Raw genomic sequence first — 121,896 nt, 5'->3', positions numbered from 1 at the left:
TATATATATATATATATATATATATATATATATATATATATATATATATACTGTATTTCTCTCTGAAATATCTGATAAATATGTTAAACTTGTTCACGATATTCTAATTTATTGAGATGCACCTGTACATACATATAATTGTAGTACTTTGATGATATTTAAAGTGAAACCTCAGCCATATTAACCTTTACAAACAAAAAGTAAAACGGTGCCATTTGTGAATACTTTTTTTTAATTTCTGGATAAAAAGGCAAGGCTTGGTGTGATTCTTTAAGAAATCTTTATTTGGATGTTTTGCAGCCAATTTAATGCTGCTTGTATGATGACTTAAAGAAGTGTCAGCGCAGCAGCCTCTCCTCCTCCTCCAAACTGTCTCTGTAGTATCACCAGGCATCACCGGAGACGTGGAAGAAGTGCGCAGGAGTGAATTCAGAGGCAAAGAAAGACGCGAGCTTCTGCTGCTGCTGCTGCTGCTGGACGTCTGTGGCGAACCATGAGAACCGAGCGGAGATTTTAGAGGTGGCGTTGGGATTTTTAGTCGGTGCCTGAAAAGATCACGGTAATTAGCGTCGATGCGCGCAACCAAAAACGACGACAGTGGGACGGTGATCTTTTTTTTTAAATGCTCATATTTTTGGATGCAATTCCTCTCCTATGCAGAGAGAGACCACAAAGGAAGGACTCGAAGCCGAGGACTCGCCAACACAGCTGCAAGTGCGCGCACAGCGGCCAGGAAAGCGGCTAATTACGCAGAGATATTTGCGCTATTATAGCGCTCTGAATGATTCCCCCAACTTTCTTTGAGTTGTGACAGATCGTCACAGCCCCATCTTGCAGCGGGCGATGAGTAATCCACGACGCTCCGGTTGATAAAGCTGAAACCTGGAGTGCGTCTGGCGCGTTTGGATACATGATCCTGTGCGTCGACTCTCCCCCCCCCCCCCCCCCCCCCTTTAATATGGCTTCTCTCCTTGGGGTTTTTTCTACTTGTGGTTATATTTCATGGCTGCATGGTGTAGCAACAGTCGTGCGTGGGGAAAGAGGACGATGCGTGGTTAATTAGGGCGAAGACGGTGCGCTTTTCTCGCCTTTTTTCCCCAAATAGCGCACGGACACTGAGGACTGCAGCAAGGCTTTTTTTTTTTTTTTTTTTTTTTTTTTTTAACTCTCTGTATCCTTTGTTATTTCTTTGGCTGCTGTCATCGTAGTATGTCTGCACTTCGAAAGAAATTTGGGGACGATTATCAGGTAGTGACCACCTCATCTAGCGGGTCTGGATTCAATCAGCCTCCCTCGGAGAAGAAGAGGAAGAGGCAGCGCTTCGTGGACAAGAACGGCCGATGTAACGTCCAGCATGGGAACCTGGGCGGTGAAACCAGCAGATACCTCTCAGACTTATTCACCACACTGGTCGACTTGAAATGGCGCTGGAACCTGTTTATTTTCATCCTCACCTACACGGTGGCATGGCTCTTCATGGCCTCCATGTGGTGGTTAATCGCGTACATCAGAGGAGACCTCAACAAAGCGCACAACGACAAGTACACTCCGTGCGTGGCCAACGTGTACAACTTTCCCTCAGCCTTTCTCTTCTTCATAGAGACCGAGGCCACGATAGGATACGGCTACAGATACATCACAGACAAATGCCCCGAGGGGATCATCCTCTTTCTTTTTCAGTCCATCCTCGGGTCGATCGTCGATGCCTTTCTGATCGGCTGCATGTTCATCAAGATGTCCCAGCCCAAGAAGAGGGCCGAGACTCTGATGTTCAGCGAGCACGCAGCAATTTCTATGCGTGACGGAAAACTAACTCTCATGTTCAGGGTTGGCAATCTGCGTAATAGCCATATGGTCTCTGCACAGATCCGCTGCAAACTGTTGAAAGTAAGCCTCTGGCCAGGATGCAGCAAATCTTATTTTTTTCTTCTTCATTATGGTCCAAATTACAAAATGTGTCTGATGTTTGCACATGTCAGATTAATATCTTACTTCTGTGCGCAAATGGCCACAGAGAGTTACGAAGCCAAAGTTTCAAATTCACTTGTTTTAAACTATGGTTATGCAACTGGCGGCCCGAGGGCTGGGTACAGCCGGCAGTAAGTCTCAGTACATGTTATAAGGCTTAATCCAGAAGATGCCATCATTTTTTTTTTTTTTTTTTTTTACTGCATGTGAAAGTAGATAATGTGTACGTTGATACACGGCACATTGTGGTCATGTAAATATTCATCACCAAATCTCAGAGGAGGGACAAGGTTACAGTTCTGTGCCAAAAGTTTTACAATATGCCTAAAGCATGTGAAAAGCTGATAAATATCTAATACTTGTCAATACTTTGGCTGCTCCCTTGTTTGCACTCGGGATCGCCACAGCAAATCCAAGGTGGATCTGCATGTTGAATTGGCACAAGTTTTACACCGGATGCCCTTCCTGACGCAACTCCACATTACATGGAGAAATGTGGCAGGGGTGGGGTTTGAACTGGGAACCTTCCACACTGAAACCAAGTGCACTAACCACTTGGCCACCACCCCTGCCATTTATGAATAATTATCAATAATACAAATAATTCAAGTGTGTTACCACATTGGTCCTTTAACAATGCATAATTTGTGAAGGGTGATAAACTTGCATTATTTGAAGGGTTCAGATGCAAAACCTAGCAAGCCCATTTTTTAAATGGAGAAAAATGGAATTCAAAATGGGAATTTACAGGAAAAGACATCAGAAAATGCACTTCCTTTGGCTTCCGTTAGGGGTCACCACAGCAAATCAATTGTTTCCATCTCACCCTGTCCTCAACATCTTCCTCTGTCACACCAATCACCTGCATGTCCTCCCTCACCACATCCATAAACCTCCTCTTTGACTTTGTCTCCAAACCGTCCCACCTGAGCTGTCCCTCTGATATGTTCATTCTTAATTCTGTCCATCATCATCACTCCCAAAGACAATCACAACATCTCCAGCTCTGCCTCCTGCCTTTTTGTTAGTGCCACAGTCTCTAAGCTGTACAACATAGCTGGTCTCACCACTGTCTTATAAACTTTCCCATTCCCTCTTGCAGATATTCTTCTATCACAGATCACTCCTGCCATCTTTCTCCATCCACTCCACCCTGCCTGCACTCTCTTCTTCACCTCTCTCCACACTCTTCATTACTTTGGACACTTGACCGCAAGCATTTAAACTCATCTACTTTCACAACTTCTACTCCTTGTAACTGCACTATTCCACTGGGCTCCCTCTCATTCACACACATGTACTCAGTCTTGCTCCTACTGACTTTCATTCCTCTGCTCTCCACAGCATATCTTCATCTTTCCAGGCAAGACTCAACCTGCTTTTTCTTCTCACTACAGATCACAGTGTCATCTACAAACATCATAGCCCATGGAAACTCCTGTCTGATCTCATCCCTCAACCTATTCATCACCATTGCGAAAAAGAAAGGACTCAAAGATGATCCTTGGTGTAATCCCACCTCCACCTTGAATTAATCTGTCATTCATACAGTGCATCTGGCTGCTGTCACACTATCCTTGTATATGTCCTGCACTACCCTCATATACTTCTATGCCACTCCAGACTTCCTCATACAATACACAACTCTTCTCTTGGCACACTGTCATAAACGTTCTCTAAATCCACAAACACACACTGTAACTTCTTCTGGCCTTCTCTCAGAGCAAACACTGCATCTGTAGTGCTCTTTCTCGGCATGAAACCACACCTCACCTGTTTTCTAAGCCTGTAGCTTCTAGTACTCTTTCCCATAACTTCATGCTGTGGCTGATCAACTTTATGCCTCTGTAGTTACTGCAGCTCTGCACATCACCCTTGTTCTTAAAAATAGGAACCAGCACAATTTGTCTCCACTCCTCAAGCATCCTCTCACTTTCTAAGAGTTTATTAGACTGTCTGGTAAGAAACTCTACTGTCATCTCTACCAGACATTTTCATGCCTCCACTGGATGTCTAATCTATTTGAACCACTGAAATGGTTTAAATCTGAATGAAGCAGTTGATGTTTGATGAAGTCGATCAGTTGCAGCTTCTTGTTTTGAATTCAGCCTGTAAGACTAGCTTTGATTCAAAGCTTCAAATAGTCCAGAATGCTTCGGCTCCAGTCTCTGCTTTACATTATGTGTTATCCTGCCTTGATATCTGATGTTATCAATCACTAACTAGGTATCATAGCTTTGTCAGTCTACAGTCTGCTTCTTGTGTTGAATTCAGTCAGTGAAGCTTTTCGAGTCAAAGCTTTGAAGAGTGCTTTAGGATTCCAAAGAGTGCTTTGTGCTGATCTTTGCTTTGGATCGCAAAAGTGCACAGACAAAATTAGAAGTGGCTTGAAGTTAAACTTGGAATGCAAAGGACGTGGTGGTCATTGGTGTACCAATAATTTTTCCAGGTATAACTGCCACAGCGACGGCAGGTGAGTGAAACTCCTGCGCTGTGATTCTTCCACTGTCGAGTAAAATAGATTAAAAAAACATGAAAAACAAAGCCAATTAATCCAGGATGAACAGAGTTGTTTCTCAGAAGGAAAGTCTGATGCTCAATTTAAAACTCATTCTCAGGTCACATGATTGTCAAAAGTTTACAACCTTCCATAGATTTTCATAGGACCCACAACCCAACCAGGAAGTAGATTTTGCTCTCACTAACTGAAATGAAATGAAATGTAAACACTGAAAAGAAGTGTTGGAACACATTTAAATGCACACAGACACCGACAATTTACTGGCTTTTGCATCTGAACCCTTCATTTATGTTTGGTACTTTCCTGAAAAGTTGTTGTCAGGTTATTACAATATTTACTGAATGATCATTGGCATCCTGAGTAAAACTCCATGCGTGGACCTGTAATAGATCTGCTGTGGCAACCATGAACAACCCAGGGTAGCCAAGAGAGAGAGAGAAGAAAATCTGAGTCATTACTGACATTTACAGTTGCCGATACCAGGCAGTACTGCTAAGAAATCCATTTTTCTTTGTCTTTTGAAAATAACTGTTTAAAAGATGTAGTCACTATGGAAGCCCGTTTGTGCTACTTGAAAAAAGGTTTTTTGATTAATTGCGAGATAGTATCTCGCAATTCTGACTTATTATCTCACAATTCTGAGTTACTATCTCGCAATTCTGACTTATTATCTCACAATTCTGAGTTACTATCTCGCAATTCTGAGATAATTTATGTTACGAAATGCATTGCCCCCTACCCCGCATGGTCATTCCATGGATTCGATTATTGAAAGCTATTTTCGGTGTGGTTTCACAAACAGTGAGAGTCGGACGCTATTACATGAGGAGCATTACATTGAAATAAGCCTCCGAACTTTACAAAGAACTTTGGCAAGGAACCATCTCTGGCGCAGGCAAAATAAAACGAATGTTGTCGAGGTGGCAGAGTTCATCCATCAGCAGCTACAGATGTCAGGTCAACAATGCTGGATGGCTGGCATAACCACAGACAGAGAAACTGTCCGTCTGTTGTTAAGACTCATGGATGGTGGTGGCGTAGATTTACGAGCAAGGCATCGCTTGAGACGTCGTGTTTATGTTCGTCATGGGCCAAATAATAAGTCAGAATTGTGTGATAGTAACTCAGAATTGTGAGATAATAAGTCAGAATTGTGAGATAGTAACTCAGAACTGTGAGATAATAAGTCAGAATTGTGAGATAGTAACTCAGAACTGTGAGATAATAAGTCAGAATTGCGAGATAGTAACTCAGAATTGTGAGATAATAAGTCAGAATTGTGAGCTAGTAACTCAGAACTGTGAGATAATAAGTCAGAATTGCGAGATAGTAACTCAGAATTGTGAGATAATAAGTCAGAATTGCGAGATACTATCTCGCAATTAATCAAAAAACCTTTTTTTTCAAGTGACACAAACGGGCATCCATAAGTCCCCACTGACCTACAAAATTTCTGAAAATCACTTGAAATCTAGTTATCATAAAGTGCCCTAATTTCTGTGGCATATTGCAAAATTACAGCCAATTTTATTTCTGTGATGGAAGAAGTGCATACGTGCATGAGCAAGGCTGAAAGTTTATGCTGCATTCAATTTCTGACTCCCATCTAGGAAAAATATAGTCTAATAATGCTATAATAAAATGTAAAGTCTATCCACTGACCCATTTTGGTAAAACAACTCAAAATTGTTGAAACTGTCAGTTCATTTTAATACAGCCAAATTACAACATAAGTCACTGGAACTAACATTAGTAAGTCCAGCAGGCGTCCAGCAAAACCTTCATGTGAAACATCAATGCTTCAATATTTGTTTGGCAAATTCAGTCGCAACTGAAGTTCTACCATGAGTTTGGCACTCAAAGGTTGGAAAAGCCAACCAGATCATTTATGGTGTCACCACAGAAAGTGTGTCACATCATGTTGTTGCTGTATTTTAATCTGATTTGGTCAAATCTCTCAATTGTTTCAGGAAAAACGAAAGTTTTTTTTTTTTATCATTTTGGTGATAGAAGATTTGACTCTTTTGTTTGGCAACTAAGGAACAAAATTATAGCAGTTCCAACAGAAAATTGTGTTCATGATTTAAAACAAAAATTCAAAGGGACTACACCTTTGATGAAATATTTTTTATGTTTGGTTGTGTTGGAACACGAACACATTTTCTGTCGACCCACTGATAAAGAAAAAAAAAATTCTCAATCAGAAATCCACCTAAAACATTTGTGCACTACTATATGTGGTCACAGTGTTTGTAGACATTAAATGTAAAATTAAGTTGATGCTTGGGTGGTGATCTGAATCTTAAAAAAATCTCTTTGATCAAATTCTTCCACACTGAGAGACAAGCTTCTTAAATGCTTTAACATTCTCACCTTATGAGATCACAAAGGCCTCATTTGTACAGTGGCTTGCAAAAGTATTCAGCCCCTTGGTATTTCATGCATTTTAATTTGTTTATGGCATTTCAGATACAAAAAGTAAATCAGTCTTCTCAGTATAAAAATTTCAAAAATGATCTTCCTTAGACTCAAACTGAAAGTAAATCTCTACAAGTTGATATAAATTAAGTAAAAATATAAAAGCCAAAATGATGGGTTGCATAAGTAATCAGCCCCTTTGGTATAATACCTGTAAATAATCAGTTTAATTGCCAGTTTTCTTCAGACAAGTCAGGGGATGGATACATGAACATTTCCAAGTCACTGAATATGTCTTGAACTTTATTTACATCAATTATGAAGAAATACAAACAGTATGGCACTCTGTGGTAAATCTGTGTAGAGTAGACAGTTCTCAAAACCTGAGTGGCTGTGCAAGAAGGAGAAGAGTGAGGAAAGCCACCAAGACACCCAGACAACCCAGAAGAAGTTACAGGCTTCTGTTGCTGTGATTGGAGAAATTGTGCATTGTGCATATTTTGCATTTTGTATCCCCAGTTTTACAGCTTCATGATGAAGTTGTACAGAGGAGGATTTTCTTTCACCAAAACATCAAATCTAGGCATACATGATGTACCTTCTGGCAAATTGTAGCTGAAGTTTCAGGTCTTCTTTTTAATAATATCCTCCTCTGTACCACTTCATCATATAACTAGGGATACAAAATGCAAAATATGCACAATGCACAGCAACAGAAGCCTGTAACTTCTTCTGTGTTGTCTGGGTGTCTTGGTGGCTTTCCTCACTGTTCTCCTTCTTGCACAGTCACTTAGTTTTTGAGAACTGTCTCCTCCACACAGATTTACCATAGAGTGCCATACTGTTTGTATTTCTACATAAGTGATGTAAAGAAAATTCAAGACATATTCAGTGACTTGGAAATGTTCATGTATCCATCCCCTGACTTATCTGAAGAAAACTGGCAATTAAACTGATTATTTACAGGTATTATACCAAAGGGGCTGATTACTTATGCAACTCATCATCTTGGCTTTTATATTTTTAATTAATTTATATCAAGTTGTAGAAATTTCAGTTTGAGTCTAAGGAAGATCATTTTAGAAATTTTTACATTGAGAAGCCTAATTTACTTTTTGTATTTGAAATGCCATTAACAAATTAAAATGCTTGAAATACCAAGGGACTGAATACTTTTGAAAGCCACTGTATATGTTCTCTTCCCCTGTAGCTGCCACCTTATCGTGGTGGGGGAGTTTGCGTACCCGGATGATCCTAGGAGCTATGTTGTCGGGGGCTTTGTGCTCCCTGTAGGGTCTCCCAAGGCAAACAGGTCCTAGGTGACGGGTCAGACTAAGGGCAGTTCAGAACCTCCATGACCAGTAAAAGATCAAGGACCGAGACGTCGCCTGGTATGGCGGAGCCGGGGTCCCACCCTGGAGCCAGGCCTGGGGTTGGGGCTCGTGCGCGAGCGCCTGGTGGTCGGGCCTTAGCCCATGGGGCCCAGCCGGGCTCAGCCCGAAAGAGTGATGTGGGCCCGCCCTCCTGTGGGTTCACCACCTGCAGAGGGGGCCATGGGGGTCGGGTGCAGAGAGGATTGGGTGGCGGTCGAGGGCGGGTGGCCCGGCGGCCTGGTCCATGCTCTAAGCCCCTGGCTGTTGGGACGTGGAATGTCACCTCGCTAGGGGGGAAGGAGCCTGAGCTTGTGCGGGAGGTTAAGAGATACCGACTAGAGATAGTCGAGCTCACCTCCACACACAGCCTGGGCTCTGGTACCCAACTCCTGGAGAGGGGCTGGACGCTTCATTTTTCTGGCGTCGCCCACGGGGAGAGGCAGAGAACTGGGGTTGCATTGCTTATTGCTCCCCAGCTCAGTCGCCAAGTGTTGGAGTTCACTCCGGTGAACGAGAGGGTCGCGGGACAGGTCTCTCACCGTTGTCTCGGCCTACAGGCCGAGCAGCAGTGTAGAGTACCCGACCTTCCTGGAGTCCCTGGGAGGGGTACTAGATAGCGCTCCGACTGGGGACTCCATTGTTCTCCTGGGGGATTTCAACGCCCACGTGGGCGGCGACAGTGAGACCTGGAGAGGGGTGATCGGGAAGCACGGCCTCCCCGATCTGAACCTGAGTGGTGTTCAGTTGTTGGACTTCTGTGTTAGTCACAGTTTGTCCATCACGAACACCATGTTCGAGCACAAGGGTGTCCATAAGTGCACGTGGCACCAGGACACCCTGAGCCGTAGGTCGATGATCGACTTTGTAGTCGTATCTTCTGACCTTCGGCCACGTGTCTCGGACACTTGAGTGAAGAGAGGGTCGGGGCTGTTGACTGATCACCACCTGGTGGTGAGTTGGATCCGCTGGGAGGGTAGGAAGCCGGTCAGACCTGGCAGGCCCAAACGTATCGTGAGGGTCTGCTGGGAACGGCTGGCGGAACCCTCTGTCAGCGAGGTCTTCAACTCCCACCTCCGGGAGAGCTTCTCCCAGATCCCGGGGGAGGTTGGAGACATGGAGTCCGAGTGGACCATGTTCTCCACCTCCATTGTTGATGCGGCTGCTCGTAGCTGTGGTCGCAAGGTCTCTGGTGCCTGTCGCGGTGGCAATCCCCGAACCCGGTGGTGGACACCGGAAGTAAGGGATGCCGTCAAGCTGAAGAAGGAGTCCTACTTATCTTTGTTGGTAGGTGGGTCCCCAGAGGCAGCTGACAAGTACCGGCAGGCCAAGCGTGCTGCAGCCTGTGCGGTCGCAGAGGCAAAAACTCGGGTCTGGGAGGAGTTCGGGGAGGCTATGGAGGAGGACTATCGGTCGGCCTCGAAGAGATTCTGGCAAACCGTCCGACGCCTCAGAAGGCGGAAGCAGCTCTCCACCAGCACTGTTTATGGGGCGGGTGGGGAGCTGTTGACCCTGACTGGGGATGTTGTCAGGCGGTGGAAGGAGTACTTCAAGGATCTCCTCAATCCCATCGTCACGTCTTCCGAAGAGGAAGCAGAGACTGGGGACTCAGAGGCGGACTCATCCATTACCCAGGCCGAAGTCACCGAGGTGGTTAGAAAGCTCCTCGGTGGCAAGGCTCCCGGGGTGGATGAAATCCATCCTGAGTACCTTAGGTCTCTGGATGTTGTGGGGCTGTCTTGGCTGACACGCCTCTGCAACATCGCGTGGCGATCGGGGACAGTGCCTCTGGATTGGCAGACCGGGGTGGTGGTCCCTCTGTTTAAGAAGGGGGACCGGAGGGTGTGTTCCAACTATAGGGGGATCACACTTCTCAGCCTCCCCGGTAAGGTCTATTCCAGAGTACTGCAGAGGAGAATTCGACCGATGGTCGAACCTCGGATTCAGGAGGAGCAGTGTGGTTTTCATCCTGGTCGCGGCACACTGGACCAGCTCTACACGCTCCATCGGGTGCTTGAGGGTTCATGGGAGTTTGCCCAACCAGTCCACATGTGTTTTGTGGATGTGGAGAAGGCGTTCAACCGTGTCCCTCGGGGCACCCTGTGGGGAGTGCTCCGGGAGTACGGGGTCCGGGGTCCTTGGCTAAGGGCTATCCGGTCCCTGTACGACCGCAGCAGGAGCTTGGTTCGCATTGCCGGTAGTAAGTCAAACCTGTTTCCAGTGCACGTTGGCCTCCGCCAGGGCTGCCCTTTGTCACCGGTTCTGTTCATTATTTTTATGGACAGAATTTCTAGGCGCAGCCAGGGTGTAGAGGGGGTCTGGTTTGGGAACCACAGAATCTCGTCTCTGCTGTTTGCGGACAATGTGGTTCTGTTGGCTTCGTCAAATCAGGACCTTCAGCGTGCACTAGGGTGGTTTGCAGCTGAGTGTGAAGTGTCCGGGATGAAAATCAGCACCTCCAAATCCGAGGCCATGGTTCTCGACCTGAAAAAGATGCTTTGGCCTCTTCAGGTTGGTGGAGTGTCCTTGCCTCAAGTGGAGGAGTTTAAGTATCTCGGGGTCTTGTTCACGAGTGAGGGACGGATGGAGCGTGAGATCGATAGATGGATCGGTGCAGCATCTGCAGTGATGCGGTCACTGTATCGGCCTGTCGTGGTGAAGAGAGAGCTGAGTAGGGGGGCAAGGCTCTCGATTTACCGATCGATCTACGTTCCGATCCTCACCTATGGTCATGAGATTTGGCTCATGACCGAAAGAACGAGATCGCGGGTACAAGCGGCCAAGATGAGTTTCCTCCGCAGGGTGGCTGGGCGCTCCCTTAGTGATAGGGTGAGGAGCTTGGTCACTCGGGGGGAGCTCGGAGTCGAGCCACTGCTCCTCCACGTCGAAAGGAGTCAGTTGAGGTGGCTCGGGCATCTTTTCCGGATGCCCCCTGGACGCCTTGCTGGGGAGGTGTTCCGGGCACGTCCCACTGGGAGGAGGCCCCGGGGAAGACCCAGGACACGCTGGAGGGACTACATCTCTCGGCTGGCTTGGGAACGCCTTGGGGTCCCCCCGGAGGAGCTGGGGGAGGTGTGTGTGGATTGGGAGGTCTGGGCAGCTTTGCTTGAGGTGCTGCCCCCGCGACCCGACTCCGGATAAAGCGGAAGAAAATAGATGGATGGATGGATGGATGGATGGATGGATGGATGGATGGATGGATGGATGGATCTATATGTTCTCTCTGGGCAGGGGTCCTTAAGTAACACTACTAAAACCTGGAGTAAAATCTCAAGACTAAAATATTTTGGAGTTGATTTTAACAATTAAAGTGTTATTTTAATATTCTGGCTGGTAAGTCTGGCACCGTTTTGAAGCTGTCATTCAAAGCTTTCCATATCAGAGGTTGATTCAATTGTTTACATGTGTAATTTACCTCTGAAAGTGTTAGGTGAACCCTGTCCATGACTTGATTGAGAAACGAGAAAAACAGGTTCTTGTAACTCACAATGCTGATTTTTAAATGGTGTTGCTATGACAGCATTGTTGCCTCAACATGAAGGTTATGGATTAAAACATAATCGGAGGCCTTTGTCTATGGTATTCCTTATAAACATCCCCAAAATAATCAAACTTTTGATACCAAGCAAGTATTAAAGTACTCTCTGTAGATTTGAAAATACACTTTGATATATTATAAAGTAACATGGCAAGTGTAGGAAAGTTAACAATCAGTTAATATCTGTAACACTATCAAAAGTATAACTTGAACTCAGAAGTAGTGAAAATAATTTCAAATCGAGAGTAGTGTTGACGTTAACACTATGCAAGTAGAATGAACAACAACGGTTTTGCTATGTAACAGAAAAACAGTCCATCAAAGTTAGCAAGAGGTTTATCCAAGTAACATCTGGAATCAGGCGCCCAAGGATTTTATTCTTTGACCTAATTTAAATACTGCAAGAACTTAACTTTGTGTACACAGTACTGTCTCTTAAAGGGCCATGTTGTGCAAAGTTATGTTTTAAAATTCTAACTTTTGCAGTTAAATATGCCAGGGTTTCATGACTGTGCATATCGAATTTCTCCTGCTCTTAAGAAACTTCAGTCCTGAAATGGTTGGGTTTAGACTTTTGAAACATGTAAAACAAGCCCACATGTTTTATGGGCACTCTCCCACTGCTTTGGAAAAGAGAAGGTGTGGAAAGCACCATTTACTTTCTATTAAAAGTGACAGTTTCAAAAACAGGTAATTTTCAGAGAACTGAAAGTAGTTTTTTTGTGTAGGATGCGTCGCTACGTACGGTGCATCCAGAAAGTATTCACAGCGCTTCACCTTTTCCAAATTTTGTTATGTTACAGCCTTATTCCCTAATGGATGAAATTCATTTTTTCCTCAAAATTCTCCACACAATACCCCATAATGATGGTGTGAAAAAGGTTTTTTTTTTTTTTTGTAAATTGATTAAAAATAAAAAAATCACATGTACATAAGAATTCACAACCTTTGCCATGAAGTTCAGAATTGAGCTCAGCTGCATCCTTTTTCCACTGACCATCCTTGAGGTGTTTCTGCAGTGGCTTCCATCATCCCTAAATGGAAGAAGTCCGCATCCACCAGGACTCTTACTAGAGCTAGAACTAGAGCTGGCTGCCCGTCTAAAATCAATAAGGAAACCAGGTGCCATCCCTACAGTGAAGCATGGTGGTGGCAGCATCATGCTGTGGGGATGTTTTTCAGCAGCAGGAAGTGGAAGACTAGTCAGGATGGAGGGAAAGATGAATGCAGCAATGTACAGAGACATCCTGGATGAAAACTTGCTCCAGAGTGCTCTTGACCTCAAACTGGGGCAACAGTTCATCTTTATGCAGGACAATGACCCTAAACTCACAGCCAAGATATGAAACATGTGGCTTCAGAACAACTCTGTAAATGACCTTGAGTGGCCCAGCCAGAGCCCAGACCTGAATCTGACTGAACATCTCTGGAGAGATCTGAAAATTGCTGTGCACCGATGCTCACCATCCAACCTGATGAAGCGTGAGAGATGCTTCAAAGAGGAATGGACAAAACTGTGCAAAGATAGGTGCACCAAGTTTGTGGCATCATATTCAAGAAGACGTGGGACTGTAATTGCTGCCAAAGGTTTTTAGTTTTTTTATTTTTAATAAATTTGCCAAAAAAAAAAACTTTTTCATGTTGTCATTATGGGGTGTTGTGAGTAGAATTTTGAGGGAAAAAAATGAATTTACTCAATTTTGGTTGTAACATAAGAACATGTGGTAAAACTGAAGCACTGTGAATACTTTCCAGATGCATTACAAATATTGATCTTTAAGACTCCTGATGCCCTGTATTAGCCTGTCAAAAAGGTGTATATTCTGAACCCTTTAAACCTCTACTGTAGTTGTCTTCAGGCTTGAGTCACGTTCAGTCTTGTATTTGGGATTTACCAGCATTATAGTACAAGCATCAGCGTCTAAAGGCCAGTGGTGCAGATGCTCCCTCTCCTTCATGCAAACTGGCCCCCAGGTACATTTCCAAACTTTAAAATGCTTTTCATGTCTTAGTATATATCAGCGCAGAGTGTTAACTTATGGCTGAAGCTGCATTTTCAGACACATTATCTCATGTGTTGGCTGATGTGTGTGTGTTTGATTTAATATGTGGTTTGGCCCTTTGATACAGAGAATAAAATTTTATTGGCTCTCCCAGTTATCGCAGTTGGCCACACCAGTTATAAGAAATTAAAAGTTTGCTTGGAGTTTAACACAAGTATCCATCCATTTTCTACACCCGCTTACTCCAATCAGGGGTCATGGACGGGTGAGGGTGCAAAAGCCTATCCCAGTGGTCATAGGGAGTGAGGCAGGGTACACCCCGGAGAGGATGCCAGTCTGTTGCAGGGCCACATATAGACGAACAAACACATTCACACTCGCACGCACACCTACAGTCAGTTTAAACTTTAAAGTTTCCAATCCACTGAACCTACATGTCTTTGGAAGTGGGAGGAAGTTGGAGCACCCAAAGGGAACCCACATGAACATGGGGAGAACATGCAAATTCCATATAGAAAGGCCCAGATGCGAAGCGATCCCATAACCTTCTGGCTGTGAGACCACACTGCAGGCATGTAATCTTATTCAGTCTGAGCTGGGTTGTTTTGTTGTGAAGATGAGTTTCACTGTTTGTTTTTCTTTGTCTGTCTCAGGCAGAAGAATTCACAGTGTTTAAGAAAATAATACTGTATTTTAGGAATCTGCATTAAATCCAACTCCGAAGAAAAAAAATTACATTTTGTACACTGATGAGATATTTCTGCAGTTTCAAAGGCGACAGTCTCTTTAGAAGTAATACAAGAAAATTATAGTCGCCTCTTTGATAGAGTGATGATTAGTTGTCCTAATTACATACGGAATGTGAATAGCTGTCACAAAGGCTCACATAATTGCTGTGGTTAAATCCGTCTTACCCCTTCCTCCTTCTCTCTGTGCACTCCTTTAGTCTCGCCAGACGCCTGAAGGCGAATTTCTTCCACTGGACCAGTTGGAACTGGACGTTGGTTTCAGTACCGGGGCGGACCAGCTGTTTCTCGTCTCACCGCTCACCATCTGCCATGTGATTGACACCAAAAGCCCCTTTTACGACCTCTCCCAGAGGTCCATGCAAACGGAGCAGTTTGAAATCGTGGTGATACTAGAAGGAATTGTGGAGACCACAGGTGAGTGTGCACGTGCCCGTGCTCGTCAGCTGGGTGTTCACTCTGCAAGAACCTCTTGTTCCCATTGGTAATGTCGAGGTGGTTATTGGTGTTGGGTCTTTATTGACTTCTTGTTGATTACGTTTTATTGATTTCTACTTCTGTTGCGAGCCATTAACACCAGACGTGCACGATAGATTAATTTGATGCTGAACACATTCAGTTATTTTCAACATATGCATTAAAATCAGTCTCGGATTGGAACCTTGTTGCAAACTTCCCACTGAAGAGATATTTATTCCTATTTTTCTTGAGCACTTTTTGACCTCCAGCATGGCCGGTAAACATTTCTCCATCTGAAACTAATTCCATTCAGCTGTCTTTGTGCCTGAACAGCACTAAACTCAGTGCCTGCTATTCTCACAGGGGATAATGATTTTGCCCTCTGAGGTCCCTCAGGAGCTGTGGAATTTTATTTCCACAAGATGAGTAATGCCCCGAGTAAAATTCTCCTCAGTGGTCATTCTGAATTCAAGTGTTGATTGGACACAGCTCGTGCACGGTGGTGCAGAGCACCGTCGGTGTGATGGAGTGAAGTTGTAAAGGGCTCGCTTGCACAGAACAGCATATGGAGAAGTGCACGCTCTGACGCTGCAGACTGCAGACAGCAGCAAACTTTCGCCTCCTTACAGACAACGTTGATTCGATTAAAAGACGTCTCACAGCTCAGATGTGCCCGACGCACGACTCCTCAGCTCCTGACACAAAGCCTTTTTTCATATCAGTTTGACTTTATTCACTCTATTTGACACATGTCAGAAGAAAGTGAGCAGCTTCAGAGAATGGACTCTGTAGATGTGTCCCTCAAAGGCCCTGTCATCTTTCTTTCTTTCTTTCATTTATTGTTTGTGTGACTTTATTTCTGCCTGGAGTTAATTTATCATTTTGATAATAGAAATTTGTCCCATCAAATTGCTGGGACTGCTTGTCCCAGCAGTCATAGGGTGTGAGGCACAACATAAATTAAATAAAAAATAAAATAAAATAAAAATATAAAATATAAAAGCCAAAATGATGGGTTGAATAAGTATTGTCACCCTTTAATGTAACACGTGAATTATGACTTGTACATTCAGTTGTCTTCAGACAAGTCAGGGGACGGATACATAAACATTTCCAAGTCATTGAACATATTGAGCTGCAATTTACAAAAGCTCTGATTAACAGACAGAAACTTTACCACTGTGCTACAGTCACTGTCTTATAACAGGAACATGAAATGCTTAAAATCAACAAGGAGATAAATATATGTTTTCAAAAAAGAGAAATTAGACAATATGTGGACACGCATGTTGGGCCGGCCCGCAGCCTGCTGAGGTGTGCTGTGTGTGCCTGCTGCAGCCTGGCGCAAGGCCGAAAGGTATTTTATGTATTTCCAGGTGAGGACAGCAGGTAGAGACACACACATTACGGAGGAAAGTTGTAAGTTCATGTCCTTCAAAACACGGTACGTGTTACCCAGCTGGGACATCCAGGAGCAGAGATCTAACAGCAGCTGCTGTTGGCAGACACGCCCCCTTGTCCGTCCGGGCTCTCACAGTGCACACTGTCTTTCAGCCACTGGTGTGTGCGAATAATTGTAGCGACAGGTGTACGAGCTGTTGGAGATGGCTCAGATTTTTCAAGAATGGCATGCAATTCCTCCTTCGTGCGCTGGTTGGCTTCAATCATGTTATGTGTGAAGCGTCCCTTTGAGTTGACTTATGCAATTATTTGGTGCTTTATAAATAAATTGATCTGTACAGTAAAATAAAAACAACTTGATTTCTTTGAAGGCATATCACCTGGTACATGACCACACAAAGAGTTGACAGTGATCAACCAAGAGTAAAATGACTGTAAAATATCTGATTAAACATAATTTTATTTTTCATATAAGTTACAAGAGACTACTTCAAAGCTGAAAAGTGGACACATTTATTGCTTATTTATTTATACATGTTAAATTTGTTATTTAACATATATTATTAGTAGCTTTTCATTCTGAAAAAAAAAAAAATGGAATTATTGTAATGGTGCCTAAAATCTTTATACAGTACTGTATACAAATTTACATAGAATAAAACCATAAATGTTTAAGAAAGTTTTAAGCCCAAACCTGTTCAAAATGTTATTGATGTAATAAAAGCACCAAATCATAAGGAGTTAAACAATTTAATTGGTTAAATCAGGTTACTTTCGTTTTCAGTATAACAATGCAGTTTCATTGTAACCACTATGTATTTATTGTGTTACAGTGAGGGACACACAAAACATGTCACCATATCACCTTCAAACATTATCATCCAAAGTCTTTTTTTTTAATTGTTCTGCTTTTGTTTTCACCGGCGTATTCACACTGAGGAGTTGTGCTTATGTGAATTTGTTGGAAGGCTGATGTAGAAACAATCTATGGTTAAAAATTGATGTACAGTGAAAGTCTAAATCCTCAGACGCTTTCATTTCTGGCCAGTGTAATTCTGTTTCCATGGCAACCTCTCCTTGAGTAGTCAGGATTGCAGCACTGCACCTAAACTTGGGTTTTTATTTCTATGATATAGGAATTATCACACCGTTTTAGCAACGAATCAGCAACCAGGAGACGGTGATCATAAGCTGAATTTGCTGACAGCATTAGATGGTGTTAAGACGGTTGTTGTCTGAAACACAAAGATGACGCAGAGGCGTTACTGTACCATGTGGTGCTCTCCGGAACAGGTGATACAGCAGAGAAAGAATAACATCAAATATTTATGAGACTTGAAGTGAAGAAGCTGCCAAAACAGCCATGATGTGTTTTTAAGTGTGTGTGGAAATCACTGCCTCAAGAATAAATGCTTAGAATGCAAAATGCGGTGACTGGTTATTTGTACTTACAGTAAGAGATCAGCAAATAATCAGCATAATGTAGTATGTAAATAAAAAGTTCTCACTGTGATCTAAAAAAATCATGAATTTTAGCTATCATAAATAATAATAACAATAATAATAATAATACATCTCAGAATTGCTACACTTTGCTGTCCTTATAATAAATAAAAGTAAATATTTGGTCATTGGGAAATTTTTTGTACATTTAACCATTTACGAGGTCTGTCAATAAAGTATAGGTCCTTTTATTTTTTTCAAAAACTATATGGATTTCATTCATATGTTTTTACGTCAGACATGCTTGAACCCTCGTGCACATGCGTGAGTTTTTCCACGCCTGTCGGTGACGTCATTCGCCTGTGAGCACTCCTTGTGGGAGGAGTCGTCCAGCCCCTCGTCGGAATTCCTTTGTCTGAGAAGTTGCTGAGAGACTGGCGCTTTGTTTGATCAAAATTTTTTCTAAACCTGTGAGACACATCGAAGTGGACACGGTTCGAAAAATTAAGCTGGTTTTCGGTGAAAATTGTAACGGCTGATGAGAGATTTTGAGGTGATGCTGTCGCTTTAAGCACTTCCCACGGTGCAAGATGTTGCGCAGTGCTCTCAGGCGCCGTCGTCAGCCTGTTTCAAACTGAAAACCTCCACATTTCAGGTTCTATTGATCCAGGACGTCGTGAGAGAACAGAGAAGTTTCAGAAGAAGTCGGTTTCAGCATTTTATCCGAATATTCCACTGTTAAAGGAGATTTTTTTAATGAAAGACGTCGGGACGCAGCCGCTGTGACACTCCGCCACTGGAAAAACACCTCTGTTGGAAGCCTTAAGGACAAGTTGGAACATGTCCAGCTGTTAAACAATTTCTCATATACTCACTCCACTGAAAGCCATCAAAAGCCGCCTGGATTTTATAAATGGTTATCAACACGGAGGTGTTTTTCCTGTGCCGCCGCACCGCGCCGGCTGCACAGTGGAATATCCGGATAAAATGCTGAAACCGACTTCTTCTGAAACTTCTCTGTTCTCTCACGACGTCCTGGATCAATAGAGCCTGAAATGTGGAGGTTTTCAGCTTGAAACAGGCTGACGACGGCGCCTGGGAGTGCTGCACGACGTCTCGCACCGTGGGAAGTCCTTAAAGCGACAGTATCACCTCAAAATCTCTCATCAGCCGTTACAATTTTCACCAGCTTAATTTTTTGAACCGTGTCCACTTCGATGTGCCTCACAGGTTTAGAAAAAATTTTGATCAAACAAAGCGCCAGTCTCTCAGCAACTTCTCAGACAAAGGAATTCCGACGAGGGGCTGGACGACTCCTCCCACAAGGAGTGCTCACAGGCGAATGACGTCACCGACAGGCGTAGAAAAACTCATGCATGCGCACGAGGGTTCAAGCATGTCTGACGTAAAAACATATGAATGAAATCCATATAGTTTTTGAAAAAATAAAAAAGACCTATACTTTATTGACAGCCCTCGTATACCAATGTATGAGCAGAAATCAAATAATTAATATGTGCTTAAAGTCCAGACTGTTTGCTTGCTGAAGTTATGTGCAGCCAACGCTGGTGAAGTGTTTTTGTATTACAAAACATTGAGTAGTTTTAAGGTGCAAATGTAGTAAAATGTTTTGTCTTCCCTGTGATTAGCAGGGCATGCATACATAGGTATACTGGATTGTAGACAGGATGGGACGAATCTTCGCTATATTTCGCAGGCGGAAGAAAGCACTCCTCGTAATATCTCTAATGTGAAGGTCAAAGGACAACGTAGGATCAAAAATTATCCCAAGGTTCCTCACTTTGTCAGTGTGATGTATGACACACGAGCCTAGGCCAAGCATTAACTGGTCAAATTGATGCTAGTGTCTCACTGGACCAAGAACCATCATTTCAGTCTTATCAGAGTTTAAAAGTAGGAAGTTTCTAGACATCCAGCTTCTCACTGATGCAAGGCAATCTTCTAAGGATTTTATGTGGATGAGATGACCAGCAGTTATCGGCATGTATAACTGAGTATCATCAGTATAGCAATGAAAGGTAATCCCAAAACACAGCAATATGTGCCCAAGGGGTGCTATATAAAGGAAGAAAAGCAGGGGGGCAAAGACGGACCCTTGTGGAACCCCAAATTTCATGTCACTAAGATTAGAGGTAGTGTTACTGTACAAAACACAGTGAGAATGACTGGTCAGGTATGACATCAACATGCAAGGGGACTCCTAGTAATCCCAAAATGATCCTCCACCCTATCGAGAAGAATATGATGACCCACGGTATCAAACGCAGCACTAAGATCTCACAGCACCAGACCCGTAGTGGTGTCCGAATCCATTGCAAGCAGAAGATCATTCACCACTTTAGTGAGAGCCGTCTCTGTGGAATGATATTTTCTAAAAGCAGACTGCGGTGGCTCAAAAAGATTTTTCTCAGTAAGGTAGTCCATGAGCTACTGTGAAACCACTTTTTCCAGATTTTTTGAGAAAAATGATAGATTTGATATCAGCCTGTAGTTTTTCAATACACTCGGGTCAAGATTAGATTTCTTAAGTAATGGTTTAATCACTGCAGATTTCAAACATTTAGGAACAGATCCAGAAGTTGTAGGGGTGGTGGCCAAGTGGTTAATGCACTTGGTTTCAGTGCGGAAGGTTCCTATTTCGAATCCCACCCCTACCACATTTCTCCATGTAATGTGGAGTTGCGTCAGGAAGGGCATCCGGCGTAAAATTTGTGCCAAGTCAACATGGAGATCCACCTTGGATTTGCTGTGGCAACCCAGAGTATAAAACAAGGGAGCAGCCGAAGGGACTTACTAGGCAAAGATCCGGAAGTTAATGAGAGATGAATAATTTCCAGCACTGTTGGCCCAAGAGTGGACCACAGGTCCTTAAACAGTTTCCTATATTTTGGGTGATGTTGGCTTGTGCTTGCATAATAAATTACCAATATTCTTTTTACAAATCAGTGGTGGATTTTCGAGGGAAAGGTGGGGGGGGGGGGGGGGGGGGGGGGGGGGGTTTTAAACTGCCTTCCCCTTTGAGTCACTCACCAACTGTGTGATAATATGGAAATGTTTTGCATGTATAAAGGCTGATTGATGGACGCTGCTGCATGCAGAATTAGTTTCTGCAGTGCACAGCTCAGCGCATTTGACTAAAGTCACTGTCCTCATATTTCCCATATTTATAATAAAAATTATGTATTAAAAACGAGAGAGTCAGTCTTTAACTTCCCAGATTGCCTAAGAATGCAAGAAAAAGACTATAGATTTTAAAAAAATTTTCAAGGGAAGGCATGCCCCTGGACCACCCTCGTGGGTGCGAGGCTCCAGCACTCCCAACCAAGTCACAACCCCCCAATCTTCACCTGAAGCTCGATCTGCCCCTGTACATGAGTTGATACAGTGGGACATCCCTTGTATGTAAAGCAGGTCTTTTGTCTGCAATTGATTTATGAAGCCTTGTTGCTATTGTCCGGTCCTGAGGGGTATTCCAGCAAATGCGATTAAGCCAAATCTCTGCTTTTTTTGACAAGTCGCTACTTTCTAAGTGAGGGTTCCATTCCAGCAATCTCACTAATGTTAAGTCTCGCTGAGTTACCGTAGTAACTTATACTTCTGAACTAGTGTGGTTGCTACCACGCTAATTGTCAGGCTTAGCCTGAGTTGCTGCTTAACCATACCTGTCAACTCTGGGAAATATCAGAGAGGGAGATATTTTTTGCCATAAACTTATCATGAATGTGTAACCCACCCTTGAGCCCTGTGGAGTGCCGTGCATTTTTTTTCCTTTCTTTCTTATTAAGTAGTTAATTAATCCTTATTAAATAATATATTTATTGCACAGTGTGTAAAATAGTAAAAAACAAACAAACAAACAAAACAAAACAGTCCAGTAGAGTGCCACTCTTTGCAGCTTTGAGTTCATCCTTTGTAGGTTTGAAGTCACTGGTTTTGTAATTTGCAATTTGAGTTGAGTTTGAATCAAAATCAGAATTGAATTTATTACCAAGTAAGATTGCACATAGAAGGAATTTGATCTGAGGTTATTGGAGTAATTATAAAAGAATAGAAAAAACAATTCCATAAGTAAAAGAGTCAAATAGTATACAAATAATGAATGTTTTATGAGTTCAATGGTACAAATATTTCATGAGGTGAAAGCTGGAACATACCATTCAACGAGGCGAATTAAATATTTGTTCCAGTGAAAGAATGTATAAACATTAATTATTTGTTTTATATAACGGCTAAAATAGATCCTTGTCATTTGACATTTTATTAATTTATAAACAACAGAAAAGGGACTTACATTTTGGTGTTCCACTGCTGCTAACGTCCAAATTGTGATGCATAGTCCAGTGATGCTGTGCACTGACTTCGGACTTCCATAAAAAAAGAAAAAAAAAGACTGTGTCATTCCTCAGTCCAGCCAAAAATCATGTCAACTTTTCTTCTGAACAGTTCTTCATGCATCCTTACAGCGCAGTGGATTTTGTATGTGTGTGTTACAAGAATTAGCAGCGTCAGTTAGCTCAATCAAATCATGTCTCGGTAATCGTTGTCCCCCGTACGTGTGTGCGCACACATGCAACCTGGTCGGCACTTGTGCATGTGTGTACTACCAAAAAAGACTCGGTACATACTCAGTGCAGTGAAAAAAAAAAAAAAATCACATCAGAAATGAGTCCAGCTTTTCTTTCCAACTTCCTGCCAACAGCCTCCAAACAGCACAGTGGATTTGTTTTGTGTGTGCATGCACGCACATGCGCATGTGTTAGTGCACGTGCATGTGCGTGCACAAGCACGTGTGGATGTGCATATGCAAGCACGTTCAGGCATTTTGAAGTTCATAATACAACCCAACCACTCACTTATGGTGTCAAGTTGTTTCATAATTTCAATATCAAAAACACCTACGGACATAGTTTTAACAAGATCTAAGAAACTTCAACATGTTCACCACAGCAGTAGCATAAAGCATTGCCATCTGCAGAATAAGGACACATTTATTTATCAGTACATTTTACCCAGAATGCATTGCATTGGTATGTTAATCGTACGCATTTAGTCAATGCCAGCCTTTCTCTCTGAGTTTATTTATTGCTGCTGTGTTACCTCTTTCCTTATTAGATGTTTAAATTCCTCATAGGTCTCCATTATAAATGCGTACTCTGAGGCGGAGAACATTGCTGCTCGCTCTTTACATTTTGTCATTGTGAATCCAGTTGATCTGTGTTTGACCTCATGGGCTGCCTGTGAATGGTAGTCTGACTGGCTGAACCTGTCTTGACTTAGTTTGATTGTGTGAACGTGGCTCGGCCTTTATGGAACCTCTTTAGATTCATCTCATTTGTTAAGCTTATTCGTCAAGTGCTTCACATTAAGCGCCACTTTTCTGATGTTGCTTCATGGAATGGGCCCCTGGTGGCCACCAAAACCACTGTTGCTTGTTTTGAAATGTGCAAAATAATCTCCTGCTCAGTTGTTTCATGGCTGTCTGCATAAATTGATTTCTCATGTTGCATTTACGTATAATCTGTTGCTCTTAACTATCAATGTAAAGTCTAAAGTGTCATCTCTGTGAGTGAAGGAACCCCAACACAAACCAATCAGCCTAAAGCACTACACTTACACAATAGAACAATACACAGGTCAGTTTAGAAATACCCCTAAAAATCTAGAAAAGTATAGAAATCAATTGAGGTGGAATGCAGAAATCCTGCTTCTACAGCTTTTGGCTAGATCAAGAACACCTTTCAGGGAGGTGAAGAAAAGAATAAAAAGAAACACAAAATGGGTTCACCTCAAAATGTCTTATCCAAAAACACAGACAGACTAGAGCACCGTGCTGATAGAGTACGGTGCTCTAGTCTGAAAGAATGTAAGACTAGAGCACGAACCTCCATCAACACTGGTTTCCCATTCCACAAAATTTTAGCTTGGAAAAATTTTCAGTGTCAGTAGTATGTATTTAGCAGTGGTGGGCACAGATAACCAAAAAATTAACTTCGATAACAGATAATAAGATAACTGAAAAGTTATCTTTGATAACGATAAACCCATAAACCACCCAAAAATGTATCGGAAGTTACAGATAATCGATAACCGATAAATTCCAGTGTTGTCTATGGGACATTTGCAGTTACTAAACAGCGGAAATTGATTTTTAACACGATCACTTTTGAAAAGCATCAAAAGCGGTAAAGGACCTAAAGAATAAGTAAGAATGTTTGACTATGCTGCCCCCTACAGGAAGCAGCACAGACAAATCCTGAGAGCACCCACAAAATCAACTCTTTACTAATCATAATCATTTTTCTTTCAACATTCTGCTCCTGCTGGAAGCTCTTGTTTACATCAGCACTCCCACCCCAGAGCCACACCAAGAGCAGCCATAAAGCCAATTCCCTATCAATTTCAACACTCCGGTCAGGCGGAGGTCTTGAAAAATAAAGTCATACTAACTTATGGTTTTTTGAAAATACTGACAGAATAACTCCATTAATGTCAATTCTGTCATTTGTACAAAGTTAAAATATAACATATATCTTTTAATGTTGAATAAGGCACTAATTCTGAGGTTTTGTAACAAACACAGACCGCAAAGCATTCTGGGTAAAAGTGCTAAACAGTGATTGGTTCAGTAATCCATTATGTAAACAACACGTTAATGTGACGTGTGTCGTGTGTTGGTTTAAAGATAAATGTGCTTTTGTAAAATATTCCATTTTTATTTGTAAAAACAGGCATTTTTACGGAGCCCTGGAAGTGTCATCGCAATTGCGTGTTTTAAAACTTTTATGATGTTGTAAAACGTGCACTCAATATTAGTAAGTAAGTAAGTAAATTTATTTATATAGTGTTTTTCACAGACATAAGGCCATGTACACACGTTGTCAGGTATTTGTAAAACCGAATATCTTACCCTTTCAGTTTGGGGAAAAAGTTCATCCACACTATGTCGTTTTAAAAAAAAAAAATCCATCCACATCGAACCGTATAAATGTATTGTAATTAGTCTGCCAAACCTTTGGGTGGCGGTACTGATTAAAATTCTATCTAATCAGGAGCCTTATTCTCTTGTCGTCACTTCCACAAAAACTAAAAACATGGCGCCAACCTCGTTCGTATGGACCGATAAGGAGTCGGAATTACTTCTAACCGTAGTTTTAGAATACAAAGTTAACAAATATATGCACACAAAATGCGCCTGGACAATGGACAATACCAACACTTTGAGAGCAGCCATGTACCCAGACGTTTAATACTGCCATGAACACTCCTGGCCAGTAGATGGCAGTAGCGGCCTTGAAAAAATGTCAAAATTCCAGATAATCCGTGTCTGCTACATTTAAGATGCGTGGAATTTAACAAACGCAAATACACTAACGTCTATAAACCCAGAGAATATATTCACGAGAGTTTTAGGCACTAGAGTTTAATGCTGTTATCTGTGGACCCTGAACAGAGTGTCTGAAATGCATTTGTCCTGTCGTGAACGTCTGAGATTACCTTATGTTACCCATAATGCATTGCTGCCTGGCACAGCATGTGCTCACAAAACCTTAAAAATTAGCACATTACTTTAAAACGAAAACATATATCTGATATTTTCACTTTATAAACTTCAGACATGACAATAATTTTAAATAACTTGTTTAAAATGAGTGGTTAAAATTTGAACCATAAGTTAAACATGTATGCCTCTGGATGACTTGGTGACATTACGATTATATTAGTATGGTGTTAAAAGAAATTACTTTTTTTTTGGCCACCAGTTCTCTTTTGTTTATAGACAATAGAGTGGTTTCTGTTTGCAGAGGGAAAAACAACATGCCTATTAGGAAACTTTTAACAGGTAGGTCTCAACAGTTTTAAAAATGTTTTTCACTGTTGAGCCTAGTTAGTACGTTATCGGTCTAAAAGTTATTGATTCATCGGAAGATAATTAGTCCAATGATGGTTTTTAAATTTATCTAAGAAGATAATCCGATAATGAAAACATTATCTTCGATAATTATGTTATCGGATTATCGGAAGTGTGCCCACCACTGGTATTTATTTCATGCACTTGAATCAGAGTGGTTTTTTGTGGTGCTGTCAGTTTTTTTCCCCAACTTTTTCGGTTTCTGAATTCTTTTTCACATAATTATCACAAAACATTGACCTTTGACCTATGACCTTGAAAATTGAATCAGTTCCTGCCTATCAGGATATAAATCCTCAGTAAAAATTTCATAACGATATGAAAAATTGCGGGTTCCAGACAAGGAAACAAACGGGGTGAAAACAAGAATTCCTACAACTTCATTGGCAGAGCTAATAATGTGATCAGGAATATAATGCAGGTCTACCTATTGGTAATCCATTTCCAATCCCACTGAGCGACTTGCTCTTGCTGACGGGAAAAACAGTTGGCATGCCCTGAGAACAAGCAGGAACAGAAAACAAGACCTCACCAATGTCTGCACCCTCCATGGGTTCCTCACTTAAAGTACCCATTGATGATGGAAGATTTGGAACTAGGTTTTAAAATCCACAATGTGAAGTACAATTATACTACTTAGTACAATTGTCTTTGTTCCTTGAGAAAGAGTGAGAGAACCATGTACACACAATACTGTAATTCCTACAACTTCAAGCTGCTGTGCTAGACATCTAAAGTAACCAAAGAGTAACAAAATTTCCATTAACTACATTTCATTTCTTTAAAGAAAACCCATATGTTTTCACAATAGTATCAGTACCTGCTGCACTCTTCAAATACCGTGCATCTGGAAAGTATTCACAGCGCTTCACTTTTTCCACATGTTGTTCCAATGTAATCCAAAATGGCTGGAATTCATTTTTTCCCCTCAAAATTCTACACACAATACCCCATAATGACAATGTGAAAAAAGTTTAAAAAGAAACAACTGAGAAATCACATATACATAAGTATTCACAGCCTTATTTGTCCTTGAGAAACTGAAGAACATGTGATAATGCTTTATCTCACAGTACTAAAAATTATCTGAAACATTGATTGACAATTCTCTAATTCAAACACTCTCTGAATTTGATGGGTTGTAGATCGGCATATGCCATAACCTTACATAAATTTTACAGAAACAGTTTTTTCATTTTGAAGAAAGTGATGTGTGTGTGTGTGTGTGAGAGAGAGAGAGAGAGAGAGAGAGAAGGGGGGGGGGAGGGGGGGGGGGGGGGGGGGGGGGGGGGGGTGGGGGGGGGGGGGTGGGGGGGGGGGGGGGGGGGAGAGAGAGAGAGAGAGAGAGAGAGAGAGAGAGAGAGAGAGAGAGAATTGTCGTCCTGGACTGGTATCTGGAGCCACTCCAAAATTTCTTTAGATTATCAAGACAAAGACAGTGTGTATTAAATTAATCCATGAACTCAGTTATTTTTATGCTTGACTTTGAACAAAATATAATGATGTATAAAGTCAGAAAAGTGTCAAAAGTGAACCAGTTGCTTGAGCAGGTGACTGCCTCTGCTAAATGATGTACTTAACTTCTATCCACCTGGAAAGCAGAGACAATTTTGTGGAAACTTGTTTTTTTGTAGAGGTGGGTGGATCAGTCCAAATAATGATAATATTGATACCAACACTGGTATTGATATCAGTCGATACCAGTGTAATGAAATCGATACTTTAGTTTGAGTTTGCATCCATCCTGTATGCATGGCTGCAATTAGAGCAGAAGTGCTCTGAAGAGGAGAAATTTTGTTTTATTTTTGTATTGTATTTCTTGAACATACACATTTTACTTGTTTTATAATATTTGTTGTGCAGTGATAATTTTATACACTTTTAGTTAAGAAAAACAAAATCGAGAAAAGAAGTGCAATGAAGAGAGAAATTTTATTTAATTTTTGTAGTTTCTGAACACTAGGCAGAGGTGGTGATCAAGTGGTTAGCGCGCTTGGTTTTGGTGCGGAAGGTTCCCGGTTCAAACCCCATCCCTGCCACATTTCTACATGTAATGTGGAATTGCGTCAGGAAGGGCATCCGGCGTAAAACTTGTGCCAGTTCAACATGTAGACCCACTTCGGATCTGCTGTGGCGAACCCAAGTGAAAACAGCTGAAGGGAGCTACTCTTACTAGTTTCTGAACACTCTACCTGAAAAACATAATTTGTTTTAATTTTTTCTTGAGTGATAATTTTGTGCACTTTGTTTTTTTCAGAAAAAAAAAAAAATCCAGACATGACAATGTATGGTATGGGGAAAAATGGTTTTGCTACTGTTTTATTGTTTCTGAAGAAAAACCTTTTTCTGTTTTCTATTTAACTACAAAGTTTGCTCAAATTCTGTCCTGGATTTTAACTAATTAATAATCAAAAGAAAAAAAAATCACAAAAAAGTAATTCAGGTTCAGTAATTTGATGATGCATCCACCCTAATTATTTAAATTATCAGTATCAGTATCGACATCAGCAATACTGACCCTGTATTTACTTGGTATCAGATTGATACCAAAATTTGCAGTATCGCACACCACTAGGTTAGGTCAAGAAAGGGGTGTTTACATTTTGGTGGTGAAACACATTCCTTTTACCTGTAGTTTTCTTTCATTGTGAGAGGTTTCCTTTAAGCTCTTTGTAAGCATTCTTGCTTTGCGATGCAATTAATTGTTTTCCTTTTACTGTATATCGGTTTGTCATTGATAATAATTTTCCTTTGATGTCCACTCTATTATGTACCACATGACATAATCAAGTCATCCTTTTATCATTTTTGTTTCTCATTGAGATCGAGCTGCTATCTATCTATCTATCTATCTATCTATCTATCTATCTATCTATCTATCTATCTATCTATCTATCTATCTATCTATCTATCTATCTATCTATCTATCTATCTATCTATCTATCTATCTATCTATCTATCTATCTATCTATCTATCTATCTATCTATCTATCTATCTATCTATCTATCTATCTATCTATCTATCTATCTATCTATCTATCTATCTATCTATCTATTTCATTGTATGATGTGTTCTTTTGACTTCTTTAGCCTTGCCTTATGACATCATCAAATGTTTTTCTTTCATCTACCTTGACTAACATTATTGCCTTATGACAGTTATTTTCTTTTTGTATCTTGTTTTTTTTTTTGCTGTCAGGGATTTTCCTTGGATCTCATATCTATCATTCTGTCCATATCACATCATAAAAAAGACTTCCTTTGGTCTTTTTCACCATGAGGTCCAGCTTTCTATTGACTCTTCTCAAACATTCCACTTTATTACATCATCAAAAGTCTGCATTTATCACCGTCATTTTAAAAGAAATTACAGTTCTTTGCGAGCATTGTTGTCTTATGACATTATAAAAAAAATCTTTTGTCTGCACACTTTTGACATACTTTTTTTTTCCATCACACAGATGAGAATTTGCTTTGCTCTGTCACAGACTGAGATTTCATGGGCTCAAGCATTGTTTTTATGATGAATACACACAAAGACTGGACTCAATGCAGGAACTAGTGGGGGCGCCGTTGTGCAAAGCAACTCTGAAACTCACCCACCAGTGGAAGAAGACAAAACCACATTTTTTTGTCAATGCCGGTGACATTAACTTCTCAAAGTGCCTAATTGTTGCTTTTCTGTGCATTTCTGTAAATACTCACAAACAAACAGAAGCTGTTTGTGCATTTCTTGGAGAATGTTTACACCCATTTCGTTCACCTCATTTTATTATCAATTGAGCTGTGTTTGCGTCACTCCAGCAACATCATCAGTTGTAGCATAAATTGCTGGGTACACATGAAAACACTCTGCCTCCAAATGTTGTAGTCATGACTGGCTGTGTTTGCTACAATTGTTCCCACGGTCATTGGCACGCCTGCATCTGTGAGGACTAAAACCCAGCTTTTATTGGTGTTCACACAAACATAAACATGCAATCTGTAGTCTGTAGTGAGATATGTCACATGCAGTCTGCATCTGGACTCGTCCCGGGTTTGAAAGATTTCTTCTGGTCTTAGATTACATATTCCAAAACATGTCTGAAAATTTTTAGAGACTCAGTGCAATGCAGTTTGCAAAAGTTCCCCACCATTAAACAAAGCATTTTTCAATTCACTCCTAAGTTATGAAAAGCTGATTCATGAGCCTCAGCTGTGTCGTGAACATAAACCTCTTTCTGTTTAGACTGATGTGGTTTTCATGCAGAAAACGCAATTATAACTTTTAAGGGCAATAACGTGAAATTTCTAAAATGCTGCAGTTTCGTATTTGTACATATTTCTCTGCAGAGTCTTCTATTTTTGGAGGGTGTATTATAGGCTTAAAGCCCTTTTCCCACTTCTCTAATTTAGTGGAAAGTGTTCATTTGGTCATTTGTATTTGCTCACTTGGGTTTCAGTTACATTGCATTGTTCTGTTGCTGCAGCAAATGTGTATGCAAAGTCATCAGCTGCCACACTGGCATCATTGCACCACTTTTATCAGACTGATTTCACTTACAGTGCTGGACTACTGTATGATTATTGCAATGCAGAGACCACCGGACATCATGTACAATGAATTCATTGTAGGCTTTATCTCGCAAAATATTGTGCATATTGTAAGCATGGATATCATAAAAGCAACATTCTTTGCACATTATGATCATTTTGTGCTTTGTGGTTGGATGTCAGACTGCATTTCATTACCTGCCAGAACGCTGCATCCTGTTTGATCTCTTGATTTGAGTTTTCTGAAAAAGGTACAAACATCATTGTGGCTCTCTCCTTTCTTTGATGAAGTCCCTCACTGATTTTAGTTGTTTGCAAGCCTTTCTGTCCCTTCATTTCACAGCAGTAGGTATCATGAGCCACTGCTGTAGCATGAAAAATACAATATTCCAGATATGTGTTCATTTTAAAATGAGCGTGGGAGGACAGAGATGGCTGCATATATAAAGCAGGATCAGCTGGTAATGTTTATTCATGTGTGTTTGAGTCCATAAATACAGTATGTGATCAGGGAGAGGAGCTTTGGATCACCTCTGAGCAATATTGAAAATTGTGCACATGTCCACACATCATAATGTGTGGAATATATGTCAGGAACATTTGGTACACTGTGTAATCGAAGCAGAAAACACAAGGAAGATGTCTAAAATTAAAGGTGCACAGCCTTTTGTTTTTTTTAAAGCTTAAAGTCATAAAAATAATTTTGGTTCTTTGGTACCACTATAATTTAATTTATTAGCCTGTAAGTATGGGATTCATAATGGAACATTGCCAAATATGATCAAAATTTTTGTTGCCGGGAAAAAATGGATAAATAGTTCCCCTGAAGGGGAAAAAATTCAAACAACCAGACAGCCTTGAACTACATTCGGTAGCGACACATAGAGTTTGTGATAGCCAGTGTTGCCACAGTTACTTTGAAAAAGTAATCCAATTACTGATTATGATTACTCCTAAGTTAGATTACTAGTTACTTTTTTAGTTACTTTCCCCAGCTGCCGACAACAACCATCTGCCACCTCAACATGACAATGATACCTGTTTTGCCAAAACTCACTTTATAGTCACCCTTTCTTGACTTCAATGAAAATAAATACTTGTTTTATAAAAAGTAAAATAAAGACCTCTTTCTTGACCTCATATTTAACTGTTGACAGCACTGTAACAGTAAAACTTGTAATTTCTAACCTACATTGTTTATAAATGTAACTATTAAATTCTTTTTAACATTTTTCTAACATTATATTCTCTCTAAACATTTTACTTGTCGAAATTATTATTATTAAAAAGGCTTCAAAAAAAGGCTTCAAAACTGATCCTTTAATCTAGGGGTGTTGTGGGGGGGGGGGGGGGGCACATCCCTGCCCCATGTCCCCATTCCATCTGGATTTGCCCCTGCTTTGGCATTTGAGCACAAAGAATATTTATGCAGAACACATGACCAGATTTACAGGTAAGAAAGCTTTATTGCATTTTCACATCATGTGGTCCTCAGAAAGAGAGTTTAGGTGCATTTGAGTGGAAAATAGTGTTAGTTGTTGACACGTCGCGGAGGATCAGCTGTTTTTAGCAAGCAGATACGGAGCGGCTCAGCTCAGAATTCTAAATAAAGGAGGAAATAAAGCATAAAAATGTCTTTGTGCAGGTGTGCTGGTGTTACCGTGCTTTAAGAGGTGAGGACGAGTCGTAGCTGCTGCAGAAAACTATGGATGAAAAGCTCACAGCTCGCTGAAAGTGGGGGGTTTAGTTGAACCCCAACCCCCTGCCCATGGACCAAGTTTAATGCTGCTATCGACCCACAATGCTAAAATAACAGTAACGCACAGTGACTTGGAGAAGTAACTTTAATCTGATTACTGATTTGGAAAGATTAACATGTTTACTCGTTACTAAAAAAAGTGGTTAGATTAGAGTAACGCGTTACCGGCATCACTGGCGATAGCAACCATAGTGACGTCATAGATCACGTGGGGACTTCTCCTGAGTTTTGCAAGGGATGCTGGGAAGCACATGCCAACAGCCAATCAGAGTCTAGAGGCATGGTGATGTTTGAACAAAATAAACCACATTGGTGGAAAATGCTCCAAAACTGCTTATTTCTGTATAAATGTAAAAATGTAAAAGTTCAAGAGAAATAAACACTTCTGAATCTAAAAACTGTGTTTTTAAAATGAGATAACACCTCTGAAGTGATTTACAGGACATCTTACAGATGTTAGCATGCGTGCCTCGTGTACGCGCATCACGGAAATTAATGTCAAAACCTCACGCATGTGCACACGCACTTCCTCCTGTAGACAGTGTTTAAAGGAAAATAAAACATTCGCCATGGAATTCCCCCCCCACGTAAATGTGTTCTTTTGGTGAAATACCCCACAGTGTTACAAGTAAATGAAATTGATCAGTTCATTATTGATTAATTGATTCTAATGCCCTTTTGTTGTCTATGTGGAAAAGAGGCTTCAGTGAGTAAAAGTCCCAGCACATATTTGTTCCATCTACTCACTAAACCAGCTGATTCAAACTGGTTCAACTCTTCAGGCAGGTAGATGAGCCAATCAGTGAAATCACCTGTTTTAGTTCCACATGTAGAACCAACACATTTTTACTCATTAAAGTTGTGGTTATCGTCCTCTGATGTGGAATCATGAATGGGACTGTAAACCTACAAAACAGACGGGTTTTTATTAATCTAAAAAACTGCTACTTTCTTTACTATTCAGTTTCTTTATTACCATATTTTTGGAGCATCAGATTATTATATCTTGTCAAAAACAATTATTCTTGAAGAAGTAGCATTAGAAACACTGATGGGGAACCACCATAGGGTGCCTGAGACTGCTTTTCTAGAGCACTGTATCTTAGCTATAGGGATCATGCTATTCTGCACCTTTCAGAAATGCAGTTAGGGTCACCAGAATTTTGCAGAGAAATATTCCTATAATCTATATTATAACAGCCAAGTGGCCTCTGTGTGCGTGTGTGTGTATGGCTTCAATCATGGCAAAACTGGAGAGAGTTGACATTTGCGTTTGGTATGCTTATGTATTTTGGGTCAAGGATGAAGGCTGTGAAAACAGAAAGTTGATAGGACAAATATTTTTTGAGAAATGATCACTTTTAGCTAACCAGTAAACAATGGACATTGTGCTGCAATGCACCATGGAAGTTTGGGGTTTTGAGGTTTTAAATGTTGTTGTTGTTGTGGTTCATCTTAAATTAACAGTTTTGTTAGTGTTATTGATTTATTGGTTTTTAATACTTCCATTGGTTTAGTCACTTTAGTTAAGTGTTATATTGCTGTTACCATGACTAAGTGTCATGTTGGTACCATGAGTGACTTGTGTAGTGCTTTTAATGTCTTCCACCACTGTCTCTGTTTGTAAAATTAAAAGCACCTGCTTGCAGCAGATTGCAGAAAGACAAGAAGCTCTGTGTGTGTGTGTGTGTGTGTGTGTGTGTGTGTGTGTGTGTGTGTGTGTGTGTGTGTGTGTGTGTGCAGTTTTGATCACACATAAATCGTGGAGCGCTGACATTCGCCATTTGGTATGTTTATGTATTTTGTGTCAAGTATTAACAGTGCCAAAACTGAACAGTGATAGGTTTAATATTTTTGGAGAAGCTACATATATTAGCTAACAACACTGAACAATGGACATTGATATTTACATTCTGGACCCACATGCCATTCCAGCAGGGGGCAGTACATCATCTATATATTAAACGTGAGTGTGTGTATGTGTGCCTGATTATATTTAGTAAGTTCAGTGTAAGTATATAATATATTTGTAAATATGTTAAAAATACATGGATGACACAAGAAAGTGAAACACCTATTTCCATTGTGGTCCATTTAAAAATCAAATAACAAAATAGAAGTAATAATAATAATAATAATAATAATAATAATAATAGTGTGTATACAATAACTAGAACCTAAACAATTTATAAATACATTAAGACAGTAAATTACTATTTAAAAAATTACGTAATTAACAGGAAATAAAATGTTCTTCAAAAACTGTTAAGGTCTAAGGTTCTAAAAACATTCTGGACTCACATGCCTTTTCAACTCATTATAGAAACTTTGCACAATTTATTGCCATGCTTGAAAAATGTCAGCTACCTATTTTATAAACACTACCCAGTTGACAGCCCGTGGATCCCCACAGGCAATTTGCTAGTTCCCTTTATTTATATAGGGAACTGATATTTATATCATCACAACATATGGCCAGGCACCCAGTCCGTGCTTGGTGGAGTCCAAGCAATTTAGATGCCTTGGTCTGTAAGTGAAAGGTTCACTGAACATGGCTTTGGTGATGCTCACTTGAAGACTGAGGAGTTGGAGTGTCTGGGTTTGCTATTGTCCTGGGTCTGAATACTAACTGGTGGCCCAAATTGATTACTTTATGTCTTTGATGATAGATGTGTTGGCCGAATCCTTGTTGGGAGAATCCTTGGGTACCACTGGACGACTTTGTTTTTTTAATGAATAGTTGCTTATTGGAACTCAGTGCCATACTACTGTTATTGTGAGGGAATATTGACTACAACATTATAGCCATGTGGTACACATGATCAAACACACAGGTGCCTCTGTGCTGAGGGCCCCAGCAACTGGAAAATGCCAAGGGCCCACCCATGTATCAACTGGTTTGGGCAGTTAGATGCTACTTTCAGGAAGTGGAGATCCACTGGTTGACCACAAGGAATCAGGGTGGTTCCATGCGCCCTATTGAAGTTTCAAATCTGGCAAAATCTCACAAAACTTCAGAGAGTATGCTGCTCTGCGAGATGTCAATAACACTGAGACGCTCTGCTCAGGCTGCACTTTAACTGCTGCACACGTACAACAGCATTAATATTGCAACATAAAACTCTTTATATATTGTGCCTAAAACTCTCATGAATATATTTGGGTTTTTAGATGTTGTCATTGTGTTTGTTTTAGTTCCTTTGTTATTTTCAATGGGAGTCGTTGTGAGCTTTGATCGCTTCCTGATCATGTCATTCTGGGGGAAAATGAAGTTTGCTCTTTAACGTCCTGATTATTGTTCTTTACAGCACTGTTTGTCATGTTTGTTCCAGAGTAATATGTATAAGATTCATGAAATTCCATGCAGGTTAAATGTAGCAGACACAGATTATTTGGAATATTTGTTTTAGCAAGTTTTCAGGGTCTCATGCATGCAGTCTCTTATTAACGTGATGAAACGCATAAAAAAATTACATTTTGGTAGCATAAAGTTCATTTGCAATTGTTGCAATGCTTTGACTGCAGCGACTCTCTGGCACACAAGGGATTATGGGATATCTCAATAGGGCGAATAGTGTGACGGATGAGACAGCTGATGGGACCAGTGTGTTGCTTCCACTGCTGACTTGACCTCCCAGAAATGACATGATTGGGAATTAAGAAAGCTACTTTTTCACCTGAAAGCTATCTTGTCATTATAGGATTAACCTCAGGATTGTGCTGTCAGACAATTTAAGGCTTGGCTAATTTTGTTCCATAGAAGAGTTTTCCAAAGATATCTAGAGAGATATCAGGGGAGGTGATGGTCTAGTGGTTAAGTGTTGGGCTTGAGACCAAAGGATCCTTGGTTCAAATCCCAGCCTGACCGGAAAATCACTAAGGGCCCTTGGACAAGGTCCTTAATCCCCTAGATGCTCCCGATGTGTAGTGAGTGCCTTGTATAGCAGCACCCTCACATCGGGGTGAATGTGAGGTATTATTGTACAGCGCTTTGAACAGGGTTCTAGCTAGGATAAAATTTTAGCATAGTGGTAATGTCGAGGGAGCGAAGTGACCGGGGGTGGAGTGGGGGTCGTGGTATGGTGCAGAAGGGGGGCAGCTTTTGAAAATTTAAGCTAAAAATTGGCCATTCTAGGGGTACCCAAAGGGGAAAAGCCAGGTACGACTGCCCAAGTCCCTTCATCGTGTCCAGAAGGCTGGGGAAGTTTGTTGAGTGGGCAATCTCATTCTGGGTTTGCCAGTACATGGCCTCAGTGAGGCAGTCGGAGTCCGTGGACATTTTACGTCAAGACTTAAAACCTATATTTATTCTGTTTCTTATGAGTAGTTTTTATTTTATGTTTCATTCTTTTACTTCTGTTTTTAATTAGGTATTTGATTTTTTTTTTTATTTTTATTTATTTATTTTAATTTTTTTTATGTTGAACTGTTCTGTGTGAGGCACCTTGAGATGGCTTTTGTTGTAACTTGGCACTTTATAAGCTGATTAAATTGAAATTGAATAACATTTTATTGTCTTAAATTAAATAAATATGAAATTGGTTACTGGATCCTTAAACTCTGGAGATAATAAACTCTACATGATGGATCCTTGATCTCTGGACATAAACAAATAAAATCTGTTTGTTTTTGTCAAAAGCATTTCCTTTCAGACATTATTATTGGCATGAATGTCTTTCCATACCTATGAGCTGAGCTCTACAGCTCGCTACGCTCCACGTCAGGTTCATAAAGAACGCAGGATGTCTCAGTTTGGGAGGAAAAAACGTTTTAGTTGATTGTAGTTTATTGTCTGTATTGCAACATTTGTAAGAGGTGTCATTTTATTTAAAGCGGCGATTCATTTTGAAGTTATTAATTCCGAGTGGACTCTGTCTCAGCAGAGAGCCGCGCAGTGTTTAAAGCTGTGACAACGGAACGGAGGACGATTCTCATTTGTTGACTGCAACAAGACAAGTGTCCCACTTTAATACACACAAAAATGACTGATGATATTTTAATGGCTTTGAGAGGGTTTAAGAAGCGGACTTACCGCTTCTGAAGAGCAGCGAATCAAAGAGCCACGAGTCATTGAATCGAAGCATTGCTTCAGTGATTCATGTTTCAAACTAGAGTCACACTGCAGAAACAGTTGATTTCTCGGTCCAAAATAAGCGTAACGGTCCAAAATTATATTGTAATGGGCCGTAACGCAAGTTTGCGCTAACTTAGCGCTATATAAATGCAGTCCATTTATCTATGTTATTATCCCTAAAAACACAAACGGCTATAAAACATTGCAAATTTAACTTGCAGGTTGCTGGTTACCACTGTAGGACTATCTGGCTTTAAAGGGTTAACATGAATCCCCAACTATATCTTCTCATGAAAGGTGGATTGAAAAAAAAGATTCTGCACACTGTGACACTTTTAAGTTTTTGTTGATAAGATCATACAGCAAATGCAAGTAGTGTCTCTTCAGTAAACGAAATCAAGACTAATAATTGCTTTGATGTGGAATTTGCCTGCTAGTAGAGGCAGTGAGCATAATTAATTGGGACATCTATTGCCACAGATGAGTGGAGCAGCCCGTGTCACGGCCCGATCTGTGTTTTATTGTCACCAGCAGTAATTGAAATGAAAGTGGAGAGCTTTCTGTTGCATCGCAGGCTTAATAGTTTCAGACATACAGTGTAAGCAGCCAGTAACCCTGGAGAACCGAGGTCACCTGATGTCAGGAGCTTCAGAACTTTGCTAAACACTAGTCTGGGTCGTCCTCCGGAGAAACTGACCATAATTCATTTTGAATAATTACACAGAGTGCGCGCTCTTGTTTCTCCCTGCTGCTGCGCCGCGGTTCAAAGGGTTAAAGCGGCTTTCGGCGGGGAAGTTAGGCAAAGGCGGGAGTTTGCAATTAAATCTAATGTGCTCAGTGTGAGAACCCAGAGGAATAGCAGCTGTCCCCGCTGAGCCCAACCTGTGCAGCTGAGGCGACCAAACACATGTTTGATAGCTCTTAGCTCCCTTGTTAAAATATGTTTTGTGCTTTTGCTTCAGTTGACTTCATTAATAACATCCAGCTGCCCACTTTGAATATTTTATAACTTCAAACATGCTTTATGTTTACAGTTTGGTGAATTTTATAGCGATACATAAATTCTGGATCAATGTAATCATTCATTTTCCTGTTAAACAACACAGAAAATGGGAAATTATCCACAATGTTGCTGCTTATTTCGAAGCTCGTGCTCATTTCGGTGCTTGCAGTTTTGGTTAAAGTTAAAAGTAAGATGACTGGATTTGTGGAAACGATGAACACAACGCCTGAACTTAATCTCATTTTAACACATTATAATAGTCCTGCAATAAATCTGTTGTCCATTACAAAGCTTATAATGCAGAATTTTCTTTTATCCATGCAAGAGAGGTGTTGATTCAATTGTACTGTAATTTATGATACCTTGGTTTGTTGCTTTGTTGTTTTCTGGTGCTGAATTGTATTGTGCTTTTACTGCATGTGAGGTTACCTTGAAACCACAAGAGAAATGAACCAACCCCCTCATGGCACAAACAAACAAAATTATAATCTTTACAACGGTAACATTTATTGCTGGGTTGTTCCATTGGATTGTGTTACACTTTTGAGGGGATGATGATATTGTGTCCGGCCCCTGTATATCGACAGCAGCTGTAAGACTATTCATCATGCCTCAGACAGAGACGGGCCGGCTTTCATTGTGTATCGACTTGGCAAACGCTCTAGCACTGAATTTAGCATTAGAGAAACAAATAAATCTATTTTGGGAACACATTTATGAGCTTTTTCCTCTGATAACTCTTCATGCAGTAGTTGTATCGGGGTTGACCTGCACATAATGGGCATCACAACAAGCCAACAATGACACCAGAGATTCATTATCACCTTAAATGAACTGTGCCAGCTTCCTAAAGGGAAAAAAGTAATTGTGTCTTTAGGGATTTGTTAAGCCTGTGTTGAATTGCAATAAATCACTTTTGCATAGTAAATTTTGCAGTGTTAAATTAACACTGCAACAAGTGCACATGGTCGCATTCAAAATTTAGCACTAATCGGATTTAACAGTTGATTTCACCTAATATTAAATTGGGCAATGTGCACTTGCTGCAGTGTTAAATTAACTCTGCAAGGAGTGCATAGATGATGTGAAACTGCAGATGTGGGACTGATTGAGTCTGCGATGGAAGTTTGCTCGTTGTTCCCTGAAGTGCGATTTGCTACAGCTGCTGTTTATCGGAAGATTTATGGCACTGTTACCAAAAAATAATAAGATGACACGCACATCACAAACTGTATTGGCGTGCAGGATCAAAAAATAACACAAAAAACAAAAGGAAGATCCGCACAGCCAGTTAGCTCCCAAACAAACCTGTAATGAAGCACCAAAGTGACGTTTCGGGCCTCGCCCTTCATCAGACATGAAACACTTTTCCCAAAACACTTTTTGGGAATTAAGTCATTATTGAAAATCCCTCTGGTGGTTTTGATTCCGGTAGAAGTAAGTCCTGTATAGGCCCTGAGGTCCGTTTGTGCTGCTGGTGCGTATCGCCGGAGAATTCTGGAGAATGAAGTAGATGAGAGTCTATGGCTCTCCCAGGCCGGGACAACTGTCTGGCACAGGGTACTTCTCCAGCCAATGCTGGCACTCATATACAGCTGGGTGGACTGGGGACAATGCAGATCAAGTGTCTTGTCCAAGAACACATAGGTATTGTGACCAGTAATTGAACCCACGCCTCTATAATGGTACCCCAAATCCTGTCCACACTGAGCTACCTGCTGTGCAGATTCCAGTGTCCCCCCCCCTCCCTGATGTAATGTGTATGTGTGTTAATTCAGTAATCCATCTGACTGCTTTACTTGCTGCAGTGCATCCTGGGATTTTGAGTAGAACTGCATCGTCATGAATGTTTCTACAGTCATGAATGTGTGAAGGAAATAAAATGAAAATGGACCTAGTGACTGTGTCAGCACAGCTTCAAGCTTTCTCCAAAGTGCTTGTTTATCTCTGTGGCTGGATTATAAACTGCACAGCAAGCGTTTTTAGCATATTTATACAACATAACTCGCTTTCTGTCGTATGAAGCAGAAATCGGACAGCGTGAGTCCAACAGAATCTGGATGTTTGTCAGCGGGACGGTAAATTACTATAAACTAGCTTCTGGCTCTCAGCAGTGAAAAAAGTTGAATAAATGTCAACAAAAATGACTTTTAATTATTATTATCATTAGCTTTGCTGGATGCATTGTGGCTGTTGATTGATTGATTGATTGATTTTTGTACGTGTGTAAGACTTGTGGTGATATCAGATATCCTATATTCAATCAAAAGCCAGCTCTACACGACACAATACGATACGGCCGCATCACAAATATATCAGTGTATAATGGAGAATCGTGTTGCAGAAGAATAACAGCATGTTTGTGCCTATAGCTGTCCACTGTGTCCAGGAGGGGAGGGGAGTGGGGACTGTACAGCACATTTGATCCATGTCTGGTCCAACATTTATTGAGCACAATATATTTTTTTCCTCAGAGAGATACTGTATGTGCTTTTAGCAGTAATGCAACACACCAACCTTTTCTGTGATAAAGCAGTGTGCACTGTGAAATTACTGAATGATTTATGTCATGCACAATATTTAAACCATGGGAATGAATTCTACATTGTGCGCGCACAAGCGCATTTCCAGCGCTGTTTCTTCCTCTCTATTATTTTGCCCTTTTTGGCCACTCTAGTTGCTTTGTGGGTGTGTCCTTGACACCTTCATATGCTCACCTTGGATGTCTGGTTCCAAAATGCATGCTTTTTCTTTTTCTTTCTTTTGTGTTTTCCCATTCAGAATTTCAACATTCATCCATTTCACTTAAATTCCACTAGTCTACAAATTTTTAGGAAGTTGTCTGCTTCAGAAATATAATATGCTATTTACGGTATGATGGATTTTGGCATGCTGAATTCAAATATGACAATAAAAATGACTGGTTGGCTTCTGTTTCTACAAGTAAGATATTTAAGTTTTTACATTTTAAGTCTATATAATTATATTGTGTTTACACAACCCCTGGCAAAAATGATGGAATCACCGGCCTCGGAGGATGTTCATTCAGTTGTTTAATTTTGTAGAAAAAAAGCAGATCACAGACTTGACACAAAACTAAAGTCATTTCAAATGGCAACTTTCTGGCTTTAAGAAACACTATAAGAAATCAAGAAAAAAAAAATTGTGGCAGTCAGTAACGGTTACTTTTTTAGACCAAGCAGAGGGAAAAAAAATATGGACTCACTCAATTCTGAGGAAAAAATTATGGAATCACCCTGTAAATTTTCATCCCCAAAACTAACACCTGCATCAAATCAGATCTGCTCGTTAGTCTGCGTGAGCACAGTTTGGAGAGCTGTTGCGCCAAGTGGACTGACATGAATCATGGCTCCAACACGAGAGATGTCAATTGAAACAAAGGAGAGGATTATCAAACTCTTAAAAGAGGGTAAATCATCACGCAATGTTGCAAAAGATGTTGGTTGTTCACAGTCAGCTGTGTCTAAACTCTGGACCAAATACAAGCAACATGGAAAGGTTGTTAAAGGCAAACATACTGGTAGACCAAGGAAGACATGAAAGCGTCAAGACAGAAAACTTAAAGCAACATGTCTCAAAAATTGAAAATGCACAACAAAACAAATGAGGAACGAATGGGAGGAAACTGGATTCAACATCTGTGACCGAACTGTAAGAAACTGCCTAAAGGAAATGGGATTTACATACAGAAAAGCTAAACGAAAGCCATCATTAACACCTAAACAGAAAAAAACAAGGTTATAATGGGCTAAGGAAAAGCAATTGTGGAGTGTGGATGACTGGATGAAAGTCATATTCAATGATGAATCTCGAATCTGCATTGGGCAAGGTGATGATGCTGGAACTTTTGTTTGGTGCCGTTCCAATGAGATTTATAAAGATGACTGCCGGAAGAGAACATGTAAATTTCCACAGTCATTGATGATATGGGGCTGCATGTCAGGTAAAGGCACTGGGGAGATGGCTGTCATTACATCATCAATAAATGCACAAGTTCACGTTGATATTTTGGACACTTCTCTTATCCCATCAATTGAAAGGATGTTTGGGGATGATGAAATCATTTTTCAAGATGATAATGCATCTTGCCATAGAGCAAAAACTGTGAAAACATTCCTTGCAAAAAGACACATAGGGTCAATGTCATGGCCTGCAAATAGTCCGGATCTTAATCCAATTGAAAATCTTTGGTGGAAGTTGAAGAAAATGGTCCATGACAAGGCTCCAACCTGCAAAGCTGATCTGGCAACAGCAATCAGAGAAAGTTGGAGCCAGATTGATGAAGAGTACTGTTTGTCACTCATTAAGTCCATGTCTCAGAGGCTGCAAGCTGTTATAAAAGCCAGAGGTGGTGCAACAAAATACTAGTGATGTGTTGGAGCGTTCTTTTGTTTTTCATGATTCCATAATTTTTTCCTCAGAATTGAGTGATTCCATATTTTTTCCCTCTGCTTGGTCTAAAAAAGTAACCGTTACTGACTGCCACAATTTGTTTTCCTGATTTTTTTATAGTGTTTCTTAAAGCCAGAAAGTTGCCATGTGAAATGACTTTAGTTTTGTGTCATGTCTGTGATCTCCTTTTTTTCTACAAAATTAAACAACTGAATGAACATCCTCCGAGGCCGGTGATTCCATAATTTTTGCCAGGGGTTGTAGTAGATTTTTCATGATAAATCGTACACATAGGTCTTTTCATGTTTCTCTGACTGTTCATATGATATGTCACCTGTTTTTTTTTTGTAACACTTTAAAAATCGTCAAAAGGTAACCCTTCGTTGCATAGTAGTAACATATCTTAAAACTAGAGCCAATCAGCTATTTCAAACATCATTTTCATTCTCAGTGGCCCAAATTAGTAAAGTTTGACTACATTTATTTCAGAAGCATTTCGACTGTAGAACAGTGTTCTTTGTGGAAATCTAGTGGACTTCAGTGTCAGGTGAATATGTCATTAAGTCTGTATCACAGGCAAATGTGTATAGTTGTGTCTGTTTGCCTGCATGTGTATTGTGCGAATGTGTCCAAGTTCCCCTGAGAATACATCCATACGTTGCTGCCTGTAATAACGTGCAGTGCAAGATAATGTACATTGTGATGTAATGTGGGAAACACCTCACAATTTGTATTGCCCAAGTTTTGAACATGTTTGATTGTTCCAATATGGTCTCATCTCATGAACATGCACAATCCCAGTGCAATTACTTCATACACACTCCAAAACAGGGTGTGTATTTCAATTTATTATCGCGGTGATCGAGCTGCATTGCAGATTCATTTGTGTCATCGAGCAGAGTAGGGGTGTTGGAAAAATTGATTGATGTCAGAATTGTGATTGTTATTCTACAACTGATTCAAAACTTTCAAAAATCTGTTTTTTAAAATAACGCTTTTCTCCACTTTGATTCCGTTTATGTAGAGTTGTTTCTGTAGAGTTATTGTTGGTCCCCTTTTCTGCTTCCATATGACAGTTTACATTAGCATGTTAGCTTAGCTCATTAGCGTGGCAGCAAAAAAAAAACAAAACAAAAAAACAAAAACAAAACATTAAAGCCAAGTGTTTGGATGCACTTTAGATTCTATAATATTCTGGGTTAGAAGGAGCGTCATATGACAGTTCAGTATACAAGCTATGCAAAATGAAGGTCAAACTTTTTGGAAACACAGCAAATGCTCAGGCGCATTTAACACGTCATCATCGCGAGTTCAAAGAAGTGTAACAGCTGCAGCGGCTAACACCAGGCAGCGGCAGCGCACACTGCTTCACTTTAACAAAATCCCAGCCGATTCTGGTACGTGCAACAATAACCAACACCTGTGTCATTTCAAACGATATGCACCCTGACAGCGTTGTGAAAAAAAAATACCTTTATTTGTAGATTTTTCTTTCGTTTACATTGACTATTTTGAATATAAAACAACATAATGTTAGACACACTTTGCTTTCATGGCATCATTTGCCACATCACCTGTCTTACACTTGAGCAGCTCCTGAAATTAGCAGCTTGATGTACTGAATTAATTTAGAACTGAAAATTGATTTTTGAATTGATTTGTGACCCCAGGAATCCAAATCAAATTATGAGATACTGAAAGATACACACCCCTAATGTACTCTACGTATACTCACTCACTCACTCACTCACTCACTCACTCACTCACTCACTCACTCACTCACTCACTCACTCACTCACTCACTCACTCACTCACTCACTCACTCACTCACTCACTCACTCACTCATTTTTAACTGCTTACTCCAATTAAAGGTCTGGAGCCTATCCCAGCAGTCACAGGGCATGAAGCGGGGTACACCCTGGACAGGACGCCAGTCTGTCGCAGGGCCACATATAGACAAACAAACACATTCACACCAGCACGCACACCTACAGACAATTTAAAGTCGCCAGTCCACTGAACCTGCCTGTCTTTGGATGTGGGAGGAAGCTGGAGCACCCAGAGGAAACCCACTCAAACATGGGAAGAACATTCAAACTCCACAACAGAAAGGACACAGGCGGGAATCGAACCCATGACCTTCTTGCTGTGAGGCAACAGTGCTAACCACTAAGTCACCATGCTGCCCTCCATATACTAATGTAACATAATACTACATTAGGCAATACTGAGATAATGCAATCGGCAATGTAATACTACATTAAACCGATGTGCTCTACAATAAGGTGTGAATCTTTCAGGTTCTCATGATTCGATTCAGATTCATGAAGTTGCAATTGGATTCAGAATTGATTTTCCCCTAGAGTAAATTAGGGGTGTCACATAGGCTGGTGTATTTCAGATTTCTTCATTTTCTACCTTAATATTGGTGCCATTTTTAAACCCGTTGACTTGTAGGGCAATTATTATGCAATGTATGAAAAAAAGAGAAAAATGCCCAGCACATACTGTATTCAACATTCTGTTAAAAACCAGTTATCTTATGCTTAGCATAAGTTAGAAAACATCTCTCTGACAGCACTACCCTCCTATTGTGTGAATTGGAGCTCACTGTAGTTTCACTACTCAGTATCATACAATGAATGTGAACAATATCCAACATCACCATCATCTCATAGAAAACATTAAAGTTATATTGCTGCTGTTCAAACCTGTGTGGAACTCTTTTGAGAGGTCAGTGTATAGAGACGGTAAAATGTTCCCTGTGTAGTATAGGACTTACTTCATGGGAAAAATGCAGATGGTGGGTTAGTTAGTCCATCCCAGCCAGATTGTGCCAGCAATAACTCATGAACCAATAAATGCCAATATCTTTTGCCACCAATTTAAAAAAAGGCACATAATGAGGACAAACAGATTACAATCTGGTAAACCTTGATGCACAAGATAAATTGAAAAGCAACTTTGTTTAACCCATCGATGCGTCTGCCACCGGCTAGATGTGAGCTAGTGTGATCTAACAAGTTATGCTTGCAACTGCGCAGCAAAATGGTAAAATGGACTGCATTTATGTAGCACTTTTCCATCTGCATCAGGCGCTCAATGCACTTTACAATAATGTCTCACATTCACCCCGATGTCAGGGTACTGCCATACAAGGCGCTCACTACACACTGGGAGCAACTTGGGGATTAAGGGCCCTTAGTGATTTTCTAGTCAGGCTGGTATTTGAACCAAGGATCCTCTGGTCTCAATCCTGATGCTTACCACTAGACCATCACCTCCCAAAACATGATGCCCAATACATTGGCAAATACTGGATGAAATATATGACAGATTGAGAAAGTAACAACAAAATTAAATGACGGGTAAAGCATGTGAATGGGGATGATACCAGTGCTTTTCATCTGTACTGCAAATTACTTAACTCTAAATAGTGTTTATAAGTGGGCATGAACGCATCACGTGCTGCCACTTACTGAACACTGCCACCTGCTGGGCAGTTCAGGAATGTTACTACTTATCAAATAAGGCATTTCATATTTAAAGGCCCCAGGCAGCACAGGGTTGTTCGTGCACTACTATCCAGGTTTCTTGTTTTGCTGTTGCCTCCATAAATACATGTGAATTGAATTCAAATGTCTTTATTCATCAGATACAAATACACATACACATCTAATGTTACACTTAAAAATTCAAATTGATGACATTATCCTAGAACAGAAATCAAAGGATTTATACAACTTTGGCTACATCGAATAAGTTATGTGCTTTTAATTTTAGAATTATGCTGAAGAATTATTCAGATTACTGTTATGACATCATATTACTCTATATTATACAAGGAGGAATATACAGTATCGCCACCGCTCTTGAATAACTACAAGGTCTGTTAGAAAAATATCGGACCTTATTTTTTTCAAAAACCTGATGGATTTGAATCACGTGTGCTTGCATGAGCAAACCTTGAACCTTCGTGTGCATGTGTGATTTTTTTCACACCTGTCAGTTGTGTAATTTGCTTGTAAGCAGCCTTTGTGTGAGGATGGGTGGAGTCTCTCGTCTTTTTGCTTTGCAAGGAAATGCCGGAACGACTGGAAGCTGATGGCGGAATAAACTGCGAGACGCTGCCGCCTCGAAGCGCAGATCGCCATCAGGCACCGTGGGCCGTCCTTACGGCGACACTACCAGACCAAAATCTCTCATCAACCGTTAAAATCTTTACCGAAAACCAGCTGAATTTATCGAATGGTGTCCACTCAGTTGTGCCTTACAGTTTTGAAAAAATTTTGATCAAACAAAGCAGCAGTCTCTGAGCCATTCCTAGTAAGTCCCTTCGGCTGCTCCCTTGTTTGCACTCGGGGTCGCCACAGCAAATCCAAGGTGGATCTGCATGTTGATTTGGCACAGGTTTTACGCCGGATGCCCTTCCTGACGCAACTCCACATTACATGGAGAAATGTGGCAGGGGTGGGATTTGAACCCAGAACCTTCTGAACTGAAACCAAGCATTAACCACTTGGCCACCACCCCCTCATTATTTTGAAAAAAATAATAAGGTCGGATACTTTTCTAATAGACCTCGTATTTTAATTTTGTGACACTCACCTTAGCTTGCAGAGTTAATTTAACCTCACCGTGTGCTACAGAGAGAATACTGTCGCTGAACTTGTTAAGCACTAATTGTGGTGAGGAGAGTTGGGAGGTTCTTGCAGCATTGGTCACTGTATTGATTGGTGGAGCCGCGGCCGTCTCTGAAGTGCAGGTGAATCAATCATGTGGCCTAAACACTGAGCCACATGAACATGTTGTTCTTATGGCTCGTTTAGCAGAAGTGTCCTGTGGGATACCCACTTCTATTTTTGTCCCTCAGACTTGCTCGTGCTGACTGGAATGATTTGCTCCTATGTCAGTTTTAGGAGGTGCCATTTGGCTTCTTTTCTCCATTTTCATCTATAAATGGACTTGGAGTAAGTGGACTGGCTGCCCAAAATCAATACGACATTAAACCTTTCACCCATTCACTCGATTTTATGGGATGAAAATTGATTTCAGATCATTTCCCCACTCGGTAACAGGTGCATAAGGAGATTCTATTGGTGTGATTTTTCCTGTGACCAAATGTGTGTTATTGGCCTAAAGGCATCCATCGATTTGTACTTTGCAGCAGTGTTCAGCATCGCCTTGGCTTGGAAACGTGTGGCTTCCTGAGACTGTGTTGATGGCTCATAGCCATATGCTGCTCTCTCCTGGCTGACACTCCCCTCCACCTCATGTGGAGATGCTTGGCAGCCCTCCACTCCTACTTCATCCCTTCTTTCCTAATAACCTCCACGTTGGAGTGTTTGCCTCGGCACCCCGGCTCTCTCCCTCCCCCTGCAGCGATGCACTTCCCCTTCGCGAGCCTCCACCTCTCTGTTTTCTTGATTGTCGGTGTTATAAATGGGCGAAATAAACATCAGCGTTGCAAACTCCTACTTTTACAAATGGCACTAAAACGGTATATTTTTTTCCATTTTTAAAAAGCCAGACATGGAAAAACAGGTCACTGGAAGCTTCTACACTTCAGTGCTTGATGGTGGTCACCATAGAAACAGATTATTATCCCAGACTGGTGGCCACCATGGAAATATCTGTATCAGAAACCCTTTTTTATTTATTTTTTTGGTCATAGATACAATTTGTTCTTTCTTTTGCACCCCACCAGTCAGACTGCTCATAACTATAATATTCAGTCTTGTGAATTGAAGTTTCCTCTCTTCAGTAATAAGCTTAGGCACACTGCCCAACATAAATTCTAATTTTTAGCTCCCTGCTCAACTCTAGTAATCTTGTTCAGCACAGCTGTTTAATGCATAATATTACACATCCTAAAAGTAGACATTTGAGAATTTCCTCCTTGTCCTTTTCAAAACGAAGAGCACAGTAATTGTCTGGAATAAATTGTTGTTTCTCACAGTTCAGCACTGCAGCTAAGGCATTCCGTCTTGGCGGCGGCGGCGAGTGCCTGACAGCGCAGGCAGCTCTCGGATAACGCGGTGAATGTTGGACAGGGTTGTATGGTATTTTCTCTGTTCGCCATCCACATTCTCGTGCTTGTTTTTTTTTTTTTTTTTGGAAGCGTTTGTCTCATATTCAACTCACGCTTGTTTCCGCGGCCCCAGTAGGCTCTCTTGGGACATATTGTTGACAGCGCGGTGAGGCTGGGTGGAGGTGTGGGCATGAAAGCATTTGGATAACTGAATGAATGGGAAAAGTAAGAGAGAGAGAGGATATGGAAAGTGAATTTGTCACAACACAGAAGATCGCAAAGAAGCCATTACTGTCCACCTTCTTTATTCAGTGACTTTCACTTTGATGATTCATCAACATAAACCATTTGAACAGACCTTTATGGACATATAGCTCCTAATTTTTTAATACCGTCTGCTGGGTTATTGCTGGGATCCTATAACGCCACTCATTTTTTCCCCTCCACAACGGGAAGTAAAGCTGCCTGCAGGGTCTCCTGATTTGGCCACGCACCCCACCCCGCATCGCTGCAAAAGCATCTCTTTATCTCAAAGGCCGACGACCCAGAGATATGAATTTACTGCCGAAATAACTTAGGCACTTTCAAACCATGCAGTCTCACACCCAAGTCATCACATTTGGATGCAAATGGTTCATTCTGACTGAGCGCCAATATGTGATGAGTCGGGGACCCCAGTTGCATCACTGTGTGACCCTACCCATAACCCTAACCATATCTTAACCACGACCATGGCTGTAACCATTACTAAAATATAGATGAATGTTCCCTGATGATATGGCAGTGAATCAGATAGTTCCATGTGCTGTCAGAGTGAAATAATGCAGCTGTCAAATAACGCGTTTCCCCACCCATCAGTAAATGAGGCTGTGGGGCTACATAGCTCATCACATCATGACCGAAAGGGGCAATAACTAAGCGTAAAAATGTGATGAGTTGGGAGTGAGAATGTGTTATTACACCACATACAGATACACTTCTGATGGCCGAGTCTATAAGGAAGTGATTGAAAACTCGGCACATAATCTTGATCCAGAATAATCACAAGTCCAAACAGTCCAATTCCTCACTCAGCTTCTCAATTGCTTCAATCATCTTTCACAGCATTACCCATTAATTGACCTTGATGGCCAATAAACTTTTCCTTGCACAGAACAGCACCTAAGTTACTGGATTCCACAACTCTATTCAACATGCAGCACATGCATACATTCTACAGTTTAGGAACCAGAACACATCCCTGATGAACACCAGTATTTATTGGGAAAAATTCAGAGAAAAAAATACACTTTTTAAACTTTCTACTTTCTTTCTTTTCCTACTTTGCATATTCTCCCCAAGTCGCCTCTGAGTAGTCCAATTTACTTCCACCATCAAAACATGCACATTACACTCTTTCTCCTTGTAGCTTTGTAGTTGTGTCAAGAACAGCATCTGGCTTATAATGTCCCAAATCAAGATTTAGATCCATATTGGATCTATTGTGGAATATAACAATATAACCAATTAATCCTCTGGGGTCCAAGAGCAGTTTCTCAGTTTTACTAAGCTTTAATTAATTCCCCCTTTAACATGTTTTCTTTCAGTGTGTTGCACATTAAAATGTTCACAACATTCTCAGCTTTCAGAATGCGAGAAATACATTTGTCTAGAACACTGTGTAAAAGGTGTCATTTGGCTCTAAAACTGAAAATATGAAATGCTCTTTTTTTAATTCTACAAATCTTTAGTGAATATGCTTTTTTTATTCATGTGGATGAACTGTTTTGGTGTTAGAAATAGGTTTACAAAAAAATATTCCAGTCACAAAAGCATTGTAATATATGATAAAGATTTTAAAACAATGTACTATAAAAAATATATATATATATATAAATAAAATTTGTGCTGTGCAGTGCAGCGCCACCTGAGATTGTAGAATGTTCCAAAACAATATATTTGTTACATATCACTTGCCTGTCTTCATTCGTGATGAAAACTGATGTCAAAAATTGTCCATTGCTGCCTTGAAAAAAATGAAGAAAATAATCCCTCCATGTTTCTTTGTCTCTAAGACTAAATTAAAATAGAAAAGTCTTTCAGTGTTTATAAGCCTTTGCTGGCATGTTTGAGTGAGGATCTCCCACCAACAGTGCAGCCTCTCACAGCAGGCAGAAAGAGAAGACAGACCATATGACCTTCTCTGTCTCTAGAATTGGCTGTGAGTCAAAGACTGTCTAGAGGGGAGATTCATTTTAGGGATAAGAATTTGGGATTTCAGGAAGTGGTCGAATGATGTCTCTGTAATGTTCCATCACTGATCTGTTAATACAAGCATGACAAAAAGTAGTAGTTATGTCCATCTACCCCAGAGAGTGAATGTAACCATCTGATTGTGTAAAATTATCATGACACATCACCTAGTAAGTCCCTTCGGCTTCTTCCTTTTTTCTACACAGGGTCGCCACAGCAGATCTGAGGTTGATATGCATGTTGATTTGGAACCAATTTCACACTGGATGCCCTTCCTGATACAACTCAACATTACATGGAGAATGGGCAGAGGTGGCCTTGAAACATAAACCTTTCTCTCTGGAACCAAGTGCACTTAAACACTATGACACATCACCTAATTTTATAAAATTCTGCTATACAGAACTATAATCTGTTTTAAAAGCGGATTAGTCTAATTTGCAGTCAGTTGGCAGACAATACTGGATCATAAAATACATTCCTTTCATGTAACAGCATAGAACCCCCCATAGAACCCCCCCTCTCCCAAGTCTTAAGAACAAGCTAACAGGCTAATCTGGATTCGGGTGTTTATTAAATCATATTTTTGGATACTGCGTGGTGGTTCTCATAATGGTTTACTTCAGTGTGGACAGTAAATGTTATCAGCCGTGTATTTCCTCAGTAATCGTGCATTTAATTTACCTACTACAGCTGCTAAAAGTGCTAACATCATTAGCATACAACATTAAATAAGATGAGAGTTTCACTCCGCATGACTATTGCAACAGAGACGTCTTAGATAATCCGTTAGGACGTTTCACCACACAACAAGCCATATTATTCCAAGTGTTTGTAATAAAATACTCCAGACACAACAGCGAGTTGCTCCGTTACAGTGGGAGGCGGAGTCACTGGGCTCGGCTGCTGTCACTCAAAGCAACCATATCCACAATTATACAGAATTTTATTAATTAAAACTTCTTAAACTGAGAAGTTAGAAAAAAAATTCACCCCATACAGTTGTCATGGAGGAGGAAACTATCTATAGAGACCAAAACCATTTTTTGTATCAGGCTGTAAACATATTTATTTCTGCTCTAAAGTTGGATATTTTAAAGTGGGCTTCTATGGGAATATCCTGTGTTTTGGAGCCAGCTTAAAGCGGCTATTCAAGGAATTGCACTTCGTGGTTGGGGTCAAAATATGAACTTGAACGTTGCCGCTTGGTAACAGATAGCTAAATTTGTGGCGAGCTTGCTAGATTAGCATGTAGCTGGCCCAGAAATAAGATGACAATGCTCCCTTCTGAGCAGATTATTTATACCTCCACTGGATGTGGATCCTCGGGTTTATGAGTGGATCCGGACCCCTGGATCAGGTGTAGTGGATCCAGGTTGTGTGGAACTATTTTCTTTCGGCCATCTTTGTTTTGGTCGGTGTGTAATATGAATTTGTCGTCTGCTAACACCAAAACAAACGAAATGTCAGACTTGTCAACCTCCGAGATACCGCCTGAAAATGATGATTTCTTTTACATATAATTTCTGAGGTATAAAAAACAAAACATGCAATATGACCGGATCTACTTTGTTGGGGATGGCGGACAGATCACCTTCGCCTCCGGCTTTTAGAAAACTAATAATCTTGTTTAATGTATGCCTTTCAAAAACACAGTCATGCTTGAGGTATAAAAACAAAACACCCCTCATCTGGGGAGCAATGTGAGCAGATGATCCAGTTCGTTGGTGATCCCTCCGCCATCCCCAGCTCACTGCATCCGCTCACACTGCTCCCCAGACGAGGAGAGTTTTGTCATTGTATTCTGCTAATGTGTCCACTGGACATCATCAAGCTGCTGCCCATATGAACTTATATAGCTGAATTTAAATAGCTTAACATAATATATCTGTATATAATGAGCTTGACACTGACAACACAATATCTGCAGCCCCAAATACTTATGTAACCACAGCATTAATCAAACACTGAAAGTACTGAAAGGAATATCATTGAAACTAAATTGAAGAAAATATATTGATTTCAGATATGTGTTTTTTCCTGCAAGTGCTAATTTGTTTAACAAAATGAATGGCTGCATAGTTGTCCGTGCAATTATTTCTAATCATGTAATTTTTAAAATTAGTTTTATTGTAAAAATCTAATGAATGGGCTCTGTTAAATGGCCCTTTGGGGTCACTGAGTAAGTATTTATAATTATATAAGCCTACATGGATTTTTCTTTTTATTCTGAGTGCACCGGCTCCAGATCTGCAGTCAAAAATATGCCTGAGCCATTTTGGCACCAAACAGATCTCTTGGCTTCTATAACCTGGATAAGCTTTTCTCAGATCACCAAGTCTGTGAATACCACTTCCGTAGTTTTTTTTCAGCTGCTATCAAGAAACAGTGGCAGGCTGCCGTTGAGTTGACGGTGCTTTTCTATTGCAGCCACGTAAGAACCTATTTTATCTTCACAGTCTGTGTGGCTGCTTCACTTTGTTAGACCGCAGAATCAGCCGACTCTGCTCTATCAAAGACGAGTGCATTTCTTTAGAGCCTCCAACTTGGATAGCTTTAAGGCCTGTGATTCTCAAAAGTTTATTCACGACACCATCACTGCTCCTTTGCTTTTTTTTTTCAGATCATAATGAAACCTGTGCAGTAAACCTGTCATCTCAGAGGAGCCATTCACTCTCACACCTGTAATGCCTAACCCACAGCATTTTTCAAGCCGCTTTTCATTTTCATGCACTCTCCGGGAGAACCTTGGAGATTTCATTTGCTGATATAGTTAAAGAAAAAACCCTTATTGATGTCAGATATGTGTTGACTGATTTCCACTTTCTTCACTCTCTGAAGTATAACTGCAATGAGATGCATTTCTTTTCAAAATGTGTCTTGAATTTACGGATTCAGTGGAGGATTATTCTAATGCCGTTCATGCTGTCACGCTGGATGTTGCATATGAGAGTAATATGCTGCTTGGTGAACTTTCACCAGTGAGGGTTTTCTGAAAGGATTTTAGAGCTAGAAAGTTTAGTTTGGGATTAAGATAAACTTGTCATTCAGAAGAGAGCATGTGTTGCGTGACCTGTATGGAATTTATGCAAAACTCATAGAAATCTCAATGAATAGGTCATTACAGTTGAAAAGGGCCAAGTATGACTTAGATATTAGGATTCTAATAAATATTGAAAAAGTATTTATCAATAACAATAGGAAATGCAGTAATGATTCTTGAAAGCAAAGGCAATTCTTAACTATTGGTGTGTTCGCACTGATATCGTTTTGGTTTGGCTTTCAGAGTTTTTAGTTTGGTCAAAAAAAAGTGATCTCAATCAGAATCATATTGATCCATTTGATTTGTTTAAAGTGTGAAATGGTAACTGGGGAGGTGAGAGAGGCAGACTGGTGACCAGAGGATGCTCAGTTCTATACCTCATGAGATAGGAAAACCACTCAGATGCCCTTGAGCTTGAGTTCGGAATCCTAAAGTTGCTCCTGGTGTGCAGTTGAGCACCCTGCATGGCAGCACATTACTGTATGAGTGTGCTGGTGAATGACACAATGTCAGATATAATCATGAAGCACTTTGAATATGTCTGTGAAGATCCTCAATCATCCAGGTCTTGGTATCCAGCAGGTTGAATCTGGTCATCTGGACAGGTTTAGTTTGCTGAAGATGTTTCACTCTTCATCTAGAAATGTTTAATTAGTTGGAACAGTGAGGCTTAAACACACTTCCACCTCCCTCCACCCCCACATTTTGGTCCTTTGGTCCAGACCGTGGTACAGTGCATCCGGAACGTATTCACCGCGCTTCATTTGTTCCACATTTTGTCATGTTACAGCCTTATTCCAAAATGGAGGCAAATTTATTTTTTTCCCCTCAAATGTATTAAAAATAAAAAAAACTAAGAAATCACATGTACTTAAGCATTCCTTTGCAAATAATCTAAAAAGCAAACAAACAAACAAACAAAAAAAACTTCTTCCATATTGTCATTAGACAAAAGATCAAAAGACTTTTGGATACTTATATCTCCGATATGTCATCTTGAAACATATCTCATAGGATTTTTATCTCTGGTGTTCATGTCTAATTCCACCTCGGTTTTTAAGCATTTCGGCAAGATGTGCTCAATATGTGCACCGCTCCTCTTGTTTGGTCAGATGTCCCATGTTAACATTGGGAACAGTTCTATCAGTTTGAATCTTCTTTACAATCCTCCATATTGTCTTTCTGTCTGGAGCTTTTCTAACTGCAAAATAACATTGATATTGTTGTTGGTTTTGCACGATTGATTTGGTCTCAAAGTAGAATTCCATCAGTTTCCCTTTTTGCTCAATTGCAAGCGGCATCCTCACTGGATCAGTCTCAAACTACATCAGAAGAAATTCCTCACATATATCTTGATGTCTGAAAAAACACACAAACAACAACAACAAAATAAACAGAATTCAGATTAGCCGATGCAGAATTAGAGTCAAATGATTTTGTGGCACTTTTTTGGGGGACACCCTGACAGTACCCTTGATCTCTCCCATAATGGAACTTGTGGCCTGTTTGCTGGAAGTGGTATAACGATATCTCATAATATGATTGTCTTCATTCTCAGAAGAATCGACAGTTCTTTGGCATTATGGTTTGCATTAAACTACAAATGAAGTAGCGGCTGCAAGACTGAGAATTACTGAGATAGTATGAGGAGAAATTACGATTTCTGTAAACTGGAATTTCCCTGTGACATGGCTATACAACAATTCTGCCACCTACATTTTAGTTATCGCATTATTATGTTGAAAAGGAGGGAGGAGCCAAACTCAGTTTAACTCACGATTGTGTCCAGTGCTTGATTTTAGAATTTTACTGCTGTCTGCCAATTTGTATGAAATTTATACAACATCATTTGAGCTTCTGAGGAGAATTAATGAGAAGATCAAATGATTTTTGATTTCACTGAAAAGAAGAAGTGGTTTCTTCTGGATCTCAATGCTACTCACACTAAGACCAGCCATCCTATGAAGGAAGCCCATTTTGAATGCTCCTGTTCACAGTCTCAGGTTTTTTCAGTCACAAACCAAAATTTATGGTGATAGATGAGGGTTGAAAAGCAAACTAGTTTTGAAGTCAAGACCTCAACCTTCCAATTTAGATTAATCCAGACATCTGAAAACGGTGGCCACTACAGCTGTGGTGGTGGCCAAATGTAGACTGTTGATGTTTTTTTTCCCAGTTGTCCTCCACTTGTGAGCTTGACCCAAAGATAATTAAACCACTTCAACTAGGGCAGCATCTCATTCCTAATAAGGAGGAATCAACCTGTGTACATCTATGGTACACCACCAGTGTACCATAGATTTGAAGGCGATTTTTCTTAACCCAGCTGCCTCACATTCTGCAATAAATTGTACCAATGCCCTCCCCCAAGAATTGTCTAATTGCAGCAATTGCAAATCCCCATGAACATGGAAGTATTGTTTTGAGAGGCAATATCCTCTGGTAGGGTCACCAAAAGCAAACTGCGAGACCAAAGATGATTTAAAATCTGTATGATTTATTTACTAAATAAATATTAAGGCCAGAATTGTTAGATCAGAAACACATTCCTGGAGACGGGCCTGGGACTGTAATTTCGAGACAAACTTGTTGGCCATACCTTTTTCGAAGGGGTACTTTTGGCATCACCTTAAAATGCTAACCAACATGTGATCCCACCACTTGTACAGATGGGTAAAATGGATGGGTGCGCAACAGTTTAGGCAGCAGGTGCGCTAAATCAAGGCTTGAAAATATAGTATGTGCTGCTGTATGCCTAATTTCTTAGAAACGAATATGCGCAACTGTAAGTCTGATTTTTACAAATGAACAACTCTATGGTAGTGGCCACTCTACTAGCTATATTTAGTCAGGTGTGCATTAATAAAGCTAGAAACATAATGATCTATAACCTAATTATGTGCAAATATGTGATTTTTCATGTGTGATCATGCTACCAATTGTCAGGCTGCAGGTGCAATGTGGCTGGACACAAATGCAGGACTCCAGAACACAGATGTTGGAATAATAGAAGGCTTTATCTGGGATTCGGTACACAGTATGGCAGGCAGAGAGGCAGAAGTACAAACAGTTGAGAGGCTGAGGCGTGGTCCAGGCAAGCAGAGGTCAAAACACAGCGTGACAAAGTACAAGGGCAAAGACAAAGACGAAATCCAAAAATACAAAGTGAGGTCAAAAAATACAGAGAGGCAACAGGACAAGAAACAAAGGCTGGAACACAGACAACAAGATCACAATGAACTGGAACTGGAGTGAGGGAAGTGAGGGGCTTAAATAAGAGGTGATGTAACCAGTGTAACAAGAGGCAGGTGTTCATGAAGGTTCTGGAAGGAGGTGTGGTCTGGTGAAGCAAGTCAAGAGGATGAGTGAGTGAAAAACAAATCGGTGCAAAGCAAGAGGAGTAAGTGACAGAAAACCAATGGTGAAATATAATGTACCCAAAGACCAACAAAAGGATGTGTCCAAAATAAAGGGGCAAACTAGGAAACCGAGTGACAGACCTAGAAAGAGAACAAGAACAATAAAATACTATAACCAAAACTAGAACAGGACTGAATGACTGAAGGATACATGCAATAACAAACTCAGACAATAAAATAGAAAAGGCTAACAAAAACTAGAACAGAACTGAACATGGCTGAAGTATTAAAGTAGCAGCAAAACAATGATAATAAAATAGTAAATCAAACTAAAGGTTAAACAGGAAATAAATGATAACCAGAAAACCATTAATGCAATAAATAAAAGATAAACCCTAACAGAAAACAGGACCACTGACAACAGGAACATAACCAGATAATGAGAAACCAAAACCAGATGATACCAAAACATAATGAAAAGAAATAACCAGAACCAAACTAGGATTTAAATGACTAAAGTACAATTGTGTGAAAAATAAAACATAAAAATCATCAGAGAAGATCTGGACATGGAACGGGGAAAAACGAATTAACGGGGAAAACCCAGACATAAACCCCAGGCCGGGCGGAACCTGACACCAATATGTGTAACTGAAGGTGATGATGTCGCACAGCGCCACTGAATATGATTCTTTGTCACTGCTGTGCTGTGATGCCCGAGAGCTGGACATTCCCAGCGGCACATATTGACAGAATCATATGAATATTATCTTTTTTCTCTCAGTCTTGCTGGTGTGATATGACAGACTGTGACTGTCACAAAGATTACACTAGGATAAAATGCCATTGTGACAGAGTGATAGATGGAGCCGAGGGAGATCTGTACTGTATTAAAAATTATATTTTTAATATGAGCACCAGCATTTTTTTAATCAGAAGTCACCAAAATATATGATATGCCGACTAAACCAAACACACTGTGATCAGAGGAATTGTGCTGGAGGTCGTACTGGGGTCACAACTAATGATTACTTTTCTAATCATTTAATTTAATAAGTTTTTTAAATTAATTGATTAATGTAAGATTTTTTTAATTTAGCTCTTGATTATTTACAGATTAGTTAATTATACTTTGGTTAATTTATCAGTAAATGATCACCATAAAGTCTACCAATGACTTTCAAACTTAAAAAAAAAAAAAAAAAAAAAATCTCAACGTATGAAAGCTATAAAAGACCATAAATTGAAAAAAAAAAAAAAAAAAAAGGCAATCATGGACTTTAAAAAATAAGACTCTAAGCACTCTTTGCTTCTTCCTAAGACACAAAAATGCTGTAACGAACTAGTTAATTTCATTATCAGTTAATCTGTTGATTATTTTCTGGAATGATACATTGTTCTTTGATTCAAAAAATGTCAGGAAATGACCAAAAAAAAAAAAAAAAATCAATCAGCGTTTCTCAAAGCTCTAAAGGACATCCTTAAATGTTTTGATTTGTCCACAGCCCAAAGATTCAATTTACTGTTGAGAGCGGAGGGAAAAAAAAAGAAGAAAATATTCACTGATAAGCAGAAATTAAAGAATTTGAACATGTAAAAAAATGTGTCTCAAAATGATTATGTGATCCAAAATAGTTGGCGATTAATTTAATCCTCAATTAATACTGGATAAATAATCAGTTGTTACAACTGTATAGTAAACCTGGTTTTGATTTGGTTCTGTGCTCTCAGGGTTTGAACTTGTCTGCAAAGAAAATCTGGTATCAGCTTTTTCTCTTCTTTTCTTTTCTTTGTTTTTTCTTTTCTTTTTTTTTGCAAGAGGAATATGACATTTGTCTTGTCTTGTGTTGTCACTTACTTTCGGCCAAACTTAGCGCTGAAAAGGTCTACGGTTGTCACATGCATTCCTACAGATTTGTTTCCATAGAAACACTGAGTTCCGGGCAGTATTTTACGGTTACATAAGGTTTTCTCAGTAATACACAACATGACGGGTTTTCTTCTCATTTCCCATCACATTTTTTAGCATTAAGATATCATAAATGCCAAATTTGTCCCAATATTATGTATTTATTTCCTCTTTGAGGCTTGATCTTTAATCATCCTTCTGGTCTGTGATGCATTTCATAAGAAGCATATTTCCATCATGTATCTGACGGTGGCAGTGGTTGGAGTTAAAATCGAGATGCACCTTTGTTTTGTTTAGTGTTTTTCTTTTCCCATGTTGCAGTCTGTGCTCTGCTGATTGTGAGTGCTGCAGAACAGCTGCTTTTTCTGCAGGACAATGGTATAAAAGTGATGCAACCGTGTCTATAATTACGCAACGACTCAGACATCATCCGTTTGAATGATGCGAGGCAATAAAGTGCATATTATTGAGCACAGTTAAGTCGAGTACTGCTGTTAGTTTTTGAAGAATGATGGGATTAAAAAAAAACCCAAACCCTTTATTTGTTTATTTATCTATTTTGTGGTGGCTGGTGCGGAGGGGGATCAGCCCCAGGTCAGCGGGGTTCCTGAGTGCACCACCTCCTGGTTCTGGCACCACCTCCTGCACCATCCGCAGGAACAATAGAGCATTATTAATAGATGTATGATGAGGTTATTTGGGTCTGGTGGATTTCTGTAGCAACCTTCATTTCAGTTGTTTGAACAACTTCTTTTTTTCTTCTTCTCATCATCTACTCGCTGCGTTGTCTTTTTTTTTAGAACAGTGGATATCCTGTTCGCATCACAGATTCAAGAAAGCAGCAAGGACTGACATATGGCAAGAATGTGGTGGTGATTAAATAGTTGAAAGTATTTACTCTGCAGAGCCTGCTGATGATCAAATGGTGACTGTGTTTTGGCTGGAAGCAGACTTCCCGGCTCACAATGTCATTTCCAGCCACACTTACAGCCGCTTTCAATTGTCTTTGGCCCTAAAGTTCTTGTTAGCGGTGCTCGTTTCGCCGCATATTTTCATACGCCTAAGCCTTCAGTACTCCTAAGCAGTAGTGCAGAAGTAATACTTTGAATACCCCGTCCATGGTTGATGTTCAGTCCTCCTGCACATGTGACTGCGGACAGGGATGTTATAAGCAGATTATGTTACGACCCTGCTAATCGGGTGGACTCGCTTCTGATTTGGATGGTGCCATCTCTGCAGACGGCAGCAGCCTGCACTCTGTGAACAAGTGCATCTCAGTTGGATAAATAAGACGTGATAATCACATGGTGCAGTCTTTGATTTCTCAGTAGATTTGGACCAACTCAAATCCACCACTTAATAATAATAATAATAATAATAATACATTTTATTTGTATTGCACCTTACATTTCAAAGAAATCTTAAAGTGCTACAGCAAGGATTTAAAACAGATTTAAAAACAGATTTTAAAAACAGATTTTGTACAACAATTTCAAAAGATAAAATATCTAAAAGGCCTTTTGAAATAAAAATGTCTTTAGGCCTTTTTTAAAGACCTCCACACTTTGTGGGGCCCTCAGGGTCTCTGGGAGGGAGTTCCAGAGCCGAGGGGCCACTGCCTGGAAGGCCCTGTCTCCCATGGTGGAGAGTCTGGTCCTGAGTTGGTGAAGGCAGTGTGAGGAGGTGGTGGAGCGGAGAGATCTTGAGGCGGTGTGTGGGGTGAGGAGTTCGCTGAGGTAGGCAGGGGCAGTTCCGTGTATGCACTGATAAATGAGGAGGCAGAGTTTGTACTCTATTCTGTATTTGATGGGCAGTCAGTGGAGGGATCTGAGGACAGGGGTGATGTGGTCAAACTTGCGCCTCCTTGTCAGGACCCGGTCAGAACAGTTCTGGATGTACTGCAGCTTTTGCAGGTTTTTATCAGGGGTCCCGACGAGGAGGGCATTGCAATAGTCCAACCTGGAGGAGACAAAAGCATGGACCAACCTCTCAGCATCCGTTGGCAAAGGGAGGGGCGGAGTTTGGCTGTGTTTTTGAGGTGATGGAAAGAGACTTTGCATAGGTGGCGGATGTGGGTGTCAAAGGTGAGATGTGGGTCAAATCTGACTCCAAGGTTGGTGACGGGGGTGGACAGGGGAATGTTGTGGCAGAGAATGGGAATACTGGTGAGGGAGGAGGACTGGGTTTGTGGGGTACCGATAAGGATGGCTTGAGTTTTGTCAGTGTTTAGTTTGAGAAAGTTATCAGTCATCCATGCCTCTATCTCCTCCAGGCAAGCCTGAAGGGCAGACGGCAGAGCTGAGGGGAGTGTGGAGTCCATTTTGATGTATAACTGTGTGTCGTCTGCATAGTAATGAAATGAAACCTTGTGTTTACAGATGATTTGACCAAGGGGGAGCATGTAGATGGTAAAAAGGTTGGACCAAGGACGGACCCTTGTGGCATTCCACAGCTGACAGTATGGGTTTTGGATTTGGATTGTCTGAGTGTAACACATTCTGTCCTGTTTGTGAGATATGAGCGGAACCAGTTGAGAGTTGTGCCAGTGAGTCCTATTTCAGTGTTGAGGTGGTGGAGCAGGAAGGTGTGGTCAATGGTGTCAAAAGCGGCTGATAGATCCAATAGGAGGAGGAGAGATGGTGAGCCCTGGTCCACAGTCATGAGAAGGTCGTTCATGATGCGGACCAGGGCTGTTTCTGTGCTATGTGCTGAACGGAAACCAGACTGAAATATTTCATATAGGTTATGGGTGTGGAGGTGATCATGTAGTTGAACTGATACGACTTTTTCCAGGACTTTGGAAAGGAACGGCAGGTTTGAGATAGGGCAGTAATGAGCCAGGATTTTCGGGTCGAGTGAGGGTTTTTTGAGATGAGGGCAAATGATGGCTGATTTGAGAGCTGGAGGAACCTGACTGGATTTGAGTGACTGGTTAATAATTTCTTTGATTAGAGGACTAATAGCTGTAATGTTTGATTTAGTAGTGGTGTAGGGAGAGGATCCAATGAACAAGTAGATGTTTTCATGAATTTTATGATTCTCTCTACCTCTGTCAGATTGGTGTCCATGAAATCTGAAAAAGTGTGGAGTGGGTTGGAGATATTGAGTTTGAAGTGAGATGGTGTTGTAGCAGGGAGATGAGACCGAATTGTGGCTACCTTTGTTATGAAAAAGTCCAAAAACCTGTTACACTGATCTGTGCTGGTATCGGTGTCGGAGTGTATGGGAGATTTGAGGAGAGAGTCCTTAGTGTTAACAACATTTTTTTTATTTTATTTTATTTTTTTAATTAACAGTGCCTCACTGATATGGTGTTGGATATAAACTGAATAATGTATCTGAAAACATTCATGTTGGTTGTGTATGTGTTGATTGTTAACTATGCAAAGATGGATCAGGCTTTGCTTGAAGCGGTGGCAGCAGCTCCTGAATTGTGTTCATGACTAATCACTTCTAAACATCTCGTAATTTTGCATTAAAAAAAACGTTGATCATTAATTCAAACCTCGTGGTTTTGCTAACTGCATTAATTTGTTTATGAGGGACACGAGGGGAGCATTTAAATATGGATTTAACTCTGCGTCCCCTGTGAGGAAAAAATAAATATATAAATTGTGGACTCATAAAATGCCACATTTGTGAGCGCCCCACTTTAAAGGGTCACTCCACCTACCTTGAGCACACATGCATGTGCACGTGCGTGCTCATTTGTTGTGCACCTCTGCAGTTGCCGTTTGGAAACAACAACAAAGCTACAGCGCTTAAGACTAGATTTAATGTTGTTTTGAATGTTGGAACGCCCTTTAACACGATGTGAGAGTAAGACAGACGTGTAAAACCCTTTAGATTTATTATTTCCAAATTTTAGAGTTTAGCACTTTCATCAAATGATTCAAAATGTGTTTTATCGCGTTATCATATCACAACTCCATAAATAGTTGTGAAGTGACACAATTTTTTTTTTTTTTTTTTTTTTTTTGTAGTTTGCCAGAAGGCACATGGGAAACTCGAGTCTGGATCTGATGCATTTTGTTGTTTGACAAATGCTTCCGTTCTGTTCTGCTGCATCACTGACAACATTTGCACAATGCACAGCTTCTCCAGCCATAACCAAAGAAGCCCAGCAGCCCTTTAGAGTTTTCCCTCACGAGTCACCTTCGTGCACGGTCAATGATCAGTTTTTGAGAATTGCCTACTCCAGACAGATTCATATTAATATGCCATATTACTTGTTTTTTGCTTCATGTTTGATATAAATAAAGTCCAAACATATTGAGCAACTTAGCTATGTTCATGTATCCATCCCCCAACTTGTATTAAAAAAAAACTGACTGTAAAATGATGATTAATATTAAAAATAATCCTAACATTTAGTTTTTCCAATTACGTATGGGCTGTGGAAATGGAGGGACAGTCGATATAAATGTTAAACCCCTTTCATTAAACTTAATAGTGATTGTGCACAGAGGCAAAGTTACAAACATCATGTCACTGCCCATCTACTTACAGACCTGACTGTAAGAGGCTCTGCATGAAAAACTTCCTGAGTTTTGGATTAAAATAAATAAATAAAATCCCTTTTGTGTAAAAAATCTTCTGTTCAAAGAAGTGTTGGCGTGAGCTTCATCTCCTGAAGCCTTTGCCTGCAGTGAACCCTCCTGTGGTTTTGCCTCTCCAGCAACTTGATTATCTTAATCCTCCATCTTTTGTAGTGAGTAGCCAAGTTTATGGTGTGGTCTGAATTTGTAAGTGGAATAAGATTGGAAGGAGACTTTCTTTAACTGGATATTTTCAGGCATCTAAATAAGATAGTATATAATGTGTGTAATGTATAATTTGTACAAACATGGAAATCCGAGATGGTTGTACATATAGATGTTTTGGATACTCCAAAGGTGTATTTTCCTTTTGTTTTCTGAGAAATTGTTGATTAAATATATCAGTATACCGTATATCCTCCTGGCTACTGTCCTGGTAGTCAGGATATATACTCCTCCGCACGTCTGTCTTAATGTGCCGGAAAAGTGCTGATGTCCACGTCTTTTCAAAATTCCTGTGCTAGTCAGATGACAGACCGGATCAAGACAGCGTCTAGTTTAAAAATGAACGGCACATTTCACTGTTACAGGAGTTTTTGTCATGGAAAGAGAAGCGGCTCCACCACGCGTCGCGGTGCAGCCACTCGGCGCAAAGAAACGCCGTGATGAAGCCTCACGGGACATGTTCTGGCATGTCCCAGCTCATTGCACAATCACAATCGGATATTCACAACGACTGGAAAAGCACCCGGAATCCATCTGAAATCCACCTGAAGCCGTCCTGTGAGACCAACACCGAGGTGGTTTGTCCCGCATAATGAACGGCTCCGTGGCGCGTCCCTCCGCTTTTCTTTCCATGAAAAAACTCCTGTAACGGTGGAATGGGCCGAAAAAGTGCTGATGTCCACATCTTCTGCCTTTTTGTGAAAGTCGACGAGGTCCCGGATCAACAAAGCCTCACGTTGGAAATATCTGGTTGTTTCAGCGGGGTGGCAGCCTGTCGATGGGGGCTGGGAGCGCGCCGCGCTCTCAGGAGTTGTGGGCAGTCCTTAAAGTGGGAGTAACTCTCCGTATCTGTTTAATCCCCATAAAATCATCCCTGAAAGCCATATTAAATTTTTCAAATGGTGTCCACCTGGCGGTCTCTCACAGTTTCTGGAAAAAAAAATTGATGCAGCAAAGCTCCAAATCGTTCAGACATTTATTCACAATAAAAAATAGATGAGAGGGGTGGACCACACCTCACTCAAAGCCTGCTCACAGGCGAATGACGCAAACCGACAGGAATGAAAAAACTCACGCATGCGCACGAGGGTTCAAGCTTGTCTGACGCAATCACACGTGATTCAAATCCATATGATTTTAATAAGGTTGGAAACTTTTCTAATAGACCTCGTATTGTTCAAAATATGCATTTGTGTTTATTGTTTTGAACCTTTTTGTTGTACAGTCTTTCGCACAAGACCTTTATAAATTGGTCAAAACAGTTTGTTATTATAGTTTGCTGTGTGTTTGAATAACGTGTGTGGAAACTGATTTTCTGTTTTCCGGTGAAGAGAGAGCTGAGTAGGGGGGCAAAGCTCTCGATTTACCGATCGATCTACGTTCCGATCCTCACCTATGGTCATGAGATTTGGCTCATGACCGAATGAACGAGATCGCAGGTACAAGCGGCCGAGATGAGTTTCCTCTGCAGGGTGGCTGGGCGCTCCCTTAGAGATAGGGTGGAGGGAGCGCGGTCACTCGAGAGGAGCTCGGAGTCGAGCCGTTGCTCCTCCACGTCGAAAGGAAGTCAGTTGAGGTGGCTCAGGCATCTTTTCCGGATGCCCCCTGGACGCCTCGCTGGAGAGGTGTTCCGGGCACGTCCCATTGGGAGGAGGCCCCGGGGAAGACCCAGGACACGCTGGAAGGATTACATCTCTCAGCTGGCTTGGGAACGCCTTGGGGTTCCCCGGAGGAGCTGGGGGAGGTGTGTGTGGATCGGGAGGTCTGGGCGGCTTTGCTTGAGCTGCTGCCCCCGCGACCCGACTCTGGATAAAGCGGAAGAAAATGGATGGATGGATGGACTTTTTTCCTTCTTTATTTTGATTGTAAACCTTTATTACACTTATAAAACACAACAAAAGCATAAATATTATGAAAGCACAGGTTGTCCTGAAAAAAGAGACATAAAACTTGATTGTGGGGTGCAGGGAAGCCTGTTAACAGCAATAATAAAACATTTATGCCAGGCGAGTGAACTATCCAAAAAATGCCCTTGGACACCAGAGGGTGTAAATTCACCCATTTTTGGCGGCGGCGGTGGGTACATGACTTTCTTTCACTCTCAGCTAACAGCGTTAACAGCTAGCAGTGTGCACAGCCAGTGTTCTGTGGAATTTGCATATCGTTGCATAAATCGACAGTTCCGCGTCCCGACAATATTGCGGAGGACAGGAATATATTTCATCAGAACACCGGTCAGGGCACGGAGTAATACATCCAAATGTGAAACGGTTGAATATTTTGACACAGTTACCCCAGTATTATATGGTCCTGAAATATCACATGCTTAACCAATCACATTGCAGAAAAATGTAATTGGATTAGAAATATATATATATATATATAATATATATATATATATATATATATATATATATATATATTATATACATACGAGGTCTGTTAGAAAAGTATCGGACCTTTTTATTTTTTTCAAAAACTATATGAATATTGAATCACGTGCAAGTACATCAGACAAGCTTGAACCTCGTGGGCATGCAAGAGTTTTTTCACGCCTGTCGGTTACGTCATTTGCCTGTGGGCAGGCTTTGAGTGAGGAGTGGTCCACCCCTCCGTCGGAATCTCTTTGTCTGAGAACTTCATGAGAGAGACTGACGCTTTGCTTGATCAAAATTTTTTCAAAACTGTGAGGCACATCGAAGTGGACATCATTCAAAATTCAGCTGGTTTTCTGTGAAAATTTTAACGGCTGATGAGAGATTATGGACTGTTGCTGTTGCTTTAAGGACTGCCCACGGAGGGGGACGTCGCGACGCGCCCTGAGCCGCCGCTGTCTGCCTGTTTCGAGCTGAAAGCTTCCAAATTTAAGCCTCTGTTGACCCAGGACGTTGTGAGAGAACAGAGAACTTTCAGAAGAGGTCAAGATCAGCAGTTATCCGGACATTCCACTGTTAAAGGAGATTTTGTAATGTAATTTTTGTAAACAACCATTTTGAACAACCAGTTTTACTGTCTGTTACATTTACATTTATGACCCCATTAAATGTAAAACTTATTTTACTACTGGATTATGCTTAAACAGCTTTTCAAACTGTTAGCCTTTAAATCAGTAAACCTTGGTAACTTTTACAAATCAAAATGATGTTACACAAAAGTGGAGACATTTTAGCAAACAGTACAAAAATGTATTAAAAATTCACAGTGAAACATAACTGGTGTATAACATGATGATGACAAAGGTGTCCCATTCCGTGGCATGAACCTCTGCAGCGGTGACTCTGAGAAAACCATCTGAAACACACACATACAGCATACATATTTTAATTAGTGCTGTCAGGTTATTAAAAAAATAATGTAATTGATTACAGGGTTTGTGATTAGTTAATCTAAATGAATCATTTAATTGCAGGTATATTAAAAAAAAACCTCAGATCTGTGTGTTTGGGGCAATTAATAATCAGGTAAAAAAGGATCAGGGTTATTTTTGTTACATATCAAGGGGGTATTAAACAAGCTGTAAATTGGTCTTAAATTGGGAGCACTGTCTAAGTGTAATTTGGATGGGTTAAATGCAGGCAAATTTCATTGTATTTATGTGTAAATACAATGTGTATTTATGGTTTATATGACAATAAAAGGATATTATAAAGAATGTCTATAAAAACAGAATTGTGGGAGTTTGGAGGCTGATTCTTTCTGCACAATATGACTCCTTTAATAATTATCTTATTAGATTTCATATTTTAAATTTGTCCATTGAACATTAAAATCTGGATGAAAAACAAACATTTTTAATGTGTTTTAAGCCTGTTCGAGTTCAGTGACGATATTAATTAACGGTCATTAAAACCGCATCAACATTTTGTGCGTGAACGTCAGTAAACGCACAAACTCCCACATTTGAGATTTAACAATAAGTTATCAAAGCAAGTTACTTTGGTAAAAAAAAAAAAAAAAGTATTGACATTAACACGTTTATCGCTCAGAAACGCGTCTTTATTTACAGACCAAGTCACTGACGTCAAAACAGCCACAATTTTAATAGTTAATAGCAACAGCCTGCAGTTATTAATTATTTACGAGCTTAGGAAGCTAACGATTAGCTTACCGTCATGCTTTGCCTCTTCATCTCTAGCAGTTTGTATCTTCTCGTCTTCATCTTCATATGAATTCCCAAAGTCTTCTGTATGTCTCAAACGTGTTTTTCTCGCTGCCAGCAACTTTCTCTTAAAAACTCACAGCAATAAACACACGGCGTTCGCCATTGTTTATGTTTGTGTCGGGTATAAAACGACATCACTGCAGTTTGCTCTGCTGACCCCTCCCACGTTGAAGAGGTACTATTTGCAGTAGAAAAGCTCGTGCTTGGAACCAAACCGAGTAGAGTAGAGCCGAGGTGCTGGAGCTTTGTAGTGGAAAAGTGGCTAAAGTACCTGAAGAGAGCCCAAACTCCCTGACTGAATTTATGCCCCCTCAGGACATTACAACAACAGTTCCACTCTTGGATAAAGGATCAAAAACAGGACCGAGAGCCCCAAACAGCACTCTGGTCCCAGTCAACACCAGTTCAAACAGGATTTATTTGACAGTTTAATGAAACCTGTCCAATTTGCAGAACTTCCAAATCCTGAACAGGGCATTTTCTGTCCATAACATCTCAAGTGTCCCTTCTTCCGGCCCCTTCACACATAATACGATTGAAGCCAACTGGTGCATGAAGGAGGAATTGTATGTCACTCATGAAAAATCAGAGCCACCTCGAACGCCTCGTACCGCAATCGTCACAACCATTGGGCACAGCACATGCACTCTACATTCACGTGCTGCTCGCGACAGAAACCCATTCAAACGGTGTGCAAGATGAGGTTGCACTGCCATCTGATCATTTCGCATGGCATGATGAACGTAGGTCGGGCATATCGTGCCGCGGCCGAGTAGCTGAATGAAATCATCGGCCATGTCGAACCGTGGCCAAATGGTGCGATCTAGGTAGCCTTCACAATATCGGTGAATCCCAGATGAATGGCCATTTGACCCACTCTTGGCTAGAGTCGGTCAGAGTCCAGGTGCCATTCACCAACATCCAACACCACTCGTGGGGCACTTACAAAAGATGGGGATATTTGCGCAGCCGGCACTAGAGTAGAGCGCAGGTGACCACTTTCGAGGCTGTGTGAATGGCTGCACATGTTCTAAGTGTCCCACTAGTGTGCCATTACCAAGCAACACAAATGGCATACCCCCCCCCCCCCCACACACACACACACCATGATCCACCTTTGTCAGATGCAGCTTAGGTTGCCGGAGTGCAATCACTGTCCAGCGCAGTGCGCATCTGGATGGCTGTAGTGTCCAGCTGGAACAGCTGACCACTGTGTACTCGCAACTCAGCTAGAGAACACATATTGTGCCATGAACAACATGAACAACACTCCACACAATGCACATGTGTGGGCGGGCTCTCATGCCATACTGATAATCACGTACAGACAAGATCATATGGGGACTGGCCAGCAATGTCTGAGCATGCATGGCATGGTGTGAATCTAGTTTTCAGCCAGCCGGCCAGGCTAATGAACCTTCCACTATTACGCAGATTACGGAGTGTTACTGCCGCTTTAAGGACTGCCCACAACTCCTGAGAGCGCGGCGCGCTCCCAGCCCTCATCGACAGGCTGACACCCCGCTGAAACAACCAGATCATTTCCAACGTGAAGGCTTTGTTGATCCGGGACCTCATCTGAGTTTCACAAAAAGGCAGAAGATGTGGACATCAGCACTTTTCAGCACATTCCACCATTACAGGATTTTTTTCATGGAAAGAAAAGCGGAGGGACGCACCACGGAGCCGTTCATTACGTGGGACAAAACCACCTCGGTGTGGTCTCACAGGACGGCTTTCAGATGGATTTCAGACGGATTCCGGTTGCTTTCCAGTCGTGTGAATATCCGATTGTGATTGTGCATGAGCTGGACATGCCAGAACATGTCCCGTGAGGCTTCATCACGGCGTTTCTTTGCGCCGAGCGGCTGTACCGCGACACGCGGTGGAGCCGCTTCTCTTTCCGTGACAAAAACTCCTGTAACAGTGAAATGTGCCGTTCATTTTTAAACTGGACGCTGTCTTGATCTGGTATGTCATCTGACTAGCACAGGAATTGTGAAAAGACGTGGACATCAGCACTTTTCCGGCACATTAAGACAGACGTGCGGAGGAGTTCCGCGCGTCGCGGTGCAGCCGCTCGGCACAAAGCAACGCCATGATGAAGCCTCACGGGACATGTTCTGGCATGTCCAGCTCATGCACAATCACAATCGGATATTCACACGACTGGAAAGCAACCGGAATCCGTATGAAATCCACCTGAAAGCCGTCCTGTGAGACCAACACCGGGTGGTTTGTCCCGTGTAATGAACGGCTCAATGGCGCGTCCCTCCGCTTTTCTTTCCATGAAAAAAACTCCTGTAATGGTGGAATGTGCCGAAAAAGTGCTGATGTCCATATCTTCTGCCTTTTTGTGAAAGTCAGACGAGGTCCCGGATCAACAAAGCCTTCATGTTGGAAATGATCTGGTTGTTTCAGCGGGGTGTCAGCCTGTCGATGGGGGCTGGGAACACTTCCTCATACAATACCACAGCTCTTCTCTTGGCACCCTATCATAAGTTTTTTCTAAGTCCACAAATACACATGTAACTCTTTCTGGCCTTCTCTGTACTTCTTCAACAGTATTCTCAGAGCAAACATTGCATCTGTATGCTCTTTCTTGGCATGAAACCATATTGCTGCTCAAAGATCTTCACCTGTTTTCTAAGCTAGTTTTACTACTCTTTCCCATAACTTCATGCTGTGGCTGATCAACTTTATGCCTCTGTAGTTACTGCAGCTTTGCACATCACCCTTGTTCTGGAAAATAGGAACCAGCACACTTCGTCTCCACTCCTCAGGCATCCTCTCACTTTCCAAGATTTTATTAAACAATCTGGTTCAAAACTCTACTGCCATCTCTCCTAGACATTCCATGCCTCCACTGGAATGTCATCTGGACCAACTGCCTTTCCACTCTTCATCTCTTCATCGGCTGTAAACATATTTATTTTGCTCTAAGTTGGATATTTAAAGTGGGCTTCTATGGGAATATCCTGTGTTTTGGAGCCAGCTTAAAGCGGCTATTCAAGGAATTGCACTTCGTGGTTGGGGTCAAAATATGAACTTGAACGTTGCCGCTTGGTAACAGATAGCTAAATTTGTGGCGAGCTTGCTAGATTAGCATGTAGCTGGCCCAGAAATAAGATGACAATGCTCCCTTCTGAGCAGATTATTTATACCTCCACTGGATGTGGATCCTCGGGTTTATGAGTGGATCCGGACCCCTGGATCAGGTGTAGTGGATCCAGGTTGTGTGGAACTATTTTCTTTCGGCCATCTTTGTTTTGGTCGGTGTGTAATATGAATTTGTCGTCTGCTAACACCAAAACAAACGAAATGTCAGACTTGTCAACCTCCGAGATACCGCCTGAAAATGATGATTTCTTTTACATATAATTTCTGAGGTATAAAAAACAAAACATGCAATATGACCGGATCTACTTTGTTGGGGATGGCGGACAGATCACCTTCGCCTCCGGCTTTTAGAAAACTAATAATCTTGTTTAATGTATGCCTTTCAAAAACACAGTCATGGTTGAGGTATAAAAACAAAACACCCCTTATCTGGGGAGCAATGTGAGCAGATGATCCAGTTCGTTGGTGATCCCTCCGCCATCCCCAGCTCACTGCATCCGCTCACACTGCTCCCCAGACGAGGAGAGTTTTGTCATTGTATTCTGCTAATGTGTCCACTGGACATCATCAAGCTGCTGCCCATATGAACTTATATAGCTGAATTTAAATAGCTTAACATAATATATCTGTATATAATGAGCTTGACACTGAACACAATATCTGCAGCCCCAAATACTTATGTAACCACAGCATTAATCAAACACTGAAAGTACTGAAAGGAATATCATTGAAACTAAATTGAAGAAAATATTGATTTCAGATATGTGTTTTTTCCTGCAAGTGCTAATTTGTTTAACAAAATGAATGGCTGCATAGTTGTCCGTGCAATTATTTCTAATCATGTAATTTTTAAAATTAGTTTTATTGTAAAAATCTAATGAATGGGCTCTGTTAAATGGCCCTTTGGGGTCACTGAGTAAGTATTTATAATTATATAAGCCTACATGGATTTTTCTTTTTATTCTGAGTGCACCGGCTCCAGATCTGCAGTCAAAATATGCCTGAGCCATTTTGGCACCAAACAGATCTCTTGGCTTCTATAACCTGGATAAGCTTTTCTCAGATCACCAAGTCTGTGAATACCACTTCCGTAGTTTTTTTTCAGCTGCTATCAAGAAACAGGGGCAGGCTGCCGTTGAGTTGACGGTGCTTTTCTATTGCAGCCACGTAAGAACCTATTTTATCTCACAGTCTGTGTGGCTGCTTCACTTTGTTAGACCGCAGAATCAGCCGACTCTGCTCTATCAAAGACGAGTGCATTTCTTTAGAGCCTCCAACTTGGATAGCTTTAAGGCCTGTGATTCTCAAAAGTTTATTCACGACACCATCACACCTGCTCCTTTGCTTTTTTTTTTCAGATCATAATGAAACCTGTGCAGTAAACCTGTCATCTCAGAGGAGCCATCACTCTCACACCTGTAATGCCTAACCCACAGCATTTTTCAAGCCGCTTTTCATTTTCATGCACTCTCCGGGAGAACCTTGGAGATTTCATTTGCTGATATAGTTAAGAAAAAACCCTTATTGATGTCAGATATGTGTTGACTGATTTCCACTTTCTTCACTCTCTGAAGTATAACTGCAATGAGATGCATTTCTTTTCAAAATGTGTCTTGAATTTACGGATTCAGTGGAGGATTATTCTAATGCCGTTCATGCTGTCACGCTGGATGTTGCATATGAGAGTAATATGCTGCTTGGTGAACTTTCACCAGTGAGGGTTTTCTGAAAGGATTTTAGAGCTAGAAAGTTTAGTTTGGGATTAAGATAAACTTGTCATTCAGAAGAGAGCATGTGTTGCGTGACCTGTATGGAATTTATGCAAAACTCATAGAAATCTCAATGAATAGGTCATTACAGTTGAAAGGGCCAAGTATGACTTAGATATTAGGATTCTAATAATATGAAAAAGTATTATCAATAACAATAGGAAATGCAGTAATGATTCTTGAAAGCAAAGGCAATTCTTAACTATTGGTGTGTTCGCACTGATATCGTTTTGGTTTGGCTTTCAGAGTTTTTAGTTTGGTCAAAAAAAGTGATCCTCAATCAGAATCATATTGCTCCATTTGATTTGTTTAAAGTGTGAAATGGTAACTGGGGAGGTGAGAGAGGCAGACTGGTGACCAGAGGATGCTCAGTTCTATACCTCATGAGATAGGAAAACCACTCAGATGCCCTTGAGCTTGAGTTCGGAATCCTAAAGTTGCTCCTGGTGTGCAGTTGAGCACCCTGCATGGCAGCACATTACTGTATGAGTGTGCTGGTGAATGACACAATGTCAGATATAATCATGAAGCACTTTGAATATGTCTGTGAAGATCCTCAATCATCCAGGTCTTGGTATCCAGCAGGTTGAATCTGGTCATCTGGACAGGTTTAGTTTGCTGAAGATGTTTCACTCTTCATCTAGAAATGTTAATTAGTTGGAACAGTGAGGCTTAAACACACTCCCACCTCCCTCCACCCCCACATTTTGGTCCTTTGGTCCAGACCGTGGTACAGTGCATCCGGAACGTATTCACCGCGCTTCATTTGTTCCACATTTTGTCATGTTACAGCCTTATTCCAAAATGGAGGCAAATTTATTTTTTTCCCCTCAAATGTATTAAAATAAAAAAACTAAGAAATCACATGTACTTAAGCATTCCTTTGCAAATAATCTAAAAAGCAAACAAACAAACAAACAAAAAAAACTTCTTCCATATTGTCATTAGACAAAAGATCAAAAGACTTTTGGATACTTATATCTCCGATATGTCATCTTGAAACATATCTCATAGGATTTTTATCTCTGGTGTTCATGTCTAATTCCACCTCGGTTTTTAAGCATTTCGGCAAGATGTGCTCAATATGTGCACCGCTCCTCTTGTTTGGTCAGATGTCCCATGTTAACATTGGGAACAGTTCTATCAGTTTGAATCTTCTTTACAATCCTCCATATTGTCTTTCTGTCTGGAGCTTTTCTAACTGCAAAATAACATTGATATTGTTGTTGGTTTTGCACGATTGATTTGGTCTCAAAGTAGAATCCATCAGTTTCCCTTTTTGCTCAATTGCAAGCGGCATCCTCACTGGATCAGTCTCAAAACTACATCAGAAGAATTCCTCACATATATCTTGATGTCTGAAAAAACACACAACAACAACAACAAAATAAACAGAATTCAGATTAGCCGATGCAGAATTAGAGTCAAATGATTTTGTGGCACTTTTTTTGGGGACACCCTGACAGTACCTTGATCTCTCCCATAATGGAACTTGTGGCCTGTTTGCTGGAAGTGGTATAACGATATCTCATAATATGATTGTCTTCATTCTCAGAAGACTCGACAGTTCTTTGGCATTATGGTTTGCATTAAACTACCAATGAAGTAGCGGCTGCAAGACTGAGAATTACTGAGATAGTATGAGGAGAAATTACGATTTCTGTAAACTGGAATTTCCCTGTGACATGGCTATACAACAATTCCTGCCACCTACATTTTAGTTATCGCATTATTATGTTGAAAAGGAGGGAGGAGCCAAACTCAGTTTAACTCACGATTGTGTCCAGTGCTTGATTTTAGAATTTTACTGCTGTCTGCCAATTTGTATGAAATTTATACAACATCATTTGAGCTTCTGAGGAGAATTAATGAGAAGATCAAATGATTTTTGATTTCACTGAAAAGAAGAAGTGGTTTCTTCTGGATCTCAATGCTACTCACACTAAGACCAGCCATCCTATGAAGGAAGCCCATTTTGAATGCTCCTGTTCACAGTCTCAGGTTTTTTCAGTCACAAACCAAATTTATGGTGATAGATGAGGGTTGAAAAGCAAAACTAGTTTTGAAGTCAAGACCTCAACCTTCCAATTTAGATTAATCCAGACATCTGAAAACGGTGGCCACTACAGCTGTGGTGGTGGCCAAATGTAGACTGTTGATGTTTTTTTCCCAGTTGTCCTCCACTTGTGAGCTTGACCCAAAGATAATTAAACCACTTCAACTAGGGCAGCATCTCATTCCTAATAAGGAGGAATCAACCTGTGTACATCTATGGTACACCACCAGTGTACCATAGATTTGAAGGCGATTTTTCTTAACCCAGCTGCCTCACATTCTGCAATAAATTGTACCAATGCCCTCCCCAAGAATTGTCTAATTGCAGCAATTGCAAATCCCCATGAACATGGAAGTATTGTTTTGAGAGGCAATATCCTCTGGTAGGGTCACCAAAAGCAAACTGCGAGACCAAAGATGATTTAAAATCTGTATGATTTATTTACTAAATAAATATTAAGGCCAGAATTGTTAGATCAGAAACACATTCTGGAGACGGGCCTGGGACTGTAATTTCGAGACAAACTTGTTGGCCATACCTTTTTCGAAGGGGTACTTTTGGCATCACCTTAAAATGCTAACCAACATGTGATCCCACCACTTGTACAGATGGGTAAAATGGATGGTGTGCGCAACAGTTTAGGCAGCAGGTGCGCTAATCAAGGCTTGAAAATATAGTATGTGCTGCTGTATGCCTAATTTCTTAGAAACGAATATGCGCAACTGTAAGTCTGATTTTTACAAATGAACAACTCTATGGTAGTGGCCACTCTACTAGCTATATTTAGTCAGGTGTGCATTAATAAAGCTAGAAACATAATGATCTATAACCTAATATGTGCAAATATGTGATTTTTCATGTGTGATCATGCTACCAATTGTCAGGCTGCAGGTGCAATGTGGCTGGACACAAATGCAGGACTCCAGAACACAGATGTTGGAATAATAGAAGGCTTTATCTGGGATTCGGTAACAGTATGGCAGGCAGAGAGGCAGAAGTACAAACAGTTGAGAGGCTGAGGCGTGGTCCAGGCAAGCAGAGGTCAAAACACAGCGTGACAAAGTACAAGGGCAAAGACAAAGACGAAATCCAAAAATACAAAGTGAGGTCAAAAAATACAGAGAGGCAACAGGACAAGAAACAAAGGCTGGAACACAGACAACAAGATCACAATGAACTGGAACTGGAGTGAGGGAAGTGAGGGGCTTAAATAAGAGGTGATGTAACCAGTGTAACAAGAGGCAGGTGTTCATGAAGGTTCTGGAAGGAGGTGTGGTCTGGTGAAGCAAGTCAAGAGGATGAGTGAGTGAAAAACAAATCGGTGCAAAGCAAGAGGAGTAAGTGACAGAAAACCAATGGTGAAATATAATGTACCCAAAGACCAACAAAAGGATGTGTCCAAAATAAGGGGCAAACTAGGAAACCGAGTGACAGACCTAGAAAGAGAACAAGAACAATAAAATACTATAACCAAAACTAGAACAGGACTGAATGACTGAAGGATACATGCAATAACAAACTCAGACAATAAAATAGAAAGGCTAACAAAAACTAGAACAGAACTGAACATGGCTGAAGTATTAAAGTAGCAGCAAAACAATGATAATAAAATAGTAAATCAAACTAAAGGTTAAACAGGAAATAAATGATAACCAGAAAACCATTAATGCAATAAATAAAGATAAACCCTAACAGAAAACAGGACCACTGACAACAGGAACATAACCAGATAATGAGAAACCAAAACCAGATGATACCAAAACATAATGAAAAGAAATAACCAGAACCAAACTAGGATTTAAATGACTAAAGTACAATTGTGTGAAAAATAAACATAAAAATCATCAGAGAAGATCTGGACATGGAACGGGGAGAAAACGAATTAACGGGGAAAACCCAGACATAAACCCCAGGCCGGGCGGAACCTGACACCAATATGTGTAACTGAAGGTGATGATGTCGCACAGCGCCACTGAATATGATTCTTTGTCACTGCTGTGCTGTGATGCCCGAGAGCTGGACATTCCCAGCGGCACATATTGACAGAATCATATGAATATTATCTTTTTTCTCTCAGTCTTGCTGGTGTGATATGACAGACTGTGACTGTCACAAAGATTACACTAGGATAAAATGCCATTGTGACAGAGTGATAGATGGAGCCGAGGGAGATCTGTACTGTATTAAAAATTATATTTTTAATATGAGCACCAGCATTTTTTTAATCAGAAGTCACCAAAATATATGATATGCCGACTAAACCAAACACACTGTGATCAGAGGAATTGTGCTGGAGGTCGTACTGGGGTCACAACTAATGATTACTTTTCTAATCATTTAATTTAATAAGTTTTTTAAATTAATTGATTAATGTAAGATTTTTTTAATTTAGCTCTTGATTATTTACAGATTAGTTAATTATACTTTGGTTAATTTATCAGTAAATGATCACCATAAAGTCTACCAATGACTTTCAAACTTAAAAAAAAAAAAAAAAAAAAATCTCAACGTATGAAAGCTATAAAGACCATAAATTGAAAAAAAAAAAAAAAAAAAGGCAATCATGGACTTTAAAAAATAAGACTCTAAGCACTCTTTGCTTCTTCCTAAGACACAAAAATGCTGTAACGAACTAGTTAATTTCATTATCAGTTAATCTGTTGATTATTTTCTGGAATGATACATTGTTCTTTGATTCAAAAAATGTCAGGAAATGACCAAAAAAAAAAAAAAATCAATCAGCGTTTCTCAAAGCTCTAAAGGACATCCTTAAATGTTTTGATTTGTCCACAGCCCAAAGATTCAATTTACTGTTGAGAGCGGAGGGAAAAAAAAAGAAGAAAATATTCACTGATAAGCAGAAATTAAAGAATTTGAACATGTAAAAAATGTGTCTCAAAATGATTATGTGATCCAAAATAGTTGGCGATTAATTTAATCCTCAATTAATACTGGATAAATAATCAGTTGTTACAACTGTATAGTAAACCTGGTTTTGATTTGGTTCTGTGCTCTCAGGGTTTGAACTTGTCTGCAAAGAAAATCTGGTATCAGCTTTTTCTCTTCTTTTCTTTTTCTTTGTTTTTTCTTTTCTTTTTTTTTGCAAGAGGAATATGACATTTGTCTTGTCTTGTGTTGTCACTTACTTTCGGCCAAACTTAGCGCTGAAAAGGTCTACGGTTGTCACATGCATTCCTACAGATTTGTTTCCATAGAAACACTGAGTTCCGGGCAGTATTTTACGGTTACATAAGGTTTTCTCAGTAATACACAACATGACGGGTTTTCTTCTCATTTCCCATCACATTTTTTAGCATTAAGATATCATAAATGCCAAATTTGTCCCAATATTATGTATTTATTTCCTCTTTGAGGCTTGATCTTTAATCATCCTTCTGGTCTGTGATGCATTTCATAAGAAGCATATTTCCATCATGTATCTGACGGTGGCAGTGGTTGGAGTTAAAATCGAGATGCACCTTTGTTTTGTTTAGTGTTTTTCTTTTCCCATGTTGCAGTCTGTGCTCTGCTGATTGTGAGTGCTGCAGAACAGCTGCTTTTTCTGCAGGACAATGGTATAAAAGTGATGCAACCGTGTCTATAATTACGCAACGACTCAGACATCATCCGTTTGAATGATGCGAGGCAATAAAGTGCATATTATTGAGCACAGTTAAGTCGAGTACTGCTGTTAGTTTTTGAAGAATGATGGGATTAAAAAAAAACCCAAACCCTTTATTTGTTTATTTATCTATTTTGTGGTGGCTGGTGCGGAGGGGGATCAGCCCCAGGTCAGCGGGGTTCCTGAGTGCACCACCTCCTGGTTCTGGCACCACCTCCTGCACCATCCGCAGGAACAATAGAGCATTATTAATAGATGTATGATGAGGTTATTTGGGTCTGGTGGATTTCTGTAGCAACCTTTCATTTCAGTTGTTTGAACAACTTCTTTTTTTCTTCTTCTCATCATCTACTCGCTGCGTTGTCTTTTTTTTTTAGAACAGTGGATATCCTGTTCGCATCACAGATTCAAGAAAGCAGCAAGGACTGACATATGGCAAGAATGTGGTGGTGATTAAATAGTTGAAAGTATTTACTCTGCAGAGCCTGCTGATGATCAAATGGTGACTGTGTTTTGGCTGGAAGCAGACTTCCCGGCTCACAATGTCATTTCCAGCCACACTTACAGCCGCTTTCAATTGTCTTTGGCCCTAAAGTTCTTGTTAGCGGTGCTCGTTTCGCCGCATATTTTCATACGCCTAAGCCTTCAGTACTCCTAAGCAGTAGTGCAGAAGTAATACTTTGAATACCCCGTCCATGGTTGATGTTCAGTCCTCCTGCACATGTGACTGCGGACAGGGATGTTATAAGCAGATTATGTTACGACCCTGCTAATCGGGTGGACTCGCTTCTGATTTGGATGGTGCCATCTCTGCAGACGGCAGCAGCCTGCACTCTGTGAACAAGTGCATCTCAGTTGGATAAATAAGACGTGATAATCACATGGTGCAGTCTTTGATTTCTCAGTAGATTTGGACCAACTCAAATCCACCACTTAATAATAATAATAATAATAATAATACATTTTATTTGTATTGCACCTTACATTTCAAAGAAATCTTAAAGTGCTACAGCAAGGATTTAAAACAGATTTAAAAACAGATTTTAAAAACAGATTTTGTACAACAATTTCAAAAGATAAAATATCTAAAAGGCCTTTTGAAATAAAAATGTCTTTAGGCCTTTTTTAAAGACCTCCACACTTTGTGGGGCCCTCAGGGTCTCTGGGAGGGAGTTCCAGAGCCGAGGGGCCACTGCCTGGAAGGCCCTGTCTCCCATGGTGGAGAGTCTGGTCCTGAGTTGGTGAAGGCAGTGTGAGGAGGTGGTGGAGCGGAGAGATCTTGAGGCGGTGTGTGGGGTGAGGAGTTCGCTGAGGTAGGCAGGGGCAGTTCCGTGTATGCACTGATAAATGAGGAGGCAGAGTTTGTACTCTATTCTGTATTTGATGGGCAGTCAGTGGAGGGATCTGAGGACAGGGGTGATGTGGTCAAACTTGCGCCTCCTTGTCAGGACCCGGTCAGAACAGTTCTGGATGTACTGCAGCTTTTGCAGGTTTTTATCAGGGGTCCCGACGAGGAGGGCATTGCAATAGTCCAACCTGGAGGAGACAAAAGCATGGACCAACCTCTCAGCATCCGGTTGGCAAAGGGAGGGGCGGAGTTTGGCTGTGTTTTTGAGGTGATGGAAAGAGACTTTGCATAGGTGGCGGATGTGGGTGTCAAAGGTGAGATGTGGGTCAAATCTGACTCCAAGGTTGGTGACGGGGGTGGACAGGGGAATGTTGTGGCAGAGAATGGGAATACTGGTGAGGGAGGAGGACTGGGTTTGTGGGGTACCGATAAGGATGGCTTGAGTTTTGTCAGTGTTTAGTTTGAGAAAGTTATCAGTCATCCATGCCTCTATCTCCTCCAGGCAAGCCTGAAGGGCAGACGGCAGAGCTGAGGGGAGTGTGGAGTCCATTTTGATGTATAACTGTGTGTCGTCTGCATAGTAATGAAATGAAACCTTGTGTTTACAGATGATTTGACCAAGGGGGAGCATGTAGATGGTAAAAAGGGTTGGACCAAGGACGGACCCTTGTGGCATTCCACAGCTGACAGTATGGGTTTTGGATTTGGATTGTCTGAGTGTAACACATTCTGTCCTGTTTGTGAGATATGAGCGGAACCAGTTGAGAGTTGTGCCAGTGAGTCCTATTTCAGTGTTGAGGTGGTGGAGCAGGAAGGTGTGGTCAATGGTGTCAAAAGCGGCTGATAGATCCAATAGGAGGAGGAGAGATGGTGAGCCCTGGTCCACAGTCATGAGAAGGTCGTTCATGATGCGGACCAGGGCTGTTTCTGTGCTATGTGCTGAACGGAAACCAGACTGAAATATTTCATATAGGTTATGGGTGTGGAGGTGATCATGTAGTTGAACTGATACGACTTTTTCCAGGACTTTGGAAAGGAACGGCAGGTTTGAGATAGGGCAGTAATGAGCCAGGATTTTCGGGTCGAGTGAGGGTTTTTTGAGATGAGGGCAAATGATGGCTGATTTGAGAGCTGGAGGAACCTGACTGGATTTGAGTGACTGGTTAATAATTTCTTTGATTAGAGGACTAATAGCTGTAATGTTTGATTTAGTAGTGGTGTAGGGAGAGGATCCAATGAACAAGTAGATGTTTTCATGAATTTTATGATTCTCTCTACCTCTGTCAGATTGGTGTCCATGAAATCTGAAAAAGTGTGGAGTGGGTTGGAGATATTGAGTTTGAAGTGAGATGGTGTTGTAGCAGGGAGATGAGACCGAATTGTGGCTACCTTTGTTATGAAAAAGTCCAAAAACCTGTTACACTGATCTGTGCTGGTATCGGTGTCGGAGTGTATGGGAGATTTGAGGAGAGAGTCCTTAGTGTTAACAACATTTTTTTTATTTTATTTTATTTTTTTAATTAACAGTGCCTCACTGATATGGTGTTGGATATAAACTGAATAATGTATCTGAAAACATTCATGTTGGTTGTGTATGTGTTGATTGTTAACTATGCAAAGATGGATCAGGCTTTGCTTGAAGCGGTGGCAGCAGCTCCTGAATTGTGTTCATGACTAATCACTTCTAAACATCTCGTAATTTTGCATTAAAAAAAACGTTGATCATTAATTCAAACCTCGTGGTTTTGCTAACTGCATTAATTTGTTTATGAGGGACACGAGGGGAGCATTTAAATATGGATTTAACTCTGCGTCCCCTGTGAGGAAAAAATAAATATATAAATTGTGGACTCATAAAAATGCCACATTTGGTGAGCGCCCACTTTAAAGGGTCACTCCACCTACCTTGAGCACACATGCATGTGCACGTGCGTGCTCATTTGTTGTGCACCTCTGCAGTTGCCGTTTGGAAACAACAACAAAGCTACAGCGCTTAAGACTAGATTTAATGTTGTTTTGAATGTTGGAACTCCCTTTAACACGATGTGAGAGTAAGACAGACGTGTAAACCCTTTAGATTTATTATTTCCAAATTTTAGAGTTTAGCACTTTCATCAAATGATTCAAAATGTGTTTTATCGCGTTATCATATCACAACTCCATAAATAGTTGTGAAGTGACACAATTTTTTTTTTTTTTTTTTTTTGTAGTTTGCCAGAAGGCACATGGGAAACTCGAGTCTGGATCTGATGCATTTTGTTGTTTGACAAATGCTTCCGTTCTGTTCTGCTGCATCACTGACAACATTTGCACAATGCACAGCTTCTCCAGCCATAACCAAAGAAGCCCAGCAGCCCTTTAGAGTTTTCTTGGGTGTCTTGTTGGTTTCCCTCACGAGTCACCTTCGTGCACGGTCAATGATCAGTTTTTGAGAATTGCCTACTCCAGACAGATTCATATTAATATGCCATATTACTTGTTTTTGCTTCATGTTTGATATAAATAAAGTCCAAACATATTGAGCAACTTAGCTATGTTCATGTATCCATCCCCCAACTTGTATTAAAAAAAAACTGACTGTAAAATGATGATTAATATTAAAAATAATCCTAACATTTAGTTTTCCAATTACGTATGGGCTGTGGAAATGGAGGGACAGTCGATATAAATGTTAAACCCCTTTCATTAAACTTAATAGTGATTGTGCACAGAGGCAAAGTTACAAACATCATGTCACTGCCCATCTACTTACAGACCTGACTGTAAGAGGCTCTGCATGAAAAACTTCCTGAGTTTTGGATTAAATAAATAAATAAAATCCCTTTTGTGTAAAAAATCTTCTGTTCAAAGAAGTGTTGGCGTGAGCTTCATCTCCTGAAGCCTTTGCCTGCAGTGAACCCTCCTGTGGTTTTGCCTCTCCAGCAACTTGATTATCTTAATCCTCCATCTTTTGTAGTGAGTAGCCAAGTTTATGGTGTGGTCTGAATTTGTAAGTGGAATAAGATTGGAAGGAGACTTTCTTTAACTGGATATTTTCAGGCATCTAAATAAGATAGTATATAATGTGTGTAATGTATAATTTGTACAAACATGGAAATCCGAGATGGTTGTACATATAGATGTTTTGGATACTCCAAAGGTGTATTTTTCCTTTTGTTTTCTGAGAAATTGTTGATTAAATATATCAGTATACCGTATATCCTCCTGGCTACTGTCCTGGTAGTCAGGATATATACTCCTCCGCACGTCTGTCTTAATGTGCCGGAAAAGTGCTGATGTCCACGTCTTTTCAAAATTCCTGTGCTAGTCAGATGACATACCGGATCAAGACAGCGTCTAGTTTAAAAATGAACGGCACATTTCACTGTTACAGGAGTTTTTGTCATGGAAAGAGAAGCGGCTCCACCACGCGTCGCGGTGCAGCCACTCGGCGCAAAGAAACGCCGTGATGAAGCCTCACGGGACATGTTCTGGCATGTCCAGCTCATGCACAATCACAATCGGATATTCACACGACTGGAAAGCAACCGGAATCCATCTGAAATCCACCTGAAAGCCGTCCTGTGAGACCAACACCGAGGTGGTTTTGTCCCGCATAATGAACGGCTCCGTGGCGCGTCCCTCCGCTTTTCTTTCCATGAAAAAAACTCCTGTAACGGTGGAATGTGCCGAAAAAGTGCTGATGTCCACATCTTCTGCCTTTTTGTGAAAGTCAGACGAGGTCCCGGATCAACAAAGCCTTCACGTTGGAAATATCTGGTTGTTTCAGCGGGGTGTCAGCCTGTCGATGGGGGCTGGGAGCGCGCCGCGCTCTCAGGAGTTGTGGGCAGTCCTTAAAGTGGGAGTAACTCTCCGTAATCTGTTTAATCCCCATAAAATCATCCCTGAAAGCCATATTAATTTTTCAAATGGTGTCCACCTGGAGGTCTCTCACAGTTTCTGGAAAAAAATTGATGCAGCAAAGCTCCAAATCGTTCAGACATTTATTCACAATAAAAAATAGATGAGAGGGGTGGACCACACCTCACTCAAAGCCTGCTCACAGGCGAATGACGCAACCGACAGGAATGAAAAAACTCACGCATGCGCACGAGGGTTCAAGCTTGTCTGACGCAATCACACGTGATTCAAATCCATATGATTTTAATAAGGTTGGAAACTTTTCTAATAGACCTCGTATTGTTCAAAATATGCATTTGTGTTTATTGTTTGAACCTTTTTGTTGTACAGTCTTTCGCACAAGACCTTTATAAATTGTCAAAACAGTTGTTTATTATAGTTTGCTGTGTGTTTTGAATAAACGTGTGTGGAAAATGATTTTCTGTTTTCCGGTGAAGAGAGAGCTGAGTAGGGGGGCAAAGCTCTCGATTTACCGATCGATCTACGTTCCGATCCTCACCTATGGTCATGAGATTTGGCTCATGACCGAATGAACGAGATCGCAGGTACAAGAGGCCGAGATGAGTTTCCTCTGCAGGGTGGCTGGGCGCTCCCTTAGAGATAGGGTGAGGAGCTCGGTCACTCGAGAGGAGCTCGGAGTCGAGCCGTTGCTCCTCCACGTCGAAAGGAGTCAGTTGAGGTGGCTCAGGCATCTTTTCCGGATGCCCCCTGGACGCCTCGCTGGAGAGGTGTTCCGGGCACGTCCCATTGGGAGGAGGCCCCGGGGAAGACCCAGGACACGCTGGAAGGATTACATCTCTCAGCTGGCTTGGGAACGCCTTGGGGTTCCCCCGGAGGAGCTGGGGGAGGTGTGTGTGGATCGGGAGGTCTGGGCGGCTTTGCTTGAGCTGCTGCCCCCGCGACCCGACTCTGGATAAAGCGGAAGAAAATGGATGGATGGATGGACTTTTTCCTTCTTTATTTTTGATTGTAAACCTTTATTACACTTATAAAACACAACAAAAGCATAAATATTATGAAAGCACAGGTTGTCCTGAAAAAAGAGACATAAAACTTGATTGTGGGGTGCAGGGAGAGCTGTTAACAGCAATAATAAAACATTTATGCCAGGCGAGTGAACTATCCAAAAAATGCCCTTGGACCCCAGAGGGTTAAATTCACCCATTTTGGTGGCGGCGGTGGTACATGACTTTCTTTCACTCTCAGCTAACAGCGTTAACAGCTAGCAGTGTGCACAGCCAGTGTTCTGTGGAATTTTGCATATCGTTGCATAAATCGACAGTTCCGCGTCCCGACAATATTGCGGAGGACAGGAATGATATTTCATCAGAACACCGGTCAGGGCACGGAGTAATACATCCAAATGTGAAACGGTTGAATATTTTGACACAGTTACCCCAGTATTATATGGTCTGAAATATCACATGCTTAACCAATCACATTTGCAGAAAAATGTAATTGGATTAGAAATATATATATATATATATATATATATATATATATATATATATATATATATATACATACGAGGTCTGTTAGAAAAGTATCGAACCTTTTTATTTTTTTCAAAAACTATATGAATTTGAATCACGTGCAATTACATCAGACAAGCTTGAACCCTCGTGGGCATGCAAGAGTTTTTTCACGCCTGTCGGTTACGTCATTTGCCTGTGGGCAGGCTTTGAGTGAGGAGTGGTCCACCCCTCCCGTCGGAATCTCTTTGTCTGAGAACTTCATGAGAGACTGACGCTTTGCTTGATCAAAATTTTTTCAAAAACTGTGAGGCACATCGAAGTGGACATCATTCAAGAAATTCAGCTGGTTTTCTGTGAAAATTTTAACGGCTGATGAGAGATTATGGACTGTTGCTGTTGCTTTAAGGACTGCCCACGGAGGGGGACGTCGCGACGCGCCCTGAGCCGCCGCTGTCTGCCTGTTTCGAGCTGAAAGCTTCCAAATTTAAGCCTCTGTTGACCCAGGACGTTGTGAGAGAACAGAGAACTTTCAGAAGAGGTCAAGATCAGCAGTTTATCCGGACATTCCACTGTTAAAGGAGATTTTGTAATGTAATTTTTGTAAACAACCATTTTGAACAACCAGTTTTACTGTCTGTTACATTTACATTTATGACCCCATTAAATGTAAAACTTATTTTACTACTGGATTATGCTTAAACAGCTTTTCAAACTGTTAGCCTTTAAATCAGTAAACCTTGGTAACTTTTACAAATCAAAATGATGTTACACAAAAGTGGAGACATTTTAGCAAACAGTACAAAAATGTATTAAAAATTCACAGTGAAACATAACTGGTGTATAACATGATGATGACAAAGGTGTCCCATTCCGTGGCATGAACCTCTGCAGCGGTGACTCTGAGAAAACCATCTGAAACACACACATACAGCATACATATTTTAATTAGTGCTGTCAGGTTATTAAAAAAATAATGTAATTGATTACAGGGTTTGTGATTAGTTAATCTAAATGAATCATTTAATTGCAGGTATATTAAAAAAAAACCTCAGATCTGTGTGTGTTTGGGGCAATTAATAATCAGGTAAAAAAGGATCAGGGTTATTTTTGTTACATATCAAGGGGGTATTAAACAAGCTGTAAATTGGTCTTAAATTGGGAGCACTGTCTAAGTGTAATTTGGATGGGTTAAATGCAGGCAAATTTCATTGTATTTATGTGTAAATACAATGTGTATTTATGTGTTTATATGACAATAAAAGGATATATTATAAAGAATGTCTATAAAAACAGAATTGTGGGAGTTTGGAGGCTGATTCTTTCTGCACAATATGACTCCTTTAATAATTATCTTATTAGATTTCATATTTTAAATTTGTCCATTGAACATTAAAATCTGGATGAAAAACAAACATTTTTAATGTGTTTTAAGCCTGTTCGAGTTCAGTGACGATATTAATTAACGGTCATTAAAACCGCATCAACATTTTGTGCGTGAACGTCAGTAAACGCACAAACTCCCACATTTGAGATTTAACAATAAGTTATCAAAGCAAGTTACTTTGGTAAAAAAAAAAAAAAAGTATTGACATTAACACGTTTATCGCTCAGAAACGCGTCTTTATTTACAGACCAAGTCACTGACGTCAAAACAGCCACAATTTTAATAGTTAATAGCAACAGCCTGCAGTTATTAATTATTTACGAGCTTAGGAAGCTAACGATTAGCTTACCGTCATGCTTTGCCTCTTCATCTCTAGCAGTTTGTATCTTCTCGTCTTCATCTTCATATGAATTCCCAAAGTCTTCTGTATGTCTCAAACGTGTTTTTCTCGCTGCCAGCAACTTTCTCTTAAAAACTCACAGCAATAAACACACGGCGTTCGCCATTGTTTATGTTTGTGTCGGGTATAAAACGACATCACTGCAGTTTGCTCTGCTGACCCCTCCCACGTTGAAGAGGTACTATTTGCAGTAGAAAAGCTCGTGCTTGGAACCAAACCGAGTAGAGTAGAGCCGAGTAGTGCTGGAGCTTTGTAGTGGAAAAGTGGCTAAAGTACCTGAAGAGAGCCCAAACTCCCTGACTGAATTTATGCCCCCTCAGGACATTACAACAACAGTTCCACTCTTGGATAAAGGATCAAAAACAGGACCGAGAGCCCCAAACAGCACTCTGGTCCCAGTCAACACCAGTTCAAACAGGATTTATTTGACAGTTTAATGAAACCTGTCCAATTTGCAGAACTTCCAAATCCTGAACAGGGCATTTTCTGTCCATAACATCTCAAGTGTCCCTTCTTCCGGCCCCTTCACACATAATACGATTGAAGCCAACTGGTGCATGAAGGAGGAATTGTATGTCACTCATGAAAAATCAGAGCCACCTCGAACGCCTCGTACCGCAATCGTCACAACCATTCGGGCACAGCACATGCACTCTACATTCACGTGCTGCTCGCGACAGAAACCCATTCAAACGGTGTGCAAGATGAGGTTGCACTGCCATCTGATCATTTCGCATGGCATGATGAACGTAGGTCGGGCATATCGTGCCGCGGCCGAGTAGCTGAATGAAATCATCGGCCATGTCGAACCGTGGCCAAATGGTGCGATCTAGGTAGCCTTCACAAATATCGGTGAATCCCAGATGAATGGCCATTTGACCCACTCTTGGCTAGAGTCGGTCAGAGTCCAGGTGCCATTCACCAACATCCAACACCACTCGTGGGGCACTTACAAAAGATGGGGATATTTGCGCAGCCGGCACTAGAGTAGAGCGCAGGTGACCACTTTCGAGCTGGCTGTGTGAATGGCTGCACATGTTCTAAGTGTCCCACTAGTGTGCCATTACCAAGCAACACAAATGGCATACCCCCCCCCCCCCCCACACACACACACACCATGATCCACCTTTGTCAGATGCAGCTTAGGTTGCCGGAGTGCAATCACTGTCCAGCGCAGTGCGCATCTGGATGGCTGTAGTGTCCAGCTGGAACAGCTGACCACTGTGTACTCGCAACTCAGCTAGAGAACACATATTGTGCCATGAACAACATGAACAACACTCCACACAATGCACATGTGTGGGCGGGCTCTCATGCCATACTGATAATCACGTACAGACAAGATCATATGGGGACTGGCCAGCAATGTCTGAGCATGCATGGCATGGTGTGAATCTAGTTTTCAGCCAGCCGGCCAGGCTAATGAACCTTCCACTATTACGCAGATTACGGAGTGTTACTGCCGCTTTAAGGACTGCCCACAACTCCTGAGAGCGCGGCGCGCTCCCAGCCCTCATCGACAGGCTGACACCCCGCTGAAACAACCAGATCATTTCCAACGTGAAGGCTTTGTTGATCCGGGACCTCATCTGAGTTTCACAAAAAGGCAGAAGATGTGGACATCAGCACTTTTCAGCACATTCCACCATTACAGGAGTTTTTTTCATGGAAAGAAAAGCGGAGGGACGCACCACGGAGCCGTTCATTACGTGGGACAAAACCACCTCGGTGTTGGTCTCACAGGACGGCTTTCAGATGGATTTCAGACGGATTCCGGTTGCTTTCCAGTCGTGTGAATATCCGATTGTGATTGTGCATGAGCTGGACATGCCAGAACATGTCCCGTGAGGCTTCATCACGGCGTTTCTTTGCGCCGAGCGGCTGTACCGCGACACGCGGTGGAGCCGCTTCTCTTTCCGTGACAAAAACTCCTGTAACAGTGAAATGTGCCGTTCATTTTTAAACTGGACGCTGTCTTGATCTGGTATGTCATCTGACTAGCACAGGAATTGTGAAAAGACGTGGACATCAGCACTTTTCCGGCACATTAAGACAGACGTGCGGAGGAGTTCCGCGCGTCGCGGTGCAGCCGCTCGGCACAAAGCAACGCCATGATGAAGCCTCACGGGACATGTTCTGGCATGTCCAGCTCATGCACAATCACAATCGGATATTCACACGACTGGAAAGCAACCGGAATCCGTATGAAATCCACCTGAAAGCCGTCCTGTGAGACCAACACCGAGGTGGTTTTGTCCCGTGTAATGAACGGCTCAATGGCGCGTCCCTCCGCTTTTCTTTCCATGAAAAAAACTCCTGTAATGGTGGAATGTGCCGAAAAAGTGCTGATGTCCATATCTTCTGCCTTTTTGTGAAAGTCAGACGAGGTCCCGGATCAACAAAGCCTTCATGTTGGAAATGATCTGGTTGTTTCAGCGGGGTGTCAGCCTGTCGATGGGGGCTGGGAACACTTCCTCATACAATACCACAGCTCTTCTCTTGGCACCCTATCATAAGTTTTTTCTAAGTCCACAAATACACAATGTAACTCTTTCTGGCCTTCTCTGTACTTCTTCAACAGTATTCTCAGAGCAAACATTGCATCTGTAGTGCTCTTTCTTGGCATGAAACCATATTGCTGCTCAAAGATCTTCACCTGTTTTCTAAGCCTAGTTTCTACTACTCTTTCCCATAACTTCATGCTGTGGCTGATCAACTTTATGCCTCTGTAGTTACTGCAGCTTTGCACATCACCCTTGTTCTGGAAAATAGGAACCAGCACACTTCGTCTCCACTCCTCAGGCATCCTCTCACTTTCCAAGATTTTATTAAACAATCTGGTTCAAAACTCTACTGCCATCTCTCCTAGACATTTCCATGCCTCCACTGGAATGTCATCTGGACCAACTGCCTTTCCACTCTTCATCCTCTTCATCGCAGCCCTCATTTCTTCCTTACTAATCTCTTGTACTTCCTGATTTACTCTCACCACATCATACAGCCTTTTCTCTCACTCATTTTCTTTTGCCACTTCTCTTTTCGCCTTACGTCACATCTCCTTGTACTCCTATCTACTTTCTTCATCTCTCCAACTATCCCAAAACTTTTTTGCCAACCTCTTTCTTCTTATGCTTTCCTGGACCTCTTCATTCCACCACCAAGTCTCCTTGTCTTCCTTCAGCTGTCCAGATGTCATACCCTGTACTGCCCTCCACTGTCCAGATGTCATACCCAGTACTGCCCTAGCTGTCTCCCTCACCACATCTGCAGTACTTTTCCAGTTGTCCAAAATTGCTTCCCCTCCAACCAGTGCTTCTCTCACCTGCTCGCTAAATTTCACACAACAGTCTTCCTCCTTTAGCTTCCACCATCTGATCCTTTGTTGAGCTCTCACACTCTTCTTCTTCTTTACCTCTAAAGTCAATTTTCAATTTACTCCTGGACATGTTTCTTTCATGTGATGAGTGTATTCAGTTTGCATAATGTGCATTCCTCAACATTATCTGTTTATTATTACTAAGAATCAAATCCTTCACTGTGTAGAATATTTTAACCACTGTCTGTTTCTTTCTATGGTGTTTAGTTTGAGCATGATTTTCAGTCAGGCTTATATGTTGTACCCCGTAACACTCACACATACACCGATTGAGGCCGAATGGTGTCAGAATGATACATCCGGCCACAGTTGGGAAATATTGAGGTGCGGTCTAAAGATGAATGGATGGCAGTCTTTGAGCAGTCTACATACATATTTGGTCCCATTCGCTTGGCTGTCCTGAGTGTGTTGCACATGTTCAAAACACTCTTTGCACCATCGAGATGGGGCGCACGCCTGATGGCGCTCTATGTGCAGTTTTTGATCTGATCTCAATCTACATATTCTGATGGCATCAAAACAGCATTTGAAACAATCTGGCAAAGGAAATGTTGATATGTAATAACATGTATGTGGTATGCATTCATGATATACATGGGTGTGAACAGCGTACAGTCAAACTGAAAGTACCGTGTGACGCTGCGCCTCTCTGTGGTCTCATGCGTCATTGCATGTGCCACAGCTGAATGGATCTCAGCCCCTGTAATATACATATACTTGGTCACCATCTGAACTCTGTAGGAGGTTTGATGTGGAACTGTATCCCAGGCCATGACAACATTATTAAACATGAAACTCACCTTCAGCACGGAACCAGGACAGCGCAGAGTGCACAGGATCCAAACCACAGCAAAACAACATCATGTGAGGACTGACTGCTCTCCTGTCACTCACAATTCCACGCCCCTCTCAGTCGAAGCCATGCCCTCCCACGCCAGAACAGGGCCAAAATTTTGAAACTGAAAAAATAAGATCTGAAAGTGAAAAAAAGATCTGAAGGTGAAAAAAAGAAATATGAATGAAAAGAAATTTGATTAAAAAAAAAATTACAGAGCTGAATCAAAAATTTATTTAAACTGAAAAATATGTATATCTTACACTTATTTTGATAATACTTTTTAAATGATTATAAAATTAAAGAACAAACTTTGAATTTTCAGTTTCAAAATTTATTTTTTAGTTTCAAAATTTATTTTTTCAATCTTTATTTTCAGATTACAAAACTTTTGGCCTTGATTTAGCTCCATAGGAATGGGACTGTGGAAAGACATGCAAATGTACAGTATGTTTGAGTGCAGGGATGATCAATCTGTACTTTGTGGGAGTGGCGGGGCGGGGGGGGCAGGGTAAATGGAGGTGTCTGGCATTATTTATAAGATGAGCTGCAGACGGAAAGAAGCTGTTATTGTGTCTTGAGGTTTTGGTCCTGATGGACTTCAGCCGTCTGCCAGAGGGGAGGGTAACAAAAAGTTTGTGTCCTGGGTGAGAGGAATCAGCCACTATCCCTTACGTACCTATTCCTTACTTACCTCAGTGCCCTGGAGGTGTACAGGTCCTGTAGGGATGGCAGATTGCAGTTGATCACCTTCTCTGCTGCATGGATGATACGGTGCAGTCAACACCTGTCCTTAGCAGTGGCAGCAGCGTACCAGATGGTGATGCAGGAGGAGATTATGGACTTGATGGCAGTGTAGAAGTTCACCATCATTGTTTTTGGCAGGTTGAACTTCCTTATCTGCTGCAGAATATACTTCCTCTGTTGTGCTCTCTTGGTGAGAGAGCTGACGTTCACCTCCCACTTGAGGTCCTGGGTGATGGTGATCCCCAGGTAATGGAAGGAATTTAAGCATATGGATTTTGCAAATGATTTTGGCAAATTATATTTTCAGTGATGTTTTTTTAATGAACATTTTTGAAAATTTACATTTATGTTTTTAAGTAGGTGGTTGCCTAATAAGTGAAAGCTGTTTTGTTTCCAACAGTGTTGCTGTGTGATCTGAAAATGGCACAAATCCTGGTGAACACCATAATGCTGTTTCATCCGGCACCATGCCAGCTACAAATGACAGCAGGGCTGCATTGCTTAATTGTTTTCCTTGCAACATTGGACTTGTACAGCAAAAATATAGATGAATGAGTTAGTCTATGCCAGCCAGCTTGTTTAAGCAATGAGTAAAAAACAATAAATACTCTTGTCTTGTAACTCACCAAATTAAAAGAGCAAGTAATGAGGATGAAGGGCTATTGATGATTGTTAACTTTGATGCACCAGATCAATCAAAATACTAGCTTTTTTTATTTTGCCTATTTATTATCCCTTAGATATGCTTGCCACCTGCTGAACACTGAGCATGTTGTGTGCTAGTCAATGTGCTCCACCCACTGGTGCCTACTTTCATGTCATCATCAGCTACCAAGTTGAGCAAGAGAAACATGATGCCCACCACATGGGCAAATATAGGAAATATGACAAGGGTCAAGGTCTCACTTAAATTTGACTGCAAAAAATGGCCATATTTTCAGCATTACATAATTCAGGAAATTTCATTGATTAAGTAAAAAAAGAAATCACTTCGCACATCCCTTAACGACAGGTGCGTAAGAGAAGGCACAAAGGCTGCTAAACAAACCAAAAAAACTCTCGCACACTGCCTCAATTGCAACACAACACAAGAGTGAATTTAATCAAGCAAACAAGCAAGCAACGTTTCGGCCAAAGGCCATCATCAGGCAAAAAAAAAGAAAAAAAAGGGAGGATCACTCCTGGGATTTTTTTTTTTTTTTTGCCTGATGATGATGATGAAACGTTGCTTGCTTGTTTGCTTGATTAAATTCACTCGTGTTGTGTTGCAAGTGAGGCAGTGTGCGAGAGTTTTTTTTGATTGATTCTTAAGTAAAAAATTCTCAGGAATTCAGATCTGAAAAGAAAAATGCAAAAATGTTGATAGTTTAATAGCCATGAACAATTTATTAAAGGCATTGACAATGCTCAAACATAAATGTAAATACACATCTCTCCTTTTAGATCAGTAATAATTGTCAATACATAAGAACTAGACAGATTTATCACACTTGATAGAGGAAGAGAAAACAGTAAACAGGTTAAAAATTTAGTTAATCCATTCTTAAGTCAGACAGTGCTTCTTGATACAATAGCAACATGTTGTGTGACTTAGATTCGCAAGAGGAGTCTACAACCCCTGGCAAAAATTATGGAATCACCGGCATCGGAGGATGTTCATTCAGTTGTTTAATTTTGTAGAAAAAAAGCAGATCACAGACATGACACAAAACTAAAGTCATTTCAAATGGTAACTTTCTGGCTTTAAGTAACACTGTAGAGAAGCTTGAATCTTCGACTGGACGGGGTTGCTTGACGCGAGGACGTTTCGCTTCAAATCGCAGAAGCTTCCTCAGCTAAAATTCTTGCTCTGGTAGTCTGACTTCTGTCTTGACTCTTGTAGAGAAGAAAATACAGAAGCCAACAAAAGCTGGAGTTTTTTTTTTAAACCTAACCAGACCCCTCCTACCGAGAGTCCGACTGCTATAGGCTAGTGACTAAACAATAGCTCTAATTAGCACCTATTGTGCTCTAGTTAGCACCCTCCTAATGAAGATTCAAGCTTCTCTACTATGGAAACCACCTGGACAACTGAGAGCCTACAAAGAAACTTTAAGAAACACTATAAGAAATCAGGAAAAAAAAAATTGTGGCAGTCAGTAACTGTTACTTTTATAGACCAAGCAGAGGGAAAAAAAATATGGAATCACTCAATTCTGAGGAAAAAATTATGGAATCATGAAAAACAAAAGAACGCTCCAACACATCACTAGTATTTTGTTGCACTGCCTCTGGCTTTTATAACAGCTTGCAGTCTCTGAGGCATGGACTTAAAGAGTGACAGTACTCTTCATCAATCCGGCTCCAACTTTCTCTGATTGCTGTTGCCAGATCAGCTTTGCAGGTTGGAGCCTTGTCATGGACCATTTTCTTCAACTTCCACCAAAGATTTTCAATTGGATTAAGATGCAGACTATTTGCAGGCCATGACATTGACCCTATGTGTCTTTTTGCAAGGAATGTTTTCACAGTTTTTGCTCTATGGCAAGATGCATTATCATCTTGAAAAATGATTTCATCATCCCCAAACATCCTTTCAATTGATGGGATAAGAAAAGTGTCCAAAATATCAACGTAAACATGTGCATTTATTGATGATGTAATGACAGCCATCTCCCCAGTGCCTTTACCTGACATGCAGCCCCGTATCAATGACTGTGGAAATTTACATGTTCTCTTCAGGCAGTCATCTTTATAAATCTCATTGGAACGGCACCAAACAAAAGTTCCAGCATCATCACCTTACCCAATGCAGATTCGAGATTCATCATTGAATATGACTTTCATCCAGTCATCCACGATTGCTTTTCCTTAGCCCTGTTGTGTGTTGGGGGGGTGTGGCTGGACATTTTGGTGTTCTTTTCTTTTCTTTGCTCTCCAGGTGGTATGAAAACTGATTTGTCTGTGGAGAAGGTGCTGGCTGAAGAGTCCTTCACCCTCATCAACGTTATGTGCAGCACCTGTGGATGGTGCTCACATGCAACCTTAAAGACTTTCAGCTGAAGCAGATAATTAGATGGCGTTCTGCATTTAAGCCATGTGTGATTCAAGCAGAATTGCCGGGAACTTGACCTTGTGATGTTCGTTTGTAAGACGCTGAGGACCGCGCCTGGGTTTGACACATCGTGCCTCTGAAGGAAGAAGGGTGAGGGACACATGCTGTCAGCACACATCAGAGGTGAATAATTGTTTGGGGAGTCAGAGGCGTGTCTGGTGGAGTGAACGTTAGGCGGTTAGAAGCCCGTCTGGGCTCACTTGATCGTTATTTTTTTATGTGTATTTAGGTATTTTCTGTTTGGGTTTTGGGGTCGTTTTGTTTTGTTGTTTTTTATTTCCCTACATCCCTAACCCCAACCTCACTTGCCCCAAGACCGTTCGTCTTGTGGGTTGTGGGGTGGTGCAGGTTGGTCACGCTGAGCGTTCTCAGAAGACCTCTGCACCTAGGGGGGGGTTGTTAGGGGCGTTTTTCTTGGTTTGGTTAGGGCCCGGTTCCACTCCAGCCTCGGTGAGCCTTTGTACCGTTCGTCATTGGTGTTGCCGGGGTGTGGTGCAGCGGGAACATACCTCAGTCGGAGGGGTGGGCCGATCTGTTGCCGTTCGCCATTTCGGTAGTTCCACCCCTCCCGAGAGGCTGGGGTATGGTCGAGTTGGGGCACCGGACGTATTTCCGGTTTTCCGCTGCGCCTTGGGGTTGGGGCTGGGTTAGTTTTTCCTGTTCCCTTCCCCGGCTTAATGTTTTGTGCCGTTCGCCAAAATTGAGCCGCCGAGGGGTTCTGGGATGGACCTGGGGTCTTTTGGGGTGCCGGGGAAGGTAACAGGTTTAACGGTTGTTTTATTTGCCCCCGGGGTTGTTTAAGGTAGTCCTCCGGGGGTTGGACTTTGATTTTGTTTTGTTTCCTTCCGGGTTCCACCTCCAGGGTTGATGGGACGGTCCTCTTGGGGGGGAATTGGCTTGTGGGGCCGACTAGCCAGGTGTGGCCGGGTCTGGGGTTCCGGGGTTCCGGGGTTGTGGGGAGGGTGCCTCCTGGGGTTTGATGGTACGGTCCTCTGGGGGGCGCCGTTTGCTCCATGTGTACCTGGGGACCTTTGTGGGATTCCGGTTCTGGCTATTCCTCATGGAACCGGCGGTAAAGGCCTTCTGGGGGGGGGGGGGGGGGTTGGGCTCTGCAGGTCGTTCTGGGGGGGTTGTTGGTTATTTCTCTTTTATGCATTTATGCTTGTATTGTGTTTGTGGGGCTGTGTTGGGTTTTTGCGTTTGGGAGTTTTTCTTTTCTTCCCGGGGTTGGATGGGACGGTCCCCTGGGGAGGTTTTGGGTGGGTTTTATGTTTTTCTTGTGTGTTGGTTTGTACTGGGGACTGTTTTGGGGTTTTTGTTGATGCCAGCCGGCCTTCCAGCTGCGGTGCCCTGTCCTGCTGTCTGTGGTGGACCTTGGGAGCATTGTGCTGTCTGCTACCTGACGAGGACCCCGGAGGGAGGTGCTGTTCTCAGACCTGGTCTGTTCGGTCGCCGGGAGGCTTCCCGTTAAAGGGGGGGTACTGTTGTGTGTTGGGGGGTTGTGGCTTGACATTTTGGTGTTCTTTTCTTTTCTTTGCTCTCCAGGTGGTATGAAAACTGATTTGTCTGTGGAGAAGGTGCTGGCTGAAGAGTCCTTCACCCTCATCAACGTTATGTGCAGCACCTGTGGATGGTGCTCACATGCAACCTTAAAGACTTTCAGCTGAAGCAGATAATTAGATGGCGTTCTGCATTTAAGCCATGTGTGATTCAAGCAGAATTGCCGGGAACTCGACCTTGTGATGTTCGTTTGTGAGACGCTGAGGACCGCGCCTGGGTTTGACACATCATGCCTCTGAAGGAAGAAGGGTGAGGGACACATGCTGTCAGCACACATCAGAGGTGAATAATTGTTTGACTAATTGTTGATAGTAACTTGGTATTTTGTTACGCAGTGGATTTGAATTGTGATGAGAATTGTGCAGCTCGCTTCTCACTGCCGTGGTGTGCGGACAACTGATCCTCCACCTGTTGTGAGAAGCTGCTCATTTACATAAAGCTTAAATACAGACCTGAATGTGTTGCTGATAGTGTGTGCCTTTTGAAGGATATTGTTTGTAACTGCTGACTTACCTCACCTCTTCTATCCTTCGCAGAGAGTCGGTTTGTCGTGTCCACCTGGGGGGTGTTTGGCGGTAAAGTGAGTCCAGAAGCGCCAGGCTTCGATCCTTTTAGGCGCTGGAGAGCGTGCCAGCCTTCACTCCACCAGACTGACGCATCTTTTGTTCATTCACTTTGTCATGCACCAGAGGGTGAAAGAAATAAATTGTTTTGTTATTGGAACCGCTTTCTGGTTATTTTAGCGCTGGGTTCCGTCAGACGCAGGTTCGCTCCTCAACCCGCGTCGACACATAGCAAGCCCATTGTAACCTTGTTTTTTTCTGTTTAGGTGTTAATGATGGTTTTCGTTTAGCTTTTCTGTATGTAAATCCCATTTCCTTTAGGCGGTTTCTTACAGTTCGGTCACAGACGTTGACTCCAGTTTCCTCCCATTCGTTCCTCATTTGTTTTGTTGTGCATTTTCGATTTTTGAGACATTACTTTAAGTTTTCTGTCTTGACGCTTTGATGTCTTCCTTGGTCTACCAGTATGTTTGCCTTTAACAACCTTCCCATGTTGTTTGTATTTGGTCCAGAGATTAGACACAGCTGACTGAACAACCAACATCTTTTGCAACATTGCGTGATGATTTACCCTCTTTTAAGAGTTTGATAATCCTCTCCTTTGTTTCAATTGAGATCTCTCATGTTGGAGCCATGATTTATGTCAGTCCACTTGGTGCAACAGCTCTCCAAGGTGTGATCACTCCTTTTTAGATGCAGACTAACAAGCAGATCTGATGCAGGTGTTAGTTTTGGGGATGAAAATTTACAGGGTGATTTCATAATTTATTCCTCAGAATTGAGTGATTCCATATTTTTTCCCTCTGCTTGGTCTAAAAAAGCAACCATTACTGCCATAATTATTTTTCCTGATTTCTTATAGTGTTTCTTAAAGCCAGAAGTTGCCATTTGAAATGACTTTAGTTTTGTGTCATGTCTGTGATCTGCTTTTTTTCTACAAAATTAAAGAACTGAATGAACATCCTCCGAGGCCGGTGATGCCATAATTTTTGCCAGGGGTTGTACATAATTCTCAGACTGTTAGGGTTAAACCCGAGAGAACAGTGTTTAGGACCCAAAATGCAGAAAGCAAGCAAAAGTACAAAATAGAATGATTTATTGATATGTATTGTGAGTGTTGTTACAAGCCAAGAAGCCAAGCACTGGAGGTGGGAGAGACCACTGGAGCTAACGGGAGGCAGGAACGTCACACCCAAACACCGTTTGACTGGAACCAGCACAGAAAAGGACCAGGTGGCACAGTGAAGCAGAGGGATCCAGGAGCTCTGAGGACACAGGAAACAGAGTTGGTATAAGCCACAGAATAAAAGTAAAAAAAAGTAATCCAAAGATGAGGCCAAAGAAACTGAGTTTCTGGCATCTGAGAGCATGGAGAGATGAGGTGTTTGTACAGGTGGGTAATGAGTGTGAGCAGGTGAATCCAATTAGTTCCACAAGTGGCTCCAGCAGACACAGGAAGGGAGGAGGAGTGAGGCAGATACAGCAGCAAACCAAGGCAGCACAACAGGACCCCCTCTTCAACGGGAGCCCCCAGGTGACCCACCAGGCCGACCGGGATGAGTCCAATAGAAGGCAAAGATGAGGGAGAGATCCAAAATAAGGCCCTGCGAGACCCAGGAACGCTCGTCTGGACCATACCCCTCCCAGTCCAGATACTGGAAGCCCCGACCCCATTGACGCACGTCAAGGATGCAGCTCACCGTCCAAGCAGGATGGCCATCCATAGTCCGGGCGGGAGGCAGGAGAACAAGGTGCTGGAAGAGACTGGTTTAAGACGACACACATGAGACTGGATGGATCCTGAGGGTACGAGGCAATTTGAGCTTAACAGCAACAGGGTTGACAACTTTATCCACAACAAACGGACCCAGGTACCGAGGAGCCAGCTTCTTGGCTGCTGCCTTAAGAGGCACATCCTTGGCAGACAACCATACTTCCTGCCCAGGCCGGTAGTGGGGGGCTGGGGCACGATGCTGGTCTGCATAGCGACCAGTTCTCTCTTGTGCGGAGAAGGGCGGCGCGGGCAGTCTGCCAAACTCATCGGCACCGCTGCAGATGGGCCTGGACTGAAGGCACAGAGAGAGTCAATTCCTGAGCAGGAAACAGAGGTGGTTGGTAATTCACACAGCACTCAAAAGGTGACAAGCCGGTGGCTGAGCTCACCTGAGAATTATGTGCAAATTCTATCCATGGCAGGTGAGCACTCCAGGAAGACGGATGAGAGGAAGTGACACAGCAAAGGGCAGCTTCCAATTCCTGGTTGGCCCACTCCGCCTGCCTGTTGGTCTGGGGATGAAACCCGGACGAGAGACTGACCAAAGCTCCCTAAGCAGCACAGAAGGCTTTCCAGACTTGAGATGTAAACTGGGGTCTCGGTCTGACATGATGTCCAGGGGAATGCCATGCAGCCGGAACACATGGACTAGGAGGTTTGCAGTCTCCAACAAAGAAGGTAACTTGGGCAGAGCCAAAAAGTGTGCTGCCTTAGAAAACTAGTCCAGAATGGTGAGTATGACCGTGTTTCCACTTGAGGGAGGCAATCCGGTGATGAAATCCAGGCAGATGTGGGACCATGGTCGGCCAGGTGTGGGAAGCGGATGAAGACCAGATGGCTGTTGGTGAGATGATTATTTCTAGCGCAGATGGTGCAGGCATTGATAAACTCACAGGTGTCTGCTTGAAGTGAGGGCCACCAGAAATGCTGCTGAACTACGTGTATAGTCCTACAAATGCCAGAAAGACAGGAGTATTTGGAGGAGTGAACAAACTGCAGGACATCTGAGCTGGCTGAGGGAGGCACAAAAAGGTGGCTGGGAGGTCCTCCGCCAGGGTCGGGATGAGTCTTTGGAGCCTCCCTGATGACTCGCTCAATGTCCCAGGTGAGGGTGACTAAGATTATGTGGCTGTGAAGGATGCAGTCCAGAGTAGTCCTCAGGATCAAACTGGTGAGACAGGGCATCGGGTTTAATGTTTTTGGAACCAGGTCTGTAAGTGAGAGTGAAATTGAATTGACCAAAAATCAAAGACCACCTGGCCTGTCTGGAGTTGAGTCTCTTAGCACTTTGAATGTAGGTTAGGTTTTTATGATCAGTCCATACAACAAAAGGGATTGATGTACCTTCCAACCAGTGTCTCCACTCCTCCAGCGCTTCCTTCACAGCCAAGAGTTCCTGGTCACCAACGTTGTAGTTGCACTCAGCAGGAGAGAACCGCTGGGAAAAAAAGCACAAGGATGCAATAGGTTGTCACCCTCAGCCCGCTGGGAAAGAACGGCCCTGATCCCGATGTCAGAAGCATCGGCCTCCACGATGAACTGGCGGTCCGGATCAGATTGGATAAGGGCAGGGGCAGTAGTAAATCTATGTTTAAGCGACTGAAAACCTTGTTCGGCTTCTGTGGACCAGTGAAAAGAGGACTTAGAAGTGAGTTGATGGAGGGGGGCAGCTACTAGACTAAAGTTACGGATGAAACGGCGATAAAAATGAGCAAATCCTAAGAACTGTTGAAGTTGTTTACGATTGGAGGGAGGTGGCCACTTTAGCAGGGTCTGGTCTAGTCTGGTTGTGTTCAAATATGAAACCCAGAAAGGACATGGAGGTTTGACGGAAGGCACATTTCTCGGCTTTGACAAAGAGACTGTTCTCTAAGAGACGCTTTAGAACTAGACGGACATGTTGAATGTGTTCAGGCAGGTTCTTAGAAAAAAATGAGTATGTCATCTAAGTAGACAAAAACAAAATGATTGAGAAAGTCACGGAGGACATCGTTAACCAAAGCTTGAAAGACGGCGGGAGCATTAGTGAGACCGAAGGGCATAACAAGATATTCAAAATGCCCCAGGGGCGTGTTAAATGCGGTCTTCCACTCATCTTCCTCTTTAATATGGACTAGATGGTAAGCATTCCTAAGATCGAGCTTGGAAAAAATGGCTGCTCCCTGCAAAGAGTCAAAGGCGGAATCTAATAAAGTACCGGTTGCGAACTGTTATGGCATTTAACCCACGGAAATCAATGCAGGGACGGAGGGTCCCATCCTTCTTCCCCACAAAATAGAAGCCTTCCCCTAAGGGTGAGGAGGAGGGACGAATAAGACCTGCAGCCAGGGAGTCTTGAATATACTGCTCCATGGATTCCCTCTCCGGGCGCGACAGATTGTACAGGCAGCTGGAAGGAAGCTCCACGCCCGGAAGCAAGTCGATGGAGCAGTCATACGGTCAGTGAACAGGCAATGATAGCGCACGGCTCTTACTAAAGACTTCTTGAAGGTCATGGTACTCTGTAGGAATTATAGAGAGATCTACTGGGAGAAATAATAGACTCCCTGGAACTCTGAGTTGGCGGCAGATGAATGGAGACAACGGAGGTGACAGGCTTCGCTCCACTGGGAGATGGACCCAGTCGGCCAAACATCATCAGGATTGTGTAAGAGCAACCATGGGCACCCTAAAACAATAGGTGGAGTGGATGAGTAAACAAAAAATTGAATTGACTCACAATGATTACCATAAACTAGCAAAGAAACAGGAACAGTCTGATGAGTTATAGAGGGGAGAGACCATTACGTGCCAAAACCTGGATAGTTCAATCAGAGGAATATGAGCCTGATCGATCATTCTAGGATCTAAGAAAATAGCATCTGCACCAGAGTCTAAAAGGGCCTGGAGTTTGAATGATTGATTGGGAAAAAAAAAAGAGAGTGTAACCGAGATTTGGGTATGTGAAATGTTACCCACTGTGAAATGAGTGTGGCTCACCAATAGCCAGGGGTCTATTGGCGAGCGTTCTCTTTTGGCCGAACTGGGCATTCGCGAATAATATGGCCTCGGGCACTGCAATACAGACACTCCCCGGCTGACAAGCGCCGTCTACGCTCTTCAGGTGTCAATCGCGCCCTACCGAGCTGCATGGGTTCCTCGGTAGGGTGCGCTGTGAGTGCACTCCCAGTGGAGCGCAAGGAAGAAGGAACAGGGTCAGCATGTGGAGGGATCTGAGGGGAAGATACGCACGCAGCCCTTCGGCCTCTCTCCCTCAAACGATTATCAATCTTAATGGCTAATGAAATGAGGTTATCGAGGGAAGAGGGAAGATTGCAGACCACCATCTATGTACACCACCATTTGTGTACATAGATGGTCTTTGCGAGAAGACAAGCAAACACTGAAGCAGGAATGATGCACATTTATCCACTGAACCAGTGTATGGATCAGGGTGACAGGGAAAAGGTTCCTGACGTGGAGGTGTTAATGCTAATGAGGAAGCGGTTGTTGCAGCTGGCTTGGCAGACGGCACTGTTGCTGGGGCGGCTAAAGCTAAGCTATCTGCTAAGCGCTGAGAGAGTACAGAGATGCTACTGCATAGTTGAGATACCTGTGACTCCAGGGATTTCTGTTGATCAGATAAAGCAGACAGATGTTGTTGTTGTTGACCAAGTAACTTTCCCTGCGAGCTGAGGGCCAGGCGAAATTGCTCTGCTTTCGCTGAGTCCATTTGGTGGCCGAAAACTCCTGTTAGAGTTAAACCCGAGAGAACAGTGTTTAGGACCCAAAATGCAGAAAGCAAGCAAAAGTACAAAACAGAATGATTTATTGATATGTATTGTGAGTGTTACAAGCCAAGAAGCCAAGCACTGGAGGTGGGAGAGACCGATAGAGCCAAAGGCGTAGGTTTGGTCTCAGCTTTGGTAGGGACAATACCACCAGTAATTATAGTAATGGGGAAACTAGAATGCACTACTAGAAAGATTTTTTTTTTTCTGTGAAGGGACACAAACGTGTTAATTACCAGACTAGAACGAGTCGAATTCAACCTCGAGGTCGCTGTCGTCATCCGATGCCATGGACACTTGTGCAGATTTTGTTGAACACAGAAAAAATGTTGACACCTCCATAAGGAACTTGAACTTTTTTTATTTTTCTTGTATATCTCTTTGCTCTTGTGTTTTGTTCGTTTGTTGTTGCATTTGTTGAAATAAAGTTTAAAAAAAAAAAAAAGATGTTGGTTGGGGAATCTTCCTGTCCTGCACAGATTGGATGGGAACTCATTACTTTGTATGAGAGGGGGCGGGCTTTCAAATGACTTTGTCCCGGTCGCCCAAAGCCAGCAGCAGCCCTGTGTGTGTTGTGTCTTTGATGCCGCCTGAGTGCAACGCCTGCAAAATGATTCTTGGGTGTCAGAGAGAGATGCGTGTTTGGGCAACAACTGAAATTATCGTACATTTTGGATTTTTTCCCATTATTGATCGTACATCGTACAGAGGGCAAAACTATCGTACAAATACGATAATTATTGTACATCTGGCAACACTGCACCGGAGCCACCCATCCTCTGCGCTCCGGGACCTCCCACTTTATAAATGAAGCACTGCCTGCCACGAGATGCGCTTTGTTTACATCCATGTGAGAAGAACGTGAGCCAATGAAATTGCAACATGGGTAACCCTGTCACTCTGGCACGTCGAAAACACAAAACGTGACGACTAAAATTATAGTATCAAGTTCGCAAAAAAATAGTGAATGATTTTGTTATATAAACAAAAATGCTAAATATTGGTAGGGACTATTTTGCCATCCCAAAATAATGGTTGTGACTTGTCCCTATGGTCCATATGCAAACCTACGCCCCTGGATAGAGCTAACGGGAGGCAGGAACGTCACACCCAAACACCGTTTGACTGGAACCAGCACAGAACAGGACCAGGTGGGACAGTGAAGCAGAGGGAACCAGGAGCTCTGAGGACGCATGAAACACAGCGTTAGTATAAGCCACAGAATAAAAGTACAAAAAAGTAATCCAAAGATGAGGCCAAAGAAACCTGTAGGCAAACTGAGTTTGTGTGAGCGTGGAGAGATGAGGTATTTGTACAGGTGGTTAATGAGTGTGAGCAGGTGAATCCAATCAGTTCCACAAGTGGCTCCAGCAGACACAGGAAGGGAGGGGGAGCGAGGCAGATACAGCAGCAAACCAAGGCAGCACAACAGATGATCCAGTAGAGAAACATCCTTCCTACTGAATCTTTCCTCCCCATACCACTTCACAACTAATTCATTAAACTTGTTCCTAAAGAGAGATTTATATTTCTTAGCGCACTATGTGAGATACTAATGATATCACATATATTGGGATTTTTTTTTTTCAGCTGGGTGCCAGGACCCAAAATTCAATTTCAAAAAAACTTGCATTTTTTTTTTTTTTTCAGGACCAGATATCAACACAATATTCTAACTTGTGATACAGCAAATTGTTGGACTCATGAATTTATGTTTTCAATCATATGCAACGAAAATTGACAAAATGCAAGGGTTTTTTTTTTTTTTTTTAGAAAATGTCATTTTTTCACACATTTACATTTCACAGTAGGTGGAGTCACTATCTGGACTCCAGCGTTTACAAAACTGGGGATACAGCACTTCCCAATGGCTTATTTGCTTTATCTTGTTTTGTTGATTAAAATGGTATATGACACATGCATGTCAGTACCATACGTAGTGCCATATATTAGAAAGAAAAGTAAATCTTACTTTTGTTTGGAGAACTCATCACCACTTTTGTCACCAGACTGTATGAGACACCAGGTTACTTAGAAACTGGAAAATTAGAGGAATCCTTAAAAACCAAAAGCCAAACAAGCTCTTATACACAATAAGTTAAAACCATAAAATACATCAATGTTTTGATGCTGTATGATACAAACCTCCTGACATTATGAAGTGCAAAACTTTTGTCACCAAAAAATGCAATTTTTTGCTTGTTGTTTTTTTTTTTTTTTTACATAATTTGCCAATTAATGAGTACAAAAATGCATCAAACTAACTTTGTACACATACTATTGGAAAGAAGACAATTTTTGTGGCTCTAGATAAACATGGTGATTATTAGTTTTGTCTATTTATATCACACTGAGAATTTTTTTTCACACTTGTGGCAGTAACTTATAAGTCAGACCTTGAACCTTGTCATATATACAACAAAACAGGAAAGTACAACTTTATTTCAAGAATGGATAGAATGTGTGGCTGGGGATGATACCAAAACCTTTCACTGCAAATTAGAAACACAGTTTCAGAACATTTCAAAAGCTTTGCAGCAGCCACGTCTTAGAACATTGTTTCACAGTTGAAATCAAAAGGAAGAATCTCATGCTGTGCTAAATGAGGCTTCACTTCATCACCTGTTTCAAAATGTTTTGCTTGTTTTACACCCTCTGGTGTTGAAACACAACCATACACAAGTGAATGGCTATAAGTAAGGGCACTAGCATGTACAGTGCTTGGAGCAAGTGGTATCAAAAATTTGCCTTTGAATTTCAACTGGATAATCAACATGTTCGTCTTTTTGACAGGAATGACCTGCCAAGCGAGGACATCCTACACTGAGGACGAGGTTCTGTGGGGACACCGCTTCTTCCCAGTTATCTCCTTGGAGGAAGGCTTTTTTAAGGTGGACTACTCACAGTTTCATGCCACGTTTGAAGTGCCCACCCCCCCATACAGTGTCAAGGAGCAGGAGGAAGCTTTGCTCCTCTCTTCCCCCCTTATGGCTCCATCCCTGTGCAACAGCGGGGACAAAAACAACTCTCTGGACTGCCTGGAGACCCTGCAGGACAATGACAGTACCACCAAACTGCCCACCAAACTGCAGAAGATGACAGGCCGGGATGGCCTGCCCAAGAAGTTACTGAGGATGAGTTCCACCACCTCAGAAATGACGTACAGCTTCGGTGACCTTCCAATGAAGCTGCAGCGAATCAGTTCTGTTCCCGGGGTGTCTGATGACAAACAGGCGGGAAAGGCCTCTAAGATCTGCACAGAGCCCATCAGTAAGTCGGTGGCAGACTTGCCTCCCAAGCTGCAGCGATTGGCTGGAGGAGGAGGGGGAAGGATGGACGGACACCTGCCTCCCAAACTCAGAAAGATGAATTCAGATCGCTTTACATAAATCAGGCAGTTTAACTTATGCCATCCCTATTTATTTACCTACCCAAAGTCATTGTAATATTCCTAATTTATTAATGGACAGTATTCTTATATTTGAAGAAATGTAGAATATGTGCACAAATACCTTATACAATAGGGTGATGGAATCAAGGACATTTGTATAAGTGTACATGCTAAGAAGAAAGACTTCTTTTTTTTGTTGTTTTTTAGGATGATGTACAATTAGCACAATCTGGCATGATAGAAATAACGCATGTAGAGCAGAATCTCAGTAATTTCTGGCATGACCGTCATTGATATTTTACAAAAAAAAAAAGGCAAAAAAAAAAAAAAAACAAACGAGAAAACAATAAACTCTCCACTGTCATTGGTGGAGTTACTGACAGTAAAAATTTGCACAAAGCCATATGGTTTACAACTTGGAAAACCCATATTACATGATTCTAATTTGCTGTGATGAAAGGCTCATACATTTGTTTTGGGTTTATTGCTTTTGTCGTTTAATGTAAAATTGTGGCAATGTTATGTTGATTGCATGCTCCTCTTACTGACTTAACTATACAAAGGTAATAGACAAAGATGTTTAGCCTTAACTATATTACCTTGTTTCCATTTTCATGTTTGTTCACAGCTGTATTTTTGGTATTTCCTATATCGAATATTTTACCATATGCGATTTTATGACTTTATTAGTTCATCTGATACAATATATGTTGCAGGTGGATACAGCTGACATTTTAAAAAAGCATTAGCGACATCATATGGCCTCTTGGACCTGGGCACAGTGCTACGCAATTTTCACCTGCTTATTAAAGTAACACTTAAGTTGAAAGAATCAATACTTGTATTTGATAAGCACAAAACAATTACGTTATAAGCCTGTGTTATTATAAATCTTTTATGGGCATTTTGTCAAAAATGAACTTCTCATGGCAGGAGAGGAACACTGTGCAATCACTTTGTCTCGTTACCATCGACTTAGCCCGCGGATTTGTGTGGTAGCGCACTACACTCAATTACAAATTCAACTTACGTGTTACTGGACAAAATTTAGAGTTATGGGAAAAATCATTAAGGAAAGCTTAACCTTTATGTTAATTTTCCCCTTGTTCTATTACAAAAGCAATAATGTCAGTCTTCACGGCCCCTCATTCATTCTGTTTATTGAATCTATACAATGAAAACTGCTTCCTCTAAATGCATCAAAGGCATTGTTTGATATCGATATATTCAGGAATAAAGTTATAACATAACTGTTTAACATCTTGCCAAGAGATGTACTGTAATGCCTCTCAAATCAATATAGTAATGTCATAAATTAACCTATTACACTTGGTGGCCATGATGATGGCAGACAAACAACACTCCTTTGTAGGTGATGTTTAACACCTTAACATGTGTGTCATCATTGGTCAACGTCAAAAAATATTCAAATCACTGTCGATGTATTCATTTAGCGTGGTCACTTTCAGTCCATATATACAGTGCTGTGCAAACGTTTTAGGCACATTTAATGCATCCAAGTAATGGAACACTGATAAATCTATTGTTTCTGAATAATTAATGAATAAAATGCAAGACTACATTTCACTTTTAAAAATACATCATTTCTTTCTTGTGGTAAATCTACAATTTCTTTTATCTCATCTCCCCACAGAAAATTTAGTTATATTTGCCAAAGTTTTTAAAACCATTTTATTGTCACTCACCCACTCTGACCAGAGTAGGACCATATGTACACTGGCAGTGTTAATTTAACACTGTCAGTGTTAGTTTTACACTGGTGATTTTAATGTGCATGTACCTAGTAATACACCTATGAAGAAACAAACATCATCATCAACATCAACAACAACAACAACAATAATAATAACACAATAAAGATAGTCAAACTTTACTAATTTTGGACCATGGAGAATGAAAATGTTTGAAATTGATGATTGGCTGTATTTTTAAGAAATGCTACTACTGTGCTACTAAGGATTAATATATAATCCTTTTGCTGATTGTTATAAAAAGAGAACATGTGAAATATTATACAAACAGTCAGAGAAACATAAAAAAGACCTATGTTTATGATTTTTCATGAAAACTCTACTGTTAACACAATATAATTATGTAGAGGCAAAATGTAATACCATGTATATCTTGGAAACAGTAGCCAATTAGCCATTATTATTGTCATATTTGAATTCAACATGCCAAAATCCTAGCACATTTTATTTCTGAAGCAGACAACTTTTAAATATTTGTATACCAGTGTAATAAGTACAAAATATACTGGGTAATATGTCTACAAACCTTATAATAGTAATAGATAGTAGCATAATAGTTTGTAGGAATATTACCCAGTATATGTTGTACTTATTATTATTATTATTATTATTATTATATTATAAAGTTTGTAACTGATTTCTGTAATTTAATTGGTTTCATAGGGCATCACATAGACAAACTCATTCACAGTGAGATTTAAAGTTTCCATTTCACCTAACATCACATCTTTGGGCATGCAAACTCTACATAGAAAGGTGCAGGCAGGAAGTGATCCCAGGGCTTTCTTGCAGTGAAGCCACAGTGCTAACCACTATAGGTTTTATTATATTTATTTGTGTAATTTAAATCATATTTTCACAATTTTAGGTTTTTTTTTTTTTTTTTTTTTTTTTGGTCTTGTTTTTGAGTTGTGTGAAAAGTATTTCATTAAACATTCTGAGGTGCCTAAAACATTTGCACAGTATGTTTATAGTATAACCACTATGCCTTTATGTGTTGACTTGTCATTACTGCAGTTTGACCAGTGTGACATAAAAATGTGCCATAGCCCTTCCTAACAATGTTGTTTTTAGAGGATTTAAAAAAAAAATTATTTTATTTTTATAAATGCCTCTGAGGTTAATGTACTGTATGTCTGTAATCAGCAAAGACAGAACACTCTGGTAAAGATGATGCATTACGGTGAACACTCCAAACTTCTATGCCAATTGATACTGAACATGTGCTCTCACAGATAACTGAAACAAACCCTGAAAAATAAATAAATAAATGGATCAAATTAAATAAAATAATTAAAAATAATCTCAGGGGCAGGGAAGAAGATGGTCATATCTGTTAGATGTCAGTGGTACATTTTGCAGACCTTGTCCAAAAAAATCTTAAGGCACAGTGTTTGCAAAGGTTCAATCATACTATTTTTGTATGGTTATTTTGCCTCATTGACACTCAGGCTTACAAATTGATGTGATCTTTTTCTAAATATGGCCAAAAATGATGCCAGATAAAGGAACCCACTCATGTCACAAATGTTTTTCTTATAGCGCCTTCATTATTTTGATCATACCTGATGCTGCTCATTGCTGGTGTACGTGACTCATTCACAGATCAGTTTTTCTGTCAAAGAAATTGTGTACATATATTAAGTGCATTTTAGTGCCATGAATGTAGGCATCACAGACAGTTAATTTTGCCTTTATTCTGAGATAGCTCTTTGTTCTGAATCTCTCAAATAAACCAGTGGGATGGATCAGAATATCAACCGCTGATGACATTGTCCTCTGAAGTATCAAAGCCAGGGAGCAAATCCCTTTAAGACAACTTAAATCAGCAGTTGCTCCACCAGAGGGCAATTGTCATTTGTCACTAAGGACATCTTTGTTCTTGAGGTCACTTTTTAAATCACGACAGGAAATTATTTCCTGCAGAGCAATCAACAGAAATAGAAATTCACAACTATAACAACTGACTCATTCTTAACGTATGTGGAAGGAGGCACAATTACAAATCTTTTCTCAGCATTTAAGAAAGGATTTGGGGGAAATCCTTCAAAATGTGAAGGCAACCAGATGTGCTGACTTTTGAGTTGAGCCAACTTAAAAGGCATTAGCTGGGTCACCATAGATTAACAGTTTATTTCAAAGTAATTTTAATACATTTTTTAACTCAAACATTATAGTTAGCTTTACCATAACTTAGGTGTCCTCCTTGTTGTTTTGGCTGCCTCACACAGTCCAAATAAGTGGCATTCTGAGTAGTATGATGGTTATATTCCCTCTTCTTTCCAGAATGTGGTCTTTCAGTTTGACAGCTTGATTTATTAATTTGACTTGTTCTCTTAAGACCCAGCACATCCTTCTCATTCAGCTCTTCTTTGTCTTCTTTTTGTTTTACGGCATTTGTTGCGTTATTGCCACCTTCTGCTCTGGAGTGTAAATCATAGAACATCTTTCGAACAGAAGCAGAAGACACCAAACCCTAAACTCCTCCCAACTTCCAACCTTAAAAACAAAGAAAAAAATGAGAGGCATGTCTTTGTATGGAAAACAATCAGCAATAATGCCAAAAGTTGTTTTTTTTTAAACTAATTTTGTTAAAGAAAATTGGACTTAATATTGTTGATCAGTATCTCAAATTTAAGTTGGTCAAAATTAAAGCACTTTGAACACTTTAATTTATATCACTATGGAAATTTGTTAATCTCTGTGGAGCAGAGTAAACTCTAAAGGTCTAATCTGTGACTCACGATCCAAAGTTCCAAAGCGCATTGCACAACTGCAGTCGAGGGTTATTTAACCCTGTTCAGCTATTACATTATATTATAATATGACAAAGTAGGGTGCAGGGTCCAAAGGTTTTGTAATTTGTCAGTTAATTAGTCATAACTGTCTTTTCGATGTAATATGAGTAAAGTTAATCAACTTGTCATCTGTTATTCTTTTTAAGATACAAGTACATTTGACACATTAATATTTAGGTTATGAATTCAGAAGTGAGACGTTTTCTGGTGAGGAAACAGATTTTAGCACAATGTGTCAGGACCAGTGACAGATATTATACTTATAAAATGTATGGGAACAGCAGTCATCCAACACTGAAGCGATTTATTTCACAGCATGTCTTCATCCTCCCCAGTACTCCCAGTACTAACCAGTTTTATTCAAACTTTGCATTTTTACAGTAGTTTTTATATTTATTTTGTTCTTAATTTTTATTTTAATTCATGTTTATGGTGGTATGATGTGCTAATGCACATCCCTGTGTTTACAAGCAGAGTACACACACCATGCAGGTTGTCTTCTCAAAATCAATAAATAAATGAGTGAACCATACAAAAAATAATGCACAAAAATGTACATATACCACATATTTGTAGGATTTTCCAACAAAAACACAAAAAAGGTGAATTTGTTGTTTACTTTTTGTAATTGTTATTCTAATCTTAACCAAATGCAAAGTGTCTTTCTGACTATTAAATGTAAAACACACATTCACATGCATGCAGACATTTACATTCATACATGAAATATCACACTCTCCGTTTTGTGTGATATCACATGAAATGTTTCAACAGAATACATCGTTAAACCTACCTGTGTGAGGTGTATGTGAATACTGCACCGTGTAAAAGCTCTGTACTTGAGTGTGGTCTATAATACTGCAGTCATTTTCTGCAGTTACACAATAGCACTGCATGCACACTGCACCCGACCACACCTCGTTTTTAAACCAACACGCCCATGGGTGCACAAATGAGTGCAATTATACTTCGTACTTAAAACATATGGTTGCTGGGTGTGATAATGACAACGGTGTTGGTTGCACTCCAACAGTGATGACTGTAAGCTGCTTTGCTCCGGTTGGAACAATGGGCCATAAAAGTCTATGCAGCTGGTCGCCTTTAATTTTTACATTTCAGTGTGTTTCTTTTTCCTTTAAACGGTGCAATATCTGACACACCCGTACCCAGCTGGAATTATTTGCTGACTGAGGAACAAATCAAATCCTGTATTCACAGTTTTACAGAATTAAAATTCATCAATTTATGTAATGAAAAAGAATGACTTGTTCAAATATATATATATATTAGTTCTAAGACCACAATACATAGAAAGTTCACTCAACTCAAGTACTGTGCAACACTTACCACAAAATGAAAGTCAACATGAGCTGTTTCATGCAAATTTGCACAGGTGTGATTAATGCCTAAGACAACCCCAAAGAGTTCCAGGGAAGCAAAGTAACTAGGACATTGACTTGGTGATCGTGGCTGGATATTTGAACATGTCTCTCAGTGTCTGTTCTCTCATTACTGATCAACATAAACTTATTTTGCCTCACTGTTTCGTTACAGTCTCTGTGTCTCTTCGTCAATAATGAATGATAACACCAAGCTGTTGGAGTTTTACATGTCACAGCACATTGCAAAACAAGTCAAATGTCCTCCTTTCATTAAAAGGCCCTATAGTGTGTCATGCATGATCTGCCATGTATCTTGCATGTAACAGTTTTAGCGTGCATGGACAACAAGCAGCTGTGGCCTTGGTGGCCACCAGATCTAGGTATGGTTTGGAAATGAAAAAGACAAACAAGATCATTTTAAGCTACGTGTAACTTCAAAACTATACATACATTGAGAAAGAAGAGAGAAGGAAGAAGTGTGCTACATTCATACAAATCATTTCTGCAGTTTTGTGTGGGCTTATGATTGCTAGGTTAATGGAATACAACCGTGGATAATCAGAAAATAGTTATGCATCTGATTTAGAACATTTTTGTTGGGAAATGGTCTATCTCTCTCTCAAGGGTTCCATTCACAGTGTATCTCTCTTGTAGCCCCTGCCACAGGTCAATTCATACAAAATTCTTTCTGCAGTGTTATGTGGAGGTATGAGTTTTGTAACCTAACACCTGTGAAACGATCAAGACGTAACACTTTGCATCCCTTATTTAGTACATTTCTGTTAGGAAAAGGTCTGTGTCACTGACAGCCACACCTGCTCCTAATCCACCCTCAAACCAGCATCCACTAACCATCAAGTTCACACATATTTAACAAGTTCATCATCATTACACCACCTTTTACGAGATGTTAGCATTTCTTGTTTTTGACTTCATGTTTAAAAGCTGGAGGGGGGTGAACTCATCTCCATCTGTCTAGTTCAAGTACATTTAATTTACATTTAATTTCCTGTTTGACTTCAAAGTAAGTGGCTTCCATAGTGATTTCCAACTCTTTTATTTATTATATCATAACTCATGATTTTTGTGTTTTGAGGTGGTTGAAGTTGACATTTAAATGTTTGGTTTATGACAGTGCTTAGACTATACCTGTACATTATCAGGTATGTGAGGCAGGTATGATGAAGGCTCTGATAGGGATGTGGTTGACAGGATGGGACTGAGGGTCATCCTGATTTATAAAGATGGTGAAAGGAAGCACTGGATTTAACATGACTGGGAGACACACCTGCACATCATGGTAGGCATGTGATACTATACCTGTCAACAAGACGCCAACTTACACACTGAACTCTGAGTAGCAGAGACACCAAGAACTGTTTTCCAAAAGAAAAACCAACTTGTGCCATTTGTCTGTTTTCTTCTTTTCTGCAATTGCATGGGCACTTTAGATTTGTGTGTCATTCACAATATATTTCTAACCAATAGACAAATTAAGGAAGGACCTTCCAACATCACTGCAATCATCCAGCGGTCAGTCTGAGAAGACCTGCTGCTCGACCATGCTCAAGGACTGATATCCAACGGGAACCAGAGCTCCTTTGAGGACTGGATCGGCAAGAGGCATTCCTTAGCTGGCTTCTTTTACCAGAGACAGTGACTGGTTACAACATATGAAGCTAATGGGTAAACTGTCAAGGCAGATTCCATGCACCCCAGGTACATAGAGCAGGTTATGAGCACATTACATGCAAAGGAGGTCATGATTTCATAACTCCTGCAAATGTTTAATGTATTGCATGTAGAGTAAAACTGATCTCAGTCACTTGTGGAGGCCCACAAATCAAAATCAGCATTGTTAGTTTAACTCCCACAGTGTTAAATTTAACACGGTCTCAGTGTTTATATAGTTCTCACTGATTCTGAGTTAAATTGACATTTTCAAAACTGTCAGCATTTTAACTCATGAATGGTGTTGAAAATCTAACACTTTTAGTTGTTAATTTATGATGCATAAAAGTGTTCTTTTTGACACTAAATTGTTATTCCCCAACATTGTCAGTGTTAAGTAATGACACATAAGAGTGTACTTTTTGGTGTGAGGCGGGGTACACCCTGGACAAGGACGCCAGTAAGTTTCCAATCCACCTAACCTGGATGTCTGTGGATGTAAGAGGAAGCAGGAACACCCGGAGAGAACATACAAACTCGCACACAGCAAAGACACGACACAGGTGGGAATCGATCCCATGATCTTCTTGCTGTGAGACACCAGTGCTAACCACTAAGTTACCATGCTGTCCATCTGAAGACCAAGTTGATTCATTTCATTTTTGATGTAAATGTCCCCAGAACAACTCCTAAAGAGTTTTGTGTGTGTGTGTGTGTGTGTACATGCATGCATGCTAGCCATTTCACTTAAGACTTCTTTCTCAGCAAGGGACAGAACAACACAGGTTTCACTACAATTCTGAAGATAAAGCATCAGTGCCAACTGTCCAAGAACCAACTCCAAACTTGAGAGCTTGATCAGTTTATCTTGTGTTACTGTAGAATGTGTTAGCATGGCTAAAGTGTGTAACATTATTCCTGTAAATGCACAATGTGACCAGTGGTGGTGTCTTATTATATTGTACGGTACATGTAGACATTTCTTCTTTTTCTCATTTCCCACTGGATGCACATGGATGCAGTTTAACACTTGCAGAGAGTTGAATTAACACGGTGTGATTTAACACGGTGATGTGACACCAATGTGGTGTAAATTTGTTTGAAATTAACACCAGAATCTTAACACTTTACACTGACATGCCTCAACACTGGAAATTTAACACTGACAAATTTTCTGTGCACTATGCATCAGATATGCCGATCTGATTAAAGTGATAAAATTAATTAAATAACTGAATACTTCAAAAACTAAAAAGAAAATAAGTGTGTCACAGTATAGTCAGTCCATCTGTCTGTCCACATTTGCTTTCTCAGACACAGTGGTGGGCACAGCTAACCAAAAAGTTAGCTTTGATAACCATTAATCTGATAACTGAAAAGTCTTTTATGACGCTAAATCGATAAACTGCTAAAAAATTGATCTTTATTACAGATAACCGATAACTTTTAGCATTGATTCGGACGCAACGCGACATCAGATTACATTGTCGGCTTCTGATAAATCAGTTTCACTTTCACTTTTTGCTGCTGGGTAAATTCAAGGATCACAAACACATAAAAATGCACGCAAAATTAATTAATAAAAAATAAAACCCCAAACACTATCATCATCTTTCAAAAGCAGTAAAACATAGTATTAGAAGTCACAGTTTATCTCGGTATTAGATACACCGTCATTTACGAACTAAAAAGCTGCTGCTTTTTTCACATGCACTACCCACAATGCTCCCTGAGTTGACCAGCCAATCACATTTTGCGCTTAATGATGACATCATGAGCAAACGACAGGCAGCCAGTCTGCTACAAACACACAACAGATGCACTAAAATGTTTTTAGGTTTTACAAACGTTTTTGACTGTTAAACTTTGCTCACTTTAGCAGCAAAAAAAATCTTATTGGACTGAAAGTTATCAGAACTAAATTTATCGGAAGATAATTGGTTCGATGATGGTTTTAAAACTTATCTGAAAATCTAATCCGCTAGCAAAAACATTAGCTTTGATAATTATCTGTTAATGGATTAGCTGAACTGTGCCCACCACTGCTTAGACGATATGTCATATGTCAAGACCTGCTGGGTTTTTCAATTTCTATTTATTTTAATTTATATAGCACCAAATCACAACAAAGTTTCCTCAAGGTGCTTCACACAAGTAACGTCTAACCTTACTAGCCCCCAGAGCAAGCACACAGGTGACAGTGGTAAGAGCCCCCTCACACATACTGTAGTACGAATAGGTACAAATCAGGGCGAATCACAGTGGAACAGCTCATATGAGCAAACCACGAAAACATTGAGCCAACTGGCAGGCATGCACAATTCCATGATATCTTGCCTGCTATGGTGTCATGCATGATCCCGGTGCGACATTACCGTGCACGCGATGGTGTCGTGCGAGCAGGAACACAGTGCGAGCAGCTGAGACATGGTGCACCACATTGCGCCACTGATATGGAGAAAAATAAAATAAAAACCAGCTGTATAATTAGTAAATACCAATGGGTTGAAATAAATAATACATGAAAGGGGACACAATACAGAACCCCGCGATTAAATAACCCTGGTTAAATAAAAAAATAAATGGCACTCATGGAATTCGAACCCGTAAGCTGATTACCAGACAGAAACGTTACCACTGCACGACCATTGCCGTCCTGTAAACAGTGCAGAAAAATGCCTAAAATCAACAAGAACATAATGTATTTAAAAAAAAAGACAAAAAAAAAAGAAAAACAAAATGTTTATATTTTACTTTTCCATCTGTATCAGAAGCTCAAAGTGCTTTACAATTATGCCTCACATTCACTCATATACCGATGTCAGGGTGCTGCCATGCAAGGTACTCACTACACACTGGGAGCAACTAAGGGATTAAGGACCTTGCCCAAGGGCCCTTTGTGATTTTCCAGTGTGGCTGGGTTTTGAACCAAGGATGCTCTGGTCTAAAGCCCAACAATTAATCACTAGACCATCAATGTCCAAACCACTAAGTTGCCCAATTTTTGCAAACTTGAGTAATGTTTCTGCTCTCTTAAATTTAGTACTTTAATAAACTCATATATTGATTCAGCATTATGTCTTTTCTGACCTGTTTAAATTGTCTGATTACATGTGGCTTTTCTTTGTTTTCACTTTGCAGTCCATTACAGTTCCCCACAGATCATCGCTGCCCTATGAGACAGCAACCGAGCGAAAGACAAAGCTGACAGGCAGATGAGAGAAGTGCATTACAGACAGCAGTGGAAACTTAAATTGGAGTGTGGGATGAATAATGCATTTGTCTCAATCCTTCCAATCCTGTAAGTTTGCCAAATGACAGTGATCAAAGTTGAGGCTCGAAGGGATCGTATTAAGGGGGAGATTAAACTGGCTGAGAGAGAGAGTGTAAAAGAGAACACCAGCGGGCAGACGGGATATTTCTGTCTCTTGTCAGATTCTGTCATGGCTTGTTTTACATTTACACTTCCCCTCTTTATCCCTCAGCTCCTCCCCTGACAATACAAATAGGTTTAATAACACGGTGTGGAAAGACCTGCCACAGAAGAGTCAAATGCAACCGCTGTCAAGGCAAAATGTCCAGGTTCCATTGTTAGGCTTACACACGTCTTTGATTATATTGCCTACAGTAGTAGTGGTCTAAAATGGTGTCTTTGCAGGAAGACCACTTGAACCATCAAAGAATAAACTCATTTGGCATGTTTTGAGCAGAACAAAAGAATCATTATTGGAGCCAGTACAAGTTAAGTGGAGTCTGGGAGCATGTGCTGGTGCTGTGTGTCTGCATCCACCACACTACAGAAACACCTCAGGCCTTGAATGGCAATCACCCACGCAGACAACACATCCATCAGCCACAGCCAGGTGAAACGTGGGTGTTCCCTTGGCCTTCTCCAGCCGTTGGGGTCCTCAGCACTGAGCAGGATCATGCCCGGAGAAATGCACAGCATGGCCACAGTGTTCTAGCTGATGCTCTCTCATCATACAAGTGATAATCCACATCTGAGAAGTACTGTACTTTCCAGAGTATAAATTGGGAAATCTTACAACATATGCTGGTGCAACTTATGTAGTGAAAAATATTGTGTTCATTATTTAACAATAATAATTATTAGAATCATTGATGTAGACAGTTCCCCCCCCCCCCCCCCCCAAAAAAAAACAAAACAAAACATAAAGGCCAGTAATAAATGAATAAATGCCAGTAATAAAAAGTATGTGACAACAATGCAGAAAAAAGTGTGTTTTTTTTTTCCTTTTTTAAAAACCTTTTTTTCAAAAAAAGGTACAACTTATGCTCTGGTCCAATTTATAAGTTTTTCCATCTTCAAGAGGCAGTTTGTGACAAGTGCAACATATGCTGTGGTGAAATTTATATGTTTTTGCCTCTTCAAGAGGCAGTTTGTGACAGGTGCAACTTATACTCCGGTGCAATTTGTATGTTTTTCCCTCTTGAAGAGGCAGTTTGTAACAGGTGCAACTTATACTCCGGTGCAATTTATATGTTTTTCCCTCTTGAAGAGGCAGTTTGTAACAGGTGCAACTTATACTCCAGTGTAATTTATATGTTTTTCCCTCATGAAGAGGCAGTTTGTAACAGGTGCAACTTATACTCCGGTGCAATTTATATGTTTTTCCCTCTTGAAGAGGCAGTTTCTAACAGGTGCAACTTATACTCCAGTGTAATTGATATGTTTTTCCCTCTTCAAGAGGCAGTTTGTAACAGGTGCAACTTATACTCCAGTGCAATTTGTATGTTTTTCCCTCTTCAAGAGGCAGTTTGTAGCAGGTGCAACTTATACTCCGGTGCAATTTACATGTTTTTCCCTCTTGAAGAGGCAGTTTGTAACAGGTGCAACTTATACTCCGGTGCAATTTATATGTTTTTCCCTCTTGAAGGGGCAGTTTCTAACAGGGCCAACTTATACTCCAGTGTAATTGATATGTTTTTCCCTCTTCAAGAGGCAGTTTGTAACAGGTGCAACTTATACTCCGGTGCAATTTGTATGTTTTCCCTCTTCAAGAGGCAGTTTGTAACAGGTGCAACTTATACTCCGGTGCAATTTATATGTTTTTCCCTCTTGAAGAGGCAGTTTCTAACAGGTGCAACTTATACTCCAGTGTAATTGATATGTTTTTCCCTCTGCAAGAGGCAGTTTGTAACAGGTGCAACTTATACTCCAGTGCAATTTGTATGTTTTTCCCTCTTCAAGAGGCAGTTTGTAGCAGGTGCAACTTATACTCCGGTGCAATTTATATGTTTTTCCCTCTTGAAGAGGCAGTTTGTAACAGGTGCAACTTATACTCCAGTGTAATTTATATGTTTTTCCCCTCATGAAGAGGCAGTTTGTAACAGGTGCAACTTATACTCTGGTGCAATTTATACAACCCAGTCTCATGGCATGTCGTGATTCAGCAGCTGGCTAGGATCTGCACATATGGAGGATGAGGACTACACCAACGCTTTGACTTCATTCTTTTATTTTATTTTTATTGAAGACCACATTGGAAATACGAGGTTTATTAGAAAACTAACTGGCAGTTTTATAAAAAAAAAAACTATATGGATTTGAATCACGTGCTATTACACCAGACATGCTTGAACCCTCGTGCGCATGCGTGAGTTTTTTCATGCGTGTCGGTGACGTCATCCGCCTGTGGGCAGGCTTTGAGTGAGCACTGGTCCAGCCCCAGGACCTGTGAAGGATATCCGAGTCGACACTATTCGAGAAATTCAGCTGGTTCTTGGTGTAAAGTTTAACGGCTAATGAGAGATTGTGGAGTTTACAGCTCACAAAGCGGATCGGCGCGGCGCGATCGGAGGTGGGGTCCGTCTGGCTGTTTCAAGCTGAAAACATCCTAATTTAAGGCTCTGTTCACCCAGGACGTCATCAGAGAACAGAGAAGTTTCAGAAGAAGTCGGCATGAGGAGTTTATGCGGACATTCCACTGTTAAAGGAGATTTTGTAATGAAAGAACGTGCGGGCAAATTCGCCGAGTCGGTTCCGTGACGACGACGCAAATCCGTCTGCACCGCAACAGGAAAAACACCTCTGTGTTGAAAACCATTTGTAAAATTCAGGCGGCTTTTGATGGCTTTCAACAAGTGAGTATCTGAGAAATTGTTTAACAGCTGGGCATGTTCCAACTTGTCCGTTAAGGTTTCCAATGGAGGTGTTTTTCCTGTCGCGACCCCCCGCGGTCGGGTCCGGCCCGACATGCGAATCTGCCCGCATGTTCTTTCATTACAAAATCTCCTTTAACAGTGGAATGTCTGGATAAACTCCTCATGCCGACTTCTGAAACTTCTCTGTTCTCTGATGACGACCTGGGTGAACAGAGCCTGAAATGTGGAAGTTTTCAGCTTGAAACAGCGAGACGCTGCCGCCTCAGAGCGCAGATCGCCGTCAGGCGCCGTGGGCCGTCCTTAAAGCGACACTTACAGACCAAAATCTCTCACTAGCCGTTAAAATTTTTACCGAAAACCAGCTGAATTTATCGAATGGTGTCCACTCAGTTGTGCCTTACAGTTTTGAAAATTTTTTTATCAAACAAAGCAGCAGTCTCTGAGCCATTCCTAAACAATGAAAAAATCGACGAGAGGGTGGGCCACTCCTCACTCAAAGACTGCCCACAGGCGAATGACGTAACCGACAGGCGTGAAAAAACTCTTGCATGCCCATGAGGGTTCAAGCATGTCTGATGTAATCACACGTGATTCAAATCCATATGGTTTTTGAAAAAAATAATAAGGTCGGATACTTTTCTAATAGACCTCGTAGGTTTTATGCTTTATTGTGTTATCTTCAGCAATTTTATATACTGTATTGTCGAGATGCAGCCAGCTGTCACTGCTGGACAAAGTGTCTGTCATCGGTGAGTGTCCTTTCATCCATTCTAAACAGCCACTCTTTTCTTCTTTTTTCTTCTCCATGGAGCCATGCTAGGCCTTGTTTTACTATTATTATTAATTTATTATTATTTCATAATTTTTTTTATTTCATTCAGTTATTTTCAGCCACTTATCCAGGTTGAGGTCGCGGTGGCAGCAGAGCAAGCAGATCAGCCCACACTTTCCTATCCTCAGCCAAGTCATGTAATTCTTCCTGGGGGATATCAAGGCATTCCCAATCCAGCTGGGAAATATAATATCTCCAGCGTGTGCTTTGTCTTCCCTGGAATCTCCCCCCGAACCACCTCAGCTGGCTCCTTTCGATGCAAAGAAGCAGTGGGTCCCCCACAGGATATCAGAGGAACCCGGACACATGCCTTTTAAAATTCCACAAAATATATGTAGACTGGTTGGTCATACTTCCAAGACCCTTCTAACATCCTTGTGAGGGTAACAAGCTGGTCCACTGTTCCATGACCAGGACAGAACCTGCATTACTCCTCCTGAATCTGAAATTCTTACTTAGCTTTGTACCTCATTAGTTTTTACTTACCATCCAATTTAAGTAAGTTTAATGTTTTGTTGTGTTATTCTTGACAATTTGTGGAGAAGCGGCCCTTCCAGCACATGGCGAAACACGTCCAGAGAACCCGGAGCCCTGTGTGCGTGGAGGTGTGCTTTCAGCAGATCCTAGAGTCTGGCTAGTGGCGGATTGTATAGTGATCATTCCCTGGAGGACAGTAGATCTAGTGGGGACAATAATATTGATGAGACACAGCTCCTGGACATCATTCTGCAAGTTGGCGAGTGCGCTGTCCACACTTGTGTTCCTGCTTTTCAAAAAAGTATATATTATTATTTTATTATTATTTACAGTGCTGTTTCTTCCATGCCTACAACCCGGGTAATTTTCACAGCCTCTTTTCATGTAATAGCAATATAAAACCAGCCGACATCCATCCTGAACACTGTGCACAAACGTATCATCACTTCGGACATGTGAGAGGCTCTCAACATCCGTGAGAGTGCCATGCGGCATTCGTGTGCAAATCCTTGCACCTGCAACGGTTGTGCGAGTGGCGCTCAGCATTTGTGCAACACTCGTGCACTATGTATGTG

At 41.1% G+C, this 121,896-nt stretch overlaps 1 protein-coding gene and 1 long non-coding RNA gene across 2 annotated transcripts; one reads left to right on the top strand and one right to left on the bottom strand.

The window, feature by feature from the left end:
- Nucleotides 1-376: 376 nt before the first annotated feature.
- kcnj3a (potassium inwardly rectifying channel subfamily J member 3a) lies at nucleotides 377-107,167 on the top strand. Its single transcript, XM_034186223.1, has 3 exons — nucleotides 377-1,887; nucleotides 14,765-14,981; nucleotides 105,666-107,167. Exons 1-3 carry the CDS (start codon nucleotides 1,210-1,212, stop codon nucleotides 106,259-106,261), a joined length of 1,491 nt encoding a protein of 496 aa, XP_034042114.1. The 5' UTR covers nucleotides 377-1,209; the 3' UTR covers nucleotides 106,262-107,167.
- LOC117524439 lies at nucleotides 14,359-27,921 on the bottom strand. Its single transcript, XR_004564772.1, has 3 exons — nucleotides 27,756-27,921; nucleotides 25,072-25,080; nucleotides 14,359-14,370 (listed from the first exon to the last, which is right to left on the bottom strand). It is a non-coding gene; the product is annotated as an uncharacterized LOC117524439 (long non-coding RNA).
- Nucleotides 107,168-121,896: the final 14,729 nt, after the last annotated feature.

This window comes from Thalassophryne amazonica, chromosome 14, assembly GCF_902500255.1.
Source record: "Thalassophryne amazonica chromosome 14, fThaAma1.1, whole genome shotgun sequence".
In the NCBI taxonomy this organism is placed as follows: Eukaryota; Metazoa; Chordata; class Actinopteri; order Batrachoidiformes; family Batrachoididae; genus Thalassophryne; species Thalassophryne amazonica.
Note: the sequence above shows the minus strand (reverse complement) of the source record. Positions and strands in the feature narration are given on the sequence as shown.

Coding starts and splice junctions, on each gene's coding strand:
- kcnj3a (XM_034186223.1), top strand. CDS start 1,210: ATGTCTGCACTTCGAAAGAAATTTGGGGACGATTATCAGGTAGTGACC. Junction 1,888..14,764: donor TCCGCTGCAAACTGTTGAAA/GTAAGCCTCTGG, acceptor GCACTCCTTTAG/TCTCGCCAGACGCCTGAAGG. Junction 14,982..105,665: donor AGGAATTGTGGAGACCACAG/GTGAGTGTGCAC, acceptor TCTTTTTGACAG/GAATGACCTGCCAAGCGAGG.